Genomic DNA, 144,179 nt, shown 5'->3' with positions numbered 1-144,179 from the left:
TCAATGATGGCGGTGGTGCCTTCCATATGGTGTCTCTTAAGTGTTAGTCCATGCTCGTACAAGTAGTGTCTTCTTATGGCGCCGTCCTGCAGATGTGCTGAAATTCTTAGACAGTGTTGTAGTGGTGACGCCAATGTACCGAGAATTTAGGCGACTGCAGTCATCACTCGAGCAAGTATGTTGGTACACGACGTTCACCTCCTGCATTTCACTTGTCTTAGGGAGGCAGCTATTCTTGACAACTAACTTGGATGTCCTTCTTGTTTTGTAATTTTGAATTGGGCCTATCCTGTCCCTAGTTTTGGTTGTGTACAGATGAAAGAAGTCCTTTGGGTTGGATCTTGCTTGTCTGGCAACCTTGATTTCATAGTTACGTTTTGCTTTGCGCGTATTTTTTTTTTAACCAATTTTGCCACATTACATTTTGATCTAAGGCGTGTCTCCCCGTTTTTTATTCTTAGGTAAAGTCCTCTTGTCATTCCGATCTCAAGTTTCAACCTGTCCGTCATCAATTTTAGGAGTATTATGGGTCTCATAGGTATTCCTAGGTCTACTGAATGATCCCACCACCTACGAAAGAAAACTGGATGGAAAAGCGGACAACGAAGCAGAGAAGTTTAAGACTGAGGCCAGAAATATCCTGCGAAAATCTGTTAAAGGTAAGAAATTGTTAGGCTTGTTGGAAGAGGCCCCGAGACTCCCCTTGATGTAGGGCCTTCCGAAAGTTCACAAAACAGGAATACCTATTTGACCCATAACTTCAGGGGTCGGGAGTGCTCCGTATAAGCTGGCTAAGCGTCTAGCCAAACCGCTCTCTGGAACTCTTGGGTCTATAAGTGACGCTCATTTAAGGAATTCCTCTGACCTCAGCCGCAGATTGAACGATCTAGATTTTCATGGTAAGAAATTAGCTAGTTATGATGTGAAAGTCTTGTTTACAAATGTCAACGTGGAGGAGACGTTAGTTGCCGCCAAGAGAGTCATAGACAATCTTAGTGACGACGAATTTTCGGTTCCCAGAAATTATTATATTAAACTTATATCCCTATGTGTCAAATTCGGTGTTTTTACGTTCAATGGTAAGGAATATAGACAACAGAGAGGTCTCGCCATGGGAAGTCCTCTTTCTGCGGTGTTGGCCTGTCTTTTTATGGAAACGTTGGAGGTAGATGAATATAGAAGGATCATGGGTAGAGGCACCACGTGGTCAAGATATGTGGACGACGTTATTGTAATAGTACCAGAGAATATCGACATTGCACGTAAGTTAGACTCAATAGTGTCAATAAAGATATACAGTTCACTGTAGAGATGGAAGTCGACCACAAATTACCATTCCTTGACACGTTGGTGCACAAGAGGGATGAAGGAGTAAGATTCTCAGTCTACAGAAAACCAGCTAACAGAGACGACTTTGTACACTATTTCTCAGGACACAGCGAGCGAGTGAAAACCGGCGTGCTCATAGGGGTTTCTTCCTCAAATCTTCTAGGATTTGCAGTGAGGAATTTTTGGAAGATGAATTAACTTACATAACCAATGCCTTTAAGAAATCAAAATATCCAGGGGGGATGATTAACAAGTTGAAAGAAGTAGCTAGGAACATTTTCATGAGACCAAATGTCCAATTGTCCGAGAATGATAAAATACAATATATTTCGGTTCCTAACTCTAGGAAAACCGAAGGCATAGACAGATTTCTTGGGAAAGGTGGGGTGAAAATAGCAAGGACTTCCAATTCTAATATAGTAAAAATTGTCAAGACCAAGAATATAAAGGGACTGCCCCAAAACGTCCTCAGTACGATTTATCGCATTCCTTGCAATAGGTGCACCTCTTCATATTACGGCGAGTCAGGTCGAGGCGTCGAGAAACGCATAGCCGAGCACAAACGAGACTTGAGGTCACACAGGACGTCTAACTCACTCGTTCAGCACGCTGACCAATCTGGACATTTGCCCCACTGGGATGGGGTCGAGGTCCTACACACGGGATTAAAAAGGACCATGAGGAAGACTGTTGAAGCTGCCTATATTAATTCTTATGAAAACAAGAGGGAAGATTTCGTTTGTTCATCGAAGTGGGAGATGGAGTTCAATACAAAAAAGTGTAGTATAATGGAATTTGGAAAAAGCAAAAACAGAATAACAGGAGCATATAAATTGGGAGAAGAAGGAATAAAAAAAGTAGAAAATGAGAAGGACCTGGGAGTCATTGTTATGAATAATATGTCACCTGAGAAACATATAAATAAGATTTTTGGAGAAACTTATAATTTAATAAGAACAATCAAAGTTGCATTTACATACCTGGATGAAGAAATGGTGAAGAAAATTCTAATCACCCTGATAAGACCAAGATTGGAATATGCAGCAACGATATGGTCACCAAGTACAAAAAAAAAATGTATAAAAAACTTGAAAGAATACAAAGAGCAATTACAAAATTGGCACCAACACTCTCAAAACTATCATATGAAGAGGGACTGGCAAAACTTGAACTACAGACACTAGAGCAAAGAAGAGAGGAGATTTGATAGCTATTTACAGAATCATGAAAGGCATAGAAATTTCTGATAGAGAGAATCTGATAAAATGGGATGATAGAAATACAAGAGGACACGGAAAGAAAATAAAAAAAGACAGCTATAGAAGAGATCTGAAAAAAAAAACAGCTTTCCTCACAGAGTAATAGACAGTTGGAACAAGTTAGATGAGAAAGTGGTGTGTGCAAAAACAATACATGAATTTAAAAATAGTTTAGATAAAATGAGATATGAAGACAGGACACCACGAGCATAGCTCCCCTTCCCGTAAAATACAACTAGGTAAATACACATACACGACTCGTAGCGCAGTGGTAGAGTTCCCGGCTGCCACTACGGCAGTCCGGATTCGAATCCCGCCCAGGGCTGAAATAATTTCAGTATCGCTGCGCTGCGAGTTGTTACTCCAACTCTCGATGGCGGGGAGTTGGGTGTGTGTGCGTGTAAAGTCACAATGTTACCCATGGATCGGTCATATATGAGCTCTCTTTCGGTAGGGAAATAGCTGTCGATCACGAGTCCAACACGTGATCCAAGATCATGGTGAATCACGCACACACAGGCTGAAGATCTCAAGACCATCTACACTTCATTTTACACAAGTTGATGTACGCATCACCTTCCTGGGCCTTCTCACTCACAGTCATGCAGCAGCGATAGCTGGAGAAAGTGCAGAGAAGAGCCTGTCGCACAATCCTTGGCAACGAATGCACCACCTAACAGCACGCTCTCCCCATACTCGGACTTCCTACCCTTGCTGACCGCTATCTTCAGAGTCTGAGGTAGTTTGCGGTCACCCTAGTTAAACATCCTCGGCACCGGAACTTGCTACTTCCACAGGTACCAGGACCACGGCTGCAGGTGCGGCACCACAATACAGTACCATCAAGCCGATCAGAGTACGCACCGACTGGTATAAGAAGAGCCCCGTACCGTTATTTGTGGACTTAACAAGAGATAACAATGTTGTGCAACACAGCTATTCCTTAGCTTACTGTTTTGTTTTATTTTTTAATGCTTGTAACAATATATTTTCACTGTCATAGTTTTTCATGTTATAATCTTGTAGGATGTATATTTTCAGCAGTAATGCTGCTATACCCAATAAACCGTATATTATCATTATTATTATTATTATTATTATCATTATTACACACACACACACACAGGGATGACAGAAATACAAGAGGGCACTGAAAGAAAATTAAGAAAGACAGCTATAGAAGAGATCTGAAAAAGAACAGCTTTCCTCACAGAGTAATAGACAGTTGGAACAAGTTAGATGAGAAAGTGGTGTGTGCAAAAACAATACATGAATTCAAAAATAGTTTAGATAAAATGAGATATGAAGACGGGACACCACGAGCATAGCTCCCCTTCCCGTAAAATACAACTAGGTAAATACACACACACACAGCATCACCAGTGTCATCTATTGGTACAGCATCACACTATTCATGAAATAAGAATGGCAGCAAAAACAAAAGAAAAATGTATGGTACTAATGGTATTTTAATTTTAGAAGGTATATTCACATCAAACACACAAACACACACACACACACACACACACACACACACACACACACACACACACACACAATGAGTACTGAGGAATTAGAAAAAGAAAAGTCACTAAGAAAAGAAGCAAAGGAAAAAAACTTGTTGAGAACGGAGACAGAATGCAAAGAATTCCATTGGAGAGTAATCGACATGAGATTGAAACAGTGGCACATCAAAACGAAAAAACCAAGGACAGAAAAGATAATGGAGAAGGAAGAAAATTAAAAGTGGCCTACACTAACATTGACGGATTAATTTCAGGTCTGAACGAACTCAATGATTATCTGTTAGAAGAAAAACCAGACATAATGGGAATTGTAGAGACTAAACTAAGAGGAGAAATACCATCTATTGATATTGGACAAGGGCTATACAATTACTGGATAAGAAACAGGGACAAAAAGCAGGGAGGGGGAATCATGTTCTTGGCCAAGAAAGACCAAAACGTGACAAAAATTCCAGAGGGCAAAGGTAATGTTGAACTGATCATGATAAAAGTCGAAGGCAAGAATATGAAAAGTAGAAAGTTTGTGGTGACCTATGTGCCCCCAAGAGCGAATGCTTGGAAAGAAAACGAGCACACAAAAATGCTAGAAGATACAAGAAAATCACTAAATGAGATACTAATGGGTAAGGGTAACCTAGTAATTATGGGAGACTTCAATTGCAAAGAAATTTGTTGGGACAACATGACAGTACGAGATGACGTGTGGGGCAATGTACTGCTAGACATGACCATGGAGTACACAATGACCCAGTGGCTCAGTGAAAACACAAGATACAGAAACAATGAAGAGCCATCAAATCTAGATTTAATATTTACAACGGAACCTGAAATAGTGGACAAAGTCCACTACAAGACACCAATTGGAAAGAGTGACCATGTACTCATCGAAACTGTACTAAAGGAAGAAATGGAGATGAAGAGGAGCGAAAAGCATAGGAAAGGAAGATTGATGTACAACAAAACAGACTTTGCAAAACTAAAGACGTTCTTCCAGAATGCAAACTGGGAAAAATTCTATATGGAAGAGACAACAGTGGAAGAGAAATGGAACATACTGTTGGATAATTACAATGACGGGGTAAACAGGCATGTACCAAGACAAAAGCGAGAGAGAGAGTACATTAAAAGTTGGTTCAACAAAAGATGCAGTGAGGCAAAAGACAGAAAGGACAAAGCTTGGAAAAGGTGGAGAAAAGACAAAAAAACAAAGCAAATGGCAAATTTATATAAACTATAGAAATAAGTATGTTAATGTGAGAAGAGAGGAGAAAAGGAACCATGAGAAGGATATTATAGATAAATGCAAAGATCAGCCCAAGCTATTCTACCGGTATGTAAATGGTAAACTTAAAACCAAACAGGAACTAGTGAAACTACGCCAAGGAAATATAGAATACACAGAAGAATTAGAGATGGCCGAAATCATGAACAACCACTTTAAATCTGTCTTCACCAGAGAGAAAATACAAAATTGGGACGTAGATAATAACAAACATTCTCCCCACATGAGTGAATTTACAACATCACAAAAAGAAATATCAGAACATCTATCAAAATTGGACGTCAGAAAATCAAATGGCCCGGATGGAATTGCAAATTGGATTCTAAAAGAATGCAAAGAAGAGCTAACGGACAAAATACACATCATAATAAATAGCTCACTCAAGGAAGGAAAGATACCTAATGACTGGAAAAATGCTAACATTGTACCAATATATAAAGGAGGAAACAAGGAAGAACCCACCAACTATAGACCAGTATCACTAACAAGCACTATAGCCAAAATTTGTGAGAAAATCATCAAGAATAGATGGGTAAAACACCTGGAAGATAACAACATATTAAACCCAAGACAATTCAGGTTCAGACAAGGTAGATAATGCACCACAAACTTGATATGACTAATAGACATAGTGCAAGAAAGAAACGGATGGGCTGATTGTGCATTCCTAGACTTGCAAAAAGCATTTGACAAAGTACCACACAGAAAACTACTAAAAAAAACTGGAACACATAGGAGGAATACGAGGGAACCAAATAAAATGGATGGAGGACTTCCTGACTGGAAGAAAGATGAGAGTAGTACTCAGAGAAAAATATTCAGTGTCACGTGGGTCACGTGACGAGACTTGGAGGGCTGTCGGCGCGGACGTCGACCACGTGATTTGGCCGAGACGAAGCTTGGTGCTGGTGACCCAGTGCACCTGACCGGCCGAAGGACCGTCATCGTGAGGTCATGCTTGGCTTCAGTGCTGCCAACTGTCCCTATACGAGGTCACTACTGCTGTGCGCATGCGCAGATCCATGCCCTTCCACTCTCCCTCACCCTCCCGGACGTGCAAAGGAAGGGCATGGAGAACCTGGAAGGCACTTCTTTTCCGACGCTCGTCGTCGTCGAAGGACAAGAGAGACCTGTCTGCTTGCCGAGCAGGCCACTTCAGTCTCTTTCTCCCCACCCAGGGAAGTTACAATTTGTTTTTATAATTTAATCTTTTGTGTAAGCTTAATTTTAGCCTGTGTTATTCCGAATAAACACATTTTGTTGGTGTGTCGTGTGTTTCTCTCGCCTTCTCAAATTTCCCGAGTATTACCGTTCGAACCTATTTGACAGTGGCGCCACGAACAGGGACTCGGTTGAGAGAGAGAGAAATACAGAACTGCGGGACAAGTGAAGTGTGCATGATTAGTATTAAGTACGTCCACGCAGTTGTCGGATTAACTCAGCGCTCATCATGGCAGGTAGTGAAGGTACTTTCAGGACCGCCCAAGCGATCATAGAGGAGGCCAAGGAAGGGTTAGGAATGACCGACCCGGCCGAGATCGCTGAATACGTGAAATCACAACAGGCTTTGGAACGACAGGACAGGCAATGGGCGCGCGAGGAGGCCGCTAGGACTCACGAGCAGGAAATGGCTAGGCTTAGCATGGAGGAAGCCGCGCGGGTTAGGAATCACGAGCTAGAACGGGCGAGACTCGCGTGCAACGGTCAGAACGAGAGCCAGGGTACGTCTTTCATGCCCGCAGCCGCGAATTTAGAGAGGTATTCGGAAGGGGAATGTATTGAAACATTCATGGAGAGATTCCAGGACATAGCAGGTAGGATGAAATGGTCCTAAGACGCCAAAGCCATCCAATTCATGAGCCTTTTCTCCGGAAGGCCACTAGATATATTGATGAGTGTGCCATCGAAGGACAGAACGCACGACTCTATGAGGCAGGCGCTGATTCAAGCGTATGGCGTGTCCAGTGAGGACGCCCGCAGGCAATTTTTCGAAGCAGAAATGCTCGAATATGAGACGGCATCACAATATGCTAGTCGCTTGGCGAGCCGCCTAGGGCTCTGGATTGAAAAAGATGGAGCAGAGAAGACGTTCTTGGGCCTAGTGGATCTTTTGGTGAGGACCCAGTTCGAGAAGGCTTGTAGTCCTCAATTAGTTGCGCAGCTTAGGTTAGATAAGGTGACTAGCATAGAGGATGTGTGCACTAAGGCCGAAGCACACTATGCAGCGTACAGGAGAAATACCTTTAGGAGAGAACAGAGTAAGGGAATAGGTGGTGCTGGTGAGGTAAGTCAGTCACGTGAATGGTATAGGCAGCAGGTAGCCGACAGGAGCGGCATGAATAGGGCTAAGTCTGGCTCATGGACGGCGCCACGAGGTCGTCCCCAACAAGATGGTGGAATGCGAGCCAAGGGGCGCGAACAGCCAGCGCAGAGTTGGAGGATGGGTGCGGGCATGACCGCTGCCAATCTGGTGAGTACCCAGGACGACTCCATGAGCACGAATCAAGGTCAGACCAGTAACGAGCGTCCCATCCTTGCCGGGAGCTCGCCACGTTCGTGGGCAGAAGGTTCTCCTGACATTGTAACAGGAGGCTGCCGCGAGACGCACCGGTTATGACTAGAAGGCCAGGAAGGACTTAACATTTGGTTAGGCCTGGTGAATGGCGAGGAGGCACATGTAATGAGAGATTCGGGCTGCACAGGGTGCATCGTGAGAAGGCAACTGGTTAGACCCGAGCAGTATACGGGTAAGAAAATTAAGTGCAGCATGGCAGACGGTTCCACTACCGTCGTGCCCGAGGCTACCGTGCACGTGGAGTCGGCCATATACACTGGATGGGTAGAAGCGGCGGTCATGCCGAATCCCATAAGTGATTGCGTGATTGGCAATATCCCCGGGGCGCGTAATACGAGCACCGTAGAAGCAGGAACGCAGACCACCGCGGCCGTAGTAACCCGCGCAATGGTGAGAAACCTTTCTGCTGCGGTGCCTCTGACTGTGCCTGAGATGCAGGAGTTAATAGATTCGAAGGAAGTTCAGGATAGGCAGCTAGACGATCCCTCGTTAGAAACCGTACGTAGGAAACTTCAGGATGGTACCGTACGGCAAGTGGGTCAAAGTGTTATAACTTATGTAAGAAAGGCAGGAAGAATGTATAGGAAGGTTGAGACAAGTCAAGAGATTAAACACCAATTCATAGTACCAGAGCGGTATAGGCAGGCAGTATTTAAGCTTGGACACGAGGCAGCATTAGCAGGTCACATGGGATACCATAAGACCCTCAATAAGATCAGCAAGGATTTCTTTTGGCCGGGTATGGCCACAGATATATCCCGTTGGACAAAATCATGCGATACGTGCCAGAAAACCACAGACCGGGGCAGAGTTAAGCCTGCTCCCTTGCAACAGCTGCCCATCATAGCCACGCCATTCGAACGCGTCGCGGTCGATATCGTGGGTCCCATTAAGCCCCGATCGCGAGAAGGCTATAAATATATATTGACGCTAGTCGATTTTGCTACTCGTTGGCCGGAGGCCGTAGCTCTTAAGAACATAGAGAGCATCACTGTAGCGGAGGCATTGCTGGGAATTTTCAGCAGGATAGGGGTGCCCAAGGAAATCCTTAGTGATAGAGGAACCCAGTTCACCTCGGGAATGATGAACGAGTTCTTACGGTTGCTTTCGATCCAAGGCATCCGAACTACGCCGTACCACCCCCAATGCAATGGTCTGTGCGAGAGATTCAACGGCACGTTGAAAAAGATGCTAAGGAGGATGGCGAGCGAACAACCTAAGGAGTGGCCTAGGTTTGTCGCACCCTTGCTCTTCGCATACCGCGAAGCTCCTCAGAGTAGCTTGAAGCACTCCCCCTTTGAACTGATTTATGGGAGGCAAGTCAGGGGGCCCCTCCAGATGTTGCGTGAGCTGTGGGACGGCAGTATTCCCGATCCCGTGGTTAGCTCTACGTATGAGTATGTGCTCAACTTAGCATATAGGCTCCAGGCCACGTGTGAACTTGCTAAGGAGGAGCTGGTTAAGGCCAGGGAGGTCCAAAGGTCCTACTTTGATAGGAAGGCCGAGCTGAGAGAATTTCTGCCAGGGGACAAGTGCCTGCTATTAATGCCTACGTCCCATAATAAGTTGTTGGCCACCTGGCGTGGGCCCTACGAAGTAGTTGCCCGGAATTCCGAGGTCAACTACACCATACAGGTGGGCCACCATAAGACTAAGCGCTTCCACGTGAACATGCTTAAGCGCTATATAGAGCCCCAGCAGGCCGTAGCTAGTATGAATGTAGGAAAGGAAAGAGTGACAGGACATAGGACATCTGAGCAGCTAGGATGCCTGCGCTTAGTTAGGAAACAGTTCCAGGACGAGGTGAGAGAGCTAGTAGGCTGTGCTACCGTCATTTCGGAGGAAGGTGAGAATGATGTAGGCCCCGAGACAGCGCAAGCCAGGCAAAACGAGACATGGAAAGATGTAACGGTAAGTGACTGCCTGGAAAGCGGGCAAAAGGACGAAGCTGTGTCCTTATGCAGGGAGTTCGCCCACGTTTTTAGCGACAAGCCGGGGCAAGCCCAAGTGGAGCCCCACCGCATTGAGTTAATCAATGAATTCCCTCTTAAGACTAAGCCGTATTCTATACCCCTCAGACTCGTGGACGACGTCAAGGCAGAAATAAACGCAATGGTCGAAGCGGGAATAATTGAAAGGTCGACTTCCCCGTATTGCAGTCCCGTAGTGGTGGTTGGTAAGAAGACCGGAGGAGTAAGGCTGTGTGGGGATTACAGGAAGGTAAATTCTATCACACGGCCCATCGCAGAGCCAATGTCCGATCAACGGATGATATTTTCTAGATTAGCTAATTCAAGGTTTTTTTCAAAACTAGATCTCTCCCGAGGATTTTTTCAGATAGGACTACATCCCGAGAGCAGGAGGATTACAGCTTTCGGCACACCATGGGGGCTGTACCAATTCACCGTGCTGCCCTTCGGCCTCACCAATGCCCCAGCGGTGTTCAACAGGACCATGCGCGACGTACTTCACGATGTGCCCGGCACAGAGGTATTCGTCGACGACGTCTTGGTTCATACGGAATCATTCGAGGAGCACATGGTGGTGCTAAGGAAGGTACTGGAGAGGTTATCAGCAGCAGGTATGACTGTCAAACCCTCCAAAACGGAACTCGGCCAGACCGTAATCCAGTATCTGGGCCACACAGTGGGAAATGGTAAATGTGGTTGTCAAGAGGACAAGGTGAAGAAGATTAAGGAGGCCCTGATCCCTACGACGAAGAAACAAGTGAGGGCCTTCGTCAACCTTGTGGGCTACTATCGGCAGTTCATCCCCGAATTCGCCGCGGTAGCACTGCCGCTGCATAACCTTCTAAAGAAGAGGGCTCCAAACAGAGTAAGTTGGGGAGAGACAGAGGAAAGGGCATTCCAACAACTAAAATCACACCTATGTAACAGTCCCATATTGCAGCTCCCGAATCCCAGAGAACCCTTCACGCTACGAACCGATGCATCCCAGGACGCCGTCGGAGCTGTTCTACTCCAGGAGCAGGACGGATGGATGTACCCAGTGGCCTACCATAGCAGAAAATTGCGGGCAGCTGAGAGGAACTACAGCACCATCGAGCGTGAGTTACTAGGTGTGGTAGATGGGATAAAGAAATTTCAATTCTATCTGTACGGAGGTAAGTTGTTTTTATAATTTAATCTTTTGTGTAAGCTTAATTTTAGCCTGTGTGTGTTTCTCTCGCCTTCTCAAATTTCCCGAGTATTACCGTTCGAACCTATTTGACATTCAGATTGGAAAGAGGTGATCAGTGGAGTACCGCAAGGATCTGTACTGGCTCCAATAATGTTTGCTATCTATATGAATGATATGGACGAGGGCGTGAACTGTTACATGAGCTTCTTTGCTGATGACGCCAAACTGTTAAGGAAAGTAGAAACTGATAAGGACTGTGAAGCACTGCAAGAAGATCTGAATAGGGTATGGAACTGGAGTCAGAAATGGGAAGTGGATTTAAATACTAAGAAGTGTAGCATAATGGAGTTTGGAAAAAGCAAAAACAGAATATCAAGAAAATATACAATTGGAACCAAGGAAGTAAAGAAAGTAGGATCCGAAAAAGACTTGGGAGTTATTATCACAAACGACTTGTCCTATGATACACAGATTAACAAAATTGTCGGGGAGACTTACAACTTGCTAAGATCAATAAAAGTGGCTTTTGCTTACCTGGACGAAGACATGATAAAAAAAATATTGGTTACATTGATAAGGCCTAGACTAGAGTATGCGGCGACATTGTGGTCCCCCAGTACCAAAAAGAACATAAAGAAAATAGAAAGAATCCAAAGAGCAGCTACAAAAATGGCACCTGCACTTGCAAACCTATCATACGAGGAGAGATTGGCTAAACTGGAGCTACCGACACTGGAGCAAAGAAGAGAGAGAGGAGACCTACTGACCATCTACAGAATCATGAAAGGCACAGAGATACTTGATAGAGAAAAATTACTAAACTGGGACAAGAGAAACACAAGAGGACATGGAAGGAAATTAAGAAAACATAGCTATAGAAGAGAACTGAAGAAAAACAGTTTTCCACATAGAGTTTTACACTTGGAACAAACTGGATAATGAAATAGTAAGCGCAAAAACCATTCACGAGTTTAAAAGCAAACTAGACACTGAGAGATACAATGGCGGGACAACACGAGCATAGCTCCCCTTCCCGCAAAATACAACTAGGTAAACTAGGTAAATACACACACACACACACACACACACACACACACACACGCTGAAGGGCTGTAGCCCCAATATTTTCTATAGATTCACATTCTCTATAGGCTACATAGGGCTAACAAGAGTAAAATACACACATACATACACACACACACACTCACACGAACATATTTATGTAAATACATGTAAATATGTGTTTGAAACTGATTTTCGCGAACACTGTCACCATGAAAAATTGACTTTCCCCCCTCCAAAACTAGATTATGAAATTTCCAAACATTAGTTTACGAAATTTCAAAGTAAATTTAATTATTTAGAAAATAGAAATATGTCAAATGTGGTCTAATACTGGAACTGAATGATTTGGGAGACCGAGCAGTTGGACCCAACAAAGCAGATTCCGAGAGAAACGTGCTAGGCTACTGGGGAAAACCAAGTATAATGGCCGACTAGTGTGGCGGACGCAGGTCATAGGAGCCAAAGAAAGAACGAAATGCAAGACAATGTTTTCCCATAATAAGCATGAGTATTGGATACTTCACGTTGATACAGAATCCCACAGAACCTCTTTTCAAGTCAAAGAGACGATGAAAACGTAAGATGTGGTGGCGTGAAGCAGAAAACATGTGGAATCTAATTATCGATAACGTCTTTGTTGTCTTATGCAGAATAAAAAAAAATGTTTCATTTTTTATTAATTTTCACAAAACTGTACGGAACAGTCATTCTAACGGGTACACTGGCAATTGAATAGGCATTTTTTAAACGATAACATGAAAGTTTCTTAGTTATGCAAAGAGTGGCAGTAGACAAGCGTCGGCTGTGCGCATCTGGCAAACAAGTGTTTCGTATTATCATCTCGCATGTGTCCAACAGGTGTATCGCAAAGAGACACAATAGAGGGCATGAATAACTATACAAAGGTTTGTCCCTGTTTCTCTGTCTGCGCCATTATTGTCCTAGAGATCTGGACGAGAGGACAGGAATCGTCTCTGACTGTCTGGGCAAGAACTCCAACGTATTGGCATGAAGGGAGTGTGGTGCTTGCTGGTGGTGATGGCGGTAAGTTCCGTTTCTGTTCAATATTAGTCAGTGAATTCAATGCTTCCTATTATTTCGTGTTTAGCGGGAAGGGGCGAGAAATGTCGACGTGAAACGAGCACCACGTATTAAAGGAAGCTGTATAGTACACCGAGTATAACCTTTTTAGAATTGTAACAACGATTTGAATAAATTCTAAGACGTATGGCAACGTTTATTCCCCCATGTTGTCACGCCGAGGAGATGTCACAGGGGAGACAGGTGCGATGGGGAGGGTAACCGTTGTTTATCATCAAAAAAAAAAAAAAAAAAAAAAAAAAAAAAAAAAAAAAAAAAAAAAAAAAACTATTATATATATATATATATATATACATATATGTGTATATATATAAATATAGATACATACATATATATATATATACATATATATGTATATATATATACATATATATATATATACTCATGGTGTTGATATTTTGACTTTTCTTTGTCATCCGAGACAAGACACACATCGAACGCGCCAACCTATTTTCTTTTTTTTTCGTTTGTTTTCAGAGCATTGAATAATTCCTATCATCGTGTATTCTTCCCCACACCTACACTCGTTTTCATACTCTTGCACACACACACACACACACATTCCAGGGCTGAAATAATTTCAGTATCGCTACGCTGTGATTCGTTACTCCAACTCTTGTGGGCAGGGAGTTGGGGGTCTGTGTGCGTGTAAGGTCACAGTATTACCAATAGATCGGTCATATATAAGCTCTGAGCTCTCTTCCGAGAGGGAAAAAGCTGTCGATCACGAGACCAACACGTGATCCAAGACCATGGTGGTGAATCACACACACATACACATTGATATATGTAAGACAGATAAGTGATATGGTGGCGAGGTAAACACAGGGAACTGTTGGAGATTTATTACTATAACTTTTCGTCCTCACCAGGACTTCAGAATACACACAGTTCCTTGCCCAACGGAGCGGGGTGCCGGTTTGCAGTGTTGTAATGCTAACCCTGGGGCAGGACTGAACTCAAGACCGTTTAGTGGGCAAGCTCGGTACTATCACACCATGAACTTGTATGTGTTACAAGGTACCGCTGCACTAGCAAGAGTAAATCAACATAGACTTATATCACGTGCTGGATTCGTGACCGACAGCTCTCCCGGATGAGAGCTCCTAGCTTGTATTGCCCAGTCGTCTTTGACTTTACACACAAACATTCACATAGGATCGGAAACTAGTAAACGCGGTACCACCCTATAAAAGAGGAAATAAGCTGCCACTGAATTACAGACCGGTGTCCCAGACCAACACGATAGTGGAATTGTGTGAGATAATTGTGAAAGTTTGGTGTGTGAAATACTTTGAAAATACGAAGATCATGGAGTCGAAGCTTTAAGCTCGAGAGTGATTTATGTGCTGCAAGAGAGAGCTGGGTGGATTATGTATACCTAGATCTAGAGAAGTTCCACAAAGTACATCACAATCAACTATTATGGAAACTGGAACATATTGAAGGACTATGTGGTAAACTTCTTGAATAGATGAAAGGTATCCTGGAAGGTAACATGAGGGTAGTAGTAAAAGATAAGATGCCAAATTATATTAAGTATTTGAAATGTGTAATAGCTCAAAATGACCATAGTTGAGTTATTCAACGAGAGGCGAGTATATTGCGAAAATGAACAGATAACTGAAGAATGTAAAGAATGGAGGGATGATGAAAAATAAGATCACTTCATACCATCCTAGACTGGAACATGCAGTATTGGCATCGCCCCCACGCAAATCGAAATATATAACCGAGAAACTACAAAGAACAGCAACCAAATTTATTCTCAGGTTTGTATGTATATCGCATGAGCAGCGATTAGAAGCACTATACTTCTCTGCTGAAGGATAGAAGAGAAACTGGATTCCGGTGTTCAGATTGTTGAAGAAGGTGGCTTACGTTGCCGGAGAAGAACTATTGATTTAGGATACGAGGGCACCACGAGGTCATGCATGAAGGCGAGGAGTCTACGCCAAGAGGCGCTGAGTAGCTGCGGCCAAAGTCGTCGCCTTTGCCCTTCTATGCGCTCGAGGGACCGCTGGGGCAGGTAACAGTCACTGTTGACAATCGGAATGGAGTGCGGGAGTCGAACCCACAACTAAGCAATTATGAGGCCAACACGCTTCCGATTATGCCACCAACGAACATGGGGACAAATTGAGAAAGGCCAGATGTCTGGAGGAAATGAAACAGTGGTTTTTTTTCTACAATGATGTTTCAGCTGGAATAACTTTGATTATATAGCACAAGCTAGAACCATACATGAATTCAAAATGAGGTGGATAAGAGGACCACAATGAATGGAAATAAGTGTCATGTGTTTTTTGTGCCATCCTCCCAATTTTTATACAGTGTATTTTTATATGTGTGAATACGACTAAAAAATGGTAACTGGATTAACTGGAGAATAGGAGACAAGACTGCACGAGCGCTCTCTTCCTGTATGCTGCACTTGGGTAAAACACGCACGACCACCCCCGTTGCTCAAGGAGGGTAGTAACAGGATGTAGTCAAAGTTTTCCACATTGGGAGCGCAAGTTGAACTCGGGCCCTCACGTGTGGAGTTTTACATTATTCATTACATCACAGTGTGATTTACCATGGTCTTGGATCTCGTGTTGGACTCGTGATCGACAGCTATTTTCCCTCCCGAAAGAGAGCTCAGAGCTCATATATGACCGATCTATGGGTAATGCTGTGACCTTACTAACACACACACACACACAACTCCCTGCCCACGAGTTGGAGTAACGACTCACAGCGCAGCGATACTGAAATTATTTCAGCCGTGGGCGGGATTCAAACCCGGACCGCCGTAGTGGCAACCAGGAACTTTACCACTGCGCGCATGTGTGTGTGTGTGCATGTATATCATAGCCCGGTGTTTTTTTCGGCTTTGTGGAGAGGACCCAGTCCTGTTTCAGTCCCACCCCATTCAAGAAATCGTCTCCGTTCTCGCCTGCAGGTGGCCATGATGCCTCCAGCATCGGCCGATGTCGATGACCCAGCCGCTTTGGACAACCCATTGCGCCCCCTGTTGCTGGTAAGTGGTGCTTCCCCAGATCTGTCCAGTTTACTTCGTTAATCTTAGCGGGTTCTAAACCTGGGGTCCGGCTCCATGGGGAAGCCACAGTTTTACAGATGGGAACCTAAATTCAAAGCTAGTAGTAGTTCGTGGAAGTCTAGTGGTATCAATCAGTGTTGAAGTGTTTTCTCCAGGAGGCTAAAGAACAGGTAGGCATAAGCATGGGGTATGCGAGAAAAGAGGCTGAGAGTCAGCGATTCAGGTAAAGACAAAAGGACTCCCCCCTCATCTTCCTTGAAATTGTGCCAAACGCCAACTGATTCTGTTTGACAGCCGGGGTCGCACAACGGGCTCAACGTGGGTCTCAATAAATTGAGACTTTGTCTATTGTGATTTCCGTGGCTCAGCTGGCGGTTGGAACAATAAGGTATTTTATAGGATTGGGTGGAGGGGTGGGAAGGTCTCCCAGTTGAATAAAATCGCCATGTGGCAACCAGAGAAAAATATATAAATGTAACTCCCGTTGTCTACGGTTTAATAGCTGAAGTAAAATCTGTAAACCGTGCTTACATTCCCAAATCCTGATGCGCTCTATCCCCTTCTAACATGTGTTCGTACTGTTCTTAGCATTCGCCCTAGTTATGGACCAAAAGGTCTCCTGTCGGTATGCTCTGCCTTTATATATATATATTTTATATTTCTCTCTGCAGCATGTCTTGGCACCTCGCCCTCGACCCGTGTACCAAATCCTGGAGCTCATGCGTCTCCAGGTACCGGTTGATTGCTGCGTGCCCGAGACCAACTACTCGTGCTGTCCGCAGGAGATTTGCTGCAATGACGACCTGCCGTGCTGCGATCGGTAAAGGTGGAGGTACAATGGCAGCGACGTTTCTGTAGGTGGCGAGAGGGTGGATTGCTGGGTGGTTGCAGTCGATCACCCTAATAATCCTTGGGCTTGGAGTGAAGGAACATAACAGCTTTTGTTTCCCCGGGTGCTGAACTGACGTAGGCCCTCAGCGTCGGGCGTGAACACCTAACGCCTCAGCATCCCCTCCCCCATCTTGTCAATGTGAGAATATCTTTTAACAATGCGAACATTAGACCAAACCCACCCACCTATCCACCCCGACCTCCCCATACTGCAGTGAGCGAACATCATCCGAACTATTTTTTTTTAGTTATTCGTTCACTTTTTTGTGTGTGAACGTTGGCTCCGCCCCTAGTCGCTGCGAGCTAAACATCATTCGAATCGGCAGAAATTATCCTGTCCATTGAGTTTATTTGGTTTCTTATTGGTTTCAGGTATATATAATCAATTGGTGAAATTTTGCATATATGCTTTTACATTAGATATTGAGTTATGACTTCCTAAGCGATGCATATATTTAATATATGATGGTTGAATGTAGCCTTTATGTATATGACGTATGAACACAGCCCTACAAAGTTTAAGGTACTACAAATTTTAGGATAAATTATATAATCGGTATCAATAAAGGAGGACCCTCAATGGTGTTTCATTACAACTTATTTTCAATCAACTTTAAAAATTGAAAAGAAGTGAAAACACATTCGTTGTTCCTCACAGCTATTATCGATAGTTTAAGTAGTAAAACGGCCATGTAAGGACCAATATATCTATTGTCGTTCTTTTGTTTGTGTAAGTCTATGTAACAGCACCCGATAACTCCTGCTGCCTTGGCTCGCCAACATAGAGATAAAACAAAAACCTAGAGGAAGTGGAGAATTTTAAGCATTTAGGGTGACATGTAACGGAGAATGGAAAAATGTAGAAGCGGATTATAGAATAAATGTCAAGAGTAAAAGTGTTATGGAAAATTGGTACTTTGGGATGGATTCAAAGAGGAAATTGTAATATAAGGAATGCAGGGTGAAAGACACTGCATATGTTTGACAGAAAGTGTTTGAAAAATATGATAATGCCACTGAAATGGAAAATAGCTATTTGGAGAAGAATTCAAAGAGGAGGTTGGAACAGAGTGAAAGAGACCAAATGTGTTCGAGGTAGTGTCCGAGAAATATGATAGGTGTTACAAGAAAGGGTAGATTTTGAAGTGGGGTAAGGTGGAGAATTGTACAGGGGGCTGTCGGACAGAACATTTTATATTGCTGGGGCATATAGAAAGGAATGATGATTAGAGACTAGCAAAGAAAACATGGAAAGCAGAAATGGATGAAGTGATCTTGGGAGGAAGGAAAGTAACTGGATTAAAGGGGGCTTTAGACACGCAAAATGTTTGTCGAACAGGGGAGAGAAAATGCAAGAGATAGGGAGGAAGACTGAGAATGGAAGAAGGAATGCTTTGGTTCAAAGAGGTATTCTTCTCATATACAACTGTCGGGCCTGTCTATGGAAGAGCTTTGCCTCGCTGCACTGCCCAAGCAATATAATGGGAGTTGGTGACTTCTTCGAGGTACTGAGATGGTAGGAATAGTTGAGTGGGTTTTATCTGTGTATGATAAGGACATGTGCTTCGATTCGACCACTCTCCCTATTATATGGGGGGAAAAGGTTCAACTTGCAGTGAGTGGGGATGGGGGTGGGGGCGAGGGAATATGTGTGAAAAATAAATTGACGCAGCCCGAAGGACCTTCTTCCAGTCTTCCCCCATTTCTGCGTGAGGGGACGGAGAGGGAGGGTGGCGCCATTTTTTATGAAGCGGTCTTGCTGTGGATGTGTTGTGTCTTGCGACACTGCTTCTGACCCAGGGCAGTGGGCAAGATGCAGGGATCATTCGTCGTCCAGGAGGAGCCAAGATAAGAGGGAGGGAGATGGGTGGATGGGAGTGGAGTATGTGGGGGTGGAATGGGTAAGTGGATTTTATGCCTTTGTTTTTTGGCTACCTTCCTTATAAGGGGGAAAAGCCTTTGGTATATGTATGTATGTAACTTGCAGCTGTGGAACATCTGTGTCATACAACACACGGCACTGCCTATTTCATACACATTGGGAGTTTCCTTTGTTCTTATCTCACATATGTGCGCGTGGGGGTCGCCATTGTCCCTGGACCACATGCTGGACTCGCGATCATCTATCACTGCCGTTCTCTATGAGAGCTCAGAGGAATGATGTACCCCACATACCCATTTCCTTGATCAAGGATGGCTTGCAGTATCATTGGATACGACCAAAACCAAAGCGCATTTGGGTATTTACATTTCTAAACAATAAAGATAAATAAATCATGAAATCCAGTGTAAAATATGTATACTGTATTTTTTATTTTCACTAGTCAATGTAAGCCTGCTGGGTGCCAGAAAATGCCACAATTCAAATTTAAAAATGTCATATCAGTTAGGGAGCATCTGATAAACCCGCCCGTCAGTTGTTTATTGCACAAATGAAACCTAATGGACGTCACAAATATTCATGTTCACATTTTTTCCTGAATAGTTCCAATTCTGTTTGATTAATATTTGTGTAATGGCGGTACTTTGATCCACGTCTCACGACACATTACAAAGAACATAAATCTAGGTAAATATAATGTTTCGGACGGTAATCACCAATTGCGTACAATCTATTTACAAGGGTTTCTTCCTTGAAGAAAACCACCCAAGGGACTCTCACCAATTCCATTCTTATCCACCACCTTTTGTTTCCCTCTCATCTTAGACTTTTGTGGATGAAGTCATCCCTGGCTCCCACCCACTAGGATGACCGTACAAATTTCTAGGATTTTTCCCCTCCGGTAAGCACGGCAGTGATGGTTGGAAAATGTTGAAAAAATTGAGAACATATTTATCCTGGAGGTAATAACCTGGTCTAACCTAACTCGAACTTGGAATTACTTTATACTAGAGTAACTAGAGGATTGACGATCGTACTCCCTTGCGCCCTCTTTGTTGTGGACTTGAACACATTGGCTCAGACTGTGGCAGGTGCAACATTCCACAACTTTGCAGAATGAATCCGTAACATGTGAATTTCCTGTCCATTAAATTATGTAAGAAATAAATACTTAACCAAATATTGATGCAAATACAAGGGTGTTGACTCTCATTTCGGTGATTCGCTCGATCGGATTACGCATTTCCAGTCCTCCCAACCTTATTTTCTTATGTAAGACAATGGAAATTTAACACAATGTGCAGGGAAATGGGATGCATCTGTGACAAACATTTAATTGAAATCCATTGAGAATTGTTTACACAACAGACGATTTACTTGCAATTTTGAGTTATTTTTGAAATAACGTTTTTTTTTTCTCCAAAAGTATAAGAATAATAATTTCCTTTGGTGTACAGTTAGTAGACATCCAGATCTACCTAAACTAGTATACTCATAATTATAAGTGAAAAAGAAAGAAAGTCGGCCTTACAGCAAATTATGAAAAAAATAAAAAAATAAAATCACAATAAAAAAAAATTCAAAAATATATTTCAAGTAGGTTAAGAATGAATTTACTAGTTTTGTTAGATATAAGTATCACAATCATTTTCCAACAAGAATGATCAAAATTGCTTATTTACACACAAAGTTATAGTTACTTTTGTGCGAAAAAACTAATTTTGAGAAAATAGCATTTTTATGTTTATATATTCACTACTCCATAAAAGTGCCTCCAAAGAGTATCAAATGCACATATCCACTTACATAATCCTTTGACCATTTCTGGGAAGTAACCAGCAGATGTTCATTACACTTTGTCATGTTTATGAGTGTAGCTGCAGTGTGGAAGTTCATACAAGGCTCCTGGTCCCCCGTTATTTATGTATAGATCATATATATAATATGTTATATACATATATAATTTCAATACATAAGTAACATATTATACAGGGTTTCAGTGGAGCCTACCCACCTCATTGTTGCCAGGAAATGGGTGCTTCAAAAGCCACCAGGCTGGTAGTCTGGTCCAGGATTGAAGTAAAGTTTTTTCTCTTTGCTGACCGTCGTAGTGCTGTTTTCCTCTGGTCCATCCTCCCTTTGGCCAGAATGCTTTCAGGTGACTCTGGGAAATCTAGATTTTGCAAAAACTTGTTTGCAACAAAACCAAAATTGTGGTCTAAAATAGTGAGCCTCATCACAAACTCAATCCTTTTCAGTCCAGCAAACTTGGACTTGCTTTGGTGGTGCCAGAAATTGGAAAGGAGGCTTTCATTTGTATTTTGGCTTCCACCTTTCAGGCATCTTTCTAAAAGTGCAGGACTTGATAGGTCAAAAAATATCTCCCTTACTCTGTTCTCATATTTCTTATCTAATCTTAGATAATTCTTCATGCTGCCATGATAAGGGAGTGGCTTCTTTTCCTCTGCTGCTTTTTTGAAAATGCACCATGAGGAGTCACAGTGAATGTGATGGTGATTTTCATCTGTTGAAATAGTGCCAGAATCCTGACATGATTTTCAATTTCATGGTGATGACATTGGTGCCCCTACTGTCTCTAATAGCTTTCCCAAAATATCTTTGGTAAGCATCAATTTGCTTATATGTTACCTGGTGTTTACCACCAACTAAACTTCTTTTTATTACTTTTCCTGTTTTTGTTGTTCTTTCCTCCTTTAGTTCTTCTTTCAGCTTCCTCAGTCTTGTACCAATTCTTTTCTGTACGTGGTTGATGCACTCTTCCTTCTTCACTGTTACATCTTTGTAAGGTCCTTTCCCTTCATTCATATTAGTGACTGCTTTGTAGGAACTTGAGTCACCATCTCCAAGGAAAGTTACATATCCGAGACCTTTTTCTTCACTTCTTCCCCACATTCTTACTGCCCCTTCTGCCTCCATGGCACCAGACAATCCTGAGAAGTTCAGTTGGCACTTTCCAGCATGGGTTGTTGCATGCCACTCCTCGAAGCTCTTCTTATCTTTCTTTTTCTTGTTTATTGAGCAAGGCCTACAAAAGTTACTCAAGACTTCAAAGTCAAGTGCCAATCCAGAGTGAATGTCTATCACAAAAGTAGCACCAATGTGAGACTTGTGGCCCCTCGTAAGCCATGTCCCATCAAAGCTCACATCAATGTTCAAAACTCCATCACTGTCTTTTTCAATGCCTTCTTTTTCATATAATTTTTCCACACAAGTCTTTGCCACAAGTTGTTGTTCATTATAGAATGCTTCCATCTCACTGTATAGATATTCTGCACACTTTGCATAGGTATTTGCTGACATTTTTTTTGTACCCATGCCAGCTGAGAATCGTGACAATCCTAACCTTCCATATCCTTCACATAATGAATGGTACACATGCATTACAATCCCTTTGCTAAGGTGAGTATTCTTGCACTTCTCAGGTTCAGAATGGAGCAAAATACTTTGGAAACTATCACATCTGACACTGATGGTGCAGTCAAAGTATGAAGACGTAATTTTATAAGTACTTTTGTTGCCACAATCAACACAACTAACCAAATTCAGTATGTCTGATAATGTCTGATGTGAAATATTATACATGCCACTATTCTCACTCACTTCCTGAACGTTTGCAAGTTCTGGTGGCAACAAACTATGTCTAAAGCTTGCTGCACTTTGGGTGGGAGGTGGAGAGAAGCAAGAGGCAGCAGTGGGGGGGTCGCCAGCCACCTGTTGTTGTTGTTCCTCCAGCCCCGAGGCAGTGCACGTGGGTTCACCATTGTCTTTGTCTTTGGCTTTTTTCCACCTCTTCAGAATATTCTGACGACTTGCTGCACATATAGCCTTCTTCTTAGCATGCATGCGAGGCATATTTAGTTATGGAGTAGTGAATTTATAAACAAGACACCACACAGGGACACCACACCAGTCCACACACGAAGTTTGAAGAAATCAAATATTTTTCACCGAAATGAGAGACAACACCCAGGACATATGAATGACAGCAAATGTAAATAAATAAACAAATATATAAAATTAAAAATAAATAAATAAAAATTCATGTTCAACGATAGATACACATTTATAAGCAAACAAAATCAAATATACACACAAAAAAAGATACTTGGCGCTTGCAGATGAGTATACACATTTTACATACATACATATACCAAGGCTTTTTCCCCCTTACTAGGGAGGTAGCCAAAAAGGAAAAGGCATAAAATCATTTCCACCCATTACATCCGTGAAAACACCACACCCCTCCCATCTTAGCACCTCCTAGATGACGGGTCATCCCTGCACCTTGTCCACTGCCCTGGGTCAGAAGCAGTGTCGCAAGACACAGCACATTCACAGCAAGGCCGCTTCATTAAATCGGCGACCCCCCATATAAAGGAGAAGATGGGGAGAAATCCCTTCGGGCTGCGTCAAAATTTTGCTCACACACACTACCTCACCCCCCATACCCCGTCCATTCCACCTCATGCATCACAACATCTTCCATATACAACCATTCTCCATTCACCCGTCTTCTGTCCTCTCCCGTCCTTCCTCAACAGACATTCCCCTCTTCCCCAAAGCCCCCTTCACCCCATCCATCCATCTCATCCTAGGACGTCCCCTCATGTTCACTCCCTCCACATCTGCCTTCCATACCTCCTTTACTAGTCTTTCTTCACTCATTCTTTCCATGTGTCCAAACCATCCTAATACTCTTTCATCAACCCTATCTCCCAACTCCCTTTCCACCCATGGTCTCCTCCTCACCTCCTCATTTCTCACACTATCTAGCCTAGTAACCCCCATCATACTTCTCAGACACTTCATCTCAAACACATTCAAGCTCCTTCTCTCTTCCTCTCTTATATTCCATGTTTCTGCTCCATACAGTGCTGTTGGCACAATCACTCCTTCATACAGTCTTCTCTTAGCATCCATTCCCAAAATTCTATTCCTCATTACACTTTTTAATCCACCAAGGCATTTACTTGCTTCTCTCAATCTACATTCTACCTCCACCTTTTCCTGCCACATTTGCACCCAAGTATCTAAAACTATCCACTTCCTCTCCCTTAATGCTCACTTCCAGATTACTGCCACTTTCACCCCTTGTACATCTCATCACCTTACTTTTACCCACATTTATCTTCAGCTTTCTTCTATCACACACTCTCCCAAACTCTGTCACCTACTTCCTCAATCCCTCCTCCGATCCTGCCACAAGCGCAGTGTCGTCCGCAAACAACAGCTGGCTCACCTCCCACTTTTCTCCATTTTCTTTAACCATCTCCATAAAAAAAAAGTTGTAATAGTTAAAAATGATAAGTTAATATATCTGTCTTAGCTCCTTGTGGATGACGGGTCATCACTGTACTGTACCCACTGCCTTGGGGCAGGAGCAATGCAGCAAGACATAGTTTATCCAAAGCAAAGCAGCTTCACTTAATCGGCGAGCCCCCATCTCCATCTCACGCAGAAAAAGATGAGGATTCCCTTCAGGCTGCATCAAAATATCATTGACACATAACCACTATCTACTCTCCCCCATCCTTGTTATCATCTATACACATCCATTCTCCACTCACCCTTATCTTCTGCCTTCTCCCTTCCTTGCCCAACAGACATTCCCCTCTTGCTCAATGCCCCTTTCACCCCATCTATGTATCTCATCCTCGGTTGTCCCCTTAAGTTTACTCCATCCACCTTTGCCTTCCACACCTCTTCACTCATTCCATGTGTCCCAACCATGTCAATACTCTTTAATCAGCCCCATCTGCCATCTCCTTTTGCACCCTCAATCTCCTCATTCTCAACCTTGTAACCCTTACCATACTGTCGCGGCGAAACGCGACAGACATATCAATACATCAAAATACCATAGGTTCCGATCAACACTGGTTCAGTTGATAGGGATTGCAACGCTCTCTCCGGATAAGCGATCATTTTTCCGCTGCTCCTTGTGTCAATGACACACCAACCGAAGGATGAGGGTTGGTACTGGACTGCAGATTAGTCGTCTGGTAGGACATGGGGATTGGGTAGGTGGGTCCTAGTCCACTTTTCCATTCTTGGTTGAAAGGAAACTCGATCTTTTCTCTGTATTTATTCTTCCAGAACTTCCATAAGCTTCCCAAACCGGGGAAGAGTTGCAAACTTGTGTTCCCTTTCAATAGTACATTGTACTCCAGGACTGGTTCCCTTCGTGAAGGGATTATTTCGGATCATGATTTAGCAGCCTGGGTCGGCTGTCTTGAAGAGCTTTCGTGGCTTCTCCAATATGCCACGTAGATAGACTAGTTCAAAACAATGAGCCCGTTCTTTACCCTCCGTGTCCGATAGCAAGATTAGGACTTAATGTTTACGTAGTAACATTTTTTTAACATGTTTGTTAACGAATCCAGTTCCTTTTATGGATTTCTTTATAATTAATTCTAATCATTACAATAGTAAATTAAAAATATTAGAGCTGGATGATGAATCAATTTCTAAGTATTTCCAAAATTTTAAAGGGGTAACTTTTCCCCCTGACAATACTTCTCAAACATTTCATCTTAAACACATTTAAACTCTGTGGCTCTTATATTTCAAGTTTCTGTCCTGCATGGTGCTGTCAGCACAATCATCCCTTCATAATCTCTTTGCATCCATTCCCAGGTGTCTGTGTCATTCCATGTGTCCAAACCATCCCAATACTCCTTAATTAAGCCTATCTGCTACCTCCTTTTCCATTCCCACTCTTCTTGTTTCTCACTTTATCCAACCTTGTAACCCTTACCATACTTCTAAAACATTTCATCTTAACGTTTAAACTCCTCTCTGCCTCTTAAATTTCAAGTTTCTGTCCCACATGGTGCTGTTGGCACAATCATCCCTTCATATAATCTCTATGCATCCATTATTTCTCATACTTTTTAATTCCCCAAGGCATTTACTTGTTTATCTCAGTCTGCAATTTACCTCCACCCTCACTCCTCTTTCCTGCCAAATACCCAAAAATGTCCAATTCCTCTGGCTTCCTTTAAAATTCGCTTCCAACTTGCTGCCACCCTCTTCCCTTGTACATCTCATCACCTTACTTTTACCAACATTTACCTTAAACTTTCTTCTATTGCATACCTTCCCAAACTCCGTCACTAATTTCCTTAATCGTCTTTCAGACTCTGCCACAAGTACTGTATTATCAGCAAACAATGGTTGGCTCACCTCGACCTTTTCTCCACTTTAACAATCTCCAATCCCTTGCCCATTACCTCCTGCACCACCCCATCCATGTACACATTGAATAGACATGGTGACATGACACATCCCTGACACAACCCTATCTTTACTTCATACCACTTGCTCTCTCCATTTCCAACTCTTAACACAGGCTCTACTACTCTTGTGAAAACTCTTGAGTGCCCTTGACAGCTTTCCCCTAGTCCCAAATATCTGCAAAACCTCCCACAGTGACTTCCTGTCTACTATGTCATAAACCCTTTCCAAATCCATAAAGGCCCTCAAGAAATTATCACATTTAGCTAAAGCTTTCTCACATATGTCTTACCGCAAAAATCTGATCCATTTAACCCCTACCTATTCTAAACCTACACTGTGTCTATTCCTAACCAATTACTCTCCTAATCCTTTTATTCAAAACCCTCCCAAAACTACTACAATCACATTTGTCTCTATATAGGCACTCCTCTACCCTCCCCTAGACACATATTAAACCTTACTAGCCAGTCCACTATTACTATACTTCCCTTCTTCACACTCCAAATGACAATCATCCAACCCAAGTACCTTACCTGCTCTCATAATTCTCAAAACTACTTGTACCTCATCTTTTCTTATTTCTCCTCCATTTTCATTTCCCATCATCATAATTTTCTTAGTGCCTTCCACTCCTACCACCAATCCCTCCCCCAGCTGTGCCTTTTACCTTTTCTACTTGACTTGCCTTCCTCTATTAACTTTCTTCCAATTTTTTTTTTATTACTTTCATAATTTTCTGTCTTACTCTTCCATTTTACATATGCTCTCCTTTATCTTGTTTTGCTTCTTTTTTTTCTTAGTACCTTTCATGTTTTCAGAGTCCTACTTTGCAACCAATCCCTAAATGTTCACTTCTACCTTCTTCACTTCATCCCACCACTCACTACCCTTCCTTCTATTTCTCCCATCTTCCTTGTTCCACATACCAACCTTGCACACCTTGTCACACCCCTATTCCTCTTTCATTCGTATCTCTACTCTTTCACTACATCCCACACTTCTCTTAGCTTCTCCTTGTACTTCTGCTCTTTTTTTCCTTCTCATCTAAACAGTTTACTTTCAGCACCTCTCTATCATCCACCCTTTTCCTGTTTTTTCCACCTATCCTCCATTCTCAATTTACCATCCACCAAAAATTATCTGATATTCCCCCACTCTCTTCCCCAAGAACATGGACATCCAGAATTCTTCTGGATACCACTACAGTCCATTAATGCCTTGTCAACCCTTTTATCTACCACCCTCTACCATATGTATTTCCCATACCAGTTTCACCTTTGCCCACATTATCCTGTTAATTCACTCCACCCATTTATCTACCTCATTACTTACCAGCAATACTACTTTCTCCCTCACCCCCTTGTCACTCCCAACACCTTACCCACCATGCTCCAAAATTCCATTTCTTCTTTTTCCTTGTTTAATTTCACTCAGCACTAGTACATCTTTCTTCTTACATACTATAAATGTCTTTCCTTTTACTTTTATCTGTGCTATGTCCACAAATATTTAATGACCCAATTACTGGGGTTTTGGTTGGAGTCCTCCCAGGCCTTACTCTTTGTAGGAGAAAACACGTGGGGGATCCCTAGTCCCCTCACTCCATCCCAAAACAAAGGTAGATCTATAAATAAAAATATCATCACATTTTATTTCCATAACTTCTTGTCTTGTTCTGCTGGGTCAAATTAAAATGCATTTCAGTCCACCAAATTGTGACATGACAAAGCACACATTGTGCTCTTCTGGAGACAAAAGGATAAAGAATAACAAAAGTAGTACAAAAGCAATTTACTTATCTTGGAGAAGGCTTATAATAAATACAGAGGCCTAGAAGTAAGCTGAGGTATTTTGCATCTTGTAATGCAGTACATAAAAATGAGAATTTCAGAAACGCATTAGTAATGAAAAGAAATTACCTTCCAGAATAAGACGTTTCAGCAAATGTACGTCTTAGTATACCTATAACTAGAAATGGCGTAACTGTGAGCATACAAAAATAAAATGTATGGATTGTTTGTCATCTCACTGTACATTATCCTGACATGGGACAAAAAACCAAGTTGGAAGCATTAGGAACATCAGACAGCAGGCATTCGCAGAAAGAGCCCACTGGTGGGTGCTTGTGTGAGCCCACCTTCGGTGCCCAGTCTGATCATTTTGTTTATCTGCTTATACATGGAGGCCAAAAAATCATCCAAGGTACCCCAAGGCTGAGTGCAGAGGAGGTATGAGGACATGGGAGAATACTACAGGGTGTCCAAGTACACAGGATCTAACAAACACATTACAACTTGTCCTTACTATGTGATTCACTGGTTGTCAAATTTCTCATGCAAAAACCATACACAATCACACAATATTTGATAACACAATGAAAGGAAACAGGATTTAATCCTGTGGGGCAATTATAATAAACTAGTCTACAAAAAATATTATGTCTGGAGCCCTGAATATTAATCATTTGTCCATTCTTGCATGAGGATACGTTTTTCATTTGTTTGATGGGGCTAATGTTGGTTGGTTGGTTTGTTGCCTACAGTGAACTACATACTATACAATGACAGCAAATACCTAAAACATAGCTAGAAGAAATGATAAGAGAAGCCTATCCACACAATCTACTACAGCCTAATGAACGGATAGCTTAGGCTACAGAGGTAATAGTTGCTGCTTTGTTTTGGATTTCTCATGCCCTTCATGGGAACTCTAGGAAAAAATGGGAAGCCTGTGGCTGCATTTGTACATCACATGTCAGCTTTCTGCCCATGTAGAAATATTGCTCCCATAGTTCACATCTTTCAACTTGTGCATTTGGTGTTACCATATGACCCATTCCATGAGCTGTTGGAGTTCAGCTATCTTGCAAGTATATTGAAGTCCATCACAATGAATTTCAAAACATCTGACCTTGCAGATACTAACCCTCTGTTTAGCTGAAAGCAAGATGGCATACCTTAGATGTACAGAAACATACGAGAGGATTATTGTACAACTTGTACAACTTGCATATGGACTTGATGTATGAAGATATAACATCATGCTAAAAATATACTGATTTTATCAAGCACCTGTTCAGCATATTGAAAATGCATACAACATAATTTAGGCAGAATACAATATGAAATCCACACCAAGAAAGAAGGCATTGTCATTGCATACTTCACTGACAAAAAGGTCATACTTGGCTACACCAGATATTTTCAATGGCATTACCAATTCTTTAAACAGACAACTACAGCTGCCTGGTGTATCAGACACGACCACCAACAATAGGAAATAATTGCAGTTATACCAAAGCCAAGTACTTTTTTTTTTCCAGTACCAAACCAAACTTGCACAGTATGCTCATGTAATGTATCCACAAATAGCTGATAGTCCTATGCTTTACAACTTAGTTATACATAGCAGCATTTATTCCATTTGACTTAAAAATAATTTGTGCAAGAGATGAATAAATGGCATAAAATATACATTCTGCTACTGAAAAAAGCCTTTAATTCTGCACTGCCATTCTTCTCATTAATGGCATTCAGTAAAAAACACTGTAATACAACACATCAATCAAAATACTGATGAAAAACTGTGAAAATGAAACTAATTGTTGACATGACTTAGCCTAAAGTTTGGCATAGTATTTCATGACTTTGTGGTCTGGTTGTCATGGTAGTTGGCCTCAATGCATCCTCCTCTTGACAATATGAAGTACCTTAAAGACATCAGACCAATTTATCCTTATCACCATGAGGAGGTACTGGACTGTCACTAGTGGTATACAGTATAAGGCTACAAAAGATCTATTGTTTCCACGCTATCTCATAAGTAATACATTAGATATACAATTATATTCATATATACTGTAGATGCCTAAATGATATGCTATTAACTATACACATCCTGAGTTGGTCAAGATGGTTCAATATGAAAGTGCCCTTTGAGTATCCCCACTAATTTACAGCACTGTAAAGGTGTCCTGATGATGACTGGTTAAATAAGAAAAAAAGAAGAGAAATAAAACAGTTCTAAATGAGATTCTTCAGGGGTTTCAGCTACACTTACTCTACGTATTTCCCTTTTCAAATAATAATAATATCAAGTAACGATTTCTTGACCAAATAAAAGTACAAGTACACTGGACCAATGACAGGTACTTGTTGGTGGTGGTCCTGCAAGACGGACGACAGAGAATTGTCTCTAGAGATGCTGCCCATTTTCAAAGCCCGTCAACATCCTCACCTCATTCTGGAGGTGCAGCCCCAAAGGGCTGACACTCAGTCTACAGACTAGGCCTAAGGTCTCTCTCAATTTCCACTATATCTCTTCTACCTTTTCACTTAGGAGAGTTGACAACCAGCAACTACTCTCCTATTACTTTCAGCCATTGACATTGAAACAGTCCCACACTGATATAACATATACCCATGTTTCTTCCTAGACAGACTTATAGGTGGAACTTCAGTCTACTTCCAGCCACTGTGAGGCTATGGGTTTGTAGTCACTGAAACTTGAGGCAACAATTATCATTAAAAATACACTTTCAGTGTCTGCTTGATGTACAATATTGAACTCGTAGGGAAGCAAACCTTACATGTATAGTTATTATAAAAAGTTGTGCCATAAGAAGATAACAGCCCCAATGCAAAAGTCTTTGTGAATGAGCTGGATCTCAGTACTTTGATGTCATTAAATTTCACCCTATAGACAAAGTTGCATAACTTTTTATCCCTAAGGCATTACAACCTACAATTAGCAACTTATGCAAAGGTATACTTATGAGAGGCTAAATGCTTTCCCTGCAGAATTTCACTTTCCATGGAACTCTTGCAGGCAAAGGTAACATGACCATTCTCCTTCCGGTGGCTCTGATAATGGAGGTGTCAGGCAATACAGGTGGAAGCCACGATCACAGTCATCACAAAATAGTAGCTGGTCCTGCAGAAACAAAGTTTAAGAGTAATCAGTTTCCTGTCCTGCTGTGAACAAAGATGAGATAGAACAGAAATTGGAAAAAATATATATAAATTACAGGCCAAATATATGAATCATTAAAAGTTTTCAATCATACTGAAAGTAACATTTAACAAAGGTGAAATGAGTATCTAAGAGCCAATTATCCTACATCATTCTCAGAAGTTCCACAGAGTGTACAAGTCTTGCATTCGATGCACTGCCACCGATATGTGTTGATGCTCTTCATCATGTTCTGTGTAAACTGTAAACAGGTTGGATGCCCTGCAAATATTCCATAAAATAGTCATTAACATTTTAATTAAAAATCTCTCTCCTTGTCATAGTTACATAGTTAAGTGAGCCTTTTCTTCTTCTTAAAAAAAAAACACAGTAAATGAATGCTGGTTTTTGAAGGACTGTGTATAATGCTTTTCAAGTGAAACATTTATATCTATCAATCTATACACCAAGGGCTTTATCCCCTTTACCAGGGATGTAGCCAAAGTCAAAAGACACATACCCACCCATTCCACCCCCATCCACCACCCTTTCCTCCATCTCATCTTAGCTTCTCATGGATAATGGGTCATTCCTGTATCCCACTCACTGCCCTGGGTCAGAAAAATTGCAGCAAGACACAGCACATCTACAGCAAAGCTGCTTCACTTAATCTGTGACCCGCCTCTCTATCCCCTCATGCAGAAAACTAGCAGACAGGGAGAAATCCTTTCGAGCTGTGTCGAAATATTCACACAAATATTATTCACTCCCGTAACTCCCCATACCCTGCCCACTCCCTTCCTTGCATCAAAGCATCATCTATAAACACCTCTTTCACCCCATCCATCCATCTCATCCTTGGTCACCCTCTCATGTTCACTCCATCCACCTCTGCCTTCCACACCTCTTTTATTAATCTTTCTTCACTCATTCTTTCCATGTATCCAAACCATCCCATTACTCTTTCATCAACCCTATATGCCTTCTCCTTTTCCATCCTGGCTATCCTCATTTTTCACTCTATTCAACTTTGTAACCCCTACTGTACTTCTCAAACATTTCATCTCAAACACATTTAAACCTTTCCTCTTTGCCTCTCTTAAATTCCATGTCCCTTCATATAATCTCCTCTTTGCATCCATTCCTAAGTGGATATTTTTCATTGCTTTTTAATCCCCTAAAGCTTTTACTTGCTTCTCTCAATCTACAATTTACCTCCACCTCCATTCCTCACTTTCCTGCCACATGTGACTCCAAGTACCTAAAGCTACCCACTTCCTCCAGCCTCTCTCCTTTAAGAATTTCTTCCAAATTACTGCCATTCTCTCCCATTGTCCATCTCATGACCATTGAGAACAAATCATATATTCAAAAGAATCTAATTAAACACAACTATTAGGCTGATCCAGTTTCAATTAATAATAAAGAGGCTCTTTCAACAACAAAATTAAACAGGAAATTTTACTCTCATGACCAATATATTTCATGTTTCACTGACAAAACCAATGTAGACATGAAAATAACATGGACACCAGCAAAAGTGATTGGATGTAATCCTGAGACACCATGGGGGTACAAAAACTAAACTTTCGCAGGAGTTCTGGATGGCTCAGTAGTAATGCACTCACTTTGCACATGAGGCCTAAGTTAAAATCCCAGGGCACACAAAAAATTGGGTGCTGGCTTTATATGGATATTTGCACCTTATTAAGCTCCCTTGGTGCCTTATAAAGACATCAAACCCACCATCCACAAAGCCTATACAACACCTTTATACTACATACACACTCTACCCTTAAAATGCTATACACTTATTCCTGACAACTCCACAATATCTCTTCATACCCATGGGGCTAACCTGGTGGTTGTGGCTAGATTGCTCAGGGTGGCTCTCCAGCAAGAGATGTGGGGTAAGACTGATACTTTAAAAGGCCAAGCGCATGAATGATATACATGAAATATAGACAGACATACCTGAACGTCCACAATCTGCACAGGATACAAGATCTTCTGGCATTCCTGTCTTTTTGTTCATAGTAGAATCCCCTAAGCAAAAGTCACAATATGGATTTGCTGGAGCCTTCTTTTTCTTAGCATTCTTCTCTTCAGCTGTCTCCACTGGGGGCACAGATGGTGATTTGGTGGTGGACTGTCCACCTGATCTGCGTCCGGAGGTTCGGCCTGTATTCATGTTACCAATTGGTAGACAGGTAAGTACTTGCTCACATAAAGATAAAAGTTCTAACATCAATCTCAACTGTTTCAAGCATACACCCAGGTTGTGTTAAAATATTAAATGCCAGCATTCTATTTCATCATATAAACCAACTAATGAAACTCCAAAAGCCAGATTAAATTATATCAAATGATGACTTCTTTGGATAAATAAATGAATACATAAATTAAAAAAGCACAACCAAATACAACCAAGTCTGCAATGGTCACTACAAAAGATGTGTAGATGATGATTCTATGGGGAACTAATAATGACTACTGGTGAAAAGCTATAGGCATATACGGTTCCTGTCATGGACGGGGACCTCTATCTAAGTCTACAAAGAACATTGCTTTACTTGGGAAGTTTCGCAAAATTGTTCTTACTTTCTCTTAAGCTGAAAAACTAATCATTCAATATAATAATCAAACTAGTGCTACAGCTAATGTTTCCTAGTTTCACATACAATCTGAAGAACAGTAAAAGCTGAAAAAAGAGTGAGGTAATTGCATGTATCACATAATATGCAGGATACAAAAACCATTCCTCTAACTCTGAAAAAGAAAAGTTTAGCCAACACAGGTACTTGCCTGAGGGGTTGCAAACATTTGGTCTCCATTATGCATCCTGTTAATACAGTACTCTGAACTAAACTGGTGAAAACCTAATCATTTCAGGGGTACTATGACAGTTGGAGTTAACTATATTTGATACAAAATTATTTGCTGATAACCTGTGTGTGTGGATAAGTTTGCCTAATTGCATTATATAGGAAAGAAGCTACATTCACTGGGTCCTATCTCTTACTCTCCATTTATCATATGGTACTTAATTTTAAATTCATGGTTCTAAATTGGGTTAAATCATCCTCTGGGCTCTTCCAAGAGTTGCTATATGGAAACTATTTCTTCACATCCTTCATACATGAGGGCTTTTTCAATTTGTTCTTATTATTTCTTGATGACCCCGCTGTCATAATTCTGCATTTCCTTCCAAATTAAATCTGAATACTGGCATTTCAGTGATTTACAGATTTTTTGTTAAGATAAAATCCTTTCTTGTTAGAGTATCTTTGCCTCTATAGCTTGCTGGTTCTTTGACCCAATGGGTCTCACATTATTTATAGCTATATTAAACATCATTAAACACTTCCACTTATTTCCCACTAATCTCACTTTGCCTTGGCACAATTGAAGTCTCCTCCCATGTTGTATTATCACTTTTTAATCATGTAATTGCTTGGCTGCATCCAACACTAATTCTTTACATTCTGCCTAATTCCATGTTCCTGTCTTTGGTGGGATGCCACTGTAAAGTCTCCCTTGCCACTTCAACTCTATTATAACTCCTGTAATGATTGACTCAAAGTTACCTTTTCCCATTTCTATTTGATCAGACCTTATACTTTATCTCATTGCTATCCTCCTTCTCTCTTCCATCCCTTTGCCTTATGTTGTATTTTCCTTTACCCATTTAAATAATTGGTCTCAATAAAACAAAGTCTGGTTGTTTCTCCTTTGAATAATCACTGATTTCTAATTTTGCTGACACCTTTTCATACAAGTCAATGTATATCACTTCTGAGTTCATTATTTCTTCTCTAGATTTTTTGTACATGTGTATTTACCTAGTTGTACCTAGTTGTTTCTTACGGGAAGGGGAGTTATGCTTGTGGTGTCCCGTCTCTGTATCTCGCCATATCTAATTTGCCTTAAACTTTTGTATTGTTTTTGCACACACTATTGTTTCGTCTAGTATGTTTCATACATCCACCACTCTGTGGGGAAAGCTGTTTTTTTCATGTCTCTTCTATAACTGTCCTTTTTGAGTTTCTTTCCATGTCCTCTTGTGTTTCTCTTACCCCAATTTAGTAAGTCATCTCTATCAAGAACTTCTACACCTTTCATAATTCTGTAGATGGTCAACAAGTCCCCTCTTTCTCTTCTATGTTCCAGAGTCAGTAGTTCTAGTTTTGACAATCTTTCTTCATATGACATTTTTTATTGTGTGTTCGTATTTACCTAGTTGTATTTTACTGGAAGGGGAGTTACACTCATGGTGTCCTGTCTCTGTATCTCACCATATCTAATTTTCTCTTAAATTCTTGTATTGTTGTTGCACACACTACTGCTTTGTCTAGTATGTTCTATACATCCACCATTCTGTGGGGAAAGCTGTTTTTTTCATGTCTCTTCTATAACTGTCCTTTTTGAGTTTCTTTCCATGTCCTCTTGTGTTTCTTTTATCCCAATTTAGTAAGTTGTCTCTATCAAGGACTACACCTTTCATAATTCTGTAGATGGTCAACTTGTTCCAGAATCGGTAGTTCTTGTTTTGAAAATCAATCTTCATATGACATTTTTGATAGTGTTGGGGCCATCTTTGTAGTTGCTCTCTGGATTCTCTCAATTTTCTTTATATTCTTTTTTCTACTGGGTGACCAGTTGCTGCATACTCCAATTTAGGCCTTATCAGTGTGACTAATATTTTCTTTACCATTTCTTCATCTAAGTTAAAGCAACTTTTATTGATTTTAGCAAGTTGTAGGTTTTGCCGACAATTTTGTTTATATGTTTGTCAGCTGACATGTCTTTTGTGATGATCACTCCCAAGCCTTTTTCAGATCCCACTTTTGTTACTTCCTTTTCACCAATTTTATATTGTCCTGATATTTTTTTTTCCAGATTCCATTATACTACATTTCTTTATGTTGAAGTCCACTTCCCAATTCTGACCCTGTTCAGATCTCTTTGTAGTGAGTCCAGTCTGTTTCAGTGCTCCCTTTCTTTAACAATTCTGCATCACCTGCAAAGAAGTTCATGCAACATTCCACACCTTCATCCATGTCATTCACATAGCAAACATTATTGCAGCCAATACTGATCCTTGTGGAACTCCACTAATTACCTCCTCCTGAGCAGAACTCGTATCTCTGAGCACTACTCTTATTATTTTTCTATGCAAAAAGTCTTCCATCCATTTCAGTAGTTTTCCTTGTTCAAATTTATCTACTTTGTCAAGTTTCACTGGAATGAATCAAATGCCTTTCATCAAATCTTTTTACCATCCTCGTTTTTACCATATCTAAAAACCTATTCTGATGTCTGCTTTGAAATCAAAGTGCTAAAGGTGTGATCATCTCTGTGCTGATTTGTATATGCTTGTGACCATGCATGTGACTGTGAGTACATATTTACTCAGTAAAATTTTACAGGAAAAAAATTGAATCAACCCAAAGATAAGTATCTGCAAGTGGTGCTCCTCCACAATGGATATGGACAAGAACAAATGGCTGCTCATTCAAACCTACTCCCACCTCCATCTGGAGGTGCATATGGACTGGAATGGACTGAGCATAAGATCTCTATCAACTTTGACTATTTCCTCCCTTTTTTTAAGGAGAGATGGCAAGTGGAAACTGCTCCTCCTAGCAGTTGGTAGCATGGAAATAGACCTACACTAATACAACAGATAGAACAGTCCAAATTTTATACTAAGAGATGTATGGGAAAGCCAAAGGTCTGCTGATTGCTGAAGAGTTGTTGGTTTCCAGTCAGTAGAAATCTTGAAGCAACAATTATTATTATGTGTAATACATCCTGTCTATCTATCAAGACCAAATCTTGCCATTTGTTGCATCACATTCTTTGAGTACTCACAGTGTTACCACTACTGGACTGATCCTGCCTGCGACAATGCATGGTTACTATTAAAAGTACAATGGATAGTGAAGTGTATGTTGATGTGTGTGTGTGTATTTCCCTAGTTGTATTCTACAGGAAGGGGAGCCATGCTTGTGGTGTCCCGTCTTTGTATCTAGCAACATCTAGTTTGTTCTTAAATTCATGTATGGTGTTTAAACAAACACTATTGTTTTGTCCAATTTGTTCCAGACATCCATCACTCTGTGGAAAGCTGTTTTTCTTTTTCTGATCTCTTCTATAATTGTCCTTTTTGAGTTTCTTTTCATGTCCCCTTGTTTTTCTTCTATCCCAATTTAATAAGTCTTCTCTATCAAGGACTTCCATGCCTTTCATAATTCTATAAATGGCCAACAGATCACCTCTTTCTCTTCTTTGTTCCAGGGTTGGTAATTCCAGTTTAGACAATCTTTGCTCATATATCAGTCATCTGGTACCTTTCCTTCTTTTTGTATTTACCTAGTTGTATTTTACAGGAAGAGAGCTATGTGTATTTACCTAGTTGTATTTTATGGGAAGAGAGCTATGCTTGTAGTGACCTGTTTTTGTATCTTTCTGCATCCAGTTTGTTCTTAAAGTCATGTTTAGTTTTAGCACTATCTGTTTCCTCATTCAGTTTGTTCCAGATACTATCACTCTGTGTGGGAAGCTATCCTTTTTCGGATCTCTTCTGTAACTGTCCTTCTTAAGTTTCTTCTTGTGTCCTCTGTGTTTCTTGGTATTCTTCTGATATATGGTCTTTGTAAATGTTCCACTGACCTTGTGATACCTTCCTGTCCCAAACCAGTGTTCCATCTTTACTCCTCTACTCCTTACTCTTGCATCCTTTTCTAATCTGTCCATCTACACAAACATGTACCAAAAGGCCCTTTCCTCCTTATAATAGGGGTGACCAAGTAAAAATTTATACCCATTCCTGACCTATCTCACACCCATGTGTTGTCTTTTATCTTAACTATTTGTGGAGGAAGGGTCATCTCTGTCCCCCTGCCCACTGCTTAGGTCAGAGGCAATGCATCAAGACACAGCACCTCCACAGTGGACCTGACAGCCAAACTTGGTTTACCCTGCCATTTTGTTACAGGGTGATCCTCCCTTCTCATTCATTCGAGAATTTACAGAGCATCCTAGAAAGAAATCCCTTCAGGCCATATCAATTTCTCATCCATTCATAACAACACTCTATTTGCACCTATCTCTTGCCCTCTCCCTTCTCTGCTTGACAACACATTTTTCTTGCATTCAATGGCCCTTTTACCCTGTCTGTCCACTTCACTCTCATGTCTTTCCCTCAAATTTACTCCATTCACCTCCATTTTCAACACCCTTTTTTTATGCTAGCTTTCAATATGCACAAACCACCGCTCAAGAACCCTGATCACATTTAAGTTCTATTATCCCTCCAGATCTCTCCTTTGCCATCTCTAGGACTCCACCTATTTGGCACGATATTGTTCCTACAGATAGAGGGGTGAGTAGAGAATGGTTGTGTATGGATGATACTGTGATGCATGGAAAGGAGTGGATGGGGGTAGGGAGTGGTTATGTGTGAATGATATTTTGATGCAGCTTGAAGGGATTTCTCCCTTTCTTCAATGTTTTTGCACGAGGGGGGGGGAGTAAGTCACCAATTAAATGAAGTGGCCTTGATGTGCTGTGTTTTGTTGCATTGCTTCTAACCCAGGGTTATGGGCGAGATGCAGGGATGACCCATCCTCCAGGAGAAACCAAGATGAGAGGGAGGGAGGAGTGGTGAATGGGTTGGAGTGGAATTATGCCTTTTGACTATGGCTACCTCCCTGGTAAGAGGGAAAAAGCCCTTGGTATATGTATGTACGAGTAGGAACCATCTTCAAACCTTGACCATATCAGAATCTGATTGTAAACTTCTAACATTTTGACTGTAATATTTTGTTTTCTCTTTACCCATACGCAAACACACACACATACACAACTGATGTATTTTGGGTAGGTCAATATAGGAGGAATGGCTCACATTCAATGAAACTAAAATTTCAGTTGCAAGGCCATAGCAAATAAGGTAATAAGCAAGTCTTGGAAGTTAGCAGGAAAGTAAAAATTTAAAAACACTTGGATTAGGAAAGATGTGACTGATGATGAACATACAAAGAAAAGGGAACTTCTATTGGACGCCAAGGACAAAAATGAAACAAACAGAAAAAAAAAATAATAATAATAATAATAAAATAAATAAATAAATTGGAGAGTTCTCAATCACAGCATGAAGAAATACTTTTGAAGAAGACAGGAGGGTAATATGGTACAAGAAACCTTGCAAGAAAACTAAAATTAACCCAGTAACCCATGCTAATGTAGATGGTTTACTACCTGCTAGGTTGGACATGAATGACTATTTGATGGTAAACAATTCTGATATTTTGTGCTTTGTGGAGATCAAGCACTACTTCGGTGCAAGGCAATACAGTGAGGGACAATGATTCCATTGGAAAAGAACCCAAAAATTCTAGGCCTCATTTTCATATTTGACCTTCAGGCCACATTTCAATGACATGGCAGTAAAAATTATCAAGAAAATAAACATATTAAAACCAGTAGCAATTTGGGCTTTAAAAAACAGAAGGAAAATAATCACAGTACCGTTCCTGAGAACCACACTGAGCTGTTTCCAATGCATGGTTCCTAACATTTGGAAAAATATGTATACCTTACAAACAATACAAAGTATTGAGAATAACAGGATGCACCAAAACCACCCCAATAGAGCACATACACACAGAAACAGAAATCCTCTCCAAAGAATGTCATATGAAAATACTTATTTTGCAGTTGCAAGGATCCTCAATCATACTTGCTCATCTCATTACACCACACACAGAGCTGAAGAGGAGAAAACAGCAGCTTATTGCTTAAACACAGCAACCTGTTGCCTGCACTACACAAGACATCCACACTACAAAAACATACACACACACATAACACAAAACAAACACTCCATTACTGACCACCAAATGCCTTACTCCATTAACAACACAGAAAAATATCCTTCCAGGAGAAGTAAGAACCACTCTTATATGGTTGCTTTCAGGTCATCATCCAGCACGAAGATAATATTGCCACAGAATAGGTCTGACCACAGAGACACTGTCACAACTTAGCTACATGGAGACTATAATACACTTTCTTCATTGAGTAACTTATAGGTGAATCCTAAAGAACCTGGGGCAACAAATTCACATGGCTGATTGGAAACCATACTTGCTAATGATATTAGTATGTTTATTTCCTTGATTTTTCTTGTATTAGTGCTTTATTTATGTTGTGTTTATACTGGAATTGAACCAGCTCTATGTTTGTAATACTGCTGTTTATTTGTTGCAGATCCAACTCACTGTAAAGCTTTGTGATAAATGTGGTACAAGGTGAACCCATTTGTGGGTCTGGGATGGTTTCTATGTCTCTAGCTAAAAGGAGGCGAGGCAAGGCAGGTACCAGAACACCGATTTCCTTTTGCAAAAAGTAGAAGTAGAGTAGATAGGTTGGTAGGAGGTGGGAAAAGGAATAGCTTCTGAGTGTCATCAGGAGATCATGTATAATAATAACACTTAGACTTGCATTCCACAGATTGGAAACCCACAGCCCCATAATGCCTGGCAATGGTCATTGGGCCATCCCATTCATTTCCCTTTGAAGTAATTTTGACTGTTGTGTTAGTGTGGGGCAGTTCCTGTTACTAGCTGAATGTAGCACGAGGGGGGCAGTCACTGGTTATCACCTATACTAAGTGAAAAGGTGTAGGAAATACAGTAACCTGGCCCAGAGATTGAGTGTCAACCCTTTGGGGCTGCACCTATAGATGGTGGTGAGTGGGTTGATGAGTTTTGAAAGAAAGAAAGAAAGAAAGAAAGAAAGAAAGAAAAAAAAAAAAAAAAAAATTGGTGGGAGGATATTCTTTTTGTGTTCCACTGCTTCTGACCCAGGGCAGTGGACAAGGTGCAGGGATGACCCGTCATCCAGGAAGTGCTAAGATAAGAGGGAGGGTGGAGGGGTGTGGAGTGTATTCAGGGATGGAATGGGTGGGAATGATTTTATGCCTTTTCCTTTTTGGCTACCTCCCTTGTAAGGGGGAAAAAGCCTTGGTATATGTATGTATGTGTTCCAACTTGCAATGTCTCTTTCTGTTCTTGAAATAACCTGCACCTCCCACTGCCTAAAATTATGGATGATTCAAATCAATGGACCATGGGTCCTTTAGTAAGCTAAATGGTCAAGTGTAAGACTGAGACAATAAAGAATGCAACCAAAATGATCCCCAATCTAGCACAGACCACATGATATAAGGAAAACTGGAACTGCCTTCATTGTAAAAAGAAAGTGAGGTGACTGCTGTGAGGTTAATGAAAGGAATAGGTAAAACTGACAAGAAGTTCTTTAGTTTGGCTGGGAGAGCAACACAAGGTCAAGGCTATAAACCTAAAAAAGACCAGGTGTCAAAAGGATAACAAGACAAAGTTTTCCATGCAGATGCATCAATTTGTGGATAGCCTAAAATAGGATATAGTCCAATAACAATAATAATAATAATAAAAATTAACTGAAAGCCAAGTTTGATCAATGGAGACAAAGAGATGGGACCTCACAAGCATAGTTGTTCTCCTTTACATCAATAATAACAATAATTGTTACCTGAGAAACCTGCAGCCCTGCAGTGGCTGGAAGTGAATCTAAGGTACCTCCCATAAATCTCTAGAGGAAAACTGAACTGTTGTCTATGTATTTGTGTGGAACTGTTTCTAAGTCAATGGCTTGTAGAAGTAAGAGGGGATAAGTTGCTGGTTGTCAGCTTTCCTTATGTGAACAGGTGGAGGAAATACAGTTAAAGTAATTTGAAATGAGGATTCCAGCCCTGGCCTGGAGACGGAGTTCACCCTTTGCTGGACCTCTTGGTGAACACATTCCACATGAAGTTGTAGATGTTAACAGGTTTTGAAGACTGATAGTTCAGAAATAACTCTCTTTAAATTCCATCCTGCAAGTGTTTGTTACTAGTCTCTCCTGTACATTACAATTAGGTAAATAAGCACACACCTTACTCCACTATCTGTGAAGTAATACTGTCAGTAAGGGTCATGCATGGTCACAGGCAGGGTGAACCCTGTGGAGGGGTATTATCGCCTGTTCATGACAACTCTAATGGTAGCAATCTGGACTGTTAAAAACAGTGATGGGATGCAATAAGTACATACTTTTTCCTGCAAAACTTATCTAGGTAAATACATATACACAAAAAATGTTATATGCTAACACCAATTCTGAAAAGTGTAACAAATTTACTTTACATAAATACTGCATAACTGTTTCCTGTACAAATCTTATGTAGCCTATAAATGGGTTTTCACTGCACATTTACTTATGATGGTAAAACTGCATAAACAAGGTAACAATCATCCCATCAAATGTTGTCTTAAATGGGAAATCCTGGAAAAATATGGAGCCACAACTGATGCAACCCCTGTTTTATGCCCTGTGAACATAGCAAACTAATCTATGCAAATCATGTAAAGCATAAACTTATGTCAGCATTAATCAAAAGTATAAAAGCAATGCAGGAATGCTACACCGTTAATCAAGCAAGCACTATCTCTTTCAACTATGTGGGCCTCTAACCTACAAGGTCAAGCAACCAAGTTACAAGTGCAGTACACATCTGGTGCAAATCTCCAATCAGAGGAAAATATATTCATATAAAAACAAAACAAATAAAAACTAAACTTATATTGAATATAAAGGCGAAAACAAAAGCAAGGAAAAATTAAGATCAAGCTTGCAAATAAATTATGAAATGCAGCCATGCATACTTTATGAAAAAACAAATAACAATAAATAAATAAATAAAAATTGCTATAACAATGTTCCTTGCAGTAAGCTAGGATCAGGTGAAACAAGAAGGAAAACAGAAACAAGGAAGGATGGGTTGAGCAGGATAATGACTAGGGTTCCTTTGGCTGACTGTGATGTCCAACCTTGTGGGCACTCAAACTGGACTGGCTGGGCTGGAGGGTGGTGGGGCATGTTGGAGGGGATGGGGTCATTAGGCAAGACGTTAGGCTTAGCTTTAGCCTCTTTCTCCTTCTCCTCTTTGTGTGAGTGGGCATAGTGGTAAGTGAGACCAGGTCGAGTCTTGTAGCGCATCCCGCACACTGAAACACAGTAATATGCCCAGGCACATTCCACGTATCACACTAAGCTAACATGTTCCAATAACAGTGCCATAGCACTGACTACGTCACTGCTTGGACCATGTGCATGGCTCTATTTAGCCCCTCTACATGCTTTGTAATACCTATTGGTATCTAATTTGAATAACTGATGAAAAAAAAGTTCATTAATTTCAATAGTATATGAATTTTGAAATCTGCTAAATAAACATTATGATATCTCTGTAGCAAATGTCAAGTGATAGCCTAAATTACACACTTCAAGGCAAATACCACCCACAGATAATTTTCTAAGTCTTGTCCACGAATCATCAGAATCCATGGAAAATAAGTACATGTATATATGTAGCAATGAGTACATTGTAATTAAGAGATATGAAAACTATGTTTTCATAAATCAATAAAACAGGGCAGAGAAAGGTCATCCTTTAGTAAAAATTGTGCTCTACATCTTTCCCAACATGGGGAAAAGAGCCATACATCCCTCAAAAATCTTATGAATACACTCAAATATCAATATCAGGTATAAAATTATGTATCAATACATATATTGAATATCCTCAAGTAATAGTTGACTTTATGTAAAAGTCGATCTCCTATTTGTGGCAAAATATTTAGAATCTTTCATATACATTGTGTAAAAGTTGGTCCTAGTTTCTCATGTAATTATGTAGTGTTTGTTATAATTATCATAATGTGTGTGTGTGTTCCATGTGAATGTACTTTTTAAAGTACCATATATTATTCTTCTGTTATTACTGCCCTTCTTTTTTCATGATATTGTACTAATACCTGGCAAGTCATGCAAATCAACATTTGTTTGCCAGTGTATCACAACTTGCTGATGATGATCATTTAATCCTCCAAGTACTAATTACTTATGGATAAACTACTGAAACATGCTATATATTTGGTAAGATAATTAATATGAAGAAACAGGTTACCAGTATTGTGGATCTGGTCTATAGAAGAAGTCTCCATAGGTCTGAATGCAAGAGGCTTGAGCCGAGTTCAACCCATGATCCTAGCTCAAACCCTGAGCTTTCAGTGCTATTGATTTTTTTTTAAACAAATGGTCAATAATTATTATTTTTTTATTATCTTTTCTAGCAATCTGGCTTTTAACTGTTTATTTTTTTCTATTTCCACTAATTACAGATTAAAAAAAAAGTCTAAAAAATTTGGCTATTACTTGAGGATCTACAGTATGTGAAGTGACAGGATTCTTAACTCATGAGAAACAAAAGGAATGGGGCAATTCCTTGCCATTCAACTGAGGGAACTACACTACTTTTTGTATTTGGAATACCTGGTTCCACTCCTCCAAGTCTGTGGGAATACAACAATAAGTCATCACTCCTCCACTCAGGCTCATCCTCCCTTCTAAAAATGATAGAACAGTTAGATTCATCTTACATAATAGAATTCCAATTATCTGACAAAGGATGGAATTGTTAGTGTAGCGAGTAGTGAGACTGTTCAATGTGTGTCTTGAAAAGAATAGTGCCTGGTGGACTGGAGGAGTGCATGTACAGTTCTGCTATACAAGGGGGAGACAAGTATGAATGTAGCAGTTTTAGAAGGGGTAGTCTGTTGTGTAAGGTCAATATGGTGTGTAGGTGTGTGTTCATTCAGAGGATTAGAAGAGGAGGAGAGCAACTGGGGAAGAGCAATGTGGTTTCTGGTGAGGAAGGAGTGTTTTTGAAAGAAAGTCTGAAAAATATGATTGGTAATACAAGACAAAAGTGAGAATAGTGTAGCTGAGGCAGAGGAGAAGTGGAAAGCGACTTGCTGGATAGGGAAGAAAGGAGTGCTGAGATGGTTTGGGCATATGAAAAGAATGAATGAGGAATGACTACCAGTGTAGAAATTGGAAATGGATGGAGTGGGCTTGAGGAAAAGACTAATAATGAGGTAGATGGATAGGGTGAAGGGGGCAATGGATATATGGGGAATGTTGGTTTAGCAGGGAAGAGAGAATGCAATAGGGATATATGGCAGGATTTTGTGAATAGATGAAGGATGATATGATATGGTCTGGAGGAATGTTCTTCTCATCTGTTTCATAACTTATTTTATATGGATGAAGGGGGGGAGCTCATTATATGATGAAGCTGTGGAGGTAATCAGCTCCAGCAGTTGGCCCTTGCTAAAGAAGTACTGTGCCTCACTACACTGCCTTTAACCCAAGTGTCAGGGGGTATGGATGACCCTTCATCCATGAAGTACTGAGATGGCAGGGGTGTTACACGAGTTTATACTGTGTATGAATTAGGCGTGTACTTTAACTTGGCCATTCCCCTTAAAAGATGAGGGCCTTTGTTATGTGCATTTATGCAATCATTTATATAAACAAAGGCAAAGACCTTTTGGATAACAACAATTTCCTGATACTGCAAGATAAACCCAGAATTCTGCACAAACATAGTTGGCCCCAGAAATACCCATTCCTTTGAAAATATGTAATAAAACAAACAAATAAATTAATATTATAAACATAAAACAATTGAAACACTCAATTATAAATAACAAATGAATGCATAGCATGCAACCCAGTTCCAAAAATAGGGATGTACACTGTAAATCCATTCCCCTGTGACAGACTATTAATATTGAGTTCTACTCTATTATTCTGAGGCATCTGTAGTAGAACATCTGGCACAAGTGACCTGAATTCTGATGTAATGGTAATTGGGTGCCCCAATATAGCAATGTGCCTGCTCACACAGTTGAAAATGTAGGAGTTTTTGTCCTATACTAACATAATCACTGCTACCCCATCCACCCTAATTGCTAGATCTGGCTACTTATGACTTCTTCCTTTTCAACAAGGTGAAGTTAAAAGATAAGATTTTAACACCATGGACGAGAGCCAGCATGAATTGTAGGTGGTGCCAGAGAATTATAAAGAAAAGGAATTCCAGGAACATTCCAGTCATAGCAGAAACAGTAAGTGGTTTATCATTACACAAGGTGACTGCTTTGAAGGAGATGGTGGCCAAATTTATGTATCTAGTCTGCTCTTTCATACATATAGTCCTTGAACTTTTTGACTGCACCTCATATACATAGAAGAATGAGAGCAGAGATACATAAAGTATGACTGATCATATTTTGAATGTGACAATATTGAGTTGGGTGGCTATTTCCAACTTTTCATAAAAAAACATACAATTGCTATAAAAAACTGGGCATTTGGTCACCCTAATGTACATACATATTTGTATATATGTTTTACACATACACACACAAAACACAGTCCTGGACAGAAAGTGATCATTCCAAAATATTAGAAGATACAAAATATGACTTAACTAATATACTGAAGGACAGAGGAAATACAGTAATTATGGGTGACTTTGATTCAAAAGAAATATGTTGGGAGGAAATGACAGTGAAGGGCAGAGAGGAACTCTGGGGCAACGTACTGCTCGACATGACCATTGAATACACAATGACTCAGTGGATAAAGGAAAATACCAGATACAGAGGTAGTGAAGAACCATCAAGGCTGTATTTAATACGACAGAGCCTGAAATTGTCGATAAAATTTATTACAAAACTCTGATAGGAAAGAGTCACCATGTACTAATAGAATTTGAGTTGAAAGAGCAAATGGATCAAAGCAGAATTGATAAACATAGAATAGGAAGACTAATGTACAACAAAACAAATTTTGGGAAACTCAAAAAATTCTTTCGCAATGCGAACTGGGAAAAATTCCTAAATGAAGAAACAGGGATGGAAGAGAAATGGAATATACTATAAGAAATTTATAATGAGATGAATAAATATGTACACACAAAAAAATGAAAAGAACATACATAAAAAGCTGGTACAACAAAAGGTGTAGTGAGGCTAAGGATAAAAGAGACAAAGCTTGGAAGAAATGGAAAAGAGTTAAGAAAACAAGCAGATGGCTAATGTACATCAAACTAAGAAATGATTATGTAAAAATACGCAGAGATGAAAAAACTATGAAAAAAAAAAAAAAAAGCAAGAACCCAAACTATTTTACAGGTATGTAAATGGCAAACTGAAGAACAAACAAGAAGTAGAAAAGCTGTGCCAAGGTAAATATGAATATATAGAACTGGAAATGGCTGAAATTATGAACAACCACTTCAAATCAGTATTCACAATAGAAAACTCACCTAACTGTGAGGAAATAGAGAGATAGATATCCCCCTCAATGAAAGAAATAATTGTAACACAGAAGGAAATCAGCGACCAAATCAAAACCCTTGACGTCAGAAAATCACATGGTCCAGACAGAATTGCAAACTGGATACTGAAAGAATGCATGGAAGAATTAACAGATAAAATATAAATTAAATTCTCACTTAAAGAAGGAAAAGTGCCACAGGACTGGAAGAATGCAAACATAGTACCGATTTATAAGGGAGGAAGCAAGGAAGACCCATCAAATTACAGATCAGTCTCCCTGACAAGCACAGTAGCAAAAATTTGTGAAAAGGTTGTCAAAATTAGATGGGTTAAACATTTAGAAGAAAAAACTATACTGAATCCAAATCAATTTAGATTCAGACAAGGAAGATCATGTACAACAAACTTGATCTGCTTCTACTCAAGATTAATAGACATAATACAAGAGAGAGATGGTTGGGCAGACTGTGCCTTTCTGGACCAACAAAAGGCATTTGATAAGGTACCACACAATAAACTAATAAGGAAGATAGAATCAATAGGTGGCATCGGTAGAAAATTATTGGAATGGATGAAAGATTTCCTGACTGGGAGGAAAATGAGAGTAGTAATTAGAGATAAATTCTCAAATTGGGAAGAAATGAAAAGTGGTGTCCCTCAGGGATCAATACTGGCCCCAATTGTGTTTGCCATATACATAAATGACATGGATGAAGGAGTAGAGTGTTATATTTCTTTGCAGATGATGAAAAAATACAAAAGAAAGTAAAAACTTAGGAGGATTGCAACTCATTACAAAAAGAGTTGGGCAAGATCTGGAAATGGACTCAAAAGTGGGAAGTGAAATTCAATATCAAGAAATGTAGTATAATGGAATTTGGAAAAAGTAAAAACAGAATATTGAGAGCTCACAATCTTGGGAAGATGGACAACAAGAAAGACCACCCATGATGAAAGAAATAAAGATAACACAAAAAGAAATAAGAGACCAAATAAAGAGCCTAGATGTCAGAAAATCACACAGACCAGATGGAATTGCAAATTGGATACTGAAAGAGCGTATAGATGAACTGAGAGACAAACTACACAAGATAATTAACTTCTCACTCAAAGAGGGAAAGGTACCGCAAGATTGGAAAGATGCAAACATAGTACCAATATATAAAGGAGGAAATAGGGAAAATCCTACAAACTTCAGACCAATATCCCTCACAAGCACAGTAGCAAAAATATGGGAAAAGGTCATCAGGAACAAATAGACCAAACACTTGGAAGATAACAAAATAATAAACCCCAAACAATTTGGCTTTAGAAGTGGAAGATCGCGTACCACAAACCTAATCTGCTTTTACTCGAGATTAAGATAATACAAGAAAGGGATGGATGGGCAGACTGCACCTTCTTGGATTTGCATAAAGCATTTCACAAAGTACCACACAAAAAATTAATAAGTAAAATTGAAAAAATAGGAGGAATTTAAGGCAAACTGTTGGAATGGGTGAAGGAGTTCTTAACTGGGAGAAAAATGAGTGGTACTTAAAGACAAAAAATTGAAATGGGAAGATGAGAAAAGTGCTGTCCCACAAGGATCTGTTTTGGCTCATTTAATGTTTGCCATATACATAAATGATATGGATGGAGTAAATTGTAACATGAACTTTTTTGCTGACGATGCCAAATTACTCAAGAGAGTAAGAACAGAAGTAGATTGCAGATTGCTGAAAGATGACCTGGATAAAATATGGGAATGGAGTCGGAGATATGAGATGAACTTCAACATAAAAAAATGTAGCATAATGGAATTTGGAAAAGGTAAAAATAGAGTTTCGGGACAATATAAAATTGGAAACAAAGAAGTCAAAAAAGTAAACTCAGAGAGGGACCTAGGAGTATTCATCTCAGGTGACTTGACACCTGACAAACAAGTAAATAAATTATTTGGAGAGACTTACAACTTATTAAGATCAATGAAAGTGGCCTTCGACTACATAGATGAGGACATGGTTAAAAAAATAATTGTTACACTGATAAGACTGAAACTAGAATATGCTGTATCAATGTGGGCACCTAGCACAAAAAAGAACATAAGAAAATGAAAAAGAATCCAAAGAGCAGTGACAAAAATGGCACCCACACTGTCAAATCTGACATATGAACAATGATTGGAAAAATTACAGTTGTCAACACTAGAACAGAGAAGGGAAAGAGGCAATTTGTTGAGCATTTTCAGAATTATGAAAGGGATGGAAGTTCTCAATATAGACGACCTATTAAAGTGGGACGGAAGAAAAACAAGAGAACACAAAAAGAAACTAAAGAAAGTTACAAAAGAAACCCGAAAAAAAAAAAAAAAAAAAAAGCTTCCCACATACAGTGATCGATGTCTGGAACAAATTGAATAGAGAAACAGTGAATGCCAGAACTATACACGATCTTAAGAACAAACTGGATGTGGAGAGATATGCAAACGGGTCACTACGAGCATAGCTCTTGTCCCGTAAAATACAACTAGGTAAATATACCAAGACCTTTTCCTCCTTATATGGTAGTAGTAGATTCCAAGTATACACCCACCTTTCATCCATCCCACATCTCTCCAAACCCAATCTGATGTCCCTTCTATCTTAGCTTACCACCTGTACAATACAATACACTTACACAAAAAACATTCACACCTGGATCACTGGGGTTCTTCAAGACAGGCCACCAAACTCTATAATCCACCAGAACACTCCACACACTGGCCTGGCAGAGGAGTCTCTCTCAAGAGAATCAAGAACAATATTAGCACGCTAGTATTCAAAACATCACCCAGCTCTGAGACAGTGCCCGCACAGAAGAAGTCTGGGTACAGACTTGAACTATCCTTAATGCAACCACCACATAGAGGGTACATCATCCTATATTGTTCCATATGAACTACCCCTAGAGAACAACAATATTTCTTCCTTGAGTGACCTATGAGCTAGATTGTTGGCTATTGCTAATTACTGGCAAGCTGTGGATCTCCTGCAAGAGACATGGGGCAACTGATTGAACTATCTTAGCTACTTGTACATGAAGGGTCATCCCTGTCCCCCACCCGGCCAAAGCTGGTTTATTTCCACTGCTTCATTATACTGGAACTGCCTCCTCCTCCTCCTCGTCCTTATCCACTCACAACTATCTCTTGCCCTCTCCCTTCCCTGCTTGGCAGACATTTCTCTTGCATCCAAAGCTCCTTTCACCCCATCCCTCCACCTCATTCTTGATCCTTCCCTAAAGTTTACTCCATCCACCTCTGCCTTCCACAATCTTTTTGCTCCACTCAATCTTCCTATATGTTTAAACCATGGCAGTATAATGATGGGTACCTGGATGTGTTAGTTGTGAAAGATAGTTGTGAAAGATATCCTAATCTCCAGATGGAGATGTGGGGAGCTGAAGGGATTTAAAAATATGCAGCTTTGCTATTCCATCTTGCAGGACCACTACATGCTGTTACTCTTCATTGGTCCCACTTATCTCATTTGTACTAATGAATGGACTTAAATAATTCATAATACATGCATTCCACAACCTAAGTTGTATAAGTGGTTTGTTGGTACAGCATCCTCAAGGCTACAATCACTTTCGTCTTAACTTTTTTCATTTCATGTGTGATTACCCTTATAATCATACCTCCATGGCAAAAGCATGGACAAAGGTAATAACAATGGGAACAAATAATGAACCAATTGGAGAGAGGTCAGATACCACCATTCACTGTGAAAACATTTGGCTTCAATTACCTATCAGAGCAATCATAATGGATAAAACAAGAATAATGGACTATATGAAAAGCAGTGCTCAAACGAAAGCATTTATCAAGCAGCAAAATGGATCAATCATTGATATGGAAACCAATTACTGATTTGGTTGGAACATCAAAATAAGTGTAATATTCCAATAAGTTCAGCCTCAGTGGGAAGATGGGAGGAAAAACTAATAAAAATAAAAAATCAAATCAAATAAAAAATAATACCAGATGAGGTGAAAACAGATATTAAAATTATGAGAGCAGGTAAAGCACTTAGGTAAGATGGGTGTCATGTGGAATGTCTAAAAAAAGAGAGGTACAGTGATGGTGAACTAGCTGGTGAGGTTGTTTGATGTGTGTCTAAAAGAAGGTAGAGTGCCGGAGATCTGGAGGAGTGCATGTATAGTTCTGCTTTACAAGGGAAAAGGGGACAAGTGTTAGTGTAGTAGCTTCAGAGGAATAAGTTTGTTGAGTGTAGTTGGGAAGGCTTATGGGAGTGTTTTGAATGAGAGGATTAGGAGAGGAACAGAGAAAGTAATTGGTGAGGAACAGTGTGGGTTTAGGATAGGTAGGGATTGCATGGATTAGATTTTTGTGGTAAGACAGATATGTGAGAAAGCTTTAGGAAAAAGTAAGGATGATTTTGTGTCTTAATGGAATTGGAAAAGGCTTACGACAGGGTAGACAGGAAGGCACTGTGGGAGATATTGCTGATATATGGGATAGGAAAGCTATTAAGAGCAGTCAAGAGTTTTTATGATTGTAGAGCCTTATTAGAATTAGAAATGGAGTGAGTGAGTGGTTTGAGGTAAAGGTGGGACTTTGCTAGGGGTGTGTTATGTTGCCTTGGCTGTTCAATTTATACATGGATGGGGTGGTGTGAGAGGTAAACGCAAGGGTTATGGGTCAGAGATTGGAGATGGAAGAAGAATAAGGGAAAAAAAAACAAAAAAACAATAGGAGATGAGCCAGTTGTTTGCTGATGACACTGCGCTTATAGCAGGATCAGAGGAGGGTGACAAAGTTTGGGAAGGTATGCAAAAGAAGGAAGTTGAAAATAAATGTAGGTAAAAGTAAGGTGATGAGTTATACAAGGGAGAGGATGGCAGCAAATTGGAAGTGAGTATTAAGGGAAAAAGACTGGAAGTGGATAGCTTTAGATATTTGGGTACAAATGTGTTGGGAAAGGGAGGAGTGAAGGTAGAATGTAGATTGAGAGAATCAAGTAAATGCTTTGGGGGATTAAAAAGTGTATTGAGAAATAGACATTTGGGAATGGATGCTAAAAGGAGATTGTATGATGAAAAAGTGATTGTGCCAACAGCAATATATGGGGCATGAACATGGAACATAAGCGAGGAAGAGTTTAAATGTGTTTGAGATGAAATGCCTGAGAAGTATGGTAGGGGTTACTAGACTGGATAGAGTGAAAAACAAGGAGATGAGGAGGAGAGTGGGGGAGGAAAGGGAGTTGGGAGATGGGCTGACGAAAGAGTGTTGGGATGCTTTGGACACATGGAAAGAATGAGTGAAGAAAGATTAGTAAAAGAGGTGTGGAAGGCAGAGGGGAATGACTGTTGAGGAAGGGATGAGGGAGTATGTGTGAATGACGCAGCCAGAAGGGATTTCTCATGGTCTTCTCTTTTTCTGCATGAGGGGATGGAGAGAGGGGGCCACTGATTAAATGAAGCGGCCTTGCTGTGGATGTGCTGTGTCTTGCTGCATTGCTTCTGACCCAGCACAGTGGGCAACATGTAGGGATGACCTGTCATCCAGGAGCCAAAAATAGAGGGAGTGGTGGTGAATGAGAGTGGAGTATGTGGGAATGAATTGGGTGGGAGTGGATTTATGCCTTTGAGTTTATTTACCTCCCTTGTAAGGGGGAAAAAGCTGTTGTTATATGTATGTAATAATAATAGTAATAATGATAAATAAATAAAAGCTGCACATGTGGAAAGCGAAAATACTTGTAAAGAGTTTATTGTTAGTGAAAGTTGGTTAAACATTCCAAAAAATAGGACAAATATGCATACTATCAAAGTGCAAGAAAAAACAGCCAGTGCCAAAGTAGCTGCAGGAATTATTGGAGACAGAGAAAATAGTTAATGATATGAACTCCCCCTATCTGGAGGCTAGGGCAGTGACCCTTACAGAAGACTGGCGGCAGGTTTCGAACTGAGGTCAACTCGACCTTTGCCACAAGTAGCAACACTCTAAACTACTCTGCCAGTGAGCATCCAAAAAAATATTGATAGGGGGATTATTTGCCCAAAAAAAAGTATTTAATGTAAATCAAAGTGAATTGTTTTGGAGAAAAGAGCCAGAATGAACTCAGATCTTGAAAGTAGAAAAAAAGTGTGCAAAGACATAAGGTAACAAAGGTTAGATTAACCTTACCACTTGGGGGTAATACATCCAGAGATTTCAAGCCTTTGCTTGTAATGGCTCTGAAAATCCAAGATCACTCCACCACATTACTGAAGCAGCTCTTCCGTAACATGAGTCAAATTTAAGGGTGGCCTGGGTCATGCCATATCTGAAGATTCCCCCCTCCTCAAACTTTCCTATTCCTGATATGGAATGCTATACTTCAGAAAAGAAAAAAATTCTTAAAAATTCTGCTTGTGCTGGACAATGTTCCAGGATATCCAACATCTTTAGATATTCATCCCAATGTTAGTCATATTCTTACCACCTAACACTACACTGTAATTATAGCCAAAGGAACAGGAGGTTATTTTCTGTATTTGAGGCTTATTGGTTACTGTGTACATTTGTGCAAGCAGCCAAGATTATGGAAAATGATTGGATGACCTTGTGAGTTTTACAAGAATCATAACTTATATAATGCTATCCAAAACACTGCTGATTCTTGGAAGGATGTGAAGAATCAATAATGAATGGGGATATAGGACAAGCTAGGCCCTCAATGCTGAGGCAATTTTTTGTGGTTTCAATGAAGAAGACATCACCAGTGCTAGAAAAGCTGTGGTTGATAGACACTGAACTGAAACTGGACATCAGTATAAATTACATCACTGATTCTCTATTGTCCCATTTACAAGAATTACCAATAAAGACCTGGAGACAGAGAACCAGCTGATACAAACACAATAACACAAAGAATCAGAAGATCCAAAGTTAAAAAAAAAATTATGACAAAAGAATTAGTTTAAGCATTTTGTCTCACTGAAGCACTCAGTGCGAGCAGCTGCCAGGGAACAATGATGAAAACCTGCATGAAGTACTCCTGCAAAGCTGCTCAAATTCAAAAACCTGCCAACACCTTCACTTCAGTCATAAGTTTCAGTCCTAGAGGGCTGACACCTGGTTTCTGGACTTGGCCCAAGACCACTATAAAGTTAAACTGTATTCCCTGCACTTTTTCACACATGGAGATCTGACAACTGGCAACCACTCCCCTTCTCCTATCACTTTCAGCCAATGACAGCAACTGTCCCATACAAATACAACATAGACAATCCAAAGTGTCTTCTCAGAATTATCTGTGGGAGGGTCTGTGGACTGTTGCCCACCATTGTTGGGCTCGTTTACAACCATTATTCATTCACTCATGTCTATTCCACTCTCTCTTCCTTGCTCAATAAACATTTCTCTTTTAACCAATGCTCCCTTCAACCTGGCAATCCACCTCATTCTTGGTCTTCCCTACAAGTTCCTTCAACCCACTCCTGTTTTCCACATTCTTTCTTCATCTGTTCTTTCCATATGCCTAGATCAACTCAACATCCTTTGATCAACCCTACCTGTTCTCCACCTCATCTCCAGTGCTCACTCTGTCCATGCTTGTAGCCCCAACTATACTAAACAGTTCATCTTAAACAAGTTTTGGCTCTTCCTTTCTGCCTCCTTCAAATTCTAGCTCTCTGCTCCATAATCACTACTTTGTAGTATATTTACCTAATTGTAGTATACAGAAAAGGAGCAATACTTATTGGGTCCCATCTCCTACTTTCCAATTTATACCTAACCTCAAATTTAAATCCATTTCCAACTTAATCTAAATCCTTGATTTTAGATCTAATTACCATATTTAGATTTTAATTCATGAATTGTTCCAACTTGGGGTATATCACCTTCTAAACTATTCCAAGTATCTATGCATGAACACATGCATACTGGATAGTATATACATATAAAACAATATATAAAAATACTGGTATATGTACTTATACAGAGTATATCTAAAATAAATACAAAATCAAGCATTATCATACCTATGAGCACTGCACTCTCACAAAGCTATGTACTCTTGCTTATATTGATGCAAGATGTCCTCTATCAGATCATTCTGTTTACAGAATAATCAGCCAGAGGAACTCAGATAAAGCCTTTGTTTTAGAAGAGCTGCTGATAGTTTTTAATTTTTCAACCAACACACTTGCAGGAATATATCCTCCAAGCATATTCAATTTTGTACCTAATCACCTCAGCACTATACTCGCAACACATATGATACTAGATATGAAATTGAACCAATGTAATAATTTTGCTTAATTTGGCATTTGCTATCAAGAGATGTCATGATGTTCATATATTTTGTCAAACAGGGAACTGCACAATTAATTACCTTATATCTAATAATACACTTAAAGTACGAAAAAATTAATCATTTCTCATGGTCCAATGATTGAGAGATTTACAATTTTAGTAAAATACCGTAGCAGCTCTAAGCAAATACATACCATTTTGAATATTCAACAAGAAAACCTTAAAAATACTAAGTGCTTACCATAAGCTGGAGAAATGCCATGTTCTAAAAGAAACATGTTAACCAATCACATCACTTGAGGAAAACTAAAACTAAACCAGTCACATGTGAAAGACTAAAACAAACAAAGCCAAACACAAATGGTAATGACAGCAGCACAAGTCTGAGCCCAGTACTTACGCTCACAGGAATAAGGCTTCCCACTCTCATCATCCGGCTCCTCCTTGATTTTCTTTGAGGATCTTGAGGACTTTGAGGGTGTCTTTGGCTGTGACTTCTTTTTAGCACTGGCTGGACGCTGCAAACATTCAAATAACAAAATACATATCCATGTCCTTTATTGTGAAAAAGACAAAATATTCAAATTAATGCAACTATACACAATTTATACTATGTCCTATGTTTATGTTACATACGATTCTCCATGCATACATACATATGCATATGTATTTACCTAACTCTATTATATACAGTTAAAGGTATGCTCATGGGGTCCTGTTCCTATACCTCCATTTATCAAACTGCCTTATTAATTTATCTAATTATTGGGGGGGGGGGGGGGCTTGGATTATTTCTGTTTTTGTTTCCTAACATTTTTTAACCACTCTGTCTCCTTTAATTTTATGGTGTGACCTCTAGTTGTTTTTCAATATGTTAACATGTCCAATTTTTCCATTCTTTTCTCTGTTCTAAATATCATGATCATATCACCTCTCTCTTCACTACTTTAATGTCAGTAGTCCAGTTTTTCTAGACTTTCCTCATATATCTTATAAGCCATTGGTTCCTGCACTTAATATATATATTTCTTTATGTGGTGACCACACAACTGATGCATATTCACATTTTCATTTCACACAAACATATATGTTCCAATAATTAGTGGCGTGAAGAAGTAGAAATTGGACTGGTTCAACAAAAAGGGGCATGGATTGGGGAAATGGAGGAAGAGAAGAAACAAAAAAACAAAAGAAGCTTCCAAACAATCTTACTTAAGACAATCTCCATGACCGTCGCGCAGAGGATTCGAACCCGCTGCTTCTGGACCACTCGACCACTGACGATATAAAACCGTATGAACCGAAGCAGCGGGTTCGAATCCTCTGCGCGACAGTCATGGAGATTGTCTGATTGATATCGCTGTTTACTAGTGAATTTCTCATGCATTTACTTAAGTTTTTCAATTACGTAAATACACACGCATAAAGCATACATAGATACACGTGTATTCACCTATTGTGGCATACAAAGTAAGAGCTATGCTTCCACTAATTGAACTTTGCTACAAATGTATTTGAAGATTTTTTTTTTTTCCTATTTCCACTCTTTTTGAGGTTAGCAGCTCCAGTCTATATAGTGTTTCTTCATGTGTTTATCTCCTAGGCTGGGAATTACTTTACTTGCTGCACTTTGAATTCTCTCTTTAACTGCTTTCTTTTTGTATGGTGACCACATCATTGCAGCATACCCCAATAGTGGGTGAATAACTTTTTTTTTCATTTATTTCTAATTATTTCTAATTTCTAATAATTTCAAATTCTTTCTAATGACTTCTTTCATATCCTTATCCATACATTGGAATTTTATTCTTGTGTTCATCCACAATTCATAAGCTTGTCCTATAATCTACCTATTATGTTTTTCTAGTGTCAGATTTCATTAAACACACTCCCAGGTCCCTTTCCTCCACTTTTGCAATAATCTTGTTTCCTATCAAGTAGTTTGTATTTCTTTGCTTTTGCCCATTTCTAACAGAGACAAGGATGTTGACAGGTTCTGAAGATGGGCATCAAGGAAATTATGCTTTCTGATGTTTGTTTTGCAGGCTCACCAATGGGCTCATTATTGGTCCTGCATATAATGTATTAAAAATCACAAATATTGAGCAAACTTTACCTGAAACATCTAAACTACAACTGAAATAAAGAATAACTGCTAAACAATATTTCTTGAAAAAATGTAAATCAGTAATAAATTTCCTAGAAAAAGAAACAAAACTATGAATAACATAACACTACAGAAGCACATGCAAAAAAAAAAAAAAACAATTTCCATAAAGAATTACTTAAAAATGCACAAAACTTTACAAAAGCATGCAGCTGTACAATTGTATATTGTAAGACTGCATTTATGTATTAAACCTAACTAGAATACAGAAAAAAAGTTATGCTCATGAAATTTTTGGCTTGAGGACCAAGCACCGGAGCCGGTAGGCCATTCAGCGCAAGTTATGCTTCTGGGGTCCTGCCTTTTTTTTCTCCTTCAGTCATCTATGCCCACACCAAAGGCTTCTTCCCTCTTACGCGAGGTAGCCAAGTCAAGATATGCCCCAATTCCACTCCATCCACCACCCTTGTTTCCTTCTCATTTTTGCTCCTCATGGAGCTCCATCAATCATACCTTGCTTTAAATTCACTTATGGTTTTAGCTTGGCCATTTCAGGAGTTTATGTATGTATAATTAGCCTGACCTTGATCATATAAAAATGATTGAAACAATTACAAGAGATGCCATGGGATGTCATTTAATAATAATTGTTTATCAAAATGACAACCAGCATAGCTTAAAACATAAATGCTCTTGCATGACAAACCCTAGAATTTTACAATATAGTAATTTCAAACTATGACAAAATGGAATGGTGTAGATCTTATTTGGACTTTGGGAATTATTTTGATACTGTCTTTTACAAGTGACTAGAAACTATACTTGACTTGCATGGAATAAGAGATAACTTGCTCAGTTGGATTAGAAACTGATTGAACAATTGTACATATCAAGTGGTTCTGAATGGTAACACTTCTAGCTGGAAAGATGTTATGAATGGAACTCTTCAGGGTTCCATTCTAGAGCCACTTCTCTCCATAATACATATCAATGACACTGACTGACTTAAATCTATTGTCATCAAATTCATTAGTGACACTAAGCTGTGCAGAATAGCAAGTAATCACTTTAATCAACTGATACTCAAGGAGATTTAGACAAACGGCAAATGAAATTTAATCCAAATATGTGTAAAGTTATGCATACATACACACATATACCATGGACTTGTTCCTCCTTACAAGGAGGAACAAGATATTTGTGATTTTGACTGTATCAAGATGAACTCATTAGGTGACCCATAGGGTCTTCCAACTTGGGACACAGTGGCAGGGAGAGTGTGACCTTCAGCCTGCTCATGTTTCTTCATTACAACCAGATGGGGTGATCCCAAGGGCCTGGTCGATTGCCTCTCGATGGTTTGGAGTTTTCTTTGTCTCCATGGACTATTAGATAGTTGGTTTGGCTCATTTGGCTTCAGGGGCCATGAGCAACTGCCTACTGGGATTTTGAAGGGGGTGCATGGTGGCCACCGAGGTCAGGGTACCTCATCTTCATGGGGGTCACTAGCTTTAAAAAGCACCCCCTCTTGATATGAATGTTTGCCTGCAGTGGAGCTAAGACCTAACCCCACAACTCACCCCAGCCCAGACACCTGACCATCCAGCATAAGACAACCTCACATGGTCCCTCTAGTGAACACCACTGTTGGCCTGTATGGGCAGCCTGGAACCATTTAGTCTGGTCCCTCACTGGCGATCTTACTAGCATGGATTACCCTCTCCCCCTGTAGCCTCACTCGCCAGATCGTTGGGACACGCAAAATCCCCCCTCCCCCCACGACAAGGTGGTTCCCATTATGGGATCATATATCTGTAAAACCTCCTACAATACCTTCCTGTCTACCCTGTCATAAGCTTTTTCCAGATCCATAAAGGCCCAAAAACAATCCTTACCCTTTGCTAAAGATTCCTCACATACCTATCAAAAAAGTATACATTGCTTCTGACCAGGCAGTGGGGCATGGGATAGGTATGATCCTTCATTCACAAGGAACTAAGATAAAAGGGACAAATAGATGTTGGATGGGTGTGGGATAGGTGAAGGATGATCCTGACTGGCCACACCCTTTGTAAGGCACCTTTTGGTGCATGTATTATGTATGACTACAAGTTATTCGGGGGGGGGGGATCAAACACAAGTGGAGACTGAAAATTATTTTGGTGTAATTACCCGTAAAAAAAAATTTCATTGAACCTCCAGTTCTTGCTCCATTTACACTCTACCCAAGTCTTCTTGTACTTTACAATCTTTGTTTCTCACGCTCTTCATAATCTTGACATAATCAGTGAATAGATTTGCCTATACCTTTTGTCATGTCATTAATGTAAATCAAAAACATTACTGTACCAATACCAAGTCCTGTGGCACCCCACTACCTCACTCAAATTGAATATCTCACCATTTACTATTGTTTTCATGTACCTGTCCTTTAAGAAATCTTTCATCCAGCATGCTCCCTTTCAATCCAACTTCCACACACACTCTATACAACCTTCTTTTAATGCAGCACATCAACCATTTGAATAAACAAGATAATAATAAAATTTGATAGAGAGAGCTTGGGGGCAAGTCAGGAGATCAAGTGTCAGCACCTCAGGACTGCACGTCTAGATCAAGATAAACATGTTGACAGGTTTTGAAGACAGACAGCAAGCAAGGAGATAATTCCCCCTGATGCCTCAGTTGTAGGATCACCATTTACAGATATCTGTTACTGATACCTCACCACATGGAAGACAGAAAATATTACGAGTTATTACTCATCTTAGGGACACCTTCCAATCTTGCAACTTTTCCATCAAAATCCTATGAATGGTGCTTCAGAAAACTTCAGGAACCAAAATGCAGAGATCATCCAATCCACCGATTTTCACTCATGATTTGCTCAACCTTTGTGATTGTCTCGTTGGAAATTGACGGTTGCCTGCATCTTTGTCGTGAATTTCAGTACAGCCAGTTGCAAACTCCCTACATCCTTTGCAGAAATTTTTGACGTTCATGCATGACTCACCATAAACTTCTATTAATTGTATTCAAAAACCTAATAATAGCATGAACTTCACACTTGGCAGTAGTGTCAGTTGGGAGCTTCATCACAAATGGCTGCCAAGCCAAGACTGAGCATGGCAGTGAGGTGCACACAAGTGCAACAAACACAACATTGCTGCCAACAGCTGCATGAATATTTTCCCTATGTCCCCTGCACTTTAGGGACCTTACTTTTGGGATTACCCACATACCTCACATGGTTCAAAACACACAATCATACAGCAATATATATAAATTTTTCATATGACCTGATTATGAAGAGAGAGATATATTTATTATTATTTTTTTTTTTATATACCAAGGCTTCTTCCCCCTTCCAAGGGAGGTAGCCACAAAAGGAAAGGCATAAAAACACTCCCACCCATTTCATCCCTAAATACACTCCACACCCCTCCCACCCTTCCTCTCATCTGAGCACCTCCTGGATGACGGGTCATCCCTGAACCCTGCCCACCGCCCTGGGTCAGAAGCAGTGTCGCAAGACACAGTACATCCACAGCAAGGCCGCTTCATTTAATCGGCGACCCCCCCTCTCCGTCCCCCTTTGCATATAAGGAGAGGACGGGGAGAAATCCCTTCGGGCTGCGTCAAAATTTACTCACACATACTACCCCACCCCCCACCCCCCCGCCTATTCCTCCTCATGTCGTCACAACATCATCCATATACAACCATTCTCCACTCACCTCTGTCTTCCGTCCTCTCCCTTCCTTCCTCAACAGACATTCCCCTCTTCCCCAAAGCCCCCTTCACCCCATCCATCCACCTCATCCTAGGACGTCCCCTCATGTTCACTCCCTCCACATCTGCCTTCCATACCTCTTTTACTAGTCTTTCGTCACTCATTCTTTCCATGTGTCCAAACCATCCTAATATTCTTTCATCAACCCTCTCTCCCAAATCCTTTTTCACCCCTGTTCTCCTCCTCACCTCCTCATTTCTCACTCTATCTAGCCTAGTAACCCCCACCATACTTCTCAGACACCTCATCTCAAACACATTCAAACTCCTTCTCTCTTCTTCTCTTATGTTCCACGTTTCTGCCCCATACAGTGCTGTTGGCACAATCACTCCTTCATACAGTCTCCTCTTCGCATCCATTCCCAAATGTCTATTTCTCATTACACTCTTTAAACCACCAAGGCATTTACTTGCTTCTCTCAATCTACATTCTACCTCCACCTTCACTCCACCTTTTCCTGCTACACTTGCACCCAAGTATCTAAAACTATCCACTTCCTCCAGTCGCTCTCCCTTAATGTTCACTTCCAGTCTACTGCCACTTTCACCCCTTGTACATCTCATCACCTTACTTTTACCCACATTTATCTTTAGCTTTCTTCTATCACATACTCTCCCAAACTCTGCCACCAGCTTCCTCAATCCCTCCTCTGACCCTGCCACAAGCGCAGTGTCGTCCGCAAACAGTAAGTACGATTACAAGTTATTTGGAAATTCGTTAACAAAAGTGGATAGTGAAAAAGATCTCGGCGTAATTATCAGTAACGACCTCAAATCATCCAAGCAGTGTATTTCAGCCTCTGAGAAAGCAAATAAGATTCTGGGACTGATTGTGCAATCTTTTGATTTCAAAAGTCCATCACTCATTAACAAGCTATATAAATCGTTAGTTTGTCCACATTTGGAATATGCTGTTTCCGTACGGTCACCGAATCTCATTAAAGACATTGACAGACTGGAAAAAGTACAACGGCGAGCCACAAAACTGATTCCAAATATCAAAAATAAATCATACGAAAATCAACTAAAGCACAAGAATCTGTTTTCCCTAAAAAAGCATAGACTCAGAGGTGACTTGATACAGGTCTTTAAGATTTTAAAGGGAATTGACAACATCAAAAGATACCAAATTTTCACATTGAATGAGAATCAGACAAGAAACAATGGTCTCAAACTGTCCGGAAATAGATTCAATTTGGAAGTAGGTAGAAACAACTTTGCCAACCGTGTAGTTAATGAATGGAATAAACTTCCTGCACAGGTAGTGCAATGTAGTTCAGTTCGAAGCTTTAAGAATCATTTAGATAAATACCTAAGATGCTGTAATGATTATAATTTATGTTATATTATTTGTTTTTGTTTTGTTATAATTTGTCTGTCTGATTTTCATTTATTATTAGATATATGTCAATTTATTATCATTTACTATTTACCTGTTTGTTTATTATTTTAACTATACCTATGCATTTATGTATTTTATTTGTTATTTACATTATTATAGTTTTTATTTATTATTTTATTATTAATATGATTATTATTATTATTATTATTTTTTTTTTGCATCCGACCTAGATATGGATCAAAAGGTCTCCTGTCGGCATGCTCCGCCTATGTAATCCTTTGTAATATATATATATATATATATATATATATATATATATATATATATATACATATATATAAATAAAAAACTCAGCATCTTTTATTATTGTAATACAGTGGATGCTATCAGCGTATTCCATATCTTTCCATAATATTCTTGGTTTCCTTAAATGACCTTCAATTCTTGGAGGGAAAAAAAGTCCCCTTTATAGTTATAATGGCAACTTTCAAACCAAATGTCAGAAAGAACTGAAAATAAAGATACTTTTATTCCTATACACTATGAGGTGAGGATACTACACCAGGTGTATAGATGTGGTTGAAACTGTCACCTTTGCCCTAGGTGCTTGGACTGTTTGGGCAAGTAACAGTCACTGATGGGAACTGGAGAGGAGCACGGGATTTAAACCCACAACTAAGTGAATGTGAGACCAGTATGTTTCAGATTACGCCACCTGTGCACTGTGTTGGAATTGTTTTAGTACAGAATAGCATGTTTGGTGGATTAAGAGTAGTAAGATGTTTTGATACTCCAATGCAAAGTTCTTCTTCTTCAAAAATAAACATTTGATCATTAGGAGATAAACATTTGATCAATGGTAATCCATATAATTGATTTGGTTTGACACCACGAACTACCACTATCAGGAGGCTAGGACAGTGCCCCTTAAAGAGGACTTTGTAGCACAGAACTAAATGAACCATGCCCTTGGTCCAACTTACTGGAGGAAGGGTTCGAACTATCATCACCTTGTTGTCCACTGCAAATAGTGAAGCTCTAACTCATTCAGCCTGCGAGCATCCATATATTTCATATAAAACTAATTTTCCTAATTAATCAATCAATCATTTACTGGGTTGCACCAACAATAGGTTTCTGCCTTGGGTGGTTCTGATAGATGAATCTCACAGCTTCAAAAACCATCTACTCTCTCCCACACACCTATGTCTTGGAAGTGCAGCTCTGAGAGGTTGGTACTTGATCTACACACTTTATCAATTTATTTACAGACTTTATCTTTATCAACTTTTTCACATATGGGGAAATAACTGTTAGCGACTGTTGTTCTTCTCTTCCTATTTAATGGTATATGAAACACAACCACCCAAATGCAACTGGGATAACAGTAGTGTTTCTTTCCATAGAAATCAATGGGAGGATCAAAGAACCAATGATGGCTACTATGGGCCTACAGGGTCCCAACCAGTAAAACTTGGAGGCAGAAGCATAAAGGAAGAATCTGGATGTGTTTGAGATGAAGTACTTGAGAAATATGATACATACATATACCAAATGGACCTTTTCTCTTTATTATTAGATAAGGTGCACCACTGAAAAACTGGCACCACCCAGGAATTAAACCCAGGACTTCCCACTTGCTAGGTAGTTGTGCTTACTGATTACACCATGGTCACCTCCAGTGAACACTTGCACCCTTACCCCCCCCCCAGCCCACCCTCTGAGGGCCTATGGTGTAGTTCGTAATGCAAGCATATTATGCAATGCATCAATGCTATGTGAAATGTTCGCATAATGAACTATGCCACACTTATAAATGGGGTGGCTAAATCAATAAACCAATCTCACACCTACCCAGATTCCGTTTGTTGTCCCTTCCATCTTAGCACCTCATTAATGAAGAGTCATCCCTGTCCCAAACAATACTGCTTGGGTCAAAGGCAATGCAGGATGACAAAGCACACAGAGTACAGGATTTCCACAGCAGTGCCCAATACCTGAACCTGGTTTACTCCCTCTCCCTGCTTCATTATATGGCACCCCACCTCCCCACAAAATTTCCAGAACAGACATAAACATCCTCCTTCATTCTTCCATCCATATACACAGCCACACTTTCACCTCAAATTAATGATGGGTGTTATTTAAATGAATGGTGTGAGAAATGTAGAGATGATGCAAAGAACAGGGGTGGAAAGAGAACTGTCACATACAGAAGATCAAAGAATGCTGAGGTAGTTTGGGCATCTGGAGGGAACAAGTAAGAAAAGGTTTGTAAGAACTGTGAAAAGCTGAAACAGTTGGAGGGACCTAGTGAGGAAGACCCTGAGGTAGATGGATGGGGTGAAGGGGGCCTCAGATGCCTGAGGAATGTCTGTCAAGCAGAAAGGAAAGTGTGGGGGGGGGAGAGAGAGGGAGAGAGAGAGAGAGAGAGAGAGAGAGAGAGAGACAGAGAGAGAGAGAGAGAAGACAGAGAGGGAGAGAAAGGGAGAGAAGACAGAGAGAGAAGACAGAGAGAGAAGAGAGAGAAGAGAGAGAGAGAAGAGAGAGAGAGAGAGAGGGAGAGAGAGAGAGAGAGAGAGAGAAAAATATAGAATTGTGGGAGATGGTAAACATATGAAAGGATGCCATGGCCCAAAGAATTTTTTTTTCCATTTGCTCCATAAAGTATTCTGAGTGGATGATGATAATAGGGGTTACTATGGGTGAGCCACCTATGGTCTTGGGCCCTGCCATGGGAGCACAGTGCCTCAGTGCACTGCCCTCAATCCAAGCAGTATAGCAGGGACTGGGATGACCCTCCATCCACCATGTGCTAAGATGGAAGGCGCACTAAATATATTTTTGTAATTGTACAGGAGTTATCCCCAGATCCTGTAAACTGGTTTGATCACATTTTCTGTGTTTATTATTGCTCAGAGTAAAAGAGAATGAGTAATACTACAATGACTTTATATTTTATAATGCAAGTAGTGATGCAGTGTAGATATGGCAGCCGATGCTGTGCATGAGAATTTGACTCATACTGAAGTGGTTAATGTGTATCTGTGTGTGTATGAATTTCACCACCAGTGTCTTGAATAAGAGGTTGGACCTTTCACCCCCACCCCAACTTTTTGCCCTACAGAGCAAGGTATTTGCTGCAGTGCAGTGATGGCTTTTAGACCTGGGTGGTGATTGAACTCAGACTGCTGAGGTAGGTGAGCATGGTACCAGTACACAATCCAGCCTGTGTATGAGGGTGTGGGTATATTTACCTAGTTGTATTATATGGGAAGGGAGCTATGCTCGTGGTGACCCATCTTTGTATCTTTCAACATCAAGTTTTTTCTTAAAATCTTGAATAGTGTTTGTACACACTGTTTCCTTATCTAATTTATTCATGCATATGTGTGTGTATTTACCTAACTGTAGTATACAGCAAAGGAGAAATGCTTACTGGGTCCTGTCTCCTATTTATCATACCTAGCCTCATGTTCATGTACAGATTCCAAATTAATCTATATCTTTGATTTCCAATTATCATATCTAGATTTGAATTCATGTATTGCTCTAGCTTGGGTTATATCACCTTCAAAACTAGTCTCAGTATTTATGTATCCATAAGGAAAACTACTTTTTCACAACCTTTAGACATGTAGTCTTTCTTAATTTGTTCCCTTGACTTCTTAAAGCCCTCCCATCTTTAATCAAGTGATCTCTTCTGTCAATGCAATCTATCCCCTTCAGTGACCTGAAGACTGTAATCATATCAACTCTTTTTCTTCAATCTTTTGAAAGTTGGCAGACCCAGTGCTTTTCATCTTTTCTTGTATAGTTTCTACCAGGCTAGGGATCAGTTTGGTGGCAGCCCTTTGTATTTTCTTGATCTTGCTTTTATCTTTCAATCTGTATGGGGTCCATACCACTGACGCATATCCCAGTGTTGGACAGATACTTTGATGCTTTTTGTCATCATCTCTTCATACACTTTAATCTTTTGCAGCAATCCATACATCTCCCACAATCCATGCGATATGTCTGTCAGGTGACAGGTTGTCTTTTATCCACACTCCCAAATCTTTCTCCCTTTTTGCTTTTGTAATGGGGTCTCTTCTCAAGAAATTATTTAAGGATGGTCTTTTGTCACTATTTCCCATTTCCAGTGCTTTGAATTTTTTGGTATTCAAATTAATTTCCCATTCTTGGCTTCATTAAAAAAAGTGTAGATCTTTTTGTAATAGTCTACAATCCTCTTTGTTTTTAATTCTTCTCACGATTTTTGTGTTATCTACAAACATGTTGGCATAACTTGTACTTTCCATCATGTCATTGAGAGACAAGAAACATTATTAGAACAAACACTGAACCTTGTGGAACTCTGCTCATTACTGCTCTACATTCATCTTATCCTTTACTACTGTCCTCATGTATCTTTCCTTCAAAAAATCTTTTATCCATTTGAGTAGTTTGCCTCTCAGTCCTCCAATGTGCTCCCATTTCTACACAAGTCAAATGCGAGTTACTTTATCAAAAGCCTTCTCTATGTTGAGGTACACACAGTCCACCCACCCTCTCCCTCTTGCAGCAAATCAACCACTCCTGAGTAAAAGCTTCAAAGGTTTGACACACACAACCTTCCAAATTTAAGTCAGAATGTGTCAGAATGTTCATCAAGATATTTGGTCCATTGATCTTTCATAATCCTTTCACATTATTTCACTTTTGTGCTGGTCAATGATTCTGGCCTATAACTTAGTGGTGTCTCCTTATTTTCACCTTTGAGAATGGGTACTATAATTGCCCCTTTTCAAGGATTACAAAGGAGCATGCTGACAGGAGACCTTTTGGTCCATAACTAGGTCAGATGTGACAAAAATTATAATGATAAATAAATAAAAAATACAATATAAATAACAATAAAATAAATAGGTAAAGTTAAATAATAAACAATCAGGTAAATAGTAAATAATAATAAATTGACATATAACTAATATGACAACCAAGCAAATAATAAACAGACAATAACAAACAAATATAAAATAAATGGCAGGCATTACAGTATCTCACTTAGGTATTTATCTAAATGAATCTTAAAGCTTTGAACTGAACTACATTGCACTGCCTCTGCAGGAAGTTTATTCCATTCATTAACTACATGGTTGGCAAAGTTGTTCCTACCCACTTTCAAATTAAATCTATTTCCTGACAGTTTGAGACCATTATTTCTTGTCAGATTCTCATTCAGTGTAAAAATTTTGTCACTTCTGATGTTGTCAATTCCCTTTAGAATCTTAAAGACCTGTATCAAGTCATCTCTGAGTCTATGCTTTTTTAGGGAAAACAGATTTATTTTCATATGATTTATTTTGATACTTGGAACCAGTTTTGTGGCTTGCTGCTGTTCCTTACATTTTTTAATTGTTCAGTTTGAGATCCTGTCAGGTCTTGAAGCTTTTGCCACATTCATGATCCCAAAAGATTGAGCACTTCACTCCTAAATTTATATCCTCTAAACATGAAGTTTTGCTCTTCTTGCTTTCCTCTAAAAAACTGCTCTTTTGCGAAGATAAATTAGAAACTTTCACTTATTATTTCTGCCTGAGCAGAGGCCTCCTCAAAGACCTCACTACCCAATATTAACAAGGTAATTACTTCCCTGTGTCTCAATTTCCCATTTATAAACCTGTAAAACTGTCTTGGTAGGTGTATTTACCTAGTTGTATTTTACAGGAAGGGGAGCTATGCTCGTGGTGTCACGTCTTCATATCTTGTTTTATCTAGACTTTTTAAATTCGTGTATTGTTTTTGCACACACCACTTTCTCATCTTATTTGTTCCAAACATCTATCACTCTGTGGGGAAAGCCATTTATTTTTTCAGGTCTCTTCTATAACTTTCTTGATTTTCTTTCCGTGTCCTCTTGTATTTCTACTATCCCATTTTGTTAGATCCTATCAATAGTCTCTATGCCTCTCTTCTTTGCTCTAATGTCTGTAGCTCAAGTTTTGCTAGTCTTCATATGATAGTTTTGAGAATGTTGGTGCCAATTTTGTAATTGCTCTTTGTATTCTTTCAAGTTTTGTTATACGTTTTTTTGTACTTGTTGACCATGTCGTCGCTGCATACTCCAATCTTGGTCTTATCAAAGTGACTAGTATTTTCTTCACCATTTCTTTGTCCTGGTATGTAAATGCCACTTTGATTGTTCTTATTAAACATTAAGTTTCTCAAAAAATTTGGTTTATATGTTTCTTACGGGACATATTATTCATAATAATGACTCCCAGGTCCTTCTCATTTTCTACTTTTTTAAATTTCTTCTCCCAATTTATATGATCCCACTATTTTTTTTTTTTTGCTTCTTCCAAATTCCATTATTACTTCTTAATATTGAATTCAATCTCCCACTTCCTACTCCATTTCCATACTTTATTGAGATCACTCTGTAGCGACTCACTATCTTTTTCAGTGTTCACTTTTTTCAACAATTTTGCATCATCCACAAAGAAGCTCATATAACTTTCAATTCCTTTATCCATAGCTTTAACATATATATAGCAAACATTATTGGGTCCAGAACTGTTCCTTGTGGAACTCCACTTATCACTTCATCCCAATAAGAGTGTTTGTCTCTTATCACCGCTCTCATTTTTCTTCAATCCACTTCAGCAGTTTGCCCTGTATTCCTCCTGCAGTTTCTAATTTCTTTAGCAACTTCTTATGTGGCATACATACATACATACATATACTAAGGCTTTTTTCCCCCTTACCAGGGGGATAGCCAAAAAGGACAAGGCACAAAAACATTCCCACCCATTTCATCCCCGAAAACACTCGACACCTCTCCACCCTCCTTCCCATCTTAGCACCTCCTAGATGACGGGTCATCCCTGCACCCTGTCCACTGCCCTGGTCTAGAAATGCACAATCAGCTCATCCATCTCTTTCTTGTATTACATCTATTAGCCTTGAATAGAAACACATTAAGATTGTGACGCATGATTGTCCTTGTCTAAATCCAAATTGCCTTGGATTTAGTATGTTTTTTTTTTTCCAAATGCCTTACCCATCTAATTTTGATAATTCTTTCACAAATTTTAGCTATCGTACTTGTAAGAGAGACTGGTCTATAGTTAGTAGGGTCTTCCTTGTTTCCCCCTTTATATATTGGTACTATATTTGCTCTTTTCCAATCTTTTGGAACTTTTCCTTCTTTCAATGAACTGTTTATTAGACTATGTATTTTGTCTGTTAGTTCATTCCTGCATTCTCTCAAAATCCAGTTTGCCATTTCATCTGGTCCATGCGATTTCCTGACATTGAGATTACTCAAGTGATTCATTATTTCATTCCTTGATACTTCTATCTCTTTCATAGGGGGACTTTCTCCTCCCACTCGATATCTCTAGGTTGTATGTTCTCCCTTGTAAACACCGATTTAAAATGCTTGTTCATAATTTCTGCCATTTCTATTTCCTCTGTGTATTCAACTCCTCCTTGTTGTAGTTTCTCTAATTCTTGTTTGTTTTCCAGTTTGTTGTTTACAAATCTGTAAAATAGTTTTGGTTGATCTTTACATTTTTCTATGACATCTTTTTCGTATTTTCTCTTTTCTTCTTTGCACACTTGTACATATTCATTTCTATTAGTATATATTTTCCATTTTTCAGGTCTTTTTGTCTTTTTTTCCATTTTATCCAAGCTTTATCCTTTTTGTCTTTTAACTCCCTACATCTTTTGTTGTACCAACACTTTACATATTCTTTTTCTTGCTTTTGTCTTGGAACATACTTTTCCACTCCTTTATAAATTTTTGTCAAAATATTCTGTTTCTCTTCTACTTTGTGTATTTTCCCAGTCTTCTTTTTAAAAGAATTATCTTATTTGATCAAAATTTGTTTTTTCGTACATCAATCTTCCCTTTCTATATTGTTCATTTTTTCTCATGTATTTTTCCTCATTTAGTTCCAGTTCAACCAATATGTGGTCACTTTTACTTATTGGTGTCTTATATTCAATCTTGTCCACTATTTCGAGTTCTGATGTGATTATTAGGTCTAGTCTCGATGGTTCTTCCTCATTTCTATACCTAGTATTCTCTTGTATCCATTGTATGTTCTATAATCATATTAAGTTGTACATTTCCCCATAGGTTGTCTCCACCCTACACTGACATCTCTTCCCAGCAGATTACTTTACAATTAAAGTCACCCATTATAATTATTCTTCCTCCATCTTCCATTATCTTGTTTAGTATTATTCTTGTGTCTTCTAACATATTTTTGTGTTCTTTCTCTTCCCACGAAGCTGTTTTAGGAGGCACATAATTTACTACAAACTTTCTGCTCTTCCCATCCTTGTCCTCCACTTCCATCATAATCATCTCTACTCTATTCTTTCCATATGTGACATTCCTCACATTTATATCCTTCTTAGTCAGGAACCTAACTCCACCCCCTTGTTTTACCCTTCTGTTTCTAATCCAAAAATTATATGCACCATGTTGGGTGGTAGTGGACCTTTCAATTTCGTCTCTACAATTGCCATTATGTCCGGTTCTTTTTCCTTCAGGTAATCATTCAGTTCGTTCAAGCCTGTTATAAATCCATCTATATTTGTGTAAGACACTTTTAATTTTCTGCTACTTCCATTGTGTTTTCTGTTTCTCTTCTGTTTTTCTCTGCTTTGAACCATTTCCTCACTTTAATATTCACTACTCTCCAATAGAATTCCTCTTTTTCTGTTCTTTTCTCATTTTTTTCCTTAGCTTCTAGTTTTTTTGTTTTCTCATCCTGGTTTTCCTCTTTATTCATTTCTCTCTTTACCTGTTTATATTGATCACTGTCTGCTAGTTTCCCTGTTTTTGCTAAGATATTCTCTGCTGTCATTTGTGACCTGAATTTAACCTTAATTGGTCTGGTCTTATCTGTATTGTATTTGCCTAGTTTCTGGTTCATCTTCTTGAACTGTTTCTAATATCTTATTTACTTTTTTCTTTTCTTCCTTTCTTCTTGTACGAGTAGTCCTATTTGGATTATACTTCTCTTCCATCCCTAATATAATTACACATTTCTTTTTATCCGCTCTCTTACTATATTCTCCTTCTCCCTCATCACTTTAATAACTGTGTCCTTAGTTTGTTCTTTCATCTGCTGTTCCACTACACCTCTAAATTAAATTTTATTGTTCTCTTGTACTTTTTCCCAACCACTTACCTCTTTTGCTATGGACTCTTTATTCTCTTTATTATTCCTCTTCAATTCCTTATTCTCATCCTATACTTCTCTTAACTGTCTTTTTAATTCTTCTATTTCTTTAGTTAGGTTCTGATTCTCCTTCTTTAGTTCTTTCAGTTTATCAACTCCTTGGGTAAATAGCGTTAATTAGTTAAACCTAGCCTCCCATGTTTCATTCATTTTTTTTTAGTTTCTCCTCTAGATTTACTAGTCAGGGGAGGTTGTCATTTCCTCCCTCTTTAAATCCATGGAAATAATTATCTTCACCTTCCATTGCGCTGCTCTTATCTATATTTCTAATTTTTACATTTTTACTAATCTCTTTGACTTCACCACTGTCGTCTGCCCCTCTCTTGTTGACATGCCGTCTGACTTCCTGGGCCCAATCGTCCCCTTCTTCATTTCCTTCCATTTTCCTCAGTAATTCCTCCCCTTCTCCTTTTTCTCCACCTTCCCACTACACCATGAGCTTTCCCCTTCCCTATTAATACAACACAGGTACTCCCTCGTCGTTGAGATCCACAAAAATTGTAGATTTTTCCAGAGTCCAAACTTCGTTGTCACTTCGACCAATGTGTGTGTGTACATGGTTGGAGCTATGTTTATGGGGTTCTGTCTCTTTTCCTCCCATTTGTCAAATCTTGTCTGGAATTCTTTTAAAATGATGACTAATTCCACAAGTCAACACTTCTGGTAGGAAAGCTATGCTTCCTAATTATTCCCCCCCCCCCATCTACTATAACCTTTCTTCACTCGTTCTTTCCATGGTTTGGACACATGGAAAGAATGAGTGAAGAAAGATTAGTAAAAAAGGTATGGAAGGCAGAGATGGAAGGAGTGAACATGAGGGAGCGACCAAGAATGAGATGGATGGATGGGGTAAAAGGAGCATTGGGAAAGAATGGCATGCCTGTTGAGGAAGGAAGGGAGAAGACAGAAGCTAGGGGTGAGTGGAGAATGATTGTGTATGGATTATAGTATGATGCATGGAAAGGTGTGGGGGGGGGGGTTGGTGAAGGAGTATGTGTGAATGATATTTTAATGCAGCCCAAAGGGATTTCTCCCTGGCTTCTCTTTTTCTGCACGAGGGGACAGAGAGGGGGGTCACCGATTAAATGAAGTGGCTTTGCTGTGAATGTGCTGTGTCTTGCTACATTGCTTCTGACCCAGGGCAGTGGGAGAGATGCTAGGATGACCCATCATCCAAGAGGAGCCAAGAAAAGAGGGAGGAGGGGTGGGAGTGGAGTATGTGGGGGTGGGATGGGTAGGAGTAGATTTATGCCTTCGACTTTGACTACTGGTACCTCCCTTGTAAGGGGGAAAAGCCGTTGGTATATGTATGTACCTCTCGTTGATTTTCTTATACCAGTGATTCTTTACTGTCCACATTCTCTATATCTGTTTCCAGTTAAATATCATTATAATGTTGCTTCTCTCTCATTGTTCCACCTAAGTGGGAAGTCCCTGTTTCTTCAATCTTTCCTCATATATCTAGTTATTTAAACCAGGGATCATCTTGGTTCTTCTATTTTTCTTATATATTTTTCTAAGTATGGCGACCATATCACTGCTGTGTTTTCTAGTCTGGACCATATCAACCTTTCAATATTTTTCTCATTCTGTCCTCATCCATATTGTGAAATGCTACTCTTATATTTTTTCTTATAGATTATAAGCCTATCCTGTTATTTTTCTTAAGTGTGCATCAGGTGATAGAATGGCTTTCATTATGATGCCTAGGTTCTTTTCCTCTTTTGCTTTTCTCATTTTGTAATCCATTAATTACCTTTCTTTCCTTACTTTGGCTCATTTCCAATATTTTGCACTTGTGTTCAAATTAATTTTCAACTCCCGACTCCACTTGTATAATTTGTCCAGGTCCTTTTGTAACAATCCTCCTCCTGTCTCACCCTCTTCATGATCTTCACTGTTCTCACATGTCTATCTTTCAAGAAATCTTTTATCTATTCCACTACGTTTCCTCTGAGACCTCCAATATTTTCCAATTTCCATATCAATCTCTTATATGGTACTATGCCAAAGGCATAGTATACAGTCCATCCATCCCTCTCTTTCATGCAGCCCATCAGTCTCACATGTCTATCTTTTATCTATTCCAGTATGTTTCCTCTGAGACCTCCAATATTTTCCAATTTCCATATCAATCTCTTATATGATACTATGCCAAAGGCTTTTTTAAGTCCAAATATATACAGTCTATCCATCCCTCTCTTTCAAGCAGTCCATCAGTCATTCTCATAAAAAAACTTAGCAGGTTGGTCACACAGGACTTTCCTTCTCTGAATCCAAACAAATTGCTCTTTGCTTTTTCAGATTTTGCATCCATCTATAATTTTACAATTTTTCCACACCTTTTTACTGGTTTATAATTTAGTGATACCTCTCTGTTATCTCCTTTGAAAACTGTTATGACACTTGTAGATTTCTAGTCTAATGGCACCTATCTCTCTTCTTGTGAGCTAGCTATAAAACAGTGCAATGTGTATGTGCGTGTGCATGTGTTGGTATGTATTAACTCAGGTTTTATATGTATATATGTGTATATATATGTGTACATATATATGTGTACATATATATATATACACACACACATTAGTTGTTGCTATATACCTAAATTTTTGTCTTTTTCTAAGCATTTTAGTTTCTCTTTTTCCTAGACTGTATGTTGCCAACATCATTTTCTGGATATCCCACATGTGTATTAATTAAGACATCCTCACACTGTGTTTAAAACTTGTTGCAGGAGGGGTTTCATTTGGGAGAATAAAGTTGCTTGGCAGCAGTTTAAATACTAAGTTGTAAAATGCAGGGAAAGGGTTAATCTAGATTCTAGGTGGATTCCAGATGGGTTTAACATTTTTTCTGTGGAAAGAGTTTCCCTTCATGTGAATAAAATCATCTAGCAGCAGTTAAATAAATAATCAAGCTATATGATGCATGAAAAGGACTAATCCAAACAGGCTGAAGATACCCTTAACCCTCTTGCTGTGGAAGGAGTTCCCACTCGTATGAATGACAGTGACTTTACCTTGAGCATTTACAGGGTTGAAACTGAGCTATTGCTTGAGCTTGAATAAGAAAAGATGCAGAAGAATAAGAAGAAAGATGACAACCCTTTCAAGGCAAAATTGTCAAATTGGGCAATTTACAGATTATATTCTGTAAAAAATTTAATCTACTGATGCTAGACAATGCTATTCATTTTAAGAAGAACCACAGCCACTAAAGGGAGAGCTGGGAAAATGACTAAAAGTGTAATTAAGTGGAAGGAAATGTGAGACAGCAGCAGTCTGAGCAGTGTTTTTGTATCCTGTCAACAAAAAAACGTGCCATGCCATACGTACTGGTGAGAGTGGGTTGTGCGATCGATGACTGGTTTTGGAAATGGGGGAGCCTTGTGGACCCTAAAGAAGAAAAACAATAAACAAAAAACACCTGCAGACATTTAGTTACAACAATCTAATGGTTAACTTGGAAGCCCAACACTGATGCTAAGTCTCTTGATGTCTGGTAGCTGAAAGAAGCAATGCAAGTGATTCAGGGAGGATTAAACTGTCTACCCCTTCACATTCCCATTATAATTGGGCAAAAATATCCCTGTATCATGCACTCTGTCCAGGGTAATTGCATATGGCTCATAACTGTTGTGAAGTATCACTGTAGCGTGTAGCATGTAAATGGGAATCCTTCTGTGAATCTGATGATTCTATTAAAAAATCCAAGCAGTTTTAAAACTGTACATAGTCCTATACAGAGGAGCAGCAAATTCCTCAATGTGAAAATTGGTGTATGCCAAAAATCAGTTTTCCTACTAAGAAATTTCAATGGTTGTGGGTGTTTAATGTGATTGACCTTAAAGGTTCAAAGGACTATGTAACAGTGAAAAAAGTAGATTGCGAGATGGCACAAGCCAACTATGTAAGGTCCCATGTTTCGTCTTTAAGAAGAAAGTACTTTTTAAAGGATTAACATTGGATTTTTTTTTTTTGACAGGGGGGATCACACAACTTTCAAAATGCTCTGATAGATGCCAGTGACAGTAAGATCCACATGAATTCCATAGATTTCCCATTCTTGCACAATGCTGTCCTTGAGGAGCCTTCAATTTTCCATGCTTCAAGTGCAAAAAAGGGTGAATTTTTGTACAAAGAATTGACAAACATGTATATACAGTAGATGCATGCATAAATAGATGAAGTAAGGTAGGAGAAGTTGGGTACCAATATTGATGGTGATGATGGGATAGATCCAAGACAAATAAATGCCAATTTTATCACCCAACTGCTGCAAACATGCAAAGATTTCCAAATGGGTTTTTTTTCACCCCTTCCATAATAAAAGGTTACATTCATCCCTTTATTCTGGTTGCCCCCTGGCTACCTTAGATGACTCTTTGGCTGCAATGGGATTTGACCTAAAACACTTTCACATTGAACTGGTTGCCAGAGTTCCTTTGTTCTGGTACCATATTATCTTATTCAACTGTATATGGTTACCTTCCTTATAAGAGGAAGATGCCCTCAGTATGTAGTATATGACCCTTTCAGCAGCAAAGGGAGAGAGAGGAATTGCATGTTCCTAGGACTCACAGATCTTCTGTATGAGGCCTAGTGCTATCTCCAGTTAAGAGCACCTGAATATTCAATGTTAAGGAGGATCAAAGATAGACTCTCTGCCATCCACTCCCCTGATATCTGTGTTCAGTCCACTCTCTCCACCCTTGTGAAACAGACATTCGTTACTATTTTTTTCACAATTTTTTTCACAACCCTGTTCCCCTTCTCCTCCTGCTAATACATAACAAATAAATTTAGGCCATTCACATTCACAGTACTATGCACCAGACACAATAAAAAGTAACAGGCTGCAGAATACTGGAAAAAAATAAATACAATAAAATGTAACTCACTAACTAGACCTACTCTCCAAACAACCCAATTACAGAAACTATTTCTACACAAAATAACTGAGCTCAACATCGTAAGCAGTTTGTACTTGTTGCTCCATGACCACTGGGTTGCCCATAAGTTATTCAGAGGAGAGTGGAGAGATGGCAGAGAGGGAGGTTCAAAGAGCATTGGGATGGTTTGTGCATCTAGAAAGAATGAGTGAGGAAGGACTCTCAAAAAGAGAGTGGAAATCAGTCAGAAGCGGATGGAGGAAACCTGAGGAAGACCAAGAATAAGGTGGATGGATGGGGTGAGAAGGGTATTGGATGCATGAGGTAAAGGGCAAAATATAGGTGTGAGTGGGGAGTGGTAGTGAAGAGATGTGAAAACAAAAGTCCCAAAGAGACTTCTTGCTTGTTTTGCATATTTCTCAAGTGGATCTGGAGGGGGTCCACTGTGTAATGAAGTAATGGAAGTAAACCAGCATTGGCTGTTGAGCCATGATTTGCAAGTGCTGTGTCCTACTGAACAGTCTGTGTGGCAGGGGACAAGGATGGTCCTTCATTCATAAGTAGCTAAGAAGGAAATGAGCATGAACAAGTTTTTTGAAGGATATATATGTATATTTTTTTGGAGGTAGCCAAAACACAAATAAAAGCTACCACCACTGAAAGGGAGAGAGAGCTTTTTGTACATATATTCTTTTTTGTGCTGGGTATATGTGTGAAGTGGCTACCTCCCTTGCAAGGGGGAAATTCTTTTGGTATATTTACCTAGTTGTATTATATGGGAAGGGAGCTATGTTCATAGTGACCCATCTTTGTAGCTTTCAGCATCTAGTTTGTTCTTAAATCCTTGTATGATTTTTGCACATACTATTGTTTGTATGTATATGTGTAAAGGTGCACTATAGTAGGTCTAGTGGGAGATATCTTCTGGTTTATATTTGGGTTGGGAAATTTTATTTAATCAAGTTTACTGATCTTGTAAGTAGGAATTTGCTTAGTAATTGGGATATGTATGTGTTTCTGTGAGGAAATATTGCATGATGCTGGGGGTAGGTTAAGGATGATTTGAGAGTAGTATGCTGTATGTGTGGTTACTTGTTGCATCCTTTTAAGTTGAGGTGGTGTGATGTAAGAAAGCCAAGATGGAGAACAGGAGTAATGGCAATTTTAGAAAACAGTTATCAAAGAAACTGGAGATTTCTGAAAGGTGGAAGGCATACTACAAAGACCTGTCAAAACAGAGTGAGGAAATGGAAGATGCAGTGTTGACAATGGGGAGAGGTGCACTCAGAAGCAAAGGAGTCAAGTGATCACAAATTAGTGGTGAATAGATGGAGGATGTTGTGTCAATACTGCAATATGGGGATAAAGTGGGGCTGGTAGGTGGGTAAATACAAACTGCTAAGCAGAGGGCTGGAACTGGTGGTTGAGAATGGAAGAATATATGAAGCAAACCATGTTAGCCTTGTTGTAGAAGAGCTTTGCCCTGCTCCACTGCTTTTGGCCCAAGCAGTGTGATGGGGAACAGGGCGATCCTTCATCCCTTAGGTAATGGGGTGGGGTGGTTGAACGAGTTATATTTATTATGTAGGGGTGTCTTTGATTCTGCTGTAAAAAAGGACATGTGTGTACATTTCTTCATCCATTTCATGTCCCTACTGATGGGGTAGCTCATCCAACTACCATCTATAGGTTTATTGAGCACACACATACAAAAAGAGAGAGGATTAATGTGGGATTTGTTTAAAATCCTCATATAAAAAAGCACAAACTAATGACAAACTTCCACTTCTTTCTCCATCCCTCTTGATAACTTGCCAGTCCACTTCCTCCCACATTTTATCCCTTCCATTATCTCACTTCTTGTCTACATCACCCTCTTCTTATCATCTATAGGGGGTGAGATAGCACGCAGTATTTTCTTTTTTATTAGCTTCAGTATCTTATGACTTTCATTAGATATATACTATTTCCTTGCCTAAAAAAATGAAAGCAACTTTAAGCTATACATCTTTTCTCAGATGAACTGAATACTAAAAGAAAGCACATGCTACTAAATAAACCACCTGACTGGCAAGAGCAGTCTAGAAAGCTGCATGAAATGCCTAATAAAATATTATGCTGCCTCTAATATCATTATACTCTGTATTCTACAAATGAAGCACATGCACAAATCTTCCCTGACTTCAGGCTTCACACGTGCAAACATATTCCTTATGGCATGGTGTAAAGGCTGATTACATAGATAAAATTTCTTTTGCTGGGTGATAATACATAAATATAACATTGTAGGTACAGTGAGTCCTCCTTATACAGTAATTCTTTATCCAGCAAATTCACAGTTACGGTATTTGGTAATTACTACCCTTGATTCTATTTACGGTAAGAAAAATTCACAGATATGGTATCCACTCGTGTTTTGGAGGTAAAATTAGATATTTTGAAGTGGAAAGAGCAGGGAGAAGGTACGTCTGCCATAAGTCGAAACTTGGGTTCGGTATACGGTAATTTCAATTTGCGGTATGGTTTTCAGGAATGCATATGAACCGTATAACGAAGACTCACTGTAGTAGATTTTGAACTTTAACAGTATTATATAGACCTTATTCTGTAATAATTTATTCTATTCAATTCAGTGAATTCCAAACCCAAAAGTTTTACATTAAAGAACCACTCACAAACTCTACCAATGGCCTACCCAAAGTTCAATAAAACTACAGAATCTGCCCAAACTATATCTACGAAGCTTCAATCCATCTGTTTTTCTCTGGTTCTCTCCTGAAGGAGACCTGAGGCCTCCAGAAATTTGCCACAGCCACTGATTCAGCCCGTACATCATTCAGTGAAGAGATTTAGTGTTCCTGTTAGGGGTGAGTGAAGGATGGTTTGGTAATAGGTGCCTATGTATTCCATGTGATGTCTGCCTCTGGGGGCAATTAGTCTGTTGCCAGGCTGATTCTACATTGGCACTATTTTTGAGAAGGGTGTTGTCCCAAACAAAGGCACATTGGTGAATCTTGTCTATTTTGGGAATAATTTCTCCGCTCGGATGATTTCGGGAGAGGGGTTTGATAAAGTATAGAATTTGGCAATTTCTTATTGACTTGTTTTGTGATCTGTGTATGTGTTTGTATTATGAGTAGGTAGGTTGTAGATGTCTGAGTAGGTAGGTTGTTGTAGATGTCTGAGTAGAATACTATAGGGAGTTCTTGTCTGAAGGGTGGATGGGTTCATAGACTTTTGCAAGGAACTATGTAGATATCCTTTTCATACTGCTCCTTGGTAAAGATTTTGGTTTCTGAGTGTAAATGTTTTATTGGTACTGTATGGAGTACAGGAGGTGCCAAGATAAGAGGGAGGGTGGAGGGGAGTGGAGTGTATTTGGGATGGAATGGGTGGGAATGGTTATTATGTTTTTTCTTTTTGGCTACCTCCCTTGTAAGGGGGAAAAAGCCTTTGGTATATGTATGTATGTATGGAGTACAGATTTTGAATTTGAAGGAAGCAGAAAGGAAAGACCTAAAGAGGTTATCCCACTGGGCTATTTTCCCTCCAATCTCCGATTAATTGGCAGTAACGTCCACCATCAGAACCTTTTCTGCCGTAAAATCACCATGGTAAACTATATTGTTGTCTCAACAAAACTACATAGGAAGTCATTTTATATACTAGAGTGAAATTATTTTCCTCCAGCATATCAGATTCCTTCGTAAAAGCTGTGGGATGATAATCAGCTCCAATTGTCCGAGGAAAAATAGCCCAGTGTGATAATGCCTTCAAAGGGGTTTGAGATTAAATTTTTGTAAAGTATGGTAGTGGATACCATGATGGATAGAATGAGAAATTTGGAGGTGAAGCAAAGAGCTGGGGGTTGAAAAAGCTGGGTGATAGGGTTGATCACAAAATACCAAGATGATTTGGGTACATGGAAAGTGTGTGAAAAAGTGTGTAAAGCAGAAGAGGATGGGTGGGTGGATAAGGTGATGAGGGCACTAGATGTGACCGGAGTGCCTGACGAGCAAAGAAGTGAGAATGAAAAAGCTAGTTATGAATGTAGAGTGGTTGACAGTAGATGAGGAAATGAGGCAGCCTGAAACAATTTCTCCTTGTTTGTTCTCTAGATTTTTCAAGAGGAGGAAGGGAGAGGTGGAGTGGGAATGAATGAAACAAAGAGGGAAAACCAGCTTTGGTTGTTAGGCCCAGTTCACACTTGCCGTTAGAACCATGTTGAAATTGTGGCGTTGTCGCATAGTCAGGGTTGTGTGTGAATGCCTCCACAGGGTTAAATTGTAATTGAACTACTACAGTTGAAACTGCTAGTGTGAACAGGGACTTAGGTCCTGCTATGGAGGTGGTGTCCTGCTGTATTGCCTGACCTGAGCAGTGTAACAGGGGGTTTGGGTGAGGGGTTTTTTTCCACCAGAAGCTAAGATGGGAGAGACAATGAATGGGTTTTTGGATGTGTGTGGAATGGCTGTATACTTGGACCAGGCAATCCACTTTATGAGGGGAGAAAAGACTTTTTGGTAAATGAACATATGTATTAGAGTTTATTTCTTCTGTCCAAATCCTGTGCCTGCGAGTGATTGCTCTTGGTATGTTCAACTTATTTGCCTTCACCATATAAGGTCTTTTATGTGTGGGGTGAAGGTTCTGAGTGTATCAAATATGAAGCCAAGTATTTTAGGGGTTCTGGCCTGTGGGAGAGACTCAACATTTGATTTGATCACTGGGTATTTCTGAGTCATAGAAGTCAGAGGTAATATCACTAGACTTGTGAGATGATGAAGACATTCAGTTTTGTCTCAGCCACAGTTCCAACTCACTGAGGTAAGTTTAAGTCCTTTTATCTGCTGTTTTGTAGGTGCAGTGTTGGGCTATTGTTGTTAGGTCATCTGCATATGCAAGTGCTCTGGTGTTAAAGTTAGGAAGTTGTGTGCGAATTAGTTATATAGCATTGGTGATGGTATTATTTCTTGGGGGACCCTACTGTATAGTCTTTTGGTTCCTGATAGGTGGTTGTTCTGAAACACCCTACATTCTCTGCCAATTATTAAATATGTCTACTATTTCTTGTCACTATTATACATTTGTGTTTTCTATGACTTTGGCTGACAGATGTGTCAAGCATGTGTCAAAAGCCTTATTTATACATCTATTGTACAACAAATTAGTTGTGACCCTTTGTAACTCTTGTTAACATGGCATACTTTATCATTTTGCTCTGGCCAATACAATTTTTAATTTCAGTCGTGTACTGAAGGTGTTTCCCTCAACGAACTATAACCTCCTTCAGTCCAGGTTCAATGTCAAAGATAAATAAAATCACCAACCTTGAGATATCCTTGAAATCCATCATCTTCAGGAAGCAGTTCCTATTAGTTTCTATCCTTTAATTCAGAACTTAGGAGCAGGTAAATTTTTTAACCCTATAAATTTTCTGTTGCAGGTACAACCTGTAGGTAGTGACCTAGTTTTTTTCTTTCTTTCTTGCCAGAATACACACCTAGGCATTGGCTAACTGCCCAAATCATAACCAAGAATACTCATTTGCTGCCTCTATAATCCTTAATGTCTAGAATTTCTATATTGACATATGTAATAAAAGAGCCTTTTCCCCTTTATATGGAAGGGGGAGGGCACAAAAACTAATAATCCCAGATCACACCGAAGACACCAAACATCTCATTCTACACTGCCTCATCCTGGCCATATTTAGTTAACAATACAATATTTCTTCATTGCATGACTTATGGGCCAATCTGGTGCCTATTGCTAGCTACGAGGAACATATATATCTTCTGTAAAAGAGATCTGGGGCACCAGTTTGACTGATTGATCTTCATCCCAAGTTCACTCAATCCCTTTCTGATTTACACACTTTTTGATAGCCTTTCCTTATTCATTCTTTGTGTATGTTATTTGAATAAATTATGTAAAATAAAACTATAGATACGTACATACACACACACACACACATCACATGGCTTGATGGTGCAATGGCATATTTCTTGATCAATAATTCAGCAATCTGAGCTTGAGTCCCATCCAGGGCTGAAAAAATTTCACCATTGCTGTACTGCGAGCTGGCACTCCAACTCTGGTGGGCAAGGATTTGTGTGTGTGTGTATTTACCTAGTTTACCTAGTTGTATTTTATGGGAAGAGAGCTATGCTCGTAGTGACCCACTTTTGTATCTTTCTGCATCCAGTTTGTTCTTAAAGTCAAGTATAGTTTTAGCATTCGCTGTTTCCTCATTCAGTTTGTTCCAGATATCTATCACTCTGTGTATGTGTATTTACCTAGTTGTATTTTATGGGAAGAGAGCTATGCTAGTCGTGACCCACTTTTGTATCTTTCCATATCCAGTTTAATTTTAAAATCTTGTATAGTTTTAGCACTCACTGTTTTCTCATTCAGTTTGTTCCAAATATCTATGTGTAGGAAGCTATTCTTTTTCAGATCTCTTCTGTAACTGTCCTTCTTGAGTTTCTTCTCATGTCCTCTTTGTTTTTCTTCTGTCCCACTTTAGTAAGTCATCTCTATCAAGAATTTCCATCCCTTTCATAATTCTGTAGATGGTTAGCAAATCACCTCTTTCTCTTCTTTGTTCCAGGGCTGGTAGATTTAGTTTATCCAATCTTTGATTGTATGTTAAATTAGAGTGTTGGTGACATCTTTGTCGTTGCTCTTTGAATTCTTTCTAGTTTCTTCTTTAAGAACTAGATGTCCATAATGTCACAGCATATTCCAATTTTGGTCTTATCAGTGTGACTAATATTTTCTTTACCATTTCTTCATCCATGTAATCAAAGGCTACTCTCATTGATCTTAATAAGTTAAAAGTTTCTCTAACTAATTTGTTGACATGTTTGTATGGTGTCATGTCAGTAGAGATAATTACTCCTAGGTCCCTTTCTGAGTTGACTTTTTTAACTTCCTTTGTACCAATTTCATATTGACCCAAGATTCTATTTTTGCTTTTTCCGAATTCCATTATGCTACATTTCTTAATGTTGAAGTTCACTTCACACTTCTGACTCCATTTCCAGACTTTGTCCTGGACTTCTTGAAAAGAAGTTTTGCCACTACTATAGTATCTCTTCAGCTATCATTTGAGCCCTTAGTTTGATTTTCAATGGCTTATAGAGTTTTTCTCTAAAATATGTGCCCATTCTATGCACTTTGTCGTTTTCTTTGTCTAATTCTTGGCCTTTGTCCTGAACCACTTTCTGAATTTCCTTCGCAATTTCTTTCTCTTCTTTTTCTCTTTGGTATTTGTAAACATTGTGTTTTTCTTTGATACCATAAACCACAATGCATTTCTTTTATCCACTGTGTTTCTCAACCAGTTTTCCCCTTCTCTAATTACTTTAATTACTATTTCTTTTGCATTTTCCTCTACCTGCTGTTGTACTATTTCTTTGAAAGTTATTTTCTGATTTTCACATTCCTGTTTACACTGATTTTCTATTTCAAGGAGATCTGTCTCTTTGATTCTCCCACTTTTTTGGTCACTGTTTGCATTTGCTCTTTGACCTATTTCTTCAGTTCTTTGTTTTTGCTTTTTTCCTCATTTTTCTTTCTTTTGTTTTCTCTTTTAATCATAGTTCACTTTTTAGGTCATTCAACTTTGATTATTTCCTCGTTAGTTTTACGTATATTTGTCATCTTTTTGTACATGGCTCTATAATCTATTCTTAGATCTATTAATTCCTACATCAAGCTGTTGATGTCTCGATTCCTTATTACACTGCTATACCTAGTTTCTTTTTCTGTATCCATAACTTTTCCTATGGCTCCTTTTTCTCTTTGAAATCCCCAAAAAACATTGTTTTCCCACCTTTGAGTAGTCTTGGGGGTGTCGTTTAGACATGTCCTCTTCGGTATCACACCCAGTGGCGATTCCACTCTACTCATATCCAGTCCTCTCTTCGTTGGTTCATTAACTCTTTTGTCTTCTTTTGTTTCCTCCATTTCGTGCTATACAATACTTTTACAAAAGTGGATTTTACATCTTACCGGTCACTCAGTTACATAGTTCTCTCATTCCGAAAACAACAAGATGTTTCCTTGATCCAAGCAATAAAAGCGCTAAGTCAGAGCTCATTCGCTAGACTTCCTCTCCAATGACGTAAATCTGTGTGTGTGTGTGATTCACTATGGTCTTGGATCACATGTTGGATTCATGATCAACAGCTATTTCCCTCCCTGTGGAGAGCTCAGAGTTCATATATGACTGATATATGGGTAATGCTGTGACTTTACATGCATACAGACCCCTAACTCCAAACCCATGAGCTGGAGTAATGACTTGCAGCACAGCAATACTGAAATTATTTCAGCCCTGGGTGGGATTTGAACCCAGACCACTATAATGGTGGCCACTAATGCTACCACTGCACTGTCAACTCATGTGTGTGTGTGTATTTACCTGGTTGTATTTTAAGAGAAGAGAGCAATGTTCATGGTGACCCATCTTTGTATCTTTCAGCATCAAGTTTGTTCTTAAATTCTTGTATAGTTTTTGCACTCACTGTTTCCTCATCCAATTTATTCCTGATATTCACCACTCTGTGAGGGAAACTATTCTTTTTCAGATCTCTTCTAATACTATCCTTTTTAAGTTTCTTTTCATGTCCTCTTGGTTGTCTTTTATCCCACTTTTGTAAATCACCACTATTGAGGACTTCCATCCCTTTCATAATTCTGTAGATGGTCAGTAGATCTCCTCTTTCTCTTCTTTGTTCCAGGATTGGTAGTTCAAGTTTGGACAATCTTTGTTTGTATGTCAGTTTGGAGGGTACTGGGGGTCCATAGTATTGCAGTGTAATCCAATCTTGGCCTTATCAATGTAGCTAATATTTTTTTTTACCATTTCTTCATCCAAGTAGTCAAAAGCCACTTTCATTGATTTTAGTAAATTAAAGGTTTCTCTGACTATTTTGTTGATATGTTTGTCTGGTGCCATGTCATTGCTGATGATTACTCCTAAGTCCCTTTCAGAGTTTACTTTTTTAACTTCTTTTGTACCAATTTTATATATATAGTGTATTTACCTAGTTGTATTTTACGGGAAGGGGAGCTATGCTCGTGAGGTCCCGTCTTCATATCTCATTTTATCTAAACTATTTTTAAATTCATGTATTGTTTTTGCACACACCACTTTCTCATCTAACTTGTTCCAACTGTCTATTGCTCTGTGAGGAAAGCTGTTCTTTTTCAAATCTCTTCTATAGTTGTCTTTTTTTATTTTCTTTCCGTGTCCTCTTGTATTTCTGTCATCCCATTTTATCAGATTCTCTCTATCAGTAATTTCTATGCCTTTCATGATTCTGTAAATAGCTATCAAATCTCCTCTCTCTCTTCTTTGCTCTAGTGTCTGTAGTTTAAGTTTTTGTAGTCTCTCTTCATATGATAGTTTTGAGAGTGTTGGTGCCAGTTTAGTAATTGCTCTTTGTATTCTTTCAAGTTTTTTTATACATTTTTTTGTACTTGGTGACCATATCGTTGCTGCATATTCCAATCTTGGTCTTATCAGGGTGATTAGGATTTTCCTCACCATTTCTTCATCCAGGTATGTAAATGCCACTTTGATTGTTCTTATTAAATTATAAGTTTCTCCAAAAATCTTATTTATATGTTTCTCAGGTGACATATTATTCATAACAATGACTCCCAGGTCCCTCTCATTTTCTACTCTTTTTATTCCTTCTTCTCCCAAATTATATGATCCTGTTATTCTGTTTTTGCTTTTTCCAAATTCCATTATACTACACTTTTTTGTATTGAACTCCATCTCCCACTTCCTACTCCATTCTTGTACTTTATTTAGATCTCTCTGTAGTGATTCACAATCCTCTTCAGTTTTCACTCTTTTCAGTAATTTTGCATCATCTGCAAAGAAGCTCATATAGCTTTCAATTCCTTCATCCATATCATTAATATATATAGCAAACATTATTGGGGCCAGAACTGTTCCCTGCGGGACACCGCTTATTACTTCATTCCATTTTGAGTGCTGATCTCTTATCACTACTCTCATTTTTCTTTCTTGCAAAAAGTCTTCCATCCAATTTAGCAATTTACCTTGTATTCCTCCTTCATATTCTAATTTCTTAAGCAACTTCTTATGTGGTACTTTGTCAAAAGCTTTTTTTAGGTCTAGAAATGCACAATCAGCCCATCCATCTCTTTCTTGTATTATATCTATTAGTCTTGAATAGAAACATATTAAATTGGTGACGCATGATCGTCCTTGTCTGAATCCAAATTGCCTTGGATTTAGTACGTTGTTTTTTTCCAAGTATTTTACCCATCTACTTTTGATAATTCTTTCACATATTTTTGCTATTGTACTTGTTAGAGAGACTGGTCTATAGTTGGTAGGTTCTTCTTTATTTCCTCCTTTATATATAGGTACTATATTTGCTTTTTTCCAATCTTCTGGAACTTTTCCTTCTTTTAAGGAACTGCTTATTATGCTATGTATTTAGTCTGCCAGTTCATTCCTACATTCTTTCAGAATCCAGTTTGCTATTTCATCTGGCCCATGCGATTTTCTGACATCAAAATTACCCAAGTGTGTCAATATTTCATTCTTCGTTACTTCTATTTCTTCCATAGGGGGGACTTTTTCCTTCCACTCAATCTCTTCAGGTTGTATATTTTCCCTTGTAAACACTGATTTAAAATGTTTGTTCATAATTTCTGCCATTTCCATTTCCTCAGTGTATTCAACTCCTCCTTGTCTTAATTTCTCCAAGTCTTGTTTGTTTTTCAGTTTATTGTTTACAAATCTGTAGAATAGTTTTGGTTGATCTTTACACTTTTCTATAACATCTTTTTCATATTTTCTTTTTTCCTCTCTGCACTTTTGTACATATTCATTTCTATAACCAGTATATATTTTCCATTTTTCAGGTCTTCTGTCTTTTTTCCATCCGGTCCAGGCTTTGTCTCTTTTGTCTTTTAACTCCCTACAACTTTTGTTGTACCAGCATTTTACATATTCTTTTTCTTGTTTTTGTCTTGGGACATACTTTTCCACTCCTTCTTTGTAAATTTTTGTCAAAATATTCCATTTCTCTTCCACTGATGTTTCTTCTTTGTATATTTCTTCCCAGTTTTCTTGTTGGAAGAATTCTCTTATTTTATCAAAGTTTGTTTTTTCATACATCATTCTTCCTTTTCTATATTGTTCATTTCTTTTCATATATTTTTCTTCATTAAGTTCCAGTTCAATCAATATGTGGTCACTTTTACCTATTGGTGTTTTATATTCAATCTTGTCCACTATTCTAGGTTCAGATGTAATTATTAAGTCTAGCCTCGATGGTTCTTCTTCATTTCTATACCTAGTGTTCTCTTGTATCCATTGTGTCATTGAATGGTCAGTAATCATCTCAAGTAGAGCATTTCCCCATGAGTCATCACCACTCTTTACTGTCATTTCTTCCCAGCAGATTTCTTTGCAATTAAAGTCGCCCATCATAACTATTCTTCCTCCGTCTTCCATTATTTTAGTTAATGCTATCTTTGTGTCCTCTAACATACTTTTATGTTCACTCTCCTCCCATGAGGCTGTTTTCGGAGGCACATAATTGATCACAAATTTTCTGCTCTTCTTATCTCGGTCTTCCACTTCTATCATAATCATCTCTACTGTATTCTTTCCATATATGACACCTTTCACGTTTATATCCTTCTTTGTCAGGAACATAACTCCACCCCCTTGTTTTTTCTCTCTGTTTCTAATCCAATAATTGTATGTATCATGTCCTACACTGTTGGGTGGTAGTGGGCCTTTTAATTTTGTTTCTACAATTCCCATTATGTCCGGTTCTTTTTCTTTCAAATAATCATTCAGTTCATTGAATCCTGTTATCAATCCATCTATATTTGTGTAAGACACTCTTAGTTTTCTGCCACTTCCATTGTGTTCTCTGTTTCCCTTATGTTTTTCTTTAGTATGTCGAACTGCTTTATTTTCATGTTCACTACTCTCCAATAGAATCTCTCTTTCTCTGACTCCGTTCTTTCCTCGTTTTTTGCCTTAGCTTCAATTCTTTTCTGCTTTTCTGCCTCTCTTTCCTCCTTATTCATTTCTCTTTTTATCCATACCTTTTTATATTGATCATTTGTTGCTAGTTTCCCTGTCTTGGATAGAATTTTCTCTGCCGTTGTTTGTGACCTGAATTTAATCTTAATTGGTCTGGTCTTATCTGTACTATATTTTCCGAGTCTGAATTTTTCCTCAATTTCCTTTATAATTTCTGGTTCATCTTCCTGGACTAATTTTAATAAACTGCTTACCCTTTCATTTTCCTCCTTGATTCTTGCGGTTCTATCTGGGTTATGTTTCTCTTCCATTCCTAATATAATTATACATTTCTTTTTGTCAGCTAATTCTCTTACTATATTCTCCTTCTGTCTCATCACTTTAATAACTGAGTCTTCATTATGTTCTTTCAATTGCTGTTTGACTATGTCAGTGAATGAAACCTTATTCCCTTCTTGAGTTATTCTCCAATTTTTAGCTTCTGTAGCTATTTTCTCACTGTTTTCATTACTATTCTTCTTCAATTTCTCATTCTCCTCCTTTACATTTCCTAACTGTCTTTTTAGGTCCTCTACTTCTTCAGTTAAGTTTCTGTTAGCCTTCTCTAGTTGTTCCAATCTTTCAATTCTCTGGAAGATGGAGTCTACCTTACCTAACTTACGTTCCAAGTCCTCGATCACCTTATCAACTCTCTCCTCTAGTCTTATCAGTCGGGGGGGGGTTGTGTCCCCCCCACCCTCTTTAAATCCCTGGAACATATTCTCGTCACTTTCTACTGTATTTCTCCTCTCTATACTTCTAATCTTTACATTTTTATTTGCCATTTCGTCATCCGGTGGTCGTTTCATGTTGACCTTACGCCCGTCTGCCTGGGCCAAGTCCTCCACATCCTCATTTCCTTCCATTTCCCCAGCAATCCCTCCCCTTCTCCTCTTTTCCTACTTACCTACTGCCTCACGAGCAATTTCCCCCCCCCCTGCAAACACAAAAAGGCACTTCTCTTTGCGTTGGTATCCACAATCTGCACTTTTCTTCAGAGCGTTCGTCAAGCCGTCCGTTCGTTGAAAGTGTGTGTGTGTGTGTGTGTGTGTGTGTTAAGGTCACAGCATTACCCATAGATCAGGCCATCCATGAGCTCTGAGCTCTCATCTGGGAGGGTAACTGGATGTGTGCTCCTCTCACACTGACTTAGCTGTAGGTTTGGATCCTGCACTCCAGTTCAATTCCCCACAGTGACTGTAACCCAGCCCAACAGTACAAATGCATATGACAAAGGTGACGGCTTTAGTCACAGCTACTCAGTGCCTCCTGGCGAATCTTCCTCCCCACCATCAATTCCATGGGGGCAAATTTATATATCCTACATCACACATTTCTTTACAAAATATGGATGACATCACCAGCCTTGTTAAAGAGCTACAAAATCATACCTTACAAATCAAGGAAGATTAAAAAAAAACATATATATATATATCTAGTCAAAAATGCTATGGCTACTTGCTACATACAAGAGAGGGCGATGAAAGAGAACAATTTATGACAACTGTCATTCAGTGCTCATGCTTTTATTGTTTAAACACAGTCCTGGGGAGTGAAACTACTTACCGGACTGTCACCACCTTCCCCAGATTTCTTCTTGCTTTTCTTTGTGTATGTTGCAGGCACCTCAAGGAAAGCATGTGTAGAGTGGAGATAATATAGAATACATGGAGGAAATATAGTGGGTGCAGCAACAACAGCCTCAATGTGTGTGCAAGATGGTTACTTCATGAAGTCTTATGTCACACATATGCCTTGTTTCAAGATGGCTCAAACCCTTATCCTATAACACTTGACTGATTCAGACAAAATATACACTTATCAAACTGAATTAAAACTAAACAATGACAATACTGACAAGTGACATATATAAATATATACATATGCATATACACATAATAGTTTAAACATGTACAACACATTAAAATAAAACAAAACTAAACAAAATGCATAAAACTGAGAAAAAAAATTGTGTGAAAGACCAGTTCTTAAAAGAAAAGGGATTTAGAATTCCAAACTTTAAGGAGTTTGCAGAGATCTACACAAGCTTGAATACTCTCAATCTGATTGTATAGTGCAGGCTAATTCTATAAATATTTCTTGTTTATCCTCATTTTAGAATGACTAACCTACCAAAGAATATTCTGATACTAAATGACTCAAATGATAATTAATAAAATTCAACTACAACTTCCTCCCTTCAAACATTTTTTCAAAAACCTTTCAAGACATCATGTGTGCAAAGCCATAGGAATATAATTGGTAATCTAATATTTGTAAGTACCATGCATTTTCATAAGAAATCATGGTGCACCATTCCCAACACTAGTAGTAAAGTGAAAAGAGTACCATAAGCAAACACAAACGGTTTGAAAATATTCACTTCAGTCAAATAGAAATTAATCAAGATTATTGAGAAGCATATACTACTTCTACACCAAAATGGTAAGCAGAGAATATAGACCAAATTCAGTATGTGAATAGGGGAAAAGACCGGTCTGTTTACATCCTCCAAATCCATAATGCTCTCCCTGCTATCCCTACCCAAACCTATATGAAAATCTCATCTGAAAGCATGCAACAACTGCTAAGTCTCTCACCCTATCACTGGGGAGTTTTGCCTTCTTTCCCTGTGCTTTCTTCCTTTTACTTCCTTTGCGACTGTAGGTTTCATCATCAAGGTCATCTTCAGATTCAAAATCTTCTTCCAAAATCTCATCTTCAAATCCATTGTCCTCATAGTAAGCCCATGTAGGCTCCTGCAGCAATAACAACAAACTATCACTAATTGGTCTGAATACAGACTATCATCATCATCATCCATTTCCAGTTCACTTCTGAATGAAATCCTCAACTTTTTCCACATCTGATCATCACAATAAAATGACCTTACCTCAATGTCTGACATGCATTTTGTTTGATGACTTTTCATAAAAGAGTGGACATAACAGAAACATGGTATTGAAAAACTCAGTTTGCTGTCAAGGTGTTAAGGATTTTCAAGAACTGACATACTGCCATTAGTTTATCTATCCACTCAGGTGAAAAGATACCTAACAGTTCAGAAATCACTTTGGGCTCAATTATTTCATCTAAAAAAATCTAACTTACAATTCATAACATATAATCATCATCATTACTTCATCTTCACAAAAAATTTTGGTAACACCCCTGAAGGGAAAGAAAATCACTTGGCATTAGCTTGAACAAAATTCACATGGTGATGAACGGGTTGTTCAAGACGGAAACACTAACCTCTTTACTTAGTATCCCCTAAACTGAATAGGAACATCTGACATTTGTTGAAACCAACCCAGATGGAACACAACCATTTTGCCTGAATGAAGTGGTTATGAGAACATCTTTATGGCCAAATACAAATATGATGAAACCTGGCTGTGAGCAAGCTTCAAACTGAGAACTGTGCAGCACAAGCCCCACACACTACCATTCATACACATTGAACATACAATATGTTCCTGAACCTATACTGTATACCGGGTTCCAGGAGTCGGACCAGCTGAGACACTACAGCCCTGAAGTCTATTTTAATGTTCAATGTGCACTTACAGTAGTGTGGGGGGGTTCTGCACTATGTGGTTCTTAGCTCAAAGCTTGCTTACAGCCAAATTTCATAATTTCATTACATCACTGTCATGAGTGATTTATTCCCCAATATATATATATATATATATACATATATATATATATATATAAATATATATATATATATATACATATATATATATATATATACATATATATATACTGTATAATATATATATATATATATACATACACACACACACACACATTTTAACAACCACAACGCACTTTAATTCTAAGCCATCAACATCAGGAGACCAATGGAGGCCACATGCAGAAATTGAAATATGGTACTGCCGAGGACTCGAACTCAGCAATCACATGACAAGTGCTGTAGTAACTATCCAACTACGCAGTAACGCATTTCAATTTCTGCATGTGGCCTCCATTGGCCTCCCGACGTTGATGGCTTAGAATTAAAGTGTGTTGTGGTTGTTAAAATGTATCTCTAATCACTGGGACCCATTCAGTGTTGTACACATATATATATATATATATATATATATATATATTTCTTTTCATTAAATCACAAACAAATTAGGCTGAAGTTTCCATGACATGGTCCACAAGTGATACTTAGTGCACTTGCACATTTCATTTATGATCTTTATTTTGTATTGAAGTAAACTAACAACTATTTTTCTACTCGACATGCTTTTCATCTGATTCTTATGCCATATATAAAAAATAAATAAATAAAATAAATAAATTCTACCACAGTTCAAAAATCAAGTAAAAAAAATTATATTCACTGCCAACCAACTGTTAAAACAATAGGAAGTCCTTCGATCAAAAAACAGTAACATAAACATATCAAGGGGCCAGTGATGGTCCTACATGATATATGACAGTTGTCGAGAAGTCTATCAAAATAAACACCACGCGAAGATGAAGCCTTTATTATTACAGTGTCTCACTTGTTACAGCTTTATGAAGTTTGTAGTCATGGTACACACATCTAAGAATAAATAGGAAGATCTAGGGCAGTGGTTCCCAAACTAGGAGGCGCGCCCCCTAGGGAGGCGTGGGGAGGATACAAAAGGGGGCATGAAGTCATCTGCTCAAAAATATTTGTTTAATTAGAATAATAAAATCATTCAAAGAACAAATATCTGCATTTACATACATGCAAAGTATAATTATAGCAGTCACTCCAACTCATTTTCTATTAAGTTAGTTCTCCTTACACATTTTGGAAACGTCACTGATACCAACCCCAACTTCCTAATGTTCAAACTTTTTTTTGCTCCCTTTGAACCAAATGTTTCGTCTTTAGTTACTTACAAAAATGTCTCTGGTATGTACTATTATTTGTTTGAGTGCCTTTCATTATTAAAATTTAATACAAACAGAAATCTGTTTTTCTGAACAATGCTAAGAAATAAATGCAAGAATCATTTCACATGAACAAAGAGGGAGTGGGGGCATGTGGGTCTACTGGAAGCAAAAAGGGGGCGTCAGGTAAGATAGTTTGGGAACCACTGATCTAGGGAAACAGGAGAAGGTCATTGGAGCATAGAAAAGGTAAGGGGGAGAGGGAGCAATTGTCTGTGTGCAGGCCATTTGTTCACTGCCAATGAACAAACGTGAAAGGAAGAAGAAATATGGCATGGGGGCTCCTCCTTAACCTTTCTTATGCTCTAATGACCTCCCCCATTTCAATGGATCTTCCTATTTATTCTCAGATATGTGTACCACAACTAAGTACTTGATAAAGGTTAACAAGTGAAATGTCGTACTGATAAAGGTTCCATTTTCATATGATGTTTATTTTGGTAGACAGTTATCTCCTTGTCCATTTTGAAGACCCAGATTGGGACAAAATTTTTAATCAACTTCAATCGTCAGCATACCAGGAAAGGACTGACAATTGGCAACTGCTCCCCTTCTACTCTGTGATAGAGAAACAATCTATCAAAAGAAACACTACATGTGAATGGGGCCTTTATTGTTACATCGTTTCACTTTTTACACCTTTATAGAGTACTTGATAAAGCTCTAACAAGTGAAACATCATCACAATAAAGGTCCCATCCTCACGTAATGTTTCTTTTGATGGATTCATCAGCAACTGCCAAATGCATACAAAGAAACAGTACCACACTAATATAACAGTCCAAAGTGTCTTCCCTGAGATGTCTATGGGAAGGCCTGAGGATATTGCCAGCCATTGCAAGGCTGCTGGTTTTGGGTCAGCAAAACCCAAGGAGGCAACAATCACAAATGACTACCAAAAGGAGTGGCTGAGTCAAAACACGTGCCCACACCATGTACAAATAAAGTCAATTGAACAGCACATCCCATCTCAGAACTTCAATGATGAAGGGGTCCCTGTCACTTACCAAACTGTTTGGATCAATGGCTATGCAGAAAGGCATAGCTATTTCACAGAAGATTCTCTCACTCTCATCCAATAGGGATGTTTCAATGTCAAGTCTATTATGAACAAGGGCATCAAAGGAATTGAGGCTTCCTACAAATATGAGCACATGAAAATCACTGGTGCTATATAAGCTGTGAGTAGGCTTCACTGACATGCAAGAAGAAGTCAAGGTGATTACAGAGCATGGCTAGGAATTCTCCCATCATGACTTAGATGAACTCATCAGGCCTGCCAGTGAGGCCATTGACAACCATGACGACAGCTCATCAAAATCAATCTTGATGAAGGAGCTTGCTGTCATGAATGTGAAGACCTAGGACCTATAAGACCATGTTCTTGAAAAGGATCTGAACATGAATCATGCTCTGTGGCCTATTTGAATTCTGGATGAGACCTTCACACTACCATATGTACAAGTTTGAAAAAAAAAAAAAAATCACAGATTCAGATAAAGAGCAAGCCTTGTGCCTCCACAGTGGGTATCTTGTATACCTACTGTACCTAAAAGTTCCCCTAGAATCTAGACACTATCTCTCATCTCCCTTCCTCCCTCCAAACCCCACTGATTTTATACAATCATATAAACATTGTATAACAATAATTTTAACACCTTCAAGCACTGTACTGTAAACAATTTACTCTTAACACACATATAAACCTTTAGAATAATATATATGTATTATATATGTGATGATGTACATATATAAACCAATAGGCCTTTCCCCCCTCGTACAGGGGGGGGGGGGGATGATGGTGTCCAAACATACACCTGCCCTATATTCATCCCACACCCATCAAAAACCCTATTCATTGCCACAATTAGTACCCTGTGATGTACGTAAACTATTCATATAATTTACAAAAAATTCCTAACTAATTTAAACACTGTGTACACAGCTGCAATTCATTTTATGTGAACGAAATCATTAATAAAATTAATCAAAACAATATTAAAACCCGAGAGAATTCTCAATCTGCTTGCTAAACCGGAGTTAAGAGAGAACTGGAGTGAGTCCTTTGTGGGGCAGTGGGCAAAGGCTCTGTCCTAAATGCAGGATGCTTAGGTTGGATCCTAGGAAACACGAGGTAACTGTTCAAATTGTACTTTCAAGACTTCCCATCCCCTCTCTGCAATGGCGGACATCAAGAGGTGTAGTATACAGTGCTGTTACCTAATCAACATGATTGAACTTATTAAATTGGTCTTAAAACTCCACTCATTGTATAGTGCCTGTATAGTTCCACTGTATAGTGCTTGAATAGTTCCACTTTACAAGGGAAAGGGGGGGAAATGTGAACATAGTAGTTTCAGAGGGATCGGTTTGCTGAATGTTTTGTTTTGAATGTTTGCTGAATGTTTTGCTGAATGTTTTGGACCTTTAAGGATTTGGAAAAGGCTTATGACAGGGTAGACAGGAAAGCACGGTGGGAGGTTTTACAGATATATGAGGTAGAGGGAAAGCTGTTAAGAGCAGTCAAGAGTTTTTATGATAGTAGAGCCTGTGTTAGAATTAGAAATGGATAGAGCGAGTGGTCTGAGGTAAAGGTGGGACTTCACCAGGGATGTATCATGTTGCCTTGGCTGTTCAACATATACATGGATGGGGTGGTGCAGGAGGCAAATGTAAGGGTAATGGACCAGGGATTGGAGATGGTTAAAGAAAATGGAGAAAAATGGGAGATAAGCCAGTTGTTGTTTGCTGATGACACTGTACTTGTAGCATGATCAGAGGATTTTGTTTGCTGATGACAGTGAGCTTGTAGCATGATCAGAGGATTTTGTCTGCTGATGACACTGTGCTTGTAGCAGGATCAGAGGATTAAGGAAGTTAGTGATGGAGTTTGGGAAGGTGTGTGAGAGGAGAGAGTTGATGGCAAATGTGGGTAAAAGTTAGGTGATGAGATGCACAAGGGACAAGGATGGCTGCAATTTGGAAGTGAGTATTAAAGGAGAGAATGGAGGAAGTGGATAGCTTTAACCACTTCAATACGGGACTTAAATCTCGCGGGCAGCAGCCAATGCCAGCCGTATGACGTAATGAAATAATATTCGCATCATAAAATATAGTCGCCGCTTATATCGATCGTTCTCTCTTTCACCCGCGAATTTTGAAAACCACAGAGAATGGGATTCAGGGCGCATTTGGGAGAATGTAAAAACACAGGGGCGACTACAATAAATATAATCAAGACGCCGATATGGCAGCGTCGCGAATCCACTTGCTCCTCATGACGCCTACGTGTGCGGCACCGTATGGAAGGGGTTAAATACTTGGGAGCACATGTGGCAGGAAAGGGAGGAGTAGAGGTGGAGATAGATTGTTGATTGAGAAAAGCAAGTAAATGCCTTGGGGGATTAAAAAGTATAAAGAGATATGGACATTTGGGAATGGATGCTATGAGATTGTTTATAAGGGGGTTTGTGCCAATAGCACTGTATGGAGCAGACACACACAACATAAAAGAGGAGTTTAAATGTGTGAGATAATATATCTGAGAAGTATGGTGGGGATTACTAAGCTAGATAGAGTGAGAAACAAGGGGATGAGGAGGAGAGTGGGGGGGTGGAAATGGAGGTGGGAGATAGGACTGATAAAAGAGTATTGGGATGGTATGGACACATGGAAAGAATGAGTGAAGATTAGTGAAAGAAGTGTGGATGGCAGAGGTGGATGGAGTGAACAGGAGGGGGCGACCAAGGATGTAATGGATTGATGGGGTAAAAGGGCTGTTGAGAAAGAAGGTAATGTCTGTTGAAGAAGGAAGGGAGAACTCAGAAGATAGGTGTGAGTAGAGAATGGTTGTGTATGGATGATACTGTGATGCATGGAAGGGAGTGGGTGGGGAATAGGGGGGTTAGAGAGTAGTTATGATTAATTGATATTTTGACACAGCCTGAAGGGATTTCTCCCCACCTTCTCTTTTTCTGCATGATTAAATGAAGTGGCCTTGCTGTGGATGTGCTAAGTCTTGCTGCACTGCTTCTGACTCAGGGCAATGGGTGAGATGCAGGGATGACTCATTATCCAGGAGGAGCCGAGAAAATAGGGAGAGCGGGAGGGGTGGTAAATGGGAGTGGAGTGGGTGGGGATGAAATGGGAGGGAGAGGAATTATGCCTTTTGACTTCGGCTATCTCCCTTATAAGGGGTGAAAAACCTTTGGTTTATGTATGGAAGACTCCATTCACAACCACAGCCATTCCAGTATGCTTAACATTTTGAATGCACCTCACACCAACCATATGACCAGTTGGTGAAGTAGAAGCTATATTGCCTTCTTAGGAATAGCCCAGTTGTCCTGCACTAGGCTTTTGAGGATGAACGCCCATTTCTATCAGTTTTTCAAAACTTCACTCTAATGTGTACTTGAATGGCAATATGCGGATGGCTATGCTCCAAATAAATGCGATATATCTAGTGTGAATACATTCATAATACACATCCATGTATGCCAGTAAATGAGTGGGAAGTTCTACTACATTATTTTCTCTCCTAGGTGTAAAGGTACACAATCATATGTGCCTTATATTTTTCATTTGATTAAAACTTTAAATGGTATATCAGACTGAAATTTTTTTGATAATTATATCTGTTTCCTGTAGCTTCTCTGACTGGAAACCCACAGCCCCACATTGGCTGGCAATGGTCCTCAAACCCTCTCACAGATCACTTTGGGAAGAAATGTCAGACTATGTATGCTGTATTAGTTTAAGACTATGTCTATTTTACCAGTATATTGCAGTAGCAAGACACTGGGCACTGCTGTGGAATCACGGGCTCACTGAATTGATGGACCTGATTATTATCAAAGGGGATAGGGATGATCGTTAATCCACGAAGTAAAGACTGAGTAGTGAATGGGTGTTGAATGGATGAACAGCAGGTGTATGCTTTCACTAAGACCACCTTCCTTATATGGGGGAAATGACCTTTTGGTATGTATAAATGTATAGCAGTAGTGGGAGGGAAGCAGTTGCAGGCTGTCAGCTTTCTTTGTATGCAAAGGTGGAGAATAAATGAAGTTACTGCAGAGAGAAATTGAATCCAGTTCAGATCAAGTGCCAACCCTTATACCTCATTGACATGGGGATATTTTAGTAGCTGATAGTGCTAACTGCAAGTTAACTTACCTGGCAAGTAAGTATTGACACTAGGGTAGTTTGGAGATAAGTTGACTAACTTTCCATTGACATTGGGAAAGTATAGAGGTAGTTTACAAGTTACTACCACTAGCAGCGACTAAACTAGCCCTGTGCTAATGAGGTGTTTGGGTCTGTACCTCCTGAAATAGGGGAGGGTGTTGACGGGTCCTGAAGACCAGTTGCATGGAGATGACTCTCTCTAATGCTCATCTTGCAAAACCAACATTTGCCAAATACCTATCATTAGTCCCATTGAATACCCTGGTTGGTGCAATAATTACATTATTTTTACACACAATATGGTCAACGAAAAGCTTTGACAATTTTCTGGGAAAGGAAGTGTGGTCTTGTCATTTGGCCTTGTGAAAAAGTAATAACAAAATCAAATAAATTAACAAAATAACATACAATAAATCAGTAAAACAAATAAAACAACATAATAAAAGAATACATAAAAAAGTAATCTAGGTAATTCTATAACAACAGAATTTACTCAAAATGCCTTTTAGATCTATCAATAATCTAAGCTTGAAAAGCACATGCAACTAAATGATTAGTGAATATGTAAATATTCAAGCAAGGTCAACTTAATATACTCACCCTTGGTATCATCATGTCATTATTTTATCAATACTTACCACATTCACAAAACACGTTAAAATTGCATAAATGCATTCATATACCTTGTGAGCAAGCTTAATGGAAGACTTTGCCTCAGTTATGTTCCATATACATACATACCGAAGTGTCTTACCTATTTTAGGAGGGACAATGCCAAGTCAAAGCATACACACACCCAACACCCATCCAAACCACACTAACACACTTTTCTTTAGGTCACCATTCAGCACTAGGACAATACCAGCACAGAACATGTCTGGCTACAGAAACAAACTGCCCCAAATGCACCACACAGGGGCCACCGAACACCTCATCTTATGGTCTCACCTGAGCTATACCCAGCCAACAACAAAGTATTTCTTCTGAGTGACTTATGGACCATTTTAAGGACTTGTCATCTAATCAGTCAGTCGATTCATTTTCCCAGGTGTCTCTTGGAAGACAACAACAGTTTCCAGGTAATAAACATACATACATACATATACCAAGGCTTTTTCCCCCTTCCAAGGGAGGTAGCCAAAAAGGGAAAGGCATAAAAACACTCCCACCCATTTCATCCCCAAATACACTCCACACCCCTCCCACCCTTCCTCTCATCTGAGCACCTCCTGGATGACGGGTCATCCCTGCACCCCGCCCACCGCCCTGGGTCAGAAGCAGTGTCGCAAGACACAGTACATCCACAGCAAGGCCGCTTCATTTAATCGGCGACCCCCCCTCTCCGTCCCCCTTTGCATATAAGGAGAGGACGGGGAGAAATCCCTTCGGGCTGCGTCAAAATTTACTCACACATACTACCCCACCCCACCCCCCGCCCATTTCTCCTCATGCAGTCACAACATCATCCATATACAACCATTCTCCACTCACCTCTGTCTTCCGTCCTCTCCCTTCCTTCCTCAACAGACATTCCCCTCTTCCCCAAAGCCCCCTTCACCCCATCCATCCACCTCATCCTAGGACGTCCCCTCATGTTCACTCCCTCCATGAGGGGACGTCCTAGGATGAGGTGGATGGATGGGGTGAAGGGGGCTTTGGGGAAGAGGGGAATGTCTGTTGAGGAAGGAAGGGAGAGGACGGAAGACAGAGGTGAGTGGAGAATGGTTGTATATGGATGATGTTGTGACTGCATGAGGAGAAATGGGCGGGGGGGTGGGGGGTGGGGTAGTATGTGTGAGTAAATTTTGACGCAGCCCGAAGGGATTTCTCCCCGTCCTCTCCTTATATGCAAAGGGGGACGGAGAGGGGGGGTCGCCGATTAAATGAAGCGGCCTTGCTGTGGATGTACTGTGTCTTGCGACACTGCTTCTGACCCAGGGCGGTGGGCGGGGTGCAGGGATGACCCGTCATCCAGGAGGTGCTCAGATGAGAGGAAGGGTGGGAGGGGTGTGGAGTGTATTTGGGGATGAAATGGGTGGGAGTGTTTTTATGCCTTTCCCTTTTTGGCTACCTCCCTTGGAAGGGGGAAAAAGCCTTGGTATATGTATGTATGTATGTTTATTACCTGGAAACTGTTGTTGTCTTCCAAGAGACACCTGGGAAAATGAATCGACTGACTGATTAGATGACAAGTCCTGTGTAATCACACTCAAATTCTTCTCCTGTCTAGTTATCTTGCTCTTACTGTCCCCACTTAAATACTTTCATCTGGGTCTCTCTTCACATTTACCATTTGTAGGGCATGGCATAACTTGTATTATACAGAATCTGTATTTTTCCTTGATTCATACATAAATCTGGAGACCCATATATGTATATACCTTACAAGCAATCAAGGCAGTACACAACTCCAAGTTTGACTGCTCAGACCAAATCAATGTATTTCATAAGTTCATGATTTCAGGTTCATCTTCCTGAACTAATTCTAGTAAACTGTTTACTTTTTCTTTTTCCTCATTCATTTTTGTGGTTCTATTTGGGTTATATTTCTCTTCCATTCCTAATATAATTATACATTTATTTATATCTGCTAAGTCCCTTACTATATTCTCCTTCTGTCTCATCACTTTGATAACTGAGTCTTCAGTTTGTTCTTTCATTTGCTGTTTAATTATGTCAGTAAATGCAACTCTACTGTTTTCTTGGATCTTTTCCCAACCCTGTGCTTCCTTTGCTATGGCCTCTTTATTGTCTTTATTATTCCTCTTTTCTTCCTCATTCTCCTCTTTTATTTCTTTTAACTGCCTTTTTAAATCTTCTATTTCTTTAGTTAAATTTTTGTTCACCTTCTCAAGTTCTTCCAGTTTTTCAACTCTTTGCGCAATCTTTGCTACGTTACTGAACCTCTTCTCCCAATGTTCGGTCATTTGTTCAAGATTTTCCTCTAGTCTTGCCAATCGGGCGAGGTTGGTATCCTCCCCCCCTCATTAAATCCCTGGAAATTATTTTCTTTACCTTCCATTGTGCTGATCTTATCTATATTTATAATCTTTATGCTTTTACTGATATTTTTTATTTCCCCAGTGTCGTCAGCTGATCTTTTGTTTACATTTTTTCTGCTGTCAGGGGGAGCCCGTTCGTCTCCCTCCTCATTTTCTTCCATTTCCCTCAGTAATCCCTCCCCTTCTCCCCTTTCATTACCTTTTTACTACACCACGAGATTTCCCCTTCCCTACAAATACAATACGTTTTTTTCCGGAGTTCCAATCCACGCCGTGAATCCGACGAAAGTGTGTGTGTGTGTGTGTGAGTGAATGGAGAATGACTGTAAATGGACATAGAAGGCCTACAGGGATATCCTTGTCTGCTTCATCAATTTTTTAGTGGATGTGAAGAGGAGCACTGTAAAATGAGAGAGTGGGAGTAAACCACCTTCACTTGTTAGGCCCTGTTATGGAGGAGCTGTGCCCTGCTGCACAGCTTATGACTTGACTGGTGTGGCAGGGTGTAGAGATGATGTTCAATCCACCAGATACAAAGATAGGATAAGAAATGAAAGCATTTTGGATAGGTGTGACATGGGTGTATGCTTTGACTTGGCCACCCCCTAACAAGGGGGAAAAGGCCTTTTGGTATCTACGAACACAATAACCTTTACTACATCACCCCTCCTCATTAACATGCAATATAAAGCCCCTGTCACACATACACAACTTAAGTGAGTTCGTCTGTGTTGAAACAACCTGGGTTACAATCTTTTATTTTTCGAACCTGTGAACGTCATATTACCTTTGCGTCATATATTGAGAAGCTGAATGACAAAATAGGAGAATATCAGATACAGTGTTGAATTGTCCTTTGGAAAGTCTAGAATACTGTAAGCAAAGTCATCTTCCTGCTTTTCAAATTCACAACATTTGAGAAAAATCTTGAATGTGTGATAGAGGCTAAAAGAACAATAACTTCCTACAATAACTTTTCCTCAAGAAACAGGCCATTATTAATTAAATCTATGATGACTCAAGAGTTTTCTAAAATGAAATGTAGATTTTTTGCTACAAACGAGTAGCAATTTTAATAAGTTCGGAATATCATTAAAAAAGTGAAAAAATTCAGTTTTCATTCATGTAACCATCCTTGTTAAGAACTATTAGTGCAATTTCTAGACACACATAGCTGCTAGGAACATTTACAATATGGGCATGCATTTAACAGACCAATAATACTAGAAAAAAATATATATATATATATATATATATATATATATATACTATACACCTAAACGTTAAATAAAATGTGATTAAAATCTCACCGGTTTTTCTTCTTTTTTAGGTTTTTCTGGGGGAGGAGGAGGTGGCGGCTCTTCCACAACAACTACCGCTGCTGGGTTCTCCACTGTTGTTATGGTGTGCTCATCTGGGTCTGTCTTAGCTGCCTGTTGGGATAAAGGAAAGAATATATTATCAATTTGACACCAACAATGTCAAACACATAATAAGTATAGCAATCACTATGACAGGAAAGAAAAGAAAAGAAGAAGAAAATATATATATATATATATATATATGTATATATATATATATATATATATATATATATATATATATATATATATATATATATATATACTGTATATATATATAAAAACTCATGGTACTGCATACATATGGAGAAAAAATAAAATAAAATAAATAAATAAGAAATAAACAAATACATACATACATACATATACCAAGGCTTTCCCCCATACAAGAGAGGTAGCCAAAAAGAAAAAGGCATAAAATCCAATCCCACCCATTCCATTCCTAAATACACTCCATTCCCCTCTACCCTCCCTCTTATCTTGGCACCTCCTGGATGATGGGTCATCCCTGCATCTTGTCCACTGCCCTGGGTCAGAGGCAGTGTCGCAAGACACAGCACATCCACAGCAAGGCCGCTTCATTAAATCGGCAACCCTTCTCCTCTGTCCTCTCATGCAGAAAAGGAGAAGACGGGGAGAAATCCCTTCGGGCTGCTTCAAATTTTTCTCACACATATTCGTACTACCTCACCCCCCATCCCCATTCCACCTCATGCATCACAACATCATCCATATACAACCATTCTCCATTCTGTCCCCTCCCGTCCTTCCTCAACAGACATTCCCCTCTTCCCTAAAGTCCCTTTAACCCCATCTATCCATTATGTTCACTCCCTCCACATCTGCCTTCCATACCTCTTTTACTAGTCCAAACCATCCCAATACTCTTTCATCCACCCTACCTCCCAACTCCCTTACCACCCCTGTCCTCCTCCTCACCTCCTCATTTCTCACTCTGTCCAGCCTAGTAACCCCTATCATACTTCTCAGACACCTCATCTCAAACACATTAAAACTCCTTCTCTTCCTCTCTTATGGTCCATGTTTCTGCCCCATACAGTGCTGTTGGCACAATCACTCCTTCATACAGTCTCCTCTTAGCATCCATTCCCAAATGTCTATTACTCATTACACTTTTTAATCCTCCAAGGCATTTACTCACTTCTCTCAATCTACATTCTACCTCCACCTCCAATCTACCCTTTCTTGCCACATTCACACCCAAGTATCTAAAACTATCCACTTCCTCCAGTTGCTCTCCCTTAATGCTCACTTCCAGTCTACTGCCACTTTCACCCCTTATACATCTTATCACCTTACTTTTACCCACATTTATCTTCAGCTTTCTTCTATCACACACTCTCCCAAACTCTGTCACCAACTTCCTCAATCCCTCCTCTGATCCTGCTACAAGCGCAATGTAGTCCGCAAACAACAGCTGGCTCACCTCCCACTTTTCTCCATTTTCTTTAACCATCTCCAATCCCTGACCCACCACCCTTGCATTTACCTCTCACACCACCCCATCCATGTCTAAGTTGAACAGCCAGGGCGACATAACACATCCCTGACGAAGTCCCACCTTTACCTCAAACCACTCACCCTCTCCATTTCTAATCCTGACACATGCTCTACTACTCTCATAAAAACTCTTGACAGCTCCTAGAAGCTTTCCTCCTATCCCGTATATAAATATCCTGTAAATAAATAAAATAAATACATTATTGCCTCTTAGTGGAAAACCTGTAGCCCCATTGTGGCTGGGAACAGTCCTCAGAACCTCTAAGAGATTGCTCTGGAAAGAAACTTTGAACTGTTGTCTGTACGGCATCATTGTGGGACTGTTTCTATGTCACCAGCTCAAACTGGTATAGAAATGTGTGACTGCTGGTTGTCAGTTCTCCATGTAAGAAAAGTGTAAGAAATACAATTGAAGTTAATAAAGAGAGTACTTCTTACTTTTTTTCAAACTTGGAGAGCAGACAACCAGCAAATGCTCTCCTCTCCCCAAAACGGTGACCCAGTAACATGGAAACTATTCCACGTTGATACAACATAGACAGCAATTCAAAGTTTTTTCTTAGATAGATCTGTGGGAGGTTCTGAGGACAGTTGCCACCCATTGCAGGGCTGCAAATTTCAACTTAGTGAAACTAGAGGCCAATGATTGATTGATTCACACATTCAAACCAAAGCGCTAACATATGTGGATGAGCAGATAACAATTACAAAGTGTAGAAACTGCAAAATACCTGTTAAAAAACATTTAAACTCAGACAAACTAAAACAATAGTTTAACCTCTTCAATATAAGTTGAATACTTGTGCACACATTAGGCTGCCTGATGCACGATGATGCATCACAATACGTGTATTATAAAGTTACAGCTATTATACTCATTCTTTTTCACCCTTAATATTGATAACATCTGGGAATGGATGCTAAGAGGAGGTTATATGAAGGAGTGCTTGTGACGACAGCACTGTGCGGGGCAGAAACATAGAACATAAGAGAGAAAGAGAGGAGTTTGAATCTGTTTGAGATGAAATGTCCGAGAAGTATGATAGGGGTTACTAGGCTAGATAGAGTGAGAAATGAGGTGAGGAGAACAGGGGTGGAAAGGGAGTTGGGAGATAGGGTTGATGAAAGAATGCAGTCAACTCATAATTAACACGAGTTTAACTAATGTGTTTTTGATTTAACACGAGTTTATTTTTAAGGAAATTTGTTAAACAACAAACAATTTTGATTTAACATGATTTGAATTTGGCGGTAAGAACACTGAGAAGGCCTCTGCATGGTCAGTCTCCCACGCTCTGGTTTTGATCTCAGTCTGAAGCTAGCCCACACTGTGAGTGAAAGTGTCTGTGTACAAGTTACAGAGAAATGAATAATTTAGTTAGAGATTGTAAACTCTCGTTTTCTGTTCTACACCAAAACAAAAAAGAAAACGGTGTCACCAACCCACAATTAATGGTAAACTAATTTTTAAATGTATGGACCGTGATTATAAGTCATAAAAGCTTGAAAAATTGTTACAGAGAAATGAATAATTTAGTTTGAGATTGTAAACTCTCGTTTTCTGTTCTACACCCACAATTAATGGTAAACTAATTTTTAAATGTATGGACCATGATTATAACAGGGCTGTGGAGTCAGAGTCAGAGTCGGAAGCAACTACGGTGTCACTGGAGTCGGAGTTGGTAAAAATATACCCACTCCGACTCCAGTTAAATTTACATTTTATAAGGCCTTCGTTTGGTCTGTAGAGTTATGCAGTGCACACTCCTTATAAGTAGATTATATAAAAAAATAACTTTATAAAATGTAATAAATCTCAGTCTTATCTTTGTGGCCATTCCACTAAACCCCCAAAACGTCCTTGTGCAACGCTGGCTTTCAAATTTATACATAGACCGATAAACATCCAAAGTATTACTTGAATAAATCAAACACCTCCATTTTACACCTTCTGTTGACACACAGTCACGGGAGCTGTAATATTCCTGTCAAGTTCTATATGCATCGTTTCCATCACTCCATCAGTTTGGTAGTTTCTCCCACTGCTGTGTTGCCAAAAAGTAGGATAATTATGATTTCAACTGTAGACTAATGCAATAATACTATCTCTTCACTCCTTTCCCCTTCTTTTTCCCCTCTACACTTTTTAACATTGAATTATTGAAATAAGGATATTTAAAATTGAAAAAAAAAGTTTCACGTTTCAAACATGTTCAGCTGTATCTTGTTTTGTACTCGTATCGATAAGATCGGTTCCAGAACCAGAGTAAGGTCCATCGCAATAATCGCATAGCAGTACCAGTATGTAGTTAAACCTAGAGGTACTTGTGTCAGTAATTTCAGTACATTAAGACAAAAGAAAGTATGAAAACATATTAAGTATAATGATACCCAAAAAGTATGTGTGATACATATACCTTTCAGTATCATACATTTTCAGCTGTAACACTTGACCTTGTACCGTACTCGTATCAATAAGGTTTATTTTCTCTATATTTACTGTTTCCTTTCAAGAAATTTGCCTAAACTTCTTTTATAAAGTATTTTCATTTTTTTATTTTGTATTTGCAAAACTATGTAAAAAAAATCTTACATTATATATTTACAAAGGTTATATTTCAACTTTTGTTATATACAGTATTTTTGTTTTTTAAATGTACTTATCACTTATTTGCAAAGATATATATTATGCCAAATGTCTTACATTACAGAATCTTTTTTTTTAATGAATTTTCTTCAATATCCTTTCAAAAATTTTGTCTCGACTTCAGTTATAAAGTATTAATGAAGAGGTCAAACATAGGAAAGCTACACTATAACATATATATCTATTCTTTGATATAAACCAGTTATAATGATAAAAGTCTACTCAAGAATGGAGCATATGTGTGTTGCATAGGCTTTATAAAATATGTAGGCCATAATCAGTTAATTACATGAAGAGGAGTCGGAGTCGGAGTTGGAGTCGGTGGTGCCAAAAATAGAGGAGTCGGAGTCGGAGTCGGAGGTTTTGTGTTCCAACTCCCCAGCCCTGGATTATAAGTCACAGAAGCTTGAAAAATTGTTACAGAGAAATGAATGATTTTGTTCTACACCAAAACAAAAAAGAAAATGGTGTCACCAACCCACAATTATTGGTAAACTAATTTTTAAATGTATGGACCGTGATTTTAAGTCACAATAGCTTGAAAAATTGTTATAGAGAAATGAATAATTCAGTTAGAGATTGTAAACTCTCCTTTTCTGTTCTATGAGTACCCCGGAGTCGGAGGACGAGGTGAGGTGGAGAGTGGCTGGTGACGAGTGCGCACATAGAATAAATAACTGTGTACTACAAATAAATATAAAGAAATGTGTGTTTTTGTTGTTTCTGTAACTTACAAAGGTATTAACCCCTTCCATACGGTGCCGCACACGTAGGCGTCATGGGGAGCGAGTGTATTCTCGAGGCTGCCATATCAGCGTCTTGATTATATTTATTGTAGTCGCCCCTCCATAATGACATTCTTTCTAATTCTTTTGTAAACGCATTTTCTATGGTTATCAAAATTCACGGGTGAAGAGAGAACGATCGATATAAGCGGTGACTATATTTTATGATGAGAGTATTATTACGACACATCGTACGGCTGGCATTGGTTGCTGCCACCGAGATCTAAGTCCATGACGCCTACGTGTGCGGCACCGTATGGAAGGGGTTAACAATGTTTGTTCAAGTTCTGAGTAACAAAATCCCAAAATAGACAAGACTTTCCCAGTGTCCAGAAACCTAACCCCCCCACTATTACCATTATTTCCTATGGGAAAAATATGTTTAACTAACATGATTTTGATTAACACAATGTCTCCAGGAACGTAACCCTTGCATTAATTAAGAGTTGATTGCATCAGGATGGTTTGGACACATGGAAAGAACGAGTGAAGAAAGATTAGTAAAAGAGGTGTGGAAGGCAGAGGTGGAAGGAGTGAATATGAAGGGCATCCTAGGATGAGATGGATGGATGGGGTGAAAGGGGCATTACAAAAGAGAGGAATGTCTGTTGAGGAAGGACGGAAGAGGACAGAAGATAGGGGTGAATGGAGAAGGGTTGCGCATGGATGATGCTATGATGCATGAGGGGGAGTGGGTGGGGGATGGGGGGGTGAGGAAGTATTTATGAGAAATAATTTGATGCAGTCTGAAAGGAATTCTCCCTTCTCCTTTTCTGCGTGAGGGGACAGAGAGGGGGTGTCGCCAAATTAATGAAGCGGCCTTGCTGTGGATGTGCAGTGTCTTGTGACACTGCTTCTGACCCAGGGCAGTGGAAAGGATGCAGGGATGACCAGTCATCCAGGCAGTGCCAAGATGAAAGGGAGGGAGGAGGGTGGAGGGAAGTGGAACATGTAGGGGATGGAATGGGTGGGACTGCTTTCTATGCCTTTTCCTTTTTGGCTACCCCCCCATGTAAGGAGGAAAAAAAAAAAAACAAAAAAAAACACGCCTATGGTATTTGTATGTATGTATGTAATGTTGATACATACATACATATACCAAGGCTTTTTCCCCTTACAAGGGAGGTAGCCAAAAAAGAAAAGGCATAAAATCATTCCCACCCATTCCATCCCTGAATATACTCCACACCCCTCCACCCTCCCTCTTATCTTAGCACCTCCTGGATGATGGGTCATCCCTGCATCTTGTCCACTGCCCTGGGTCAGAAGCAGTGTCGCCAGACACAGCACATCCACAGCAAGGACGCTTCATTAAAGACCTCCCCTATCCGTCCCCCCATGCATAAAAGGAGAAGACGGGGAGAAATCCCTTCGGGCTGCATCAAATTTTGCTCACACATACTACCTCACCCTCCACCTCATGCATCACAACATCATCCATATACAACCATTCTCCATTCACCCGACTTCTGTCCTCTCCCGTCCTTCCTCAACAGACATTTTCCTCTTTCCCAAAGCCCCCTTCACCCCATCCATCCACCTCATCCTAGGACGTCCCCTCATGTTCACTCCCTCCACATCTGCCTTCCATACCTCTTTTACTAGTCTTTCTTCACTCATTCTTTCCATGTGTCCAAACCATCCTAACACTCTTTCATCAACCCTATCTCCCAACTCCCTCTCCACCCCCGTTCTTCTCCTCACCTCCTCATTTCTCACTCTATCTAGCCTAGTAACCCCCATCATACTTCTCAGACACCTCAACTCAAACACATTCAAACTCCTTCTCTCTTCCTCTCTTATGTTCCATGTTTCTGCCCCATACAGTGCTGTTGGCACAATCACTCCTTCATACAGTCTCCTCTTAGCATCCATTCCCAAATGTCTATTCCTCATTACACTCTTTAATCCACCAAGGCATTTGCTCGCTTCTCTCAATCTACATTCTACCTCCACCTTTTCCTGCCACATTTGCACCCAAGTATCTAAAACTATCCACTTCCTCCAGTCACTCTCCCTTAATGCTCACTTCCAGTCTACTGCCACTTTCACCCCTTGTACATCTCATCACCTTACTTTTACCCACATTTATCTCAAGCTTTCTTCTATCACATACTCTCCCAAACTCTGTCACCAACGTAATGTTGATAACCATAGAAAATGCAACCAAGCCCATTCACAGAATATGGGGGGTCACTCAGCTACAACTACAAAATAAATAAAATCAGCACACCAACATCCTCATATAACCTGTGCCTTATGATGCCAATGTTGGTGTCATTGCATTATAAGGGGTAAAACCAAATAGAATGGAGGAATCCCCTCAAAAATCAGCAGTTACCAGTTTCCTACTCTTTATGTATGATTCGGTTTAACGTTGCAAACTTCCCCCTCTGCCATTAGGAGGCTAGGATGGTGCCCCTTAAGGAGGGCTTTATAGCATGGAATTCAATTAACCATGCCCTTGGTTCAACTCTCTGGTGGCAGGGTTCACATTGCTGTCACATTGCAACACTATTCCACTCGGCTGGTGAGTATATGAAAAATCAAAAATACAACTTATAAGTACGATGCTTGCTGGCTGAGCTAGTTGGAGCATTGCTATTTGTGGCAGAAGTTGAGGTGATGGCAGTTTGAACCTTGCAGCTAGTGAGTTGGACCCAGAACATGGTTCATTAAATTCCATGTTACAAAGTCTTTTGTACGGGGCACTGTTCTAGACTCCTGATAGGGGGATTTTTTGTGATATTAAACTGAATCAATCATTACAACTTATAAGATTCTGAGCCTAGCATGAAGATAAGATCAGGAGGCCACACCTCCAGGCTGAGGTGATGTGTTTCATATGTATTTGGGTATGACAGCATGAGTGTCACTAAGAAGTCCTCCTTTTTGGCTCACGAGAAAATGACACTTAAATACTGTATTCATGACATTAATTCACTGAATACAAGGCATCTTACCTGCATAAAGGAAGCTAGGTATGATCTATAAGGAGCTTTCCATCTTCGTGCTGGGTATGTGTAGACCTGACCCTGGAGGATCCCTGGCATACGTTGCTTGTCACTCACAAATAAGTGACAGTGACGCTGAGCAACACCTATAGAATAAGCATATCAATATTACTCTATATGATCAAGCACACTTCAATCTCTAATGAATATATATATATATATCAAGAAGCCATTTCTCTGTTGAAAGATGGTCAGTCAAATCAAAGCACACGCACACCCTAAACACATCCAAATTCCATTTGTTGTCCCTCCTTTCTTAGAACCTTCTGGATATATAAGATCATCCCTGTCTCCTGCACCCAAAGCTGGTGTACTCCAATTGTTTTGTTATATGGTAACCACACATAAATACTAACAAGCAAAACTTAGTAAAAAGTAAAAATTTCAGCTTACATTGTAAAATCAGGCTCTGCCTGAAAACATATTCCCATACTTTATAATTCAATAAAGCCATATTTCAATAATCATAGTTTAGGATCTCACCTGTTTGGCCATCTATGTAAGGTTGGCGTGTGATTCTGTCTTTCCTGATTCTGACATTGAACTTAGCTGAACTTTCCATGAGTTCTTTGTACCCTGTATCATTTACAAAGCTGAAAAGAAAAATATATATTTCTAATAATAACACTATCTATTTACAACAACTGCTACCATATCCATACACATAATATTCATAGATGAAATACATGAACATACTGTAGGGAAGAGGCCAAACGCAGAGTATGGGAGTCCAATATATTTTACGTTTCGCCCAGCAGGGCTTCTTCAGAAATAACATCGATGAAAAACATTTTACTCCTTATATAGCCCGAGCCTTGCGGGGAGAAACAAACATTAAAATGGTGTACTCACAATTTGCGCAAATTGCTTGTTACTTGTAATTAAAATTGCCAATGGTTTGTTAATTGTAAAAAATCCACTATTCTGATTTATATTTTCTATGAGGGATATAAACGCCGATTCTAAGCATCTACGTTTCATTGTATCGTTTTCATATTTTATAATCTTGGAATTATTCCAATCAGCATTGTGGCCGGTATCGAATCTATGTTTAACAATGGCATTATTCATATTGTATGTTTTCATATCATATTTATGTTCTAATACTCTCTTATCAATACCACGGAAACTTTCACCAATGTAAACCTTTTCACAACCTAGACATGGCACACAATAAATACCTGCTTGACGAATATTTTCCCTGCTCTTATTTCGGTTTTTAATGAGATTACCAACTGTTACTGAGCTGGTTTTAACAACCTTAACACCAGCCTTGTTTAATAATGGGGAAATATTGTCTGCAACTGAGGTATTAGGTAATATGATCTTCTTTGTATATTCTTCTTTTATTTTTCCAACTCTTTTGTGAATAATTCCAGCTTTCTTCTTGGCTTGTTTTTCATCGATGTTATTTCTGAAGAAGCCCTGCTGGGCGAAACGTAAAATATATTGGACTCCCATACTCTGCGTTTGGCCTCTTCCCTACAGAGCTGTTGCAGTCATTGCTGCCTTTACTCACAAGAACATACTATTGAACAAAATTAATTACAGTAATTGGTGTCTTGATTATTGATAGACTGAGAACATGTAGCCCACAATGACTGACAATGATCCTGTGACCCTCCCACAGATCTTCTTAGAAAGAAACTTTGGACTCTATCTGTTTTGCATTAATAATGGACTGTTTCTGTCACCAACTGAAAGTTGTATGGGAAGAGGAGCAATTGTTAGTTGTCAGCTCACAATGTGTGAAAAAGTGTAGGAAATACAGTTTATGTTGATAGACAGAATTATTGGGCCCAGTCTGGAGAGCAAATGTCAGCCCCTCTGGGCTGCACCTCCTGATAGAAGTGAGGGGGTTGATAGGTTTTGAAAATGGACGGTTTTGTGTCCATCTTACAGGACCACTACATACGGGTACTCCTCACTTGCCTCAGGGCAAAATTAATAATATTTTAATGCAGCCCAAAGGGAATTTTCCCCACCTTCAATGTTTCTACATGAAGGAACAGAGAGGGAGGGGTCGCTGATTAAATGAAGTGGCCTTGCTGTGGATGTGCTGTGTCTTGCTGCATTGCTTCTGACCCAGGGTGATGGTTGAGATGCAGGAATGACCCATCATCCAGGAGGAGCCAAGATGAGAGGGAGGGTGGGTCAGTGAATGGGAGTGGAATGGTTGGGGATGAAATGGATGGGAGTGGAATTATGCCTTTTGACTTTGGCTACCATCCCTGGAAGGGGGGAAGAAGCCCTTGGTATATGTATGCATGTACATAATTGTTGCCTTGTGTTTTAATGACTGAAAACCCAAAGCTCCACAGCAGTATGCAAGTCCTCTCCTATACATCATTCTGGAAACTCTAACTGGTGTTTGTGGTGTACATTATTAGTGTGGGATTATTCCTGTTACTGTTAAAAGTAGCAGGGGAGCTGTTGCTGGATGTTGTTGTTGTTGTCGTTCCCTAGACTGTCTGTCCGAGCAGTCCCGTCTCCCCAAGGAATGCCACAGCCGAAACTGGGTTTTCCCACAAATCTTTTATAGAGTGTATGTTGTGTTGTTTGCGTGCATGATTGTGTATAATGCAGTCTTCCATTATGTGTTGTATGGTATGGGGTGAAGTGTTACATCCTTGGCAGCTGTTCACAATGCGGTCATCCAGCCTCTTCTGGCTCTCCCTGTTTGAAAATGTGGTGGGAAATGCTTTCTAATAGTGCTGACTTTCTCTAGACAACACTATGTCTCTTCTATATGTGACTTATAATCCTGCCAAGGGGCTGTTGCTGGTTTCCTGAAGGCCATGGGTCTTCTGTAAGCAAGACCTGGGACAACAGATTGATTGATATAATAGGTACATTTTTTCGATGTATGAATACTGAATGAGACCATATCAATCGAAATGAATCACCAAATTGGAAATTGAATGTCATTTCTTCATTTTTACTTGATACCAAACTACTTTTATGAGGTCTCCATTGAGGGTCAGTCACATTTACTGCATTATTCTGATTCAGTAGCACCAATGAAACACAATTTTGGAAACTAACAGCTGGGTTCCCAAAACCTATCAGATTTTGAAAACTTGGAAATAGCAACCATTGCATTATGCTACATAGACGTAAAGAAATGGAATTTGTTGTCGCCTTAGTACATTGTCCAATTTGATGAATTCTGAAATTTTCAAATAAATCAAATGGAGGGGACTGACTTGATTAGATAGGAATTAAGAATCTGTCTGATTACTGGGGCTATCTCGTTGAGATCTACTAAAGTCCGTGCGTTCCAAGGAATCTGTTCAGGGTGGGGCAGAAGTAGAATTTCCCAAGTGTAACGTTCCCAATCTGACAACCAATTATCAGATAGTCACCGTCACCTTACCCACCCCCATCCCAACTATCTCACCTGCGACACCTTCGAATGGCAACACGGGGAAAAAGTGCTGCCATGTGTCAGAATTTATTAAAATCATTGTTATAATCCTAAAAAGTGATACTCTTTGTACTATACAGCTTCCTTTATTATATACAGAATATATATATATATATATATATATATAAAAGAGAGAGAAAAAAATCAAATAACACATACTGTAGATGGGAAATAAGAGTGGCATGTAACATACTATGGTTCATTTGGTAGGATAGCTAGTGGTAAATCATGATTACAAAGGATTTACAAAGGCGGAGCATGCCGACAGGAGACCTTTTGATCCATATCTAGGTCGGATGAGAAAAAAAAATCATAATAATAAAACAATAAATAAAAAACTATAATAATGTAAATAACAAATAAAATACATAAATGCATAGGTATAGTTAAATAATAAACAAACAGGTAAATAGTGAATAACAATAAATTGACATATAACTAATAATAAATGAAAATCAGACAGACAAATGATAACAAAACAAAAACAAATAATATAAGATAAATTATAATCATTACAGCATCTTACTTAGGTATTTATCTAAATGATTCTTGAAGCTTCGAACTGAACTACATTGCACTACCTGTGCAGGAAGTTTATTCCATTCATTAACTACATGGTTGGCAAAGTTGTTTCTACCTACTTCCAAATTGAATCTATTTCCGGACAGTTTGAGACCATTGTTTCTTGTCTGATTCTCATTCAATGTGAAAATTTTGTCACTTTTGATGTTGTCAATTCCCTTTAAAATCTTAAAGACCTGTATCAAGTCACCTCTGAGTCTACGCTTTTTTAGGGAAAACAGATTCATGTGTTTTAGTCGATTTTCGTATGATTTATTTTTGATATTTGGAATCAGTTTTGTGGCTCGCCGTTGTACTTTTTCCAGTCTGTCAATGTCTTTAATAAGATTTGGTGACCATACGGAAACAGCATATTCCAAATGTGGACGAACTAACGATTTATATAGCTTGTTAATGAGTGATGGACTTTTGAAATCAAAAGATTGCGCAATCAGTCCCAGAATCTTATTTGCTTTCTCAGAGTGGGGCAGATGTATACCACACCCTGAATCTCCCCTGGAGTGTACAAACTATAATCAAATGCCTGTTTAATTTATGATTGACCCAAGCTCTATATGCTCAGTGGCCTGGGTTAAAGACTTGGTCATGATGATTGCAATAATTATTTGTAAGACACCACTGTACACTGGTGACTTATTTCATAATAATGATAACAGTTAAGAAAATAAATTTTGCTCAAAGATTACCACATCAGCTGATGGTGTTGGGGGTTGGATAAAACAAGAGGCCTGGATCATAGTGTGTGGTCAACTTCACTTCCTACTTGCAGTTCATAGTATGTTCAAACCTTTGCTGGCAGTGATAACAGACAAGTTCCATATACTCAGTGGCCCAGGTTCAAGACTCTGTCATGACTGGATTAGTTATTCATGTGATATCAATGAACACTAGTGATTTATTCCATAATTATTCAAAATGTTATAAACAGATTTTTTTATATACATATTTTTTGAGTGGAGGAATATATCCAAAGTCTATCTATCTATCTACATACCAAGAACTTTTTCTCCCTCATAAGGGAGGTAGCCAAGTGAAAGGCATGTTCCTACTCCCACCCATTCCACTCCCCTCCACCACCCTTTCCTCCTTCTCATCTTAACTCCTTGTGGATATATGAAGAACTATATCCAAAGTAATACACTATCAAATTTCATTGATTACCTGGATCACAATCTGGGTTTATGTTTTTGTTAAAGATTGAATTGAACTGCTTTGCCAGAAGAATGCACTCTCCAAGTGCTTTTAGGTTTTATCATTATCACTGTAAGATTTTTCATTAGAAACAAAATTACAGCCACCCTTCCCCCAACACAGTTTCATGAGCCGCGGTTTTGCGTATTAGCAGTTCATGTATTGAGACACTTACTCATCAATGGTGGGGTAAGTTTTTGTGTATCCATGGGTTACGTGCGTATCCATTGCGACACCGCAATGAGCTGTGGCAACACCGTACTGAGCCATGGCAGCACTGCACTCATATGTGGCAATGCTGTTACTGTGCAGCCTGCACATGTTTACATTTTTGCCCACCAGGGATAAACAAGATGCCCCTGCCTCGCAATGCCACTGTTTTACTTAGTGTCTTTCCGACGAGTTATAGTGAAATATACAAGCATTTCAGGACTGTGTTACTACCAAAAGGTTTTGGTAATTTGTGAGTGAACATATGCACACTATTTGTGTGTGATAATATTGTGTGTTGCTGCAAATTTGTGAACATTTTTGCCCGCCAGGCTATACATATAATGCAGCTTCATCAGTGCAGTTTAATGGTTAGTTGATTTGATTCTATAAGATTTATGTCATTTAGCCATTCAGCACAGTTTAGTGCTGTCCTCCAGGAATAGAATACCCGTGTTCGGGGAGGGGTGACTGTACTGCAAAAATTATGGCAGAATGTTCTGAAATGTTTGGCACCCAACTCTAAACTAGCATAGCTGTTTCTGAACTTGTATGGATACTACTGTCTATTCATATCAAATGCCACATATATCGGTAAATGTTCAGTTTTGCACCTGGATGCAAAATAGCAATAAAAAATTAATTATTAATTTGATAAATTATGATGTATCAACGTAATATGCAATTTTCTTGGCGGAAATAAAAAACAAAAAAGTTGCTAAAACAGATTTTGTAAGTAATGAAGTGCCAGACAAATGGTACGCTATGTTTGTTATGATAGATGCTGACGTCAAAGAAATGAAAAGATGATAAATTCATCTAATCTAACCTAATCTGTATTTAATAAATCAGTACCTGCAATTTATAGGTCATCCGGATCATCGTCATCGTGAGAGACGTTGGCGGACTGTTCCATAACTCTCTCAGGTTGTGGTGTATATAGGGTTCTTGCAGCTTGAAGGAATGCATGAATTTCAGCTCCATATCACTCCTTCAAGAATATGTACCTCGCGAGGTACTGCCGGAAGTACCGAGGCCGTACAACTTGTAACTGACATTTCAACTAGACTGGGCAGACGACAAACACTTGACAGAGAAGATGGAGTCCCGAACCTATGCTAGCAACTTCGTTCGTTGGTATATTTGCTTGTAGCAAGGTATTTTTTATTTCTATTTCCACCAAGAAAATCGCATATTATGTTCATGTATTATAATTTACAAAATCAATATTTAATTTTCTATTGCTATATTGCCTCCAGGTGCAAAGCTGAACAAATACCCATATATCTTGTTAGTTTCACACTGACATCTTTTAGCTTAAAATAAATAAATTGATAAATGAATAAATAAAAATAAGAACAAAAATAATTGTTGCTTTCAGTTTGACAAGTGGGAAATCCACAACCCCACAGTTGCATGCAATAGTCCCACCTACGTATCTCTCTTGGAAGCAAATTTTGACATGTCTTTGTTGAATTTTTTATTTTCATCTGACATGTCAATTTCTATGGCCCTGATCCATCCACTGCTGACATGGCACTGCAGGGCCCAACTTGTATCTATAGCTCCTTTCATTTAGATCATACCATTAAGTGAATAGATGGGTCTTCAATTTCTTTTTAAACATCAGTAAGGGACACTTTTTGTCAATGGCTGAACGTGGTCTGAGGAGGGGAACAGTTAAAGTTTAACCATTTTGGTACGATGAAGCCTATGTAGGCGTCATGAGGAACGATTGGGTACATGAGGATGCCGGCGTTGGTGTCTTATATATATTTTGTAGTTGTACTTGAGTTACTCCCGGATTCTGTGAACTGGTTTGATCATATTTTCTGAATTTATTATTACTCAAGAGTAACAGAGAATGAGTAATACAGCAGTGACTTTTTATTTTGTAATGCGAATAGTGCGATATATCGTTCATATGGCAGCCGATACTGCACGCAAGAATTTGACTTGTACTCAAGTGGTTAAAGATCTTGGGTCCAGTCCAGAGACTGAATCACCTCCTTGGGGCTACAATTCCTGATGGAGATGAGGAGGTTGAAGGTTTATGAAAATGGGCACCTTTGCTGTTCATCTTGCAAGACTATTATGTGCAAATACCAGCCACTGGTCCCATTTGGAACAACTGTGAGTATTGATATTTATTAATGTCACTATGTAGCACAATAGCATCATTGCTGTATACATTTATGCATTGAATATTCTCAGTTCATCCATGAGTGTATATGTCCAATGGGGCTTGCCGGCTAGCTTGACCCATCACTGACTCAGGCCATCGGCTGCTTGAGGCACCACCTTTGTTTTGGTAGATGCAGAGGTCAAAGAAATTAAAATTCGTCTACTCTAACCTAACCTAACCATGGTGAGCTGACTAGGTCTTGTAGATGGGCCAAGCTGCCTCTACACCCCACTGGGTACCAGTAGTTTTATGAACGATTAAAACCTATTTCATTTTTAGAAATGGTATTTTCATAACCATGATACAGAAAGACTGTAATATTCATATTCAACAACAGTACTCTTAAAATACAATTGTCCTGTCCAACTTCACAGGTTACTCTTTGACCCTTCTTGTGATAATCATTACAAAAGTTTATTCCAAATTATCTGGACCATTCACTGATACCAGGATACCCCTACAGCCACCACAACACCCTGCCAGAAGCAGTACAGAACCAAGGACAACTTGCAACGTGCGGAAGCCGACTTCAGCCGTGTCATTAACAGACAAAATTACCGAAAGTAAGTATCTTGGTTTGTATTTACAATGGATTGTTGATAATCTTGTTATGTTTATATTGGGAGGGGTTGGAAAGCAAATGGTATTGCCACACAGAACCACTAAACACCAAAAGTGCACTAGAACTCATCATTTGGGGGGATTTTTATTTTCAAGTTGTGCTCCAACCTCCTTAAAACAAATAATCTTAAGAAAAGTAATCTCACACATGACAAGTGTTAACTGTCCTTAAGTGATCATTTGCAAAATACTCTAATAAAAGCTGGATACTATGATCTAATATGGATACAACTTGATAATCAGTTACATAAGTATAAAGTCTTCCAATTGCAATTATAAGTTGCCAGATGGTTCCAGCCATCATCTATATTTAATGTAGAAGATAATAATTTTTTCATATACATGGGAATGAATTACTTAGTACTGGATGGTACCTCATCAATTTTTAAAAAATGAGGCTATGATGGGTACCTTAACAATACAAGTTTTACAAGTAATATACAACATGATGAACATCCACCCCACTGCCTCATAACAGAAGATATTACTGTCAACTTGAAAATATGTAAACAAACTATATCTATTTGCATTACGCACTTTCTAACCTTAATGCCTGGACTTTTTTGTTTTGAAATGCTTCATTTCGTCCATGTGAATACGGAAGGAAAATTCATAAGGCGGAATAAAATGTTTATAAAAATGATAATACAAGTGATGAATGATCGTGGCTTACCCATTCCGCGAAGCCAAGCCCTTCTGTCATTTTCAATTCGTGCTTACCTCATAATTTTGTCAAGAGCTGGATTTTCAACTGCCGCTACAGCCATGATAATAAAATCCACAAGTCAATGACTTGACCAAGTCGTTCCTAGCTGCACAATCGTCCTTTCTTCATGTAAATGTAGACTTTCTACCTTCCTTGCACCATCTTTGTTTACCGTGTCTTCAACAGACGCCGATATCATGAATTCGAAATTAAAAGAAATACAAATAAATATATAATCAGAATATTTAAACAGAACAAATAATTATTGAACAAAGTTATCTTCATCAAATATAGAAACATTTTATTTATATTCTTATGTAGAATTATTCATTTGTACTTAAATTTCACTTATGTCTTGAATTTATTTCATCCTACACGGGAAGGCACAGTATCATGATGGAGCGAACTGCGGAGCATTTGAGCTGAATTTACTTCTTGGGTTTTATTTTCTCTTATTTTTCAAGGATGAAAGTATCCTTCTCTGGTGACCCTTGTTAATTTATTTCCGCTTTTCTACATTATATATATATATAATTATTTTACCATTCGAATACAATACTATAAATTTCGATTATTGATCATTACTCTTAATTTTTTTTTATGTTGTCTTAAAATCTTCTATTTCTGGATTTTATTTCGGATCTGCTGAGCTCATATAATCATGGAACAGTTTCCAAACTTTATTAATTTTATCTGAACGGTTCGAACGTTCTGTAGTTATTTGGTGCATATTTCACTATGATATTTGTCGATGGTTTAGATTATATTACTTTAACTTTCAAATAGGTTGGTTTCCCGGATCTTACCATTCTATAAAAGGGCGTTTTTATAAATAAAAAAAAACTCAATCAGTCGATCTAAAGGTTATTCTGTTGTAAAGACTTTTTAGTTCAACAAACCTGGTAACTCTATTTGGTACATACTGAGGGTCCTTTTCATATATTGTTTGCTAGCCAATCAATCAGTCAATCAATCAATCCGGTGCATTAGTTCCCTCTTACATGAGATCCACTGCCCCAGGGACACCGGCCACGACCTCCGTTAAGTCACTCGGTGAAGTTATTTTGTGTTATCTGGAGTGTTTCGAAGGCATTGTAAGAAACTTTTTCTGTATCTTTGGTAGCTCAATAAATCTGCTTCGTCTGTCACATGTGTTGTCTAATGTGCAAATAGATGGATGTATAAATGGTACTGTGAAACAGGTATGTCTTGTAAGCACTGTTAGGGAAAACTGTATATTCACTAAAATGAAGTGAGCAATTCATGGAATCACGGACTAAAAAGTAAGTCGGGAATGAAGACATTCGAGTCTAAATAGCGATCCGCAGTTTCTAAAATATAATTATCTTGTGAAAAAATCATTCATATTTATCAGCTATTTTGACGGGATTCGACTTAATTTCACTCTCCAAAATGCCATCCACTTATGGATTATGTCGTAGTGACTCACATTGTAAGGATAGACCGCATATGAAGGGTGATACTTGGATCCGTTTTCTCAAACCAAATTTCAATTTTGAAAAATGTCAGCGATGGGTTCTGATGACCTCACCTGAACTCAACGACCGACCTTACAAACCAAATACAGACGTGCCGCGACATTTGCTCACACCAAGGCAACAAATGCTCGCAAATAGTGGCAGAAATAATATGATGTAGATGTGGCATGCTTTGGTGGGCGTTATACCAGGCCAACTGAATTTACGTATAAATTGCGCGGATACCACCAGGGAATGTTAATTAATCTGTTGCTACAGTTATGTGAGCATTTGTCCTAAAGCATTTGACGTGGAATCGTGCGTCATGTGTGTGTGTGTGTATTTACCTAGTTGTATTTTACGGGAAGGGGAGCTATGCTCGTAGTGTCCCGTCTTCATATCTCATTTTATCTAAACTATTTTTAAATTCATGTATTGTTTATGCACACACCACTTTCTCATCTAACTTGTTCCAGTTGTCTATTACTCTGTGAGGAAAGCTGTTCTTTTTCACATCTCTTCTATAGCTGTCTTTCTTGATTTTCTTTCCGTACCCTCTTGTATTTCTATCATCCCATTTTATCAGATTCTCTCTATCAATAATTTCTATGCCTTTCATGATTCTATAAATAGCTATCAAATCTCCTCTCTCTCTTCTTTGCTCTAGTGTCTGTAGTTCAAGTTTTGCTAGTCTCTCTTCATATGATAGTTTTGAGAGTGTTGGTGCCAATTTTGTAATTGCTCTTTGTATTCTTTCAAGTTTTTTATACATTTTTTTTTTGTACTTGGTGACCATATCGTTGCTCCATATTCCAATCTTGGTCTTATCAGAGTGATTAGAATTTTCTTCACCATTTCTTCATCCAGGTATGTAAATGCCACTTTGATTTTTTTTTTATTAAATTATAAGTTTCTCCAAAAATCTTATTTATATGTTTCTCAGGTGACATATTATTCATAACAATGACTCCCAGGTCCTTCTCATTTTCTACTTTTTTTTATTCCTTCTTCTCCCAATTTATATGATCCTGTTATTCTGTTTTTGCTTTTTCCAAATTCCATTATACTACACTTTTTAGTGTTGAATTCCATCTCCCACTTCCTACTCCATTCCCATACTTTATTTAGATCACTCTGTAGTGACTCACAATCTTCTTTCGTGTTCACTTTTTTTTTAATAGTTTTGCATCATCTGCAAAGAAGCTCATATAGCTTTCAATTTCTTCATCCATATCATTGATATATATAGCAAACATTATTGGGGCCAGAACTGTTCCTTGTGGAACACCGCTTATTACGTCATCCCATTTTGAGTGTTTGTCTCTTATCACTACTCTCATTTTTTTTTTTCGCAAAAAGTCTTCCATCCATTTAAGCAGTTTGCCCTGAATTCCTCCTTCAGTTTCTAATTTCTTAAGCAACTTCTTATGTGGTACTTTGTCAAAAGCTTTTTTTAGGTCTAGAAATGCACAATCAGCCCATCCATCTCTTTCTTGTATTATATCTATTAGCCTCGAATAGAAACATATTAAATTAGTGACGCATGATCGTCCGTGTCTGAATCCAAATTACCTTGGATTTAGCACGCTGTTTTTTTTTTCTAAATATTTTACCCATTTACTTTTGATAATTCTTTCACAAATTCTTGCTATTGTACTTGTTAGAGAGACTGGTCTATAGTTGGTAGGTTCTTCTTTATTTCCTCCTATATATATATATATATACGTACTATATTTGCTTTTTTCCAATCTTCTGGGACTTTTCCTTCTTTCAAGTAACAATTTATTATGCTATGTATTTTGTCTGCCAGTTCATTTCTGCATTCTTTCAAAATCCAATTTGCTATTTCATCTGGTCCATGGAATTTTCTAACATCAAGATTATTCAAGTGTTTCATTATTTCATTCTTTGTTACTTCTATTTCGTTCATAGGGGGGGACTTTCTCCTTCCATTCGATCTCTTCCGGTTGTATATTCTCCCTTGTAAACATTGATTTAAAGTGCCTGTTCATAATTTCCGCCATTTCTATTTCCTCTGTGTATTCAACTTCTCCTTGTCTTAATTTCTCCAAATCTTGTTTGTTTTCAGTTTGTTGTTTACAAATCTGTAGAATAGTTTTGATTGATCTTTACATTTTTCTATGATATCTTTTTAATATTTTCTCTTTTCCTCTCTGCACGTTTGTACATATTCATTTCTATAACAAGTATATATTTTCCATTTTTCAGGTCTTTTGTGTTTCTCCAATTTGGTCCAAGCTTTATCTCTTTTGTCTTTTAACTCTCTACAACTTTTGTTGTACCAGCACTTTACATTTTTTTTTTTTTCTAATTTTTGTCTTGGGACATACTTTTCCACTCCTTTTTTTTATTATTATTTTTTTTTTTATAAATTTTTGTCAAAATATTCCATTTCTCTTCTACTGTTGTATCTTTGTGTATTCTTTCCCAGTTTTCATTTTAAAAGAATGGTCTTATTTTTATTAAAATTTGTTTTTTCATACATCAATCTTCCTTTTCTATATTGTTCATTCCTTTTCGTGTATTTTTTCTCATTTAGTTCTAGTTCTATCAATATGTGGTCACTTTTACTTATTGGTGCCTGGTATTCTATCTTTTCCACTATTTCAGGTTCTGATGTGATTATTAGGTCTAGTCTCGATGGTTCATCTTCATTTCTATACCTAGTGTTCTCCTGAATCCATTGTGTCATTGTGTGGTCAGTAATCATCTCAAGTAGATCTCATAACCTCAGCACTGAGCAGACTGATCCCCTGATTCATGAAATTCGCAGGACGTCCCAGTATAAAAACGTGATAGTGGGAGATTTTAGTTATGGAAACATTGACTGGGAATTTTTAGTAGGAGGTCAAGATGCAAAAATTTTCTTAGATGTGGTGCAGGATAATTTCCTAAAACAAATGATTACCGATCCTACGAGGGGAGAGAATACTCTGAACTTACTCTTAACTAATAATGAGCACCTTGCGAGTAACGTAAAAGTGGGGGATAGTCTAGGCTCTAGCGACCATCAAGAACTAAGATTTAATATTATTTGGGAAGAATGAAAAAGTACGAATAACGTTCAAGTAACGGGCTTCAGGAGAGCCAACTTTGACAAGATGAGAGACTATTTGAGACATTTGATTACTTACGGGACCGACACAGGGGGATGTGATTGGGTCAGGCATACGGTCAGTCCGGACGTCATTAGCGCGTTCAGGGGTCGGGTCACGGAGGGTATGCGTACCTTGGGTCAGGTCACTTGCGGGCGCGGGGTCAACAGCCAGGTCAGCGATTTGGACGAAATGTATAGTAACCTAACAGATTTAATTCTAAATGCACAAAATAAATTTATTCCCCTCAAGTCAATACGGAAGAATAGTAATACTCCCAAATGGATGACGGACAGGCTGAAACATGAGATCGGAATGAAAAGAGGACTTTACGTAAGAATAAATAAAACAAAACAAAACGGGGAAACACACCTTAGATCTAAATATAACGATATGACAAAAGTGGTTAAAAAGATTACGCTCACAGCGAAACGTAATCATGAAATTAAGGTTGCCAGACAAACCAGATCAAACCCAAAGGGCTTCTTTCATCTCTACAGAAAAAAAAAAAAAAAAGGAAAGGATAGGCCCAATTCAAAATTACGAAAATGTCATGATAGAATCGGAGGGAAAATGAGTGAGGCGTTTAACAATCATTTTCTCTCGCTGCTTACAAAAGAGAGGTTAGGTAAGGTATCTGATTGCGATCCGATTTTCAGTGGGGATGAAGAAAGTAGACTATCTAATATCAGCATTAGTAAGGTAGAAGTAGTCAAGTAGATTGAAAGACTTAAAGCTACAAAATCCCCGGGTCCAGACGAAATTTTTCCGAGAGTGCTTAAAGAGTGTAAATTTGAAATCTGCGACCAGTTAACAGAAATATTTAATAAGTCAGTAGACACTGGTTTTGTGCCTATTGCTTGGGGGCAGGCAAACGTTATTCCTGTTTTCAAAAAGGGAGATAAATCGTCTATATGCAACTACAGGCCAATCAGTTTGACATCAGTTATAGGTAAAATTCTTGAATCAATAACATATTGTTAATAAACTCCGAGAACACACCGAGAAACATAATTTGATTCATGACACACAACATGTTTTCTCCAAGGGTAAGTCATTTGTTACTAATCTTCTATCTTTTTACACTAAAGTATATAAGGCGTTAGATAGTAATGATAGTTATGGTGTTATTTACCTTGGCTTTAGCAAAGCATTCGAGGAGGTGCCTCGCCAGAGAACACTAAATAAAAACAAAGCCCATGGCATAGGAGGAAAATGTTAGAATGGATTAGAATTTGGATCAGTGACAGAAAACAGCGGGTCACCATAAATGGTGTAAAATCCAGGTGGGAAAGTGTTTCTATTGAAGTGGGGTCCCCCAGGGCTCGGTTTTGGGTCCCTTGTTGTTCATTATGTACATAAATGACTTGGTCAATGGGATTAATAGTGATGTTAGCAAGTTTGCGGACGACACTACAATAGGACGCCAAATTAGATCAGGGGACGACGCCAAGATTCTGCAGGATGATCATAACATGGTCGGTGAAATGAAAAATGAACTTCAATATCTCAAAGCGCAGCGTGTTAAATGTAGGGTTACACAACCTCGAAAATGGATATAGCTTAGATAATACGCTTTTAGAGAAAACTGAGTGCGAGAGAGACTTGGGAGTTCTAGTGAGTCCTGGCCTTAAATCCATGAAACAGTGCATTAACGCCAGGAATAAAGCAACAGGGCATTAGGTTTCATTGCTAGGACGGTTACGAATAGAAGTGCAGAGGTAATTATCAAATTCTATCTAGCATTAGTTAGATCCATCCTTGACTATGCAGTACAGTTTTGGTCTCCGTCTTATAGAATTGACATAAATTCACTAGAATCAGTACAGAGGAGAATGAGCAAAATTATACATGGGCTCAGAAATTTACCTTACGAAGAGAAGCTTAGGCACCTTAACTTACACTTTCTGGAAAGACGCAGAGTGCGGGGTGATCCAACAGAGGTGTTTAAGTGGATCAAAGGCTTTAACAAGGGTAACGCAAAGAAGGTCATCATATTAAGACAACAGGACAGGACTCGCAGTAATGGATTTAAACTGGGCAAATTTAGATTTAAGAAGGAAATAGGCAAGAATTGGTTTACTAATAGGGTGGTCAACGAATGGAACAGACTTAGTAACCATGTAGTGAGCAATGAAACTCTCAATTTTTTTAAGAAACGGTTAAACTTTATGGATGGGGATGGCAGGTAGTAATAGACATGGAACTGTCTAGTGTAGGCCTCATGGTCTCTTGCAGTCTCCTTAATTCTTATGTTCTCATGTTCTAACATATGCAGCAAACACTTCGAAGGTGAATCTACGCCTACTGATGACTACCCACATCCAATCTTGGCATCTCAAGACCAGAGTTAGTCCACCAATCACTAAAACAGAACAATATGTTGTCCAATTCAAATTCGAATCAGACAAGAAACAATGGTCTCAAACTGTCCGGAAATAGATTCAATTTGGAAGTAGGTAGAAACAACTTTGCCAACCGTGTAGTTAATGAATGGAATAAACTTCCTGCACAGGTAGTGCAATGTAGTTCAGTTCAAAGCTTTAAGAATCATTTAGATAAATACCTAAGTAAGATGCTGTAATGATTATAATTTATCTTATATTATTTGTTTTTGTTTTGTTATCATTTGTCTGTCTGATTTTGATTTATTATTAGTTATATGTCAATTTATTATTATTTACTATTTACCTGTTTGTTTATTATTTAACTATACCTATGCATTTATTTATGTATTTTATTTGTTATTTACATTATCATAGTTTTTATTTATTATTTTATTATTAATATGATTTTTTTTTCGCATCCGACCTAGATATGGATCAAAAGGTCTCCTGTCGGCATGCTCCGCCTTTGTAATCCTTTGTAATTCACTCATTGTCAACTACAGAGCCTCAGAGGCTTAAGCCGGGTACACACTGTGCCTTATGCAGATTTGCATGTAGCAGGTGGCGGTGTTGAAAACTGAGCTAAGTGTCCGACTGATGTCTACACTGAGTGGGCACGAAGAAAGAATGCCAGTCTCACAAATGCAATTCTTATCTATATCACTGGAAAACTCTTATAATTCTGAGTATTTTGAATACCATAAATAAGTACTATAAATTAACAGTAATGCAATTAGCAATATCTAAATATTTAATATTTTTATGGCTGGGACTGCGGTGGAGAATAACACAGCCACACCTAACCTAGCCTAAAAACGCCTGCAAAGATGTTGCCAATGCTGGGAGCAGAGGAAGTATAAAAATCTGTTGTCTGCTGGCGCCTACAGTTTTTCGTACTGGCCTATCTTTATTAAGGAAAATAGGTAATTATAAAGTTATTTGGCAGTCTCACAGATGCAATTCATATCTATATAATTGAATAGTTCGTATCATTTTAAGTATTTTAAACCCCGAAAATTAATAGTAACGTCAGTAGGAATTTGTAGAGTTAGTGCATTTTTTTTTCGAGGGGGGTGGGGCTCCCGGGGTAAATAGCACAACCGCACTTACCCTAACTCATTTTAATGTCACCGGTCAGAATATCTCTTTCCTCATATCATGTTGCTTCAATAACACTGAAATATTAGATGTGGTTTCTCGTCCAATCAGTGGGATTAGCAGAAGTGGCCATGGCGGAGAGCGTACCTTTCTACCTTATTTCCACTAGCTTTTAGTCCTCGACACTTCATCCAACGTTTCAATTGAATGTTGCAATAATTGTTAATACGTTGAATGTCGATCTTGGCCACAGGGACATCGTCCTCTACCAATAAAAAATTTGGAAATGGGTCGCGTGTCGACATTACTCTTTTCATATTTTAAACGCATCAAAATTCTCCGCATCTGAGTAGTTTGCCCAACTGCCGATAGAGAACATGGTAACTGTGACGTCAACTTTGTGGTTTGTTATTGTGACAGAAAAAAAACATCCACTATCTCAGCGGGAAGAGAGTTGCATAATGAATCACCTGGGAGAAGAAACTCTTACTGACCTTTGTGTATGTACAGTGTGTGTATGGACAATCTTAAATCTGTGTCCTCGAGAAATAAGGTGAGGTAGTGTAAATGGTGATTGTATCTTGGCATTTGGTGTCTGTTGTCAGGCAAATTCTTTGTACTATTTTGATGTTGGGCGGTAAGAATGATCGTGTTTCTCATGCGGGTTTTGGATTTTTTTCTTTTATATTGATATCTAAACCCACGGTTACACTATTCAACAGGAGGATTGGATTCCAACGACTCCGATGGATTTCGTTCAAGGTTGGAGGATTTGGTTTGGAATCCAAGCCTAGGGATGCCCAACCTTGGAAGAGATCCGAGCGAGAAAAACTGAAAATATTATGTGAACAGTATTCATATTTACGACATATCTGAAAAATATATATATACAACTTATTCAGTAGTAGTAGTATCGTATGGCTTTCTTACACCTCCAACTTTGTATTTGCTAGCCAGTCTATGAATGTTTGATTTGCTTCATAGATAGTCTGGTAACCCCCAGGCACTGCTGTGCCTTATTCAGTGATTCAGTGATGCGAGATGAAATATTCAATAGTAAAAATATCTAAATAGAAAATAAATTTGATGTATATATTGGCAATAATCACAGTTGTTTGACTACGCTATAGTGTAAACATTGCTCGATTTTTTATGCATGAAAACTTTTCTCACTATCTGCTTGCTATTTATAATTTTCGCCGTGATGGAGTGGAATACTGAAATTACCCATGCTCTAATAGAGAGGATACGACTACAAGAGGCACTTTGGGATGTGAGGCATCCCGATTATACTAAGAAATAATGATCATATAGCCTCTTTCTCTCTCTCTCTCTCTCTCTCTCTCTCTCTCTCTCTCTCTCTCTCTCTCTCTCTCTCTCTCTCTCTCTCCCCTCTCTCTCTCTCTGTCTGTCTGTCTCTCTCTCCCTGAGTCAGCCCTTCAGTTGCTGTTCTCTGTGGATGACAAACGTTTTCTGCCTAGTGTTCGATAATTTATGTATGATTCACCACGGTCTTGGACCACATCACGTGTTGGACTCGTGATCGACAGCTATTACCCTCCCAGATGAGAGGTCAGAGCTCGTATATAATCGATCTATTGGTAATACTGTGACCTTGCGCGCGCGCACACACACACACACACACACACACACACACACACACACACACACACACACACACACACACACACACACACACACACACACACACACACACACACACACACAGACACGTCCTATTTGGAAGAAGAAATGGTAAAAAATATACCAGCCACACTGATAAGGCCTAGACTGGAGTATACTGCGACACTATGGTCACCCAGTTCCAAAAAGAATATAAAGAAGATTGAAAGAATCCAGAGAGCAACTACGAAGATAGATCCAACACTTTCAAACCTGTCGTATGAGGAGAGGATGTCAAAACTGAAATTACCGACTCTGAAACAAAGAGAAAGAGGTGGCCTACTGACCATCTACAGAATCATGGAAGGCATGGAAATCCTTGATAGAGAGGACTTACTAAATTGGGATAAGATAAATACAAGGGGACATAAGAAGAAACTCAAAAAGGACAGCTATAGAAGAGACATTAAAAAAAAAAAAAAAAAAAAAAAAATCCTCCCAGAGAGGTGGATCTCTGGAACAAACTGAACAAAACACTTGTGTGTGCAAAAACTATACACGGATTTAATTGCAAACTAGACACTGCGAGATACAAAGACTGTATACCACGAGCATAGCTCCTCTTCACGTAAGATACTAGATAAACACACACACACACACACACACACACACACACACACACACACACACACACACACACACACACACACACACACACACACACACACACACACACACAACTCCCTACCCACGAGAGTTGGAGTGCCGGCCCGCAGCGCAGCGATACTGGAATGGTTTCAGCCCTGGGCAGGATTTGAACTCAGACCGTTGGAGTAGCGATTGCGAACGCTACCAATGCGCCGTCGAACCGTGTGTGTGTGTGATTTACCATGGTCTTTGGATCATGTGTTGGACTCGTGATCGACAGTTATTACCCTCCCGGAAGAGAGCTCAGAGCTCATATATGTCCGATCTATGGGTAATGCTGTGACCTTTTACGCACACACCCACACCCAACTTCCCGCCCACGAGAGCCGGAGTAACGACCCGCAGCGCAGCGATACTGAAATCATTTTAGCTCTGGGCGGGATTCGAGCTCGGACCGCTGTAGCCGCGGTTGCGAACGCTACCACACTTTGTGTGTTTGTGTGTGTGTGTGTGTGTGTGTGTGTGTGTGTGTGTGTGTGTGTGTGTGTGTGTGTGTGTGTGTGTGTGTGTGTGTGTGTGTGTGTGTGTGTGTGTGTGTGTGTGTGTGTGTAAGAGAGATGCAAAGACAGCCAAATATGCATTTTTAGAGTGGTCGCGAGTCGTTCAAAGTTATTTGGAGTAAAATGTTTGAGAAACTGGCATAGCGCAGGCTCTGCTGATGAGAGTTCCTCATTCTGGGTAGAGGGTGGGGCATGGTGTAGCTACTTTTATGTGATTGGTGGGAACATCTATAAACAGTAAGGTTGGACTCGCGTCTAACCATCCTTTCAAGGATGGAAAAAGGCAAAGGTTGGACTTCAATCATACGAAAATCGACTAAAACACATGAATCTGTTTTCCCTAAAAAAGCGTAGACTCAGAGATGACTTGATACAGGTCTTTAAGATTTTAAAGGGAATTGACAACATCAAAAGTGACAAAATTTTCACATTGAATGAGAATCAGACAAGAAACAATGGTCTCAAACTGTCCGGAAATAGATTCAATTTGGAAGTAGGTAGAAACAACTTTGCCAACCGTGTAGTTAATGAATGGAATAAACTTCCTGCACAGGTAGTGCAATGTAGTTCAGTTCGAAGCTTTAAGAATCATTTAGATAAATACCTAAGATGCTGTAATGATCATAATTTATCTTGTATTATTTGTTTTTGTTTTGTTATCATTTGTCTGTCTGATTTTGATTTATTATTAGTTATATGTCAATTTATCATTATTTACTATTTACCTGTTTATTTATTATTTAACTATACCTATGCATTTATTTATGTATTTTATTTGTTATTTACATTATTATAGTTTTTATTTATTATTTTATTATTAATATGATTTTTTTTCGCATCCGACCTAGATATGGATCAAAAGGTCTCCTGTCGGCATGCTCCGCCTTTGTAATTATTCCGTTGACTAGTGTGACCGTAGCTTAATGGTGCCTGGTGAGCACTGGATTTGTTGGTCTTGTAGGGAGGGCTTATTTAGAGTAATCTGTGATTTGTGTTTGTGGAAGGATATATCATTATTTTGGGTAGAGCGTTGTAGATGATCGAGTAATATTAACCTGAGTGTATTTCCCTAATGGTTGTATACAGGAAAAAAAATCGTTTAGCTATGGTTACACTAGTCATCGAAATGATTGGATTTCAACGATTCATTTGGGTTTTGTCCAAGGTTTGAGGATTTGGGCTGGAATTCATGCGTATGTAGGGAAGAAAGATGCATGCAAACTTACCATTTTGTTGAACCGGCTGGGTATTATGATGTTATTATTGTGATATTATGTTATTAGTGGGTTATGTATATCTATGTTATGTTTTATTATTATTATTATGCTATTATTATATGTTAGGCAACATGTATAACATACGCTATATGTTATGTTACTATTATGTTATTATTGGGTTATGTATATCTATAATTTTAGGGAACATATTAGGAATCTAGGCAATCACAGATATAACCAGTCGTAGGTGGTGAGGCGTACGTGCCGTTTCCCATATTAATGGAATCACCTTTCCCACCCCTACCGCACCCTCCAGGCTTTAGCGGGAAAGGATGGCGTGCCCCAAGCTTGGGCACTTACTCATCAGAATCCTTGAGGACAGGGCTTTATATTGTGGACCGACCAAAAATTCCACATTTTTAAGTGTGAAATTGGGAGAGTAGGGGTAATCTCATAACACGGGAAATATAGACAATTAGAAACATCCGATGTGAGTAACTCGATTAGAATGGGTGACGACATACAAGAGATTAGATGGACAAAGCAATTGTCAGGGATGAGTAATGAGATGGCAAATCGGGTAGAGCTTGGAGCCGGTATAGGAGGAGATAGACATTCTAAGACGAGACTCCCCTCCATATAGACAGGCGACTGTACGAGTATATACAATACACTATCACAATACTTAGAGAAAGAAATGTTAGGTGTGGACTCCGTCGCTCACCAGACGATAGGGACATAAGTTCAGCATGATAGTTATTACTGGTTTGTGTATGGACTAGGGCTAGATTAAATTTCTACTTCGAGAACGGCCGGCGGATCATTATGGCGGAGCGGCCAAATTAATTTGATTAATTTGATTTGATTAATTTAATTTTGTTTACTTAACTTGGTTTACTTATTTTATTCACTTCTGCATCTAAACTGTTTTTCTCGTGCCAAGTGCCTTATTTCTCGGCTACCACAAGCTACTACAACGTTCTTCTCCAAATGTTACGTTATGTACGTTTAAATATCGTTATTGTTTAAATACAATATTGGACTTCGTTCCAAATTCCTGTGTTCAGTTATAATCATACTTGGTTTATTTTTTTGAAAACAAAAATATATTAGTGAATAGAAAAAAAGCTGATAAAATTTACTTCTTATTTCATTTAAGATTAAACACTAGTATTACAATTTGAGTACAACCTTACCGTTGGATCCAAATGATAATACTGAAGATTTATATTAAAAGAATCCATATTTATGATATATTTGACAAGAAAAAGTATATAACTCATTCAGTTATAAGAGATGAATTATTCAATAGTATAAAACTCTTGAAATAGAAAATAGATTTTCTGGAATATATATAGTGGCAATAATTAGCCATATCTCTACGATGTCAACATTTGCTTGCTACGCGCGAAAATGCTTCTCGCCGTGACGGAGTGGAAGAGTGAAATTATATATTATTCATGCTCTCCTGGAGAAGATATGATCACAAGAGGCGCTTTGGGATGTGAGGCATACCGATCATATTAAGAAACAATAATAATATAATCTCTCTTTCTCTCTCTGAGTTAACCCTTCAGTTGCCGTTCTCTGTGGATAACAAAACATAAAATGTCTCAATAATTGAACTGCCTAATGATTGATAAAGCGTGTGTGTGTGATTCTCCATGATCTTGGATCACGTGTTGGACTCGTGATCGACAGCTATCACACTCTCGCATGAGAGCTCAGAGCTCATATATGTCCGATCTATGGGTAATGCTGTGATTTTACACACACGCGCATACACAACTCCCCGCTCATGAGTTGGAGTAACGGCTCACACCACAGCGACACTGAAATTATTTCAGCCCTGGGCGGGATTCGATAAATATGTTCAATAAAGTCAATATTTTTTCGTTTGACCAATCCGCCATTCTGGCAATAGAATAAACACGTGTATATCAAATAGCGGCTGGAGTGCGACTAGCGACTGTTGTACGAGTCTCCTCCTCTGGGATGGGGAGACACTTGCGCCTACGTGCGTGTGTGCACGTTGGCCTGTGCGCACAGATTTGAGACATGCCTCCCCTTGCGCAGAGGCATGCCTCTACTTGCCTCTCCATGAAATTGTCCCATGCCTCCTGTGTGCACAAAAAGTTGCACCGGAGTAAACGCGCCCATACAGCTACCTACCTACACATCTACTTACCTACCTACCTGCCTACCTACACACCTACATTCGTATCTAAACTAACTTCATAGAAAAGAACAAGGGATCATGGGTCCCAGGGACCGCGCTTACCTATTTCTGCGATTCACCCTTCAATCACGTGACTCGCGCTGCCCGTTCGCATATTGAATTTAGATTTTTGTTTTTCTGTTGGTAATATTTTATCGCGCTTTGCTCTTGGAGTGATGACCCAGTTTATAACATAACTAATTACGATAACGATATCTGCTGAGGTAATATTAAAAACAGCTGCGTAGATAACGGTAAAAAGAAAACTGTATAGGTAACGATAACGACAGCAATGTACGTAACGATACTGATTACGCCGCAGGTAACGACAATGACAACGGGACAGGTAACAGTAACTGTAACCATGCAAGTAACGATAAAGACAACTGCGAGAGTAACGATAAGGTCAATGGCTCAGGTCATGACGACAACGTTGCAGGTCACTGGAACAAATACTGTGTAGGTAACGATAACGATCAGGGTAACGATAACAACGACCGCAGGAGTAACGATAGTGACAATAATACAGGTAACAACGACGTCAACGGGGCAGGTAATGATAACTCAAACGGTGCAATAAAAGTAAACTACATAACAGATAACGGTAATGAAATTTTTGTACGTGACGATAATGACAACGGGCCAGATGGCAGAAAATGACGCAGATAACGATAAAAACAACGTCGTATGCCAGACCCCCTGATATCCATCCCTCTGAATCCACTCTTCCCCGAGAGAACAGAGTTCACCTGACCAGGCTGCGGTGCGACCACCATCCAGATTTATAAGCTACCAGAAGAGATTCGATGACCGCATCACAGATAACTGTCCAGGATCTAGCACTTCACCCCATACTATACAATGCATTATAGAAGACTGCATTGTACACAATCATGACCGCCAACAACATAACATACACTCTATAGAGGATTTGTGGGAAGACCCCGCTCCAGCCATAGCGATCCTCAGGGAGACGGGACTGCTCGGCCAGACAGTCTAGGGGACGACGACGACGGCAACAACACTGGTGCAGATAACAACCACGGCGATGGGTGTTGGCAGCGGTGCAGGTAACGATGACAACAGCGACGAAAGTAACAATAACGGCAGTCTATAAAAATATAGTCTTATGGCCGAGAGGACTTGGGTGCTGGCGTTTATATGGCAGTATGTATCACAATATTACAAAGGAAGAGCATACCGACAAGAGACCTTTTAGTCCATAACTAGGTCGGATGCGAGAAAATTATATATATATATATATATATATATATATATAATAGACATATAAATGACGATAATATATTATTAATAATAAAAACTAATGATAAGAAATTAACAGTTAATAATAGATAACAATAAAATGGTAATAACACATAAATAATGAATCTCAAAACTTCGAACTGCACTACATTGCACTGTACTACACACTTGGCGAAGTTGGTTCTACCCACTTCCAAATTAAATCTACTTCCTGACAGTTTGAAACCATTATTTCTTGTCGGATTAGTATTCCTTGTGAAAAATTCGTCACTTTTGGTGTTGTCAATTCCCTTTAGAATCTTAAAGAACTATATCAAATCTCCCCTGAATCTACGCTTTTTTTTTTTTTTTTTTTTTTAGGAAAAAGAGATTGATGTGTATTAGTCGATTTTCGTATGATTTATTTCTGATATTTGTGGCTCGCCGTTATACTTTTCCTAATGTATCAATGTCTTTAATGAGATTCGGTGACCATACAAAAACAGTATATTCCAAATGTGGACGAACTAACGATTTATATAGCTTTTTAATGACAGACGAACTTTTAAAATCAACAGATCGTGCAATCAGTCATAGAATTTAATTTGCTTTCTCTGAGGCGGAAATACACTGCTTAAATGATGTGAGATCATTACTGATGATTACGCCGAGATCCTTTTCACTATCCACTTTTGTTAACGAATTTCCGAATAACTTGTAATCGTACTTATTGTTATATTTACCTATGTGCATTTTCTTGTGTTAAAATTCATCAGCCACTTTTCAGACCAATGCTGTATTTTATTCAAATCGTCTTGAATATATATAGATAAAATTACATGCTTTTTGTGTTATCCTCGGCATTTGTAATTGTTATTTCGAACTATGTGTTCTTTTCTTTATCTGCACTTCATGTATATTGATTCAATGTCAAATAAAATTATGTATATATGTATATATATATATATATATATATATATATATATATATATATATATATATATATATATATATATATAGAGAGAGAGAGAGAGAGAGAGAGAGAGGGAGAGGGAAAGAGAGAGATCACAGTATAGAAAGTAATGTATAAAGGGGTGGAATTATTTCCCAGGTTCTTCGACCCAGAGAACCAAGTTCTTATGTTTTTATGACGGAGGCCCGTCATAAGAACATAAAAGAGATTGCAAGAGACCTTAAGGCCTACACTACAAGTTCCATGCGCCCTACACCTGCCATCCCTATATCCTCTCTTAAGAAAAGCCTTCCATTCGGGAATAGCTTCCACAAACACGATTCATTGTAAACTACATTGATTTTTTGGCAATTTTTTCGAATTTACTTATCAATCTTGACTTATCACCATAGCCTCGTCATTGGTAAGATTTGCAGCTTTTCGATGAGGTTCCATAGTTTTCTCGTACTCGATGCTTGTGTTTACATATAGTAGTTACGATAAGACGTGCTGTCATTGGTGATTGGGCGAGGATCCATGACAAGCCATTTTTCCATTGGCTGGAACTAATATTAGCTGATGCGTATGGAGATCGGATATTATAAACTCCACGACTTACAAGATCATGGTTACAATGTCCGAGACAGGCGTTTGAGTATAGGTTGTAACGTACCTAGGGTAAATGTTCAGTTGTGTACATGGACGCGATATATCGTTAGAAAAGCAATGATTAATTTTGTAAATTATAATGTATCAACATAATATGCAATTTTCTTGGCGGAAATAAAAAACAAAAAAGTTACTAAAACAGATTTCGTAAGTAACGAAGTCGCGCCGGACAAATGGTACGCCATGTTTATGATAGATGCCGACGTCGAAGAAATGAAAGGATGATAAATTCGTCTAACCTAACGTATGTAATAAATCGGTACCTGTAATTTAAGGTCATCCGGATCGTCGTCGTCACGGATGTTGGCGGCCTGTTCAATAACTTTTTCTGATTGCGGGGTATATAGGTTTTTCATAGCTTGAAGGAATCCATGGGTTTCAGCTCCATAGCATTCCTTCAAGAATATATACCACGCGAGGTACTGGCGGAAGTACCAAGGGCGTAAACCAGGCCTCAATTCGACCGGGCAGACAACACTTGACAAACGACAAGATGGCGTCCCGATCCTATGCTAGCAACTTCGGTCGTTCGTATATTTGCTTGTAGCAAGATATTTCTTATTTTTATTTTCGCCAAGAAAATCGCATATTACGTTCATATATTATAATCTGCAAAATTAGCATTTAATTTTCTAACGCTATATCGCGTCCATGTACATAACTAAACTAGTTACAATCTCCACAATCTTGTAAATTACGATAAGTTTTGAGTATCCGCCGTCGTCATAACATTCTAAAGCAGAAATATTCTTACGCATGGTCATGATGATTCAACTTCATGAATTAATCTGTATAACTGCCAAGTACATTTTAAAATGCAAGAATATTTCGTGAGGAACTACCACGTTCCCATTCGGCAGCGTTTACAAACTGCTTTGGGCTTCAGAACTCTCGCAGCTGCCGACCAGAGGGGTTTATGTTACATTTGGAGAGCCCGAGTGTGGTAGAAACTCTGGATCATAGCTGTATATTGACATTATAATAACTGTATCAAGTATCATGTTTATTTTCCTAATTAAACCCCCACCTCAAATACTGCATTAAAATGTATGGCTATAGCTTTGTTTTTAATTTAATAAAGAGAAATCACAGTTTAAAACCATTCTGTTACACAGTTTAGCACTGAGTTACAAGGAGAAGCAACACAGCAATCCGTCAGTAACAGCAGAACAGCTTGACTAGTCACTGGACCTCTCGTTAACACGATCTTCACTGGACCTACCAGAATTGGTTATCTAAAATATAGTAACTGGCAACTCACCTATTGTTGTGCCATTATGCGTTAGTATGTTTAATTTGTGCTGTTAACTTTTTGTCATCTTACCATTTTCTGTTTTTATATAACATGCTATATATAAATTCAAATGAAAATAAACACATCGATTGTCAGTATCTGATTGTCAGAATCTCTTTATTCATAAAAAATAAACAAACGAAAGTCACTGGGAATCGATAAAAGAAATAATTTAGCCGAATGTACTTAACCGGCTCCTGTACATTTGTATTTTTGACAGTCGTGTAAAGAAGTATATCAGTGACGCCACTAGAGGGGATGGTGTCATAGAGAATATTACTCAAGGCCTATATATAGACCTTGATATTACTATTGGAGCATGTTTCGAATAACATCATCAGGACATGACGTCACCAGCTGGGCTTGAATTAATGGATTCGAAAAGGTGTGTCGGTTGTATGTTACAACCCAGCCCCTTGTTTGTATCCACCGAGTTGAAGAACCCTTTCAGAAATGATATCAAAGAAATATCACAGTTCCTGGTCTCGAACTGGGCAGTTTACCCATGGACTGGGTTCTCTGTGGTCAAGGGTCGGGATTCACATCATGTGGGTAAAAAAGAAAGAAAAAAAAAATCTTGTGTCTGAAAAATAGGACACCCCTCTCCTGTTTGAATTAGCAAGAAAGTCACTCCTCTTTTGTGGGCGTTGAGAAAACGACGTCATCATATGGTTATATAAAAAAGTGTAATGCAAAAGTCTGTTCCAACGTCGCTTCCCACGTCTCAGTTGCATAGTAATGCAGGCGGTTGAGGTGTTGGCGGGGACTGGCGAGATCAAAGATGGAGGCAGGCAGGCAGGCAGGCAGGCATTCGATGGAGGACGAAATTAAAGTCTGATATTATAGGATCCGCTCACCATTTATTTGGTTGGGTCTAATAACTTACGAGGCAAATCCCTTTACGATGGCCTTGGTAATATTGTAAAGTATTGTATTACTACCAATATGATTACTATGTACATTTTCTTTAAACTTATCATATGGCTTCTCTGCGAGCACACATAAAGGTTATTGATATTATAATTATCATTACTATTAATATTATTATTACTTTATTATCATTATTATAATTATCATTATTACCATTATTAATATTATTAATATTATAATTAATATTATTATCATTATTATTATTGATCTAGCTTGTCACCTTATGAAGTATCCAACAGTAAAAATAAATAAAATATCTATTGTGTAAGGGTTGAGTTTCGAATGTAACGTTCGTTGCTATGGAGTAGCCGCCAGCGGGAGAGTACGATCATAAGAGAGAGTTCTCTGCCGGCAGCGACTGACTGAAGAAGACCTTTGGGGACAGGAGGAGGAGGAGGAGGAGGAAAAATAGGCGTTGAAAGTCTATGAATAAGAGAATGAAGAAAAGGTAGAAAGGAGAGGGAGAGGCAACCGAGGAATGGAAGTGAGGGTGGAGGAGGAGGAAGAGGAGGAGGGGGATAAGAAAATATTATTTACGGGTTACAATATAGGTTTCTTGCATTAGTCGAGTATAATACAAATATAGCACATGTATAGCACAACACGAGTCGCGGTCGTAACGACACCTTAAAGGGGCTATCACACTGGGGTATTTTTCCTCCAACCTCTGATTAATTGGTGGCACGGCCCATCTCCAGAACTTTTCCGCCGTGAAATCACAATGGCAAATTATTTTGATTTGTTAACAAAAATACATATAATGTCATTTGATATGGCGGAGGAAAATTAAATTCCGCCAGCATATCAGATTCCCTCCCGAAAACTGTGGGTTGGAAATCTGCTTCAACAGTAGGAAGGAAAATAGCTCAGTGTGATAGCGACCTAAGTGGCAACTGCAGTAGTGGAGGTTGGAAAAGATGGAGGCGGTGGTGGTGGCAGCAAAAGTGGCGTGAACGTCATTTGAGAGATGATACTGGGAAGGATATGTGGTGCTGGTAACAGGTGTTGCAACGATGATATTAACACCTTCTGTGGTGGCCAATGTTCGAAAGGATCTTCCAGTTCGACTGAGGTATTTGAAGAAGATAAAGAGTCTTGAGGAGCTGAGGCTTCTTTCAAGCTCCTTCCAGCTGGGAACAGATACACATACACACACACACACACACACACACACACACACGAACACACCCGCCCAGAACGAAACCGTTTGACGTTAATTAGAATAATAATTTTGATGGTGGCAATATATCACACACACACACACAGATATACATATACCTATACAGGTTAAGAATATTTCCGGACGCGAACGTATTCAGTTCCCATCTGCAGCACTAGGCTTAAAAATACAAGACATTGGTAGGGGACTTAGCTAACTGGAGTGCAATATAGTCTACCTGTTCCTTGTGGTCTGGTTCGAACTGGCCCACATTTCGAGTGTTTATCAGGTTGGGCCATAATTTAATCTCGAGCTCAAAGACCTACACAGCCAGAGATGGGGTTAATTTTAAACTCAAGTAGGTTTTGATCTCTGCCCCCTTCCCCTTAAAATCCAAAACTTGGATTTTGACATGCAAATCCTTACCCCCATTCTGTATAATTTCTTCCTTCCGTCTACAGTCCTAATTAAAATTCTTTTTTATCTTTCACAACCACACTGAGACCTCTCAGCTCACCCTGACCAATCATCCAATTCTGTTCATCCATACGTGACTGCTTTGTACCCCTTGGAGTACTTATTCTGAAACAAATCTTTCGCTCCTGAAGAATGAGGGGCTTTTATGTAATCGTCTTCGTTTGGCATCTTTCATCATCAGACGCAAGCGAGGTTTCCTCGACAATGTAAACGAAAGAGAAATAAGAAACAAAAGAACAAGAATAGAAAATGGAAGTAAACGGAGAAGAAAAGGACGAGGAAGAAAAAGAGGAAGAGAGAAAAAAAAAAGATGAGGAACAAGACGCAGATAAAGAACAAGACGGAGACGAAGGAGGAGGAACAGGTGAAGATTGATGAATGATAATTAATAGACCCTCTTTACCATCTCCTCTTCTGGTATTTCTCATTCATTTTTACGAACCATAATCATGTAATATTCTCTTATGACTGGTGTCTAATTCCCCCTCTCTCTCTCTCTCCCAAAAAATTATGATTACTTTTTTAGCTTCTACTATCCTTCCTTTTTGCCCTTCTCCTAAAATATCTCCTTTACCATCTCTGTGACTCCATCTCCTCGGTGTAATATTGTCCCCAAAGATAAAAACTCTGGTTACTGCTGGTGAAATATTAATACTCAACTTACGCACACACACAGTAGCGTACCTGTGTCTATACTCTGACTTTCACCAGCACTGTCACCAGTACCTTAGTCAGGGTGGACAAAATGACTGGAAAATGATCATCGACCCTTTCAGAACAATGAGATACCTTCAAGATCATCTGCCGTATTCATAAAGGACATAGTGGGGTTCCAAACCACACGCCATCGCAAATAACGACCCTATTTCCTCTTAACATACGCGGTGTGTGGTCTTGTGCCCTGCGTTTTAGTTAAACCTATGGATTTACTGTATGTCCAGCTAATGCTTGCCCTCCTACACTCACTCACACCTATTTTCTTGAGTGGCTACCGGAATATATTGTAAGTTGTTAACACGGGGCTTTGTAGTTAGCCTTCCGGAATCATAAATGTTTAGTTGAGGTAGTTAAGTTAGTTGTTAGTTAGGGTGGAGGTTGTAGTAATATAAGTCATGGGGATAGAGAGTGTTATGTTGTGTATTGTTGGAGTGTGTGGATTTATAGGGTGGGTCACTGCTGCATGACTTGTACAGCCGGGGCCAAGTACCTACATCAAGTCATTCTTCATGATTATGTGTTATTTTTCTATTTTCTATCATTAATGATAGCACAAAGAACACTAAAACAAGTTCTTTATCCTGTTGTTCCTGTGGCTTGCTGGTCCAACAAGTGATTATCGTCTCTCTGACATCTCCAGGGCTACTGAGTACGGCATGGCACTGGATACCATCTAACACTAGAGACTGGCACCACCACCTAACTTGACACCAGCAACACAACTTCGACTTCCCACAAAGACTTAATGACCACCACGATTACCACTGACCACACGTCAGCACAACCAGCATCACCTTGGAAGGGGTGAATTGAAATACGGTTGGGGAGCAGGAGCAATTATGTCAAGGAAAACCTGGCATACAGGAGGAAAGCAAGAGCGATCAGGTCGAGGCGGGTCCGTTGGCCACAGTGGAGGGAGGGGTGCCTCGTTGAAGGAAATGACGACTACGACACCAAAGCTCTCAAGTGAAGCGGTGAGGGATCGGACACAAACAATCTGGTGGTGGCCCACATGTGAGGTCATAAATGTTATGAACAAAGAAGAAGGCGGTTACAACCGTAATGGGCACATACAAAGCGCTTAGGACCGTTACGAGTTACAACAAGGGGCGGTTAATGACCGTTACGAGCACAATCAAATCCGTTGTGACTGCTACGAGCTATAGCATTGGGAATTGTCGACCCATTAGGAAGTTCACAGTAACATCCCTCAGTTACATAGCAGTCGGAGGCGAATAACCGCTTCATTTGTCAATTTGAAAAGTTGAATACTCTTGACCGTTGCAGATTAGAGGCGAGGCCAAGAAGTTGCGGTCCTGCTCTGTTTGACGAAGAAAGTAGTGGTCACAGAAACGGTAAGAATATTCACGGCTCTGCAGTCAAAACAGCAGTAACAGTAAAACAGTGCAACAGTTATATTAGTTATATGTTTCGGACATTGGTTATATAGATACATCCATACATACAAAGATACATGTATACATACATACATACATACATACATATATATATATATATATATATATATATATATATATATATATATATATATATATATATACAGTATATACATGCATATACCGGTATATGTATATATGGACAAAGTAAGGACAATGTGACGCAATCGATAACCTCGATGCACTGCGAGCTGATAAAG

General features: G+C 39.1%; 2 protein-coding genes across 8 annotated transcripts; one reads left to right on the top strand and one right to left on the bottom strand.

Moving 5' to 3' along the window:
• Positions 1-8,163: 8,163 nt before the first annotated feature.
• LOC143020227 (uncharacterized) lies at positions 8,164-12,832 on the top strand. Its single transcript, XM_076176393.1, has 2 exons — positions 8,164-11,095; positions 12,828-12,832. Exons 1-2 carry the CDS (start codon positions 8,164-8,166, stop codon positions 12,830-12,832), a joined length of 2,937 nt encoding a protein of 978 aa, XP_076032508.1.
• A 15,307-nt stretch (positions 12,833-28,139) lies between these two features.
• On the bottom strand, positions 28,140-120,966 carry LOC143020376 (zinc finger protein ubi-d4 B-like). Of its 7 annotated transcripts, XM_076176761.1 has the most exons (12): positions 120,752-120,965; positions 112,299-112,408; positions 111,765-111,901; positions 103,798-103,920; positions 91,955-92,113; positions 90,921-90,980; positions 75,702-75,761; positions 56,278-56,395; positions 43,226-43,402; positions 33,282-33,488; positions 31,477-31,589; positions 28,140-31,289 (listed from the first exon to the last, which is right to left on the bottom strand). In XM_076176761.1, the coding sequence occupies exons 1-12, from the start codon at positions 120,796-120,798 to the stop codon at positions 31,161-31,163; spliced, it is 1,440 nt and encodes a 479-aa protein (XP_076032876.1). In that variant the 5' UTR covers positions 120,799-120,965; the 3' UTR covers positions 28,140-31,160. The 7 variants fall into 7 exon arrangements, with proteins under 7 accessions (XP_076032876.1, XP_076032878.1, XP_076032877.1 ...); XM_076176763.1 differs by lacking the exon at positions 75,702-75,761 and having other exon boundaries at positions 120,752-120,966; XM_076176762.1 differs by lacking the exon at positions 90,921-90,980 and having other exon boundaries at positions 120,752-120,958.
• Positions 120,967-144,179: the final 23,213 nt, after the last annotated feature.

The sequence above is a fragment of the Oratosquilla oratoria genome, chromosome 39, assembly GCF_046742065.1.
Source record: "Oratosquilla oratoria isolate Oo_2021 chromosome 39, ASM4674206v1, whole genome shotgun sequence".
Taxonomy (NCBI): Eukaryota; Metazoa; Arthropoda; class Malacostraca; order Stomatopoda; family Squillidae; genus Oratosquilla; species Oratosquilla oratoria.
Note: the sequence above shows the minus strand (reverse complement) of the source record. Positions and strands in the feature narration are given on the sequence as shown.

Coding starts and splice junctions, on each gene's coding strand:
- LOC143020376 (XM_076176761.1), bottom strand. CDS start 120,798: ATGGCTGTAGCGGCAGTTGAAAATCCAGCTCTTGACAAAATTATGAG. Junction 90,981..91,954: donor CAAAACTCCCCAGTGATAGG/GTGAGAGACTTA, acceptor GCTTTCCTTGAG/GTGCCTGCAACATACACAAA. Junction 56,396..75,701: donor CGCACAACCCACTCTCACCA/GTACGTATGGCA, acceptor GAATGTTTGCAG/CGTCCAGCCAGTGCTAAAAA.
- LOC143020227 (XM_076176393.1), top strand. CDS start 8,164: ATGGCAGACGGTTCCACTACCGTCGTGCCCGAGGCTACCGTGCACGTG.